Genomic DNA, 101,298 nt, shown 5'->3' with positions numbered 1-101,298 from the left:
TGTTCCCTTTATTTTTTTGAGCAGTGTATATACATACAGTTGAAGTCGGAAGTTTACATACACCTTAGACAAATACATTTAAACTCAGTGTTTCACAATTCCTGACATTTAATCCTAGTAAAACCTTCCTGTCTTAGGTCAGTTAGGATCACCACTTTATTTTAAGAATGTGAAATGTCAGAATAATAATAGAGAGAATGATTTCAGCTTTTATTTCTTTCATCACATTCCCAGTGGGTTAGAAGTTTACATACACTCAATTAGTATTTAGTAGCATTGCCTTTAAATTGTTTAACTTGGGTCAAACGTTTCGGGTAGCCTTCCACAAGCTTCCCACAATAAGTTGGGTGAATGTAGGCCCATTCCTCCTGACAGAGCTGGTGTAACTGAGTCAGGTTTGTAGGCCTCCTTGCTCGCACACGCTTTTTCAGTTCTGCCCACTAATTTTCTATAGGATTGAGATCAGGGCTTTGTGATGGCCACTCCAATACCTTGACTTTGTTGTCCTTAAGCCATTTTGCCACAACTTTGGAAGTATGCTTGGGGTCATTGTCCATTTGGAAGACCCATTTGCGACCAGGCTTTAACTTCCTGACTGATGTCTTGAGATGTTCCTTCAATATATCTACATAATTTTCCTTCCTCATGATGCCATCTATTTTGTGAAGTGCACCAGTCCCTCCTGTAGCAAAGCACCCCCACAGCATGATTCTGCCACCCCCGTGCTTCACGGTTGGGATGGTGTTTTTCGGCTTGCAAGCAACCCCCTTTTTCCTCCAAACATAACGATGGTCATTATGGCCAAACAGTTCTATTTTTATTTCATCAGACTAGAGGACATTTCTCCAAAAAGTACCATCTTTGTCCCCATGTGCAGTTGCAAACCGTAGTCTGGATTTTTTATGGCGGTTTTGGAGCAGTGGCTTCTTCCTTACTGAGCGGCCTTTCAGGGTATGTCAATATAGGACTTGTTTTACTGTGGATATAGATAATTTTGTACCTGTTTCCGCCAGCATCTTCAGAAAGTCCTTTGCTGTTGTTCTTTGATAGAATGGCACTTTTCGCACCAAAGTACGTTCATCTCTAGGAGACAGAATGCGTCTCCTTCCTGAGCGGTATGACGGCTGTGTGGTCCCATGGTGTTTATACTTGTGTACTATTGTTTGTACAGATGAACGTGGTACCTTCAGGCGTTTGGAAATTGCTCCCAAGGATGAACCAGACTTGTGGAGGTCTACAAATGTCTGTAAACAATTGTTGGAAAAATTACTTGTGTCATGCACAAAGTAGATGTCCTAACCACCTTGCCAAAACTATAGTTTGTTTACAAGAAATTTGTGGAGTGGTTGAAAAACAAGTTTTAATGACTCCAACCTAAGTTTATGTAAACTTCCGACTTCAACTGTATATATATACAGTGAGGGAAAAAAGTATTTGATCCCCTGCTGATTTTGTACGTTTGCCCACTGACAAAGAAATGATAATTCTATAATTTTAATGGTAGGTTTATTTGAACAGTGAGAGACAGAATAACAACAACAAAATCCAGAAAAACGCATGTCAGAAATGTTATAAATTGATTTGCATTTTAATTAGGGAAATAAGTATTTGACCCCTCTGCAAAACATGACTTAGTACTTGGTGGCAAAACCCTTGTTGGCAATCACAGAGGTCAGACGTTTCTTGTAGTTGGCCACCAGGTTTGCACACATCTCAGGAGGGATTTTGTCCCACTCCTCTTTGCAGATCTTCTCCAAGTCATTAAGGTTTCGAGATTGACGTTTGGCAACTCGAACCTTCAGCTCCCTCCACAGATTTTCTATGGGATTAAGGTCTGGAGACTGGCTAGGCCACTCCAGGACCTTAATGTACTTCTTCTTGAGCCACTCCTTTGTTGCCTTGGCCTTGTGTTTTGGGTCATTGTCATGCTGGAATACCCATCCACGACCCATTTTCAATGCCCTGGCTGAGGGAAGGAGGTTCTCATCCAAGATTTGACGGTACATGGCCCCGTCCAGCGTCCCTTTGATGCGGTGAAGTTGTCCTGTACCCTTAGCAGAAAAACACCCCCAAAGCATAATGTTTCCACCTCCATGTTTGATGGTGGGGATGGTGTTCTTGGGGTCATAGGCAGCATTCCTCCTCCTCCAAACACGGCGAGTTGAGTTGATGCCAAAGAGCTTGATTTTGGTCTCATCTGACCACAACACTTTCACCCAGTTCTCCTCTGAATCATTCAGATGTTCTTTGGCAAACTTCAGACGGGCCTGTATATGTGATTTTTTGAGCAGGGGGACCTTGCGGGCGCTGCAGGATTTCAGTCCTTCACGGCGTAGTGTGTTACCAATTGTTTTCTTGTTGACTATGGTCCCAGCTGTCTTGAGATCATTGACAAGATCCTCCCGTGTAGTTCTGGGCTGATTCCTCACCGTTCTCATGATCATTGCAACCCCACATGGTGAGACCTTGCATGGAGCCCCAGGCCGAGGGAGATTGACAGTTATTTTGTGTTTCTTCCATTTGCGAATAATCGCACCAACTGTTGTCATCTTCTCACCAAGCTGCTTGGCGATGGTCTTGTAGCCCATTCCAGCCTTGTGTAGGTCTACAATCTTGTCCCTGACATCCTTGGAGAGCTCTTTGGTCTTGGCCATGGTGGAGAGTTTGGAATCTGATTGATTGATTGCTTCTGTGGACAGGTGTCTTTTATACAGGTAACAAGCTGAGATTGGGAGCACTCCCTTTAAGAGTGTGCTCCTAATCTCAGCTCATTACCTGTATAAAAGACACCTGGGAGCCGGAACTCTTTCTGATTGAGAGGGGGTCAAATACTTATTTCCCTCATTAAAATGCAAATCAATTTATAACATTTTTGACATGCGTTTTTCTTGATTTTTTTGTTGTTATTCTGTCTCTCACTGTTCAAATAAACCTACCATTAAAATTATAGACTGATCATTTCTTTGTCAGTGGGCAAACGTACAAAATCAGCAGGGGATCAAATACTTTTTTCCCTCACTGTATGTATGTATATACAGTATATATACAGTGGGGAGAACAAGTATTTGATACACTGCCGATTTTGCAGGTTTTCCTACTTACAAAGCATGTAGAGGTCTGTAATTTTTATCATGGGTACACTTCAACTGTGAGAGACGGAATCTAAACAAAAAATCCAGAAAATAAAATAGTATGATTTTTAAGTAATGAATTTGCATTTTATTGCATGACATAAGTATTTGATACAACAGAAAAGCAGAACTTAATATTTGGTACAGAAACCTTTGTTTGCAATTACAGAGATCATACGTTTTCTGTAGGTCTTGACCAGGTTTGCACACACTGCAGCAGGGATTTTGGCCCACTCCTCCATACAGACCTTCTCCAGATCCTCCAGGTTTCGGGGCTGTCGCTGGGCAATACGGACTTTCAGCTCCCTCCAAATATTTTCTATTGGGTTCAGGTCTGGAGACTGGCTAGGCCACTCCAGGACCTTGAGATGCTTCTTACGGAGCCACTCCTTTGTTGCCCTGGCTGTGTGTTTTGGGTCGTTGTCATGCTGGAAGACCCAGCCACGACCCATCTTCAATGCTCTTACTGAGGGAAGGAGGTTGTTGGCCAAGATCTCGCGATACATGGCCCCATCCATCCTCCCCTCAATACGGTGCAGTCGTCCTGTCCCCTTTGCAGAAAAGCATCCCCAAAGAATGATGTTTCCACCTCCATGATTCACGGTTGGGATGGTGTTCTTGGGGTTGTACTCATCCTTCTTCTTCCTCCAAACACGGCGAGTGGAGTTTAGACCAAAAGCTCTATTTTTGTCTCATCAGACCACATGACCTTCTCCCATTCCTCCTCTGGATCATCCAGATGGTCATTGGCAAACTTCAGACGGGCCTGGACATGCGCTGGCTTGAGCAGGGGGACCTTGCGTGCGCTGCAGGATTTTAATCCATGACGGCGTAGTGTGTTACTAATGGTTTTCTTTGAGACTGTGGACCCAGCTCTCTTCAGGTCATTGACCAGGTCCTGCCGTGTAGTTCTGGGCTGATCCCTCACCTTCCTCATGATCATTGATGCCCCACGAGGTGAGATCTTGCATGGAGCCCCAGACCGAGGGTGATTGACCGTCATCTTGAACTTCTTCCATTTTCTAATAATTGCGCCAACAGTTGTTGCCTTCTCACCAAGCTGCTTGCCAATTGTCCTGTAGCCCATCCCAGCCTTGTGCAGGTCTACAATGTCCTTACACAGCTCTCTGGTCTTGGCCATTGTGGAGAGGTTGGAGTCTGTTTGATTGTGTGTGTGGACAGGTGTCTTTTATACAGGTAACGAGTTCAAACAGGTGCAGTTAATACAGGTAATGAGTGGAAAACAGGAGGGCTTCTTAAAGAAAAACTAACAGGTCTGTGAGAGCCGTAATTCTTACTGGTTGGTAGGTGATCAAATACTTATGTCATGCAATAAAATGCAAATTAATTACTTAAAAATCATACAATGTGATTTTCTGGATTTTTGTTTTAGATTCCGTCTCTCACAGTTGAAGTGTACCTATGATAAAAATGACGGACCTCTACATGCTTTGTAGGTAGGAAAACCTGCAAAATCGGCAGTGTATCAAATACTTGTTCTCCCCACTGTATATATATGCATACATACATATATACATATACACATACATACACACACATATATATACATACATACATATATACATACATCCATACACACACACATATCCTTTTTTAAATTATATTTCCCTTCATTACTTTCCAACCCCATCACCCCTTCCTCAATTGGAGTAAACTAGTGGACAACAACGCATATGCCTCTACTTCCAGCCCATACATACTATATACATTTTATGGACACGGTCAAATTCTACAATAATTATATTTTGTTTGTTTTTACTCCTGAACTTCCTCCAATCATTTTCATGATGTCCATCTGGTTTGCTTCTAAATGCCATATTTTTCTAACTGTGAGCTTTCACAAAAGCTCTCAACCTATAACCTATATACTTATTATGGACACAGTATGCTTTAAATTAGTTATCTTGATTTTATTAGTTGTTGTTATTAGTCCCATCCTTCAGCTCCATTCAAAAGTTCTGAACCTATCTATTCTCATTGGTTTTACAGATCGTAAATTGAAAATAAACATTTTTGCTAAAAGTATTATTATATTATTGATCGATTGACTATGACCTTTCAGATCACCCAGTAGTGCTATCTGCAGGGTTAGCTCCAGGTAAATATTGCAATCCTTTAGCCATTCCTGGACCTGTGTCCAAAAACAAGCTACAAATGGACAGTACCAAAACAAATGATCTAATGATTCTGTCTCTTTGCAGCAAAATCTGCAGAGCTGGGAAGATTGTATCCCCCATATAAATAACATTCTATTGGTAGCAAGAATTTTATATAATAATTTCAATTGAAAATTTCAAAGTTTTGAATCCGGCATCGTTTTGCGTATCAATTCATTTTTATTTATTTTTTATTTCACCTTTATTTAACCAGGTAAGCCAGTTGAGAACAAGTTCTCATTTACAACTGCGACCTGGCCAAGATAAAGCAAAGCAGTGCGATAAAAACAACAACAACACAGTGTTACATATGGAATAAACAAAAACGTACATCCAATAACACAATAGGAAATATAAAATCTATATACAGTGTGTGCAAATGTAGTAAGTTATGGAGGTAAGGCAATAAATAGGCCATAGTGCAAAATAATTACAATTTAGTATTAACACTGGAGTGATAGATGTGCAGAAGATGATGTGCAAATAGAGATACTGGTGTGCAAATGAGCAAAATAAATAACAATGTAAATAACAATAGTAGTGATTCTAGTCGGGCGGGCGGGTGCAAGCAGTGTTCGATTGAAGAGCATGCATTTAGTTATACTAGCGTTTAAGAGCAGTTGGAGGCCACGGAAGGAGTGTTGTATGGCATTGAAGCTCGTTTGGAGGTTTGTTAACACAGTGTCCAATGAAGGGCCAAATGTATACAAAATGGTGTCGTCTGCGTAGAGGTGGCTCTGAGAGTCACCAGCAGCAAGAGCGACATCATTGATATACACAGAGAATAGAGTCGGCCCGAGAATTGAACCCTGTGGCACCCCCATAGAGACTGCCAGAGGTTCAGACAACAGGCCCTCCGATTTGACACATTGAACTCTATCTGAAAAGTAGTTGGTGAACCAGGCGAGGCAGTCAGTTGAGAAACCAAGGCTATTTAGTCTGCCAATAAGAATGCGGTGGTTGACAGAGTCGAAAGCCTTGGCCAGGTCGATGAAGACGGCTGCACAGTACTGTCTTTTATCAATCGCGGTTATTATATCGTTTAGGACCTTGAGCGTAGCTGAGGTGCACCCATGACCAGCTCGGAAACCAGATTGTATAGTGGAGAAGGTACGGTGGGATTCGAAGTGGTCAGTGATCTGTTTGTTAACTTGGCTTTCAAATACTTTCGAAAGGCAGGGTAGGATGGATATAGGTCTGTAACAGTTTGGATCTAGAGTGTCACCCCCTTTGAAGAGGGGGATGACCGCGGCAGCTTTCCAATCTCTGGGGATCTCAGACGATACGAAAGAGAGGTTGAACAGGCTAGTAATAGGGGTTGCGACAATTTCGGCGGCTAATTTTAGAAAGAAAGAGTCCAGACTGTCTAGCCCAGCTGATTTGTAGGGGTCCAGATTTTGCAGCTCTTTCAGGACATCAGCTATCTGAATTTGGGTGAAGGAGAAGCGGGGGGGGCATGGGCAAGTTGCAGCGGAGGGTGCAGAGCTGGTGGCCGGGGTAGGGGTAGCCAGGTGGAAAGCATGGCCAGCCGTAGCAAAATGCTTATTGAAATTCTTGATTATCGTAGTTTTATCGGTGGTGACAGTGTTTCCTAGCCTCAGTGCAGTGGGCAGCTGGGAGGAGGTGCTTTTATTCTCCATGGACTTTACAGTGTCCCAAAACTTTTTGGAGTTAGGGCTACAGGATGCAAATTTCTGTTTGAAAAAGCTAGCCTTTGCTTTCCTAACTAATTGTGTATTGGTTCCTGACTTCCCTGAAAAGTTGCATATCGCGGGGGCTGTTCGATGCTAATGCAGTATGCATAACTCCACCAGTCCTACCGATAATATCATTTACGAAGATTATACCTTTTTAAAACATTTTGTAAAAAAAAAAAAGTTATTTTATCAATTAGTATATTTGAGTTTAACCACTCTTGATCTGCCATCTATGAGATCATTTGACAGGTTCATTCGTGGTGCCAATAATTGCATTGAGACAGCATTTCAAAGATTAGCACATAATGTGTAAAAAACAGAGTTAATGCAAAACATAGTTTTGGTTTTAACTCAGTGGGCTAACTCAGTGTTGTGGCGCATAGATGATACTGGTTCAATGTCAGTCACACACACACACACACACACACACACACACAAGGCTACTGCTGCATCTCCTCTTCTCATCCCCTCATCTTTTGACACTAAACTAAACTAAAATCTCTCCTCTACCTGTCAGTCCTCACCTCTCAGATCTTAAAGGATTCCTCACCTCCTGCAGCTGTGCTGTCAGACACACAGGAGGACTAGAGGTTATGTTCAGATGTAGGCCAGCCAGAGAAGTTACAAAATCAGCCCTCAGGATGTCTGCTCCAGGGCTGGGCGCAGCAGAGCATCTGTCTGGCAGAGAGATGGCTGGAACGGCAGCCATGTTGGAGAGGTCACAGGGGGCTGGAAGCCATGTTGGAGAGGTCACAGGGGGCTGGCAGCCATTTTGGTGAGGTCGGTGTGTTTGACATCAGGATGTTGATCTGATGAGAACAAGATAGGGAGTTAGAGAGAGATGACAGAACAGCTGCAGCAACCAATGGCTCATTCAGGTGGGCACAACAAAATCCATAGGTCATTGTCATTCATATGATAATGTGGTGGGATGTAAGAGAGGCAGACCTGAGTGAAAGACCTCCATCCCTCAGTATTTCCTGGTACAAACGGCAACATCACAATAAGGCCATTACTCATAGCAATGGCTCCTAGGCAAGGATAATTCCAGACACATGCAGTGAGGCCTCATTAAAGAGGCATGACATTAGAAGCTTTGAAACAGGTGGAATGTGAAACGCTTCATCGCTGTAAACAAAGACACACAAAGGCCCATGGCTAATTAATGCTGTCAACAGACGCATTTAGAACATGTTGCCTGGCTAATGCTGCTGCTGTCTGCACTCCCTCGGCTGCTAACACTACTGATATTTATAGATGGAGCCCTCATTTATACACACACACCGACATAAGCAGGCAGACACAGGAGCGCATGCACGCGCACACTCACCCACCTAAGCAGACAGACAGACACACAGACACACAGACACACAGACACACAGACAGACAGACAGACAGACAGACAGACAGACAGACAGACAGACAGACAGACAGACAGACACACCTCTGAGCTGAGAGAAGCAGCGACAGATTTCTTGACCCAGAGGCATACATGTTGGCAGCCTAACTGACAGTCTGCAACTCTCTCTCTCTCTCTGAAATGTTTATTTGCATTGTAGAAATGACTGTAAATAAACGGCATGTCATTGAAGGTCACAATGACACAGTACTGCAGCTGTTGTCTATTATCATACGTAAATCAATTATCTTTGTTTACTTGTTACTGTCGTATGGGCACAATCATAACTGGAGATACAATACAAGTGCATAAATCAAATGTTTGATCTGTTGTGTAAATCTTACATTATGTAAATGTAAGATTTCCTCAATGTCCCCAGACACTTCCCAAACTATTTCAAATGATATTGTTTCCTCTTGTCTTCTCCTTTGTTTCATGTCGACTGATACAGATGATCGAATGTATGGGTTTCCACCATATTGCCTCCACTCCACCTATCCTGGGTTTTCAGATCCTAGCATATGAAGGAAAGGAGACGAGAAGAGAAGCTAATTTGACACGATGAAAGGAGATGAGTATAGTAAGCTACTCCAGACTATTGAGACTCTCCTGGATCTCATTACTGTCCCAGACAATATACATGTTCACAGCTCCCAGCAGACAACTAAACTATACGACCTCTGTATCTGCTAGCAGCTAGCTGGTGATGTCACACACACATAGAACAAAACAGACAGAATTGGCAGAGAGAGAGAGAGAATTGGAGAAGGAGAGAAAGGAAGAGAGAGAGTACAACAGAAAGTGAGAAAGAGAGAGAGAGGGACAGAATGAGAGAGAGAGAGACAGGGGGAAGGCAAGAAGAGAAGGATGGGGATTCTAAATTAGGCTTTACATCGATGGGGCTGTCGTGGAACAGGTTGAGAGCTTCAAGTTCCTTGGTGTCCACATCACCAACAAACTATCATGGTCCAAACACACCAAGACAGTCGTGAAGAGGGCACGACAAAGCATATTCCCCCTCAGGAGACTGAAAAGATTTGGCATGGGTCCTCAGATCCTCAAAAAGTTCTACAGCTGCACCATCGAGAGCATCCTGACTGGTTGCATCACTGCCTGGTATGGCAACTGCTCGGCCTCCGACCGCAAGGCACTACAGAGGGTGGTGCATACGGCCCAGTACATCATTGGGGCCAAGCTTCCTGCCATCCAGGACCTCTATACCAGACGGTGTCAGAGGAAGGCCCTAAAATTTGTCAAAGACTCCAGCCACCCTAGTCATAGACTGTTCTCTCTGCTACCGCATGGCAAGCGGTACCAGAGCGCCAAGTCTAGGTCCAAAAGGCTTCTTAACAGCTTCTACCCCCAAGCCATAAGACTCCTGAACAGCTAATCATGGCTACCCAGACTATTTGCATTGTCACCCCACCCCATACCCACCCCCCTCTTTTACGCTGCTGCTACTCTCTGTTTATTATCTATGCATAGTCACTTTAACTCTACCCACATGTACATATTACCTCAATTACCTCGACTAACCTGTGCCCCCGCACATTGACTCTGTACCGGTACCCCCTGTATATAGCCTAGCTACTGTTATTTTATTTTACTGCTGCTCTTTAATTATTTTAGTTGTTGTATTTTTTACTTATCTATTTTTTACTTATTTTCCTTAAAACTGCATTGCTGGTTAAGGGCTTGTAAGTAAGCATTTCACTGTAAGGTCTACACCTGTTCTATTCAGCGCATGTGGCAAACAAAATTTTGATTTGATTTGATTTTCTAGAATAGGAAGCCATCACAGGCCCGATGTCAGCTTGTGTAAACATTGGGTTGTGTTTGCCCCATTCCATTGGTTATTCGTCCTTCTGCAACCATCAGCATCTCCCAGGCATGGCCCTACACTCCCGGATGGAGGAAGGGAGAGTAAGCACATGCATGATGGACCACTACTGCATGCTATCTGTGTACAAACACAGGGGCGACATAAACAAACTGTCTTGGCCTCCCATAAGCAAATTACACATTAATATGAATACTGTGAATACTGTACTGTGTAATGAACTGTGTGTGCCGTTTCAGCAGAGTTCGCTGTGGTTTGCTGCCTTACAGCATCGGCTTGAGCTCTGTGATTATTCCTGTTCACGATTTAGGAGCGTAAAAATAGCAAATCACTGTGTGTATCCCTCATGGAAGTGATTATTTTTCTGTTCCAGCCGGGCCCAGAGGATAGGGAACTGTCATGTGTATGTATCTTCCTTAGCCAAACCCTCAGCCTAAAACAAGACTGTGGTACAGGGCGGTTGTCAGAACTCTATTGTTGCTTATCTAGATGTGGCTAATTTAGTCACATTTCTGAAAACTGTAACTACCATTCATGCTTAAATGACAACAATAATGTTAGTCACATAGATTTACTGTTAAATTAATCAATTAATGTAAACAATTACTTTTGAGATTGAACGCATTTATAGTCAACGTCTGAAATCGAAAACTGGAAAAGAGAATCTTATTATGATAATTTTAAGAATTAATATTCCAAAGACATCAAGGGCATGTCTAGACAATCAAGCATTCCTGATAAGAGTAATTATGTCATTGTTGAATGATAATGTGTAGATTAATTAAAAATCGAATTAATTAAATGTATATAGAATAGTGGAAAAGGCAGAATCTGCAAATATGACATCAATCAAGACATCATTCAGTGTAGATCTGTATTTACAGATTAATTGTAGGGTTAGTAGTGTTTCCTGGTCGAATTGCATGGTAAGGAAACATTTGATATTTCATAATATTTCACCATGGACAAAAAATAAAATCAGTAAACAGAGTAAAGATGAGGAATGATGTGATTCCTTAATTGATGTGTTTCTCCAGCTGGACATCCTGAATGTGTGTGCTTAAATCCTGAGGCAGATGAGAGAGTTTGTCTAAAGTGGAATCATATGGAGAGCAGAGCTGTGGGATGGAGGGATGGAGGGAAAACTCAGCAAAGCCTTGGCTCCACGGCAAGGCATCAATCAGGGATTAAATATACATCTCTGAAATGGACTACACTCCAATCCAATCACATCTTGCCAGCTGATCTCTTTGTGGATAGGAGGATTAATAGAATGAAAAGAACAGTGGAACCAGAGCCGTATATGCATTACATGGGTCTGAGTGGTACAGTTGGCTGCAGTGGTCTGGTCTCTCCATCCACTATGGCTGCTTATGACAGGTCTTTGACAGGCATATGACAGGCCTATGACCCTTCATACTGCTCTCCATGGTGACAGCAATCCTCTGTCCATGAGAGAGCAGAAAGGGGTTAGTGCAGAGCAGACAGGGCCAGATCCTCCCATAGACTCCCCTGCTTACCTTGCTGTTGCATCAGACAAAGCAATACGGGGTGTACATGTATTGTTGTGTGTGTGTGTGTGTGTGTGTGTGTGTGTGTGTGTGTGTGTGTGTGTGGTGCTTTTGATGTATGTACTTTAGAATGTTTTAATTATAGCCTATGCCCGAGCTTTTCTTAGTTTTATTTTACAATTTGTATCATGTTAAATATTAGCCACCATCGGGAGCCACCGTTAGTAATATCCACATACATTTATAACTGTCATTTTAGTGTTAGTTTTCTTCAATTTTAGCTTCCATTTTGCATCATTCCATTCCGTTTACCTTTCTTTCCTCTGTCACGTCCATGTAAGTTGTTCCTGAGGGTTGCTAGCATTAGTGGATCATATTAGGCACTAAGTCGGGACATGTAGCCTATTTGAATCATTATGGAATACCAGCTACTGAGAAGTGCATAGGAAAGGCGTGCGTAAGAAAGGCGTAATTTCGGAATCGGGCCCATAGAGCGTACCAGCACATGATCAGAAGCAAGAGGAGCGGAGAAAGTACCGGGAGAGAAGGAGAGAAGGAGTACATATTAAACCCACAGATACTGTTCTGTTCGTTCTCTCTCTCTCTCTCTCTCTCCTCATCCAGTATTAATACATTCTTAAATCCTCCCTCATCAGGGAGATGCAGCACATCATCCAACATGGAATATCAGCTCACTATCTGGATCACATTCATTAAACCAAAACATACAGGATTTCAGATCTATGCACAAGCTTGGATCTTTTGCCATTAACAGCCCTGTCTTGCCATTACCAGTCTGTGAATTTAGTTGCTTGTCATGCCGATAAAGCTTCTTGAATCGAAAATGTTTTATATTGATCAGAAGATGTTTGGATAAAAACCTTTTATTACATTAGAAAACATCATAATTTAAATGAGTAGATACCAGTTAAACAGTGGCAGAATGCACAGCACACACTGGACACAGAAGGCCAGAGCAGAGAGAGACATCCAGAGATGGAGATGGAGGCCTACAGTACAGTCCCAACCCAACAGTATCAGCACCAGTCATCAGTAGGCTACTAAAGTCAGTTCTGGGCCACAGACAGACGGAGAGCGAGCGAGCGAGAGAGAGAGAGAGAGAGCGAGCGAGAGAGAGAGAGAGGCTGGCTAACACTGCAATCCTGTTGGAGTGTGAAACTGGGTTACAAGGGTTACAGTTATAAATCTGTCCTGTACTCCCCCACGCCCATTCCCCAATTCTCAAATGTTCCCCATTCCCATCCATATTTCGATTGCTGCAGTCCGATATTCCTGGATCCCTCCCAGCCTAGTGGGATAGAGAGAGAGAACAGAGAAAGAGAGGGAACAGAGAAATAGGCATCTCAAACAACTCCAGTCCATGAGAGAGAGACGTTGTAACTAAGAACCATCTGTTCAGGTTCTGTTGGCTGGGGTCTGGTCACTACGTTACCATAGAGAATGTCTGCTCTGTGACCCCCTTGGCTGACATCCGTGGATCTTGTTATACAGCGTAGAGTGGAGATCCATGTGGATCCCTCTACCTCATTGTCAGCAGATCCCTTGCAAAGATATATCTCGGAAAGATCCATCAATGTCTGTTTTGTGTTTGAGTATCATCACTATGTACTGTGGATGTCTGTGGATACACAACAAACACACACACCATTCAAACACAGTCTGTGGGTTTGACACGCCTTCTATTCATGTGTCCACCAGGCTTTGCGGCTCGTCAGGAAGTGTGTATATTCCTGTCCCACATGTGGTCTGTCAGGCCGTGTGTGTGTCTTGGGTCATATGATGTGTGTGTGTCCCTGTGTCACATGGAGGCGAGGCTCTGGAAGCCACAGAACTTCCAGCGTTTCTCCAGCGTGGCTCCCACTCCACTCAGCTCCTGTCTGAAGACACTGGGCAGACGACCCATCAGAGACTCCAACTCCCCCGCTGACACCTGGACGGGAGAGGGATGGGGACAGGTGACATCACCTAACGGGTCTTTCCTATTTGTGTCACAATTAGATGAGATTTCAGAAGCCCATTTCAGTTTCCCCCCCAGCTTTTTTCCCTTTCTCTATTTTAGTGACTATTTCATGTAAATAAACTGACCGTAGTGTCCAGTCTCTGGATGTAGGACCACAGATAGTCGATGTTGGCTCCGAACGGATGGACATGGAGGAAGGTAGATATGATGCCTGCAGAGACACAGGGAGAGATTGAGAGAGATGAGAGATAGAGAAGAGAGAGAGAGAAACATTGAGATAGAAAGAGATATAGAAAGATATATATATATAGATAGAGAGAGAGAGAGAGAGAGAGAGAGAGAGAGAGAGAGAGAGAGAGAGAGAGAGAGAGAGAGAGAGAGAGAGAGAGAACACAGAGAGAGGGAAGAGAAAGAACAGGCTGTTCAACTCCAGCTCTCCAGCAGAGCTGCAATCTGCATCTTGCCAACGTGCCGTGCAATAAATGCATCCCACGCCGCCATAAAGAACGCTGGTCCGAGCAGAAACAACACTTGAGTTGATTACTTGTGAGAGGTCCTGCAGATGTAGCACTTCAACTCAGGGGGAGAGAATATAGTGCGGTCCCCTGGGAACCCTGAGCCAATATTTATTCCCCTGATTTATATGATGGAACATTGCCCATTACAGACAGGACTAATTTACTCTCCTCAGCTACCACCACTCACACGGAACCACCACACTGCAGAAAGGGGGAAGGGAGGGTGTGATTGTGTGGGGGGTCTTAGTGTGTGCATGTGTGTGCTTGAGTGTCTGTGTTCACGTGTGTGTGCGTTCACTTCTATACGTGTTGTGGACGTGTTGTTGTGTGTGTCCATGAATGTGGATGCGTGTCTGTATGTGTTTGCGTGTGTGTAAAGGTGTGTGTCCCCTACAGAAAAATTAAAAGCCCAGAAGCTGTGGTGGCTGCGGTCAGAGGAGGCTGGTGGGAGGAGCTATAGGAGGATGGGCTCATTGTAATGGCTGGAATAGAATAAATGGAACAGTATCAGGGCGGCGCACAATTGGCCCAGCGTCGTCCAGGGTAGGGGAGGGAATGGCCGGCAGGGATGTAGCTCAGTTGGTAGAGCATGGCGTTTGCAACGGCAGGGTTGTGGGTTCGATTCCCACGGGGGGCCAGTATGAAAAATTATGTATGCACTCTGGATAAGAGCGTCTGCTAAATGACTAAAATGTAATGTAAATGTATCAAACACATCAAACGTATGGTAGCCACATGTTTGACTCCGTTCCATTAATTCTATTCCAGCCATTACAATGAGCCCGTCCTCCTATAGCTCCTCCCCACTAGCCCCCACTGGCTGCGGCAGGCTGGGAAGCAGGCAGGGTGGCTGGCTGGCAAGGAGATAGAGAGCTCTGCCTCTCCTCTCCTTCATGTTGGCTTTCTGTGGGCTGTGTTAAAATAAATAAATGTGCATCTGCCTACTCCTCTCTCCTCTCCTCTCCTCTCTTCTCTTCTCCTCTGCTCTCTCTCTGCTCTCCTCTGCTCCAACCGGCTTCTGGCTTTGTTTCACACCAAGCAGGCTGCTTTCACCTCCCTGCAGCACCAAAAGGAGCTCCGCTTTCCAGCTGCTAATCTGAGAATTGGCACAGAACTATTTTGTGCTTGTGCCTACAGGAGATTCAGTCAGCGAACGGAAACAAAAGGAAAGCAGGCTGATAAAATGACTCCAGTCAGAATCAGAATAGAAGCTGCTTTCTTTTTGTGATGAAACTATATTTCTGGGAGCTGAAATGGAGGAGAGGTAGAGGGGGAGGAGAGAGGGAGAGGGGGAGGAGAGAGGGAGAGGGAGAGGGGGAGGAGAGAGGGAGAGGTAGAGGGGGAGGAGAGAGGGAGGAGAGAGGGAGAGGTAGAGGGGGAGGATAGAGGGAGAGGGGGATGAGAGAGGGAGAGGGGGAGGAGAGAGGGAGAGGTAGAGGGGGAGGATAGAGGGAGAGGGGGAGAACAGCCACGGGAGAATTAGGCAATTTGTGTTCTACAGTCAGTAACTTTCTCTCCTCTCGCCTGGAACCGGTTTGTATTTTCTTCTGTTCTGGCTGACGGCGTCCTCGTCTATCTCAGTGTCCCCGGCGCCCTGCGATGAAGTGTGTTTCTGTGTGTGAACACAACCCCAGCACTGCCGTGTGCAGCTGGGAGAGATAATGTGTGTGTGGGTGTGTGTGCGTGCATGCATGCGTGTGTTTGCATGTGCCTATGTTCGGTGGGGATAAGTCGATGTGTGTGTGGCCAGGGCCAGTGAGTACTGCTTGGCAACCAGACACACATTACCTCTCCCCTGAGCCCCCCTCCACCCAGTCCTTTGGTTCATGACAGACCTAACTGGTCTCAGAGCAAAAAATACTACATTTTACAAAATCCGTGCCACTCCATTTAGTATGATACACTACATGACCAAAAGTATGCTCGTCGAATATCTCATTCCAAAATCATGGGCATTAATATGGAGTTGGTCCCCCCTTTGCAGCTATAACATCCTCCACTCTTCTGGGAAGGCTTTCCACTAGATGTTGGAACATTGCTGCAGGGACTTGCTTCCATTCAGCCACAAGAGCATTAGTGAGGTCGGCCACTGATGTTGGGCAATTAGGCCTGGCTCGCAGTCGGCATTCCAATTCATCCCAAAGGTGTTCAATGGGGTTGAGGTGAGGGCTCTGTCCAGGCCAGTCCAGTTCTTCCACACCGATCTCGACAAACCATTTCTGTATATACCTCGCTTTGTGCACGGGGGCATTGTCATGCTGAAACAGGAAAGGGCCTTCCCCAAACTGTTGCCACAAAGTTTGGAAGCACAGAATCATCTAGAATGTCATTGTATGCTATAGCGTTAAGATTTCCCTTCACTGGAACTAAGGGGCCTAGCCCGAACCATGAAAAACAGCCCCAGACCATTATTCCTCGTCCACCAAACTTTACAGTTGGCACTATACATTGGGGCAGGTAGCGTTCTCCTTGCATCCGCCAAACCCAGATTAATCCGTCAGACTGCTAGATTGTGAAGCGTGATTCATCACGCGCTTTAGCACTCGGTGGTCCCGTTCTGTGAGATTGTGTGGCCTACCACTTCGCGGCTGAGCCGTTGTTGCTCCTAGATTTTTCCACTTCACAATAACAGCACTTACAGTTGACCGGGGCAGCTCTAGCAGGGCAGAAATTTGACAAACTTTGTTGGAAAGGTGGCATCCTATGACGGTGCCACGTTGAAAGTCACTGAGCTCTTCAGCAAGGCCATTCTACTGCCAATGTTTGTCTATGGAGATTGCATGGCTGTGTGCTCAAATCCACTCATTTGAAGGGTTGCCCACATACTTTTGTTAGGTTAGGAGTTAAGGTTAGGGTTAAGGTTAGGGTTAGGAGTTAGGTTAAAGGGTTAAGGTTAGGGTTAGGGTTAGGGGAAGGGGAAGCGAACATGCTAAGTAGTTGCAAAGTAGCTAAAAAGTAGTAAGCAGTTGCAAAGTTTCTAATTAGCTAAAATGCTAAAGTTGTCCGTAATGAGATTTGAACACGCAACCTTTGGGTTACTAGATGTTCACATTATACGCCCGACCAACCACCCTCCTTTTATTTTTGCCTTAATTAACCTCCTGTCATACCAAATTTAACATATCATACCTATTTGAGTGTCCCAGATTTAAGTAGGCCAATGTAATGTAACCTAACGTAAAGTAACATATACTAAATGGAATGGCATGGATTTTAATAAAATATATAATATGTTTTGCTCTGAGACCAGGCTGGACAGACAGGCTTGGGCTGTTTCAAGACTGTTTCACCCCATTAACAACTGGCCCCCCTCCAACATTTTTTATTTATTTTTATTTAACCTTTATTTAACCTGGTAAGCCAGTTGAGAACAAGTTCTCATTTACAACTGCGACCTGGCCAAGATAAAGCAAAGCAGTGCTGAAAAAACAACAACAACACAGAGTTACATATGGAATAAACAAAACGTACAGTCAATAACACAATAGAAAATCTATATACAGTGTGTGGAAATGTAATAATTTATGGAGATAAGGCAATAAATAGGCCATTAGTTACAATTATAACATGTCTAACCCCAACCATTAAAACACTCCCAGTTACAGGCGATAATTTGACAATCCAGATAATATTATGCTTTGTAGTATACATAAGCTGTATATGTACTGTATGTTATAGATAGTAGATGATGTTACCCAGTAGCAGAGCCTCCCTCTCTGATGTGAGGGGTCCTCTCATTGCTGCTTCACTCCTCCTGTCTCTGCTGCGGTACAGAGTGGTCGCACAGCCGTTCACTACCTACAGACACACACACACAACACAGTGTTAGTCCTTATAGACACACAAACGCAATGGGAGCTGATATGTGTGTGCACTCATTGGGGTAGTGTTATTTTTATGAGAGAGAGGAGAGTGGCTGGTGCTACTGGTGTTACTCCATTGGGATTCCCCCCTCTCCTTCTCCTTCTCCTCTCCTCTCTTCACCAGTCCATCTCTGCCTTTCACAGGGCACAAGGGACATACACAGTAACCCACTACAAACCATAACCCCTCAACAAACACCAATTTACTTACCCCCCATATACCCCCCCACCCTTAATGCATAGGCCTACCCCCTGCTCTGAAGACGTCATCAGACGCTGACGTCTCCTCACACTGGCTGGCTGGGTCAATAAAATCACTCAAGAAGAGGGTACAGAGATGTTGATTGCATGTGAGTGAGTATGTGTGTGTGTGTGTGTGTACACAGGAGGCTGGAGAGGGGAGGACAGCTCATAATAATGGCTGGATTGGAATGGATGGAATGGTATCATACATATGGAAACCATGTGTTTGATATGTTTGATACCGTACCATTTATTCCGTTCCAGCCATTACTATGAGCTGTCCTCCCCAATTAAGGTGCCACCAGCTGCCTGTGGTGTTCAGTATTGTGTGCGTACTGTATAGTGGTGTATGTTGGGGAGGACTGACCTTCTCAGGTGTTTCTCCGTTGGTCCCCTCCACTACCACTACATCCCCGTTAGTCAGCATCTGAAAACAAGACACACAGAGAACAAGACAGAGACTAACATCAAGTACTGACCATTCAACACTGGTAACAAGCAGAGGCATAGAGCATGGTCTTAGTAACAGAAGCAGGATCCAAGTAGATGTTGTTAAATGTAGAATCTTTAGACTGTATGGAAACAATGTATCCTCCCTGGAGGTTCCATCTCTCCTTTTATTTGTTCATCTATCTATTCATTTGATCCATCTATCCACTGGCAGCTGAATACACTCTTTCTCCACAGGAGCTCTATTCTAATTCATGTTCCCATTACCTCACTCCAATAACAATCATAAAACAGTTACAGTTAGCATAATCAGATAGAATCAGAAAGGCACTCATCCATCCACTGGTGGTATTATTCTCAGCAGTGGAGTGTATTCATGGATGCCAAGGAAAGCAAGGTTTCCACATTAATTTGACCAATGATACAGGCAAATTATTATAACGTAGATTCCAGTGGTGTAAAGTACTTAGGTAAAAATACTTTAAAGTACTACTTAAGTAGTTTTTTGGGGTATCTGTACTTAACTATTTATATGTTTTACAACTTTTACTTCACTAAAGAAAATGATGTACTTTTTACTCCATACATTTTCCCTGACAATCAAAAGTACTTGTTACATTTTGAATGCTTACCAGGACAGGAAAATTGTCAAATTCACACACTTATCAAGAGAACATCCCTGGTCATCCCTACTGCCTCTGATCTGGTGGACTCACTAAACACAAATGCTTCGTTTATAAATTATGTCTGATTGTTGGAGTGTGCCGGCTATCAGTAAATACAAAATAAAATAAGAATCGTGCCATCTGGTTTGCTTAATATAAGGAATTTGAAATTATTTGTACTTTTACTTTTGATACTTAAGTATATTTTAGCAATTACATTTACTTTAGATACTTAAGTATATTTAAAACCAAATACTTTTTGACTTTTACTCAGGTAGTATTTTACTGGGTGACTTTCACTTAAGTCATTTTCTATTAAGGTATCTTTACTTTTACTGAAGTATGAAAATTGGGTACTTTTTCCACCACTGGTAGATTCTGATCTAACCATAAACTCAAACATTGTGCCACTGGCTTGAGACGATTGAAGTTCAATATGTGGCCTAGATGTAATAGGTTCATGTTAACTAGCTAGCTAGCTAGCTAACTTAGCTGGTTCATTGTTGCCCATGCGAGGAAGTTAGGCTAGCAAGCATTTTAGCCAGGTAGCCTAGTCTAGGACAACAACAACTAAAAGTGTGTACTACTGTATGACAGTCATAGACCGTTTTGCCAACATGACAGAGAGGATGGCATTGGGGTTCATCTAGTCTACAAGTAGGGCGAGTCAACATGTTTTTTCTACTTGCACACACACACACACACACACACACACACACACACACACACACACACACACACACACACACACACACACACACACACACACACACAGACACACACAAATCAGTACCATGGACAGCCACATGATATTTAGCAACATTGATTGGACTAAATTGTTTCTGGTGTGTTTAAGTTTGTTTTCAGTGTATTAAACTAAGCATTTAAAGCCTAGTTGATTTGATGATGAATAGCGGAGGCAGTGCTCCTGTTTTCTTTGTGCTGACTTGTGGTGGTTCTAAATCAGTAGATGTATAGTAAACTATCCAAATCATGAATTGACTTGACCATGCTGTAGGCCAGCTGAATTCAAAGTAGGGGTTAACATTTTTAGGAACAAAAAATTAAGAGAACCAATTATTGTATGGGACAATATACAGTGGGGGAAAAAAGTATTTAGTCAGCCACCAATTGTGCAAGTTCTCCCACTTAAAAAGATGAGAGAGGCCTGTAATTTTCATCATAGGTACACGTCAACTATGACAGACAAAATGAGAAAAAAAATTCCAGAAAATCACATTGTAGGATTTTTAATGAATTTATTTGCAAATGATGGTGGAAAATAAGTATTTGGTCACCTACAAACAAGCAAGATTTCTGGCTCTCACAGACCTGTAACTTCTTCTTTAAGAGGCTCCTCTGTCCTCCACTCGTTACCTGTATTAATGGCACCTGTTTGAACTTGTTATCAGTATAAAAGACACCTGTCCACAACCTCAAACAGTCACACTCCAAACTCCACTATGGCCAAGACCAAAGAGCTGCCAAAGGACACCAGAAACAAAATTGTAGACCTGCACCAGGCTGGGAAGACTGAATCTGCAATAGGTAAGCAGCTTGGTTTGAAGAAATCAACTGTGGGAGCAATTATTAGGAAATGGAAGACATACAAGACCACTGATAATCTCCCTCGATCTGGGGCTCCACGCAAGATCTCACCCCCGTGGGGTCAAAATGATCACAAGAACGGTGAGCAAAAATCCCAGAACCACACGGGGGGACCTAGTGAATGACCTGCAGAGAGCTGGGACCAAAGTAACAAAGCCTACCATCAGTAACACACTACGCCGCCAGGGACTCAAATCCTGCAGTGCCAGACGTGCCCCCCTGCTTAAGCCAGTACATGTCCAGGCCCGTCTGAAGTTTACTAGAGTGCATTTGGATGATCCAGAAGAGGATTGGGAGAATGTCATATGGTCAGATGAAACCAAAATATAACTTTTTGGTAAAAACTCAACTCGTCGTGTTTGGAGGACAAAGAATGCTGAGTTGCATCCAATGAACACCATACCTACTGTGAAGCATGGGGGTGGAAGCATCATGCTTTGGGGCTGTTTTTCTGCAAAGGGACCAGGACGACTGATCCGTGTAAAGGAAAGAATGAATGGGGCCATGTATCGTGAGATTTTGAGTGAAAACCTCCTTCCATCAGCAAGGGCATTGAAGATGAAACGTGGCTGGGTCTTTCAGCATGACAATGATCCCAAACACACCGCCCGGGCAATGAAGGAGTGGCTTCATAAGAAGCATTTCAAGGTCCTGGAGTGGCCTAGCCATTCTCCAGATCTCAACCCCATAGAAAATCTTTGGAGGGAGTTGAAAGTCTGTGTTGCCCAGCGACAGCCCCAAAACATCACTGCGCTAGAGGAGATCTGCATGGAGGAATGGGCCAAAATACCAGCAACAGTGTGTGAAAACCTTGTGAAGACTTACAGAAAACGTTTGACCTGTGTCATTGCCAACAAAGGGTATATAACAAAGTATTGAGAAACTTTTGTTATTGACCAAATACTTATTTTCCACCATAATTTGCAAATAAATTCATTAAAAATCCTACAATGTGATTTTCTGGATTTTTTTCTCATTTTGTCTGTCATAGTTGACGTGTACCTATGATGAAAATTACAGGCCTCTCTCATCTTTTTAAGTGGGAGAACTTGCACAATTGGTGGCTGACTAAATACTTTTTTCCCCCACTGTATATACTAAACACATACACTACCGGTGAAAAGTTTTAGAACACCTACTCATTCAAGGGTTTTTCTTTATTTTTACTATTTTCTACTTTGTATAATAATAGTGAAGACATCAAAACTATGATTAACACACATGGAATCATGTAGTAACCAAAAAAGTGTTAAACAAATCAAAATATATTTTATATTTGAGATTCTTCAAAAAGCCACCCTTTGCCTTGATGACATTTGTTACTTTTCATTTTGATAAGAGATGAAAATGCAATGAATGGAAGGTTTTTAATTCTTGGGGAAAAAATGGAGGACCAGGGGGGACCAGGGTGGAGCAGGGCTAGCCTCAGAAGAAAGGACAAACGCACATGCACACGCACACACACACACGCTGCTGCCTGCTGCCTGCTGCCTGCTGTCTGCTGCCTGCTGTCTGCTGCCTGGGCTCTCAGACCATCTTGAGAGGAAGTTTGAGCCATTTGAGCCATTTCAGAGTCTGGCATGCTCGGAGAGGAGTGAGTGGGTTGGAGAGTGAGAGGAGAGGGGGATGAGAGGACATGGGGGAGGGGGATGAGAGGACATGGGGAGGGGGGATGAGAGGACATGGGGGGAGGGGGATGAGAGGAAATGGAGGGAGGGGGATGAGAGGACATGGAGGGAGGGGATGAGAGGACATGGAGGGAGGGGATGAGAGGACATGGAGGGAGGGGATGAGAGGACATGGAGGGAGGGGGATGAGAGGACATGGAGGGAGGGGGATGAGAGGACATGGAGGGAGGGGGATGAGAGGAAATGGAGGGAGGGGGATGAGAGGACATGGAGGTTAGGGGATGAGAGGACATGGAGGGAGGGGATGAGAGGACATGGAGGGAGGGGGATGAGAGGACATGGAGGGAGGGGGGATGAGAGGACATGGAGGGAGGGGGATGAGAGGACATGGAGGTTAGGGGAATGAGAGGACATGGAGGGAGGGGGATGAGAGGACATGGAGGTTAGGGGGAATGAGAGGACATGGAGGGAGGGGATGAGAGGACATGGAGGGAGGGGGATGAGAGGACATGGAGGGAGGGGGATGAGAGGACATGGAGGGAGGGGTATGAGAGGACATGGAGGTTAGGGGAATGAGAGAACATGGAGGTTAGGAGAATGAGAGGACATGGAGGTTAGGGGAATGAGAGGACATGGAGGCAGGGGGTTGAGAGGACATGGAGGGAGGGGAATGAGAGGGATGACAGGGAGAGAAAGGGGGATGCTGCTACTGTGGCCATGTTGCGATGTTTTTCTCCCGCAGAGAGATGAGTGGTGCAACCTCAGGCTGGTGTGTGTGTGTGTGTGTGTGTCTACTGAGGGAGAGCCACTTGTGTAGAAACTACAATAGAAAGAGACAGAGATAGATAAAGAGGAGGGAGATAAAGAGGAGGGCGATAAAGAGGAAGGAGATAAAGAGGAGGGAGATAAAGAGGAGGGGGATAAAGAGGAGATATATAAAGAGGAGGGAGATAAAGAGGAGGGAGATCAAGAGGAGGGAGATAAAAAGGAAGGAGATAAAGAGGAGGGAGATAAAGGGGAGGATAAAGTGGAGGGAGATAAAGAGGAAGGGAAATAAAGAGGAGGGAGATAAAGAGGAGGGAGATAAAGAGAAAGGAGATAAAGAGGAGGGGGATAAAGAGGAAGGGGGATAAAGAGGAAGGGGATAAAGAGGAGGGAGATAATGAGGAGGGAGATAATGAGGAGGGAGATAAAGAGAATATTTGAACAGACAGCTATAGTAGCCTACAAAAAGAAATACTAGACTGCCACTACATCAAAACCATGTCTCTAACTCCCTCCTGCAGTCTGTATGTTTCACCATATATACATTTATATCCTTGTCGGTTACTCAGTATGTTAAAGGCCCAACAGTCAACCCTACAGAGCTCAGGGGCCTCCTTTGCAATGTACTCATATACGATACAGTACAGTGTGTTATCTGAAGGATCAGCAATAGGCACACCCTGGTACTGTTATGTATAAGGAGGTTCTCTTTGCCGTTTGTTTCTCTATATCTTTATATCTTCATAACCATCATGACTCAGAACCCTACACTCCCATCTGGATCAGTGCGTGTGAGTTTACACGCTTGTGTGGGTCTATGTGTGTGTGTTTACGCATTTGTGTGCATGCATGTTCTCTCACCTTGTCTCTCAGGGCTAGGACCTCTCCCTCCAGGTATCTGTGTTCGTCTCTAGCCTGCTCCAGCTCCACCTCCTTACTCCTCAGCTGATCCTGCAGACTCAGCAGTTGCTGGGAGGAGAGAGAGACACACAGAGAAACAGAGTTACACAATAGACCTCAACACAGTTAGATAGAGAGACACACAGAGAGACAGTTACACAATAGACCTCAACACAGTTAGATAGAGAGACACACAGAGAGACAGAGTTACACAATAGACCTCAACACAGTTAGATAGAGAGACACACAGAGAGACAGAGTTACACAATAGACCTCAACACAGTTAGATAGAGAGACACACAGAGAGACAGAGTTACACAATAGACCTCAACACAGTTAGATAGAGAGACAAAGTTACACAATAGACCTCAACACAGTTAGATAGAGAGACACACAGAGAGACAGAGTTACACAATAGACCTCAACACAGTTAGATAGAGAGACACACAGAGAGACAGAGTTACACAATAGACCTCAACACAGTTAGATAGAGAGACACACAGAGAGACAAAGTTACACAATAGACCTCAACACAGTTAGATAGAGAGACACACAGAGAGACAAAGTTACACAATAGACCTCAACACAGTTAGATAGAGAGACACACAGAGAGACAAAGTTACACAATAGACCTCAACACAGTTAGATAGAGAGACACACAGAGAGACAGTTACACAATAGACCTCAACACAGTTAGATAGAGAGACACACAGAGAGACAGTTACACAATAGACCTCAACACAGTTAGATAGAGAGACACACAGAGAGACAGTTACACAATAGACCTCAACACAGTTAGATAGAGAGACACACAGAGAGACAAAGTTACACAATAGACCTCAACACAGTTAGATAGAGAGACACACAGAGAGACAAAGTTACACAATAGACCTCAACACAGTTAGATAGAGAGACACACAGAGAGACAGTTACACAATAGACCTCAACACAGTTAGATAGAGAGACACACAGAGAGACAAAGTTACACAATAGACCTCAACACAATTAGATAGAGAGACACACAGAGAGACAGTTACACAATAGACCTCAACACAGTTAGATAGAGAGACACACAGAGAGACAGTTACACAATAGACCTCAACACAGTTAGATAGAGAGACACACAGAGAGACAGTTACACAATAGACCTCAACACAGTTAGATAGAGAGACACACAGAGAGACAGTTACACAATAGACCTCAACACAGTTAGATAGAGAGACACACAGAGAGACAGTTACACAATAGACCTCAACACAGTTAGATAGAGAGAAAGTGCTGGGAGGACAAAAACAACAGAGAAGGTGACGAACACAGAGGAGACACCAGTAAGCAGGAACAACAGCAGGCAGAGGTCTGACTGTGTTGTGGTCTGGGTCCGGTTGTAAAGGGAGGGAGTGTGAACGTGGTAGACAGGTCAGTCAGAATACATCAAAGTGATGTGTAGCTGCACTGTCCCTAATACTCTTTGTTCCTAGGTACCGCTGCTATGGCCTTCAATTACCTTTTGCTAGTGAAAGCACAGGTACACATACCTGCAGCATGTGATGGTAGTGTTGGCACTGTATTGTATTGAAGGTACTGTATCTCAATTACTGTTGGTATAAGCACATTCCCAATAGTGGAATCACAGGTGGAATATGATACAGGCGTAGATGGTGTAATATTGTACCTGATGCATGTTGTGCATGCTCTGCTGTAGTAGGTGTGTGTGTCTGTCAGGGGGGTGTTCGGGGTCGTCGGGGTGGCAGGACTTGACCTGCTCCTTCCTCAGCAGCTCCACCTCGTTCCTGTAGGCGTCCAGCTGCCAGCGCAGAGAGTCATTCTCCTCCCTCAGAGAGGCCCCAGACTGGCCACACACTCCTGGAGAGGAGGACGGGAGAGAGGGTTAGACACAAGACACACACACAAACACACATACGCATGCATGCACGCACCCGCACGCACACACACAAACTGCAGTGAGTCAACTCTCTACCCAACCTGTGAGGTTCTGAGTCACTGGAAGTGGAGGTATCTGTTGTTCTCTCTCCTCCTCCCTACATGTCATGTATTCAGGACACATGAAAGGGAGCTGTTCAGAGCTGCTCAGTAAAGCACTGCTGTCCTTTCAACAGGCTCTTTCAGCAGGCATTAGAATAGGCTGCAGCATTGGAGCAGAGCAGTAATAGATTGTGAAGTGTTCTGAATCTGAGCAGCTTGGTCACTGTACCACCACAGCCCATCTATAACATCCCATCACATCCCAGCTGCTAGATCATTCTTCCTGCCATCTGACTGGCAGTGTCTAGGGTTCTGGGGCTGTGTGACAGGTCATGAACAATCCTCCACGGCATAAAGTTACCTATCTACCACCAATATATACTGTAGCAGTCTGGTGATTCATGAGCTACAGTGGCCTGCCATCATTAAAAGGTACAAGTGCCTAGGGGCTAGCAGCTAGGAGATAAGCACTAGGGCCTAGAACCTAAGAGTAAGTTTGGGATTGGGCCTGTGTCTGTCCTACCGTTGTCCTCCCTGCGTATCTTCTTACAGGGGCTCTCATCCGAGTCGTCGTCAGACATCTCCATCTCCTCCTCCCGTCGAATCCCCATGATCTCCTCACAATGGGCGTTCCGCAGCTCCTGTCACATCACAACACAAGGACACAAACAGGGCAAGGACCCCTCAGTGTCTCAGTACTATACACCCAACCAGATGCCTGATGCCAGATGGTTTCAACCAGACTGCCCTTTTAAGGATGGTTACTAACTTTATATATTGTACCTGTGGACAGAGTCTGTGGTGGAAGAGGATTCAATTACCCCTAGACAGAACTATGGTCAACTGAGTCATTCCACCTCAAAAAGCACAAGAAAGAGGATTTCGACACCCACCATCTCCCCCAAAGTTCCCGAGCATGGCTTGCTGAAATGACATGGAATCACCCAATTTGTTTTCCTTCCACAATGGTTAAGGTTAGGATTTAGGGGGTAAGGTAAACTGATCCTAGATCTGTGCCTATGGGCAGTTTGAATGCTTCCTTTTTTTCACATGCTAAAGACAGAGGAGCATATAAATCATCTCATTCTCCCAGCTGCTCTGATAACTAGTACTGTCTCAGCTGTGAGGCTGTCTAATACCACCACTGTGAAATCTCTCCTCAGATAAAGTAAATGTGCTTAGCAATGACTCAACTAGGGGAGAGAGCGATAGAGTTATGAGAGGGAAATGGAGAGAGAGAGAGAAAGGGAGAGAGGGTTGGAGGGAGAGTTTTGTTATGTGTGACTGTGAGCACAGAAAGCCTCAGCTGCAGCACTGAACCAGCCAGAGCCTTTTTCTTAGAAGCTACAGTAGGGCATGAAGTCTCAGAAATCCAATGGTGTTCAGAGCCTTATCTGATCTCATGATTTCTGCCATCTCCATTATCAGTTCATAATAAAACTGTAATTTCATACTACTGTCATGGAGGATGTTGATACTGACATCAGTAGCTAATTAATTCACAGCCATTTGTCATAGTTAATCTATGACGGTTCAGGCTGCAGACTTTCCTTACTTTAACTACTTGAACATTTACCAAGCATACTACTGACCCTTAACAAAGGATTTCACAATGGTGGCATGCTAGCAAGACTCACTCCATAGTTTTACTGTTAGTGTCTCTTCTTCCAAATCAATGCCTTACCTCTGATTGCTTTGAGAATAGACATAGCATGATTCCTTTCTTACTGACTTGACTTAGAGACAGGTATGAACATAGAGGGCTTACAGTATGAATGATCATATAAGGTTATAGAGATTCTCCAGTGCTTTTGTATACTTTTTAGCCAGTAGTTCTGAAGGTAGCGCTCACGAGCCAAAAGTGGTCCCCGAAAATACGTCACATATGTGCAGAGATGTGCACCACATCATTGCTCTCTCTCTCTCGCTCTGCTGTGTGTGCATCTTGCTAGCTGTCACTTAAATGGCAAGGGGCTAAAGCTCATTGGCTAGAACTCTAATTGCTAGGGGGCTGGCGCAGCACAGCATCCAGAAAAACAGTCGCTTTCAAACTAAGGATTTCGTGCCTAATTGAGATAATTCTGCAGATAGATAATGCATGTATGACCTACACATTGACACATCCAGCCCAAAGCGGGAGGTTTAAAAAATACTTAGTAGTTGCCAAAGTTCTGGAGCATGTCTTTAACATCTGCCTGGATAATGCTGGCCCCCACAGATAGACACTCTCAAATACCTGGTCATTACTTTTAATTCACTTCAATAAATCGTCATGGTCTCCACATGGCCAAATCAAGACCAAGGGGGTGTAAAATAATCAATGATTCAGATCTAGGTTTGTGCAATGTTTCTACAACCAAATATATCCCCATTCTATGAGATCAATAGGATGTTTTTGTTTAGTTCTAATGAAAGTGATAACTAACATGTGTTTCCCTCCTGTAGAGAATATTCCAGCATGCTGACTTGTTATAATTCCATTGAATTATTGATCTGTCTTAACCCTGGAAGCCTCTGTTGCCATAGCACCCACTCACACTTTCTAGGAGGCGTCAGATCTTTAGTTACTGTCATCTGCGCGCGCGTGTGTGTTTCATCAATGTGAGAAAAAGTCTACGAATAGTACTGTAGGAGAGTAACACACAGCATCCGTAGATCAGAACAACATGGCTGTCTGTGTATCTGTGAGGGCACAGCAGTCTGCAACAACGGCAACATGAAACACAGTAGCACTCAATCCTTCTAGAGTGTCTGTCTGTCAATCTCTCCTGTCCTGAGGGGTCCAAACATGACAAGGAATAAGGGGGGTAAGGAGAGAGTACCAACCTCACACTGCTTTCTCCAAATGTCTATGTTCTTGCGCTGCGCTTTAGTGAAATGGTCCCATGCCTTCTGCCTGGAGGCAGCGGTGAACACAGCCGTGATCTGCTCAACTTGGGGTGAACAGGAGAGTCAAGACAAGACAAGACTTTATGTAGAGCTTAGATCCTACTGTACCACCCAGGCACAACACCACAGAGAAGACACTAGGAGCTTCATCCTGCCAGCCTGGGTTAGTGGATCCCATTGCATTTACCTGTACCACCCACCAACATATTGAGAATCATTGTGTGGGCTGTGATTTTTACACATTATCTTTGTTGGTTTGTAGGGCCTCATAGGTTAAATGCTGGTCGTAGTGTAACCTGGTGTCTCCTTCACAGTGCTGTACAGTACTTACATCTCATACCTGCTGATTCAGTTCCTTCAGGACTGACAAAGACAACATTCTACAATGGATGGCTCGCTTTGTGATACTAGACATACTATTGAATTTACATTAAAAGGAGTATTTTGTCATTAATCATTCATAACTCTTTTGGAAATGTTGTATTTACTGTAGTCATCACTATTCTCCCCACCAGTAGAATAATGTTACCTTTAAAGCTTGGCTCTGTTCTGATTGCATACTGTCATATTTATCTTCAATAAACAACAGGAACTTTAAATAGTGTCATTATTACTACTGGACAAGAGCACTGTGACCAGGTCAACATTAAAGCTACACCCCCTCATCATCCTCTACGTCTACTCTGGTGATTTAATTCATATCTCTGGACTTTGCTTCATGGATTTTCATATTAAAGCAACAGCAGAGGACTATTTAGCTCAGTTTTTCTTCTCAGTGTTGAGCATAAAAAAATTACAATAAAATTATGACTATTTAAACAGTAATTAGCCATTGATCAATCTTGTTGTTGTCTCATTGTCTTTCCAGATGGTAATTCATATCATTTCAATATCAGTCCATAGTGTACATTGACATTGTTTGAGAGTGCCTGCTGGAGGGATACTGTTCTATGATGCCTACCTGGGAGGTACAGTAGGTAGATCAGCTGGTCCTCTCCTGTAGAAAGCTCCAGACAGACACACAGAGGTTTCCTCAGGACACTGTACTGTCCTTACCTCTGTCTGGTCTCTGACTACTGTCACCCTCCTAACTATAGGCTCATCACCGCACAGCTGTATAGAACAACTGGTCTTTAGTGCTATGTGAGAGGTACCTGTAGTGCACTGTGTCTAGGAAGGGTTTATGAGAATAAAGTGTTACAGGTAGAGGGTGCGTGTATTAAAAGGTAGTGCAGAGTGTGTCTAGTTAGATGCTTACACTGAGTCAGTATGGCCAGCAGGGAGTTTTTAAACGTCTCCTTGGCTAGCTCCATCTCTTCCTCGTGCTGGGCCTTCTCACTCATCAGCCTCCGGACGTGGCTATTGGCTGACTGGATCAAAGAGTAGAAGTGATTGGCCGACCGCCGGTTGACCTCACCACGGTCGATCCATGTGAATAGGACCGCAGTCGCTTCACTGAACTTATGGTCATCTGGAGGGGGATGATGGGGGAGAAGGAGGGGAGAGGTTTAAGGCTGGGGGTTTTAAAACAGTGAAGCTGAAAGCCTATGAAAATGCACTTGGGTAGTCCATGAAATAAATGATATGGCCATGTACTTTGAAGAAATTCTACTTCTATCTTCCCCTCCATGCTTCAGTCCACAGAAACTGAACAGCATGGCGAGATTAACTATCAGACTGTTTCATATCCTCTGAGTGCCTGTGGATGAGACCACAGTCTGCTCTGAACACAAAATGCATTTCTGGGTTTGAATCAGCAGAAACTGGTTGTTGAGCGAGTGTATCCTCTTTAACTGTCTGTGTCTCGGTGGGCCTTTGTCAAGTGCATTCTTCACATTTGAATAATAATTGAAACGTGCCAAAGAGCCGTGTCCGATCGCACAGCGCAGAGTGAATTAGAAATCGTTTAACGAGTTCAATACCCACTGCAACACGACCTGAGAGCACACAGATGCTTGGATGAAAAAACTTTCCACCTCACAGCTCTAGTCCTATTCAGGAGAGGCAGCAGCGTACAATCATACAGTCATATTATAATGCAGTCACATGAAGGTATTGTGGGCCAGCACAACACAGGGAATAATGGAAGTATATTTCCCCAGCCTTTTGAATGAATAATCAAATCAAAATATCTCACAGTGTTTGGCTATGTGTAATATTAAATGGAAAGTGTGGAGCACTAAAACTCTCTATAGTAATAGCTAGTGGTGTAGTGTAGGGTAAACCTTTTTTATTCTGTGCGAGCGTTTACCTACCTATCACAGAAAATGTGTGACACACAAACAAACAAATGCACACACATACACTCTCTTTCTCGCCATCTACCCTCCCCTCCTCTTTCTTTCATCTGTGACCACCAGTTAGACTGTCTCTACTGCTGCAGCCTCAGTGTGAAGGCTCATAACATCCCTTCATAGCAGCAGCAGCTGTATTTGTGTTGAGAGAGAGACAGAGTAATGCTCTGTAATGTGGTAATGAACATGATTAAGCTATTTACCCGCCTGAGAATGTAAAAGCATTAACCAGAGGCTGTTTGAATGAATATGATTATGGAGAAACAGAACACTTTCAAACACCACTCTGAACAGTGAGCAGAGACAGTGGAACAGCGGGACAAGAAGGATAGCTCAGAGAGGGAGAATGAGAAAGAGAGAGGGGGAATATTAGCAGGAAAGCACAGAATGGGAAAAGAAAGCACCAGAGATGGAAAAGGAGGCAGGACAACCCACATTTCCCACCAGCAGAAGACGAGGAAATCTAGGAATTCTGAGCTCCAGGGAACGTGATGAAGGGAGGGAGGGGTGGGAAATAAGGGTAGGGGGTGTGATGGGGTGGTTACTGGTCAGAACACAGCATGACATCTCCCAGCCGTGACCCATCACATTATCATACGCTTCATAGAGAGATGATAGATGAAAAGACTCTCTCTGCCTCATATCTATTGTATCAATGTGCCTCCTCCTAGAGTCCATCTCTGAATGTCTGTTTTGACTGAGATAGGAGAAGGAAATGGAGAGAGGGAGGGGGGGGATGTCGATAAGGCATGGTGATGCAATTGGTTTCATTTCAGCACTCTCTCTCTCTCTCTCTCTCTTTCTGCCTCTCTCTCTCCATATTGAGCTGTATTGGAGATGTCTGATGCCCTTTGGGCTTTCTCAGCAGAGAGAGAGAGAGAGAGAGAGAGAGAGAGAGAGAGAGAGAGAGAGAGAGAGAGAGAGAGAGAGAGAGAGAGAGAGAGAGAGAGAGAGAGAGAGAGAGAGAGAGAGAGAGAGAGAGAGAGAGAGAGAGAGAGAGAGAGAGAGAGGCAGTCGGGATGCACCATGTGGGGAGAAAGAGAGGGGGGAGTGGAGCTGACTAGTGCTGTGATGGCTGATGAGGTAGAGGGACCAACAGAGTCAAACTCCCCTGTCAGATAGATGCAGAGAGAGAATGGGTAGTGTGTCTGAGAGAGGTCTAGCCGACAGAGTGAGATCAATAACTCATTTAGATGATATAAGAAATTAGAAACGAAAACTGTATTTTTGTAACACAACATTATCATGTCCGATTATTTTTCTTCAATATCAAATCACCATAACATCAGGGGAATGTTTAATTGCTCTGTCTGTACTACACTAAGATAACAATCATGAGAATGTATGTTCAATTGTTTCCATAGTGTGTGTAATACTGTGTGCAGCTTGGACCAGTGTACATAACATTACACACATTACATGCCACCATGACCCATATGCAGCACACACACTGAGCATCAGCTGTGGGATGGGTGGGACAGCTGGACATGACACAGAACATCCAGACAACATCAGTACTTTATCATAAAAACCAAACAACCAACCAAACAGAATCTGGGCTCTGAACGATCATCCTCATTGGTCCTCTCACCTTTCAATCTCTCCGCCAGCAGTCCTGCCTCGTGGTCTGAGAAGTGCATGATGGGAGGTGGCGAGGGTGGTCGGAAGAAGTCTTCGTGGATCATCTGTCGGTGTCGTTCCTCCCTGGCCAGCAGCCTCTGTTGACATTCCCACTCATACAAGTCGTCTCTGGCCTGAGCAAAGTCCACATGCATCCTCCCTGAGTCCTTCTTATCTGTACTGGAGCCAATACGCATCCGGTAGCCTGGGGACACAGGGCATTTAGAGGTCAGATACACTAAACGCAACAACACAAAGACATTCAAAACACGTACACGTACACAGACACAAACATACATACTGTGGACAACTGATACAGTGCCTTGTAAACGTATTCATCCCCCTTGGCGTTTTTCCTATTTTGTTGCATTACAACCTTTAATTTAAATGGATTTTTATTTGGATTTCATGTAATGGACATACACAAAATAGTCCAAATTGGTGAAGTGAAATGAAAAAAATAACTTGTTTCAAGAAATTCAAAAAAATAAATAACGGAAAAGTGGTGCGTGCATATGTATTCACCCCCTTTGCTATGAAGTCCCTAAATATGATCTGGTGCAACCAATTACCTTCAGAAGTCACATAATTAGTTAAATAAAGTCCACCTGTGTGCAATCTAAGTGTCACATGATCTGTCACATGATCTCAGTATACATACACCTGTTCTGAAAGACCCCAGTCTGCAACACCACTAAGCAAGGGGCACCACCAAGCAAGCGGCACCATGAAGACCAAGGAGCTCATCAAACAGATCAGGGTTGGGTTATAAAAAAATATCCGAAACTTTGAACATCCCACGGAGCACCATTAAATCTATTATTTAAAAATGGAAAGAATATGGCACCAAAACCTGCCAAGAGAGAGCCGCCCACCAAAACTCACAAACCAGGCAAGGAGGGCATTAATCAGAGAGGCAACAAAGAGACCAAAGATAACCCTGAAGGAGCTGCAAAGCTCCACAGCGGAGATTGGAGTATCTGTCTGTAGGACCACCGTACACTCCACAGAGCTGGGCTTTACTGAAGAGTGACAAAAAAAAGCCATTGCGTAAAGAAACAAATAAGAAAACACGTTTGGTGTTCACCAAAAGGCATGTGGGAGACTCCCCAAATATATGGAAGAAGGTACTCTGGTCAGATGACACTAGAATTGAGCTTTTTGGCCATCAAGGAAAACGCTATGTCTGGCGCAAACCCAACACCTCTCATCACCCCGAGAACACCATCCCCAAAGTGAAGGATGGTGGTGGCAGCATCATGCTGTGGGTATGTTTTTCATCGGCAGGGACTGGGAAACTGGTCAGAATTGAAGGAATGATGGATGGCGCTAAATACAGGGAACTTCTTGAGGGAAACCTGTTTCAGTCTTCCAGAGATTTGAAACTGGGACGGAGGTTCACCTTCCAGAAGGACAATGACCCTAAGCATACTGCTAAAGCAACACTCGAGTGGTTTAAGGGGAAACATTTCAATGTCTTGGAATGGCCTGGTCAAAGCCCAGACCTCAATCCAATTGAGAATCTGTGGTATGACTTAAAGATTGCTGTACACCAGCGGAACCCATCCAACTTGAAGGAGCTGGAGCAGATTTGCCTTGAAGAATGGGCAAAAATCCCAGTGACTAGATGTGCCAAGCTTATAGAGACATACCCCAAGAGACTTGCAGCTGTAATTGCTGCAAAAGGTGGCTCTACAAAGTATTGACTTTGGGGGGGTGAATAGTAATGTATGCTCAAGTTTTCAGTTTTTTTGTCTTATTTCTTGTTTGTTTCACAAGAAAAAATATTTTGCATCTTCAAAGTGATAGGCATGTTGTGTAAATCAAATTATACAAACCCCCAAAAAATCAATTTTAATTCCAGGTTGTAAGGCAACAAAATAGGAAAAATGCCAAGAGGGGTGAATACTTTCGCAAGCCACTGTATATACAGTCATGTAAACTCATACTCCCACAGTCAGATACACTCAAAGTATACAGTATTACAAATGCCTACATTCTATACCCCACGTACCACCACAAAGATCATTAGCAAACCAAAAGGACAAACTTTACATTTTCAACTATTCATAATGCTAAAATATTCATCTATTCCTCCTCATCAATAGGCACACCTCCAGCCTGCATAGCTACAGTCTATTTCTGCTCCTGTCTTGGCGTAACGGCTTTAAGTGACACAAGGTCACTGTTTTTACTCCTCTACAGTGTTCATATCATTAATACATATTCTATTAAAAAGGAATACCGTATTTTCCGCACTATAAGGTGCACCGGAGTATAAGCCGCAGCAGCTAAATTGAATGATATTGAATGATGTGTACATATATAAACCGCACTGGACTATAAGCCGCAGGTGTTTTAATGTTTAATTACCATATGTAAGGGTTCGTGCACAGAGGGGATTGTCGGGAAAGAGATGGCTGCTTGAGGAAGCTCCCATTTATTAACATTTCAACAAACAAGTTGCATATTTGCATAACGTATTCAAGTGTTACCATTTAGTGCAATAGTAGCTACAGAACATATACTGTGCTGTGTAAACTGTACTGTATCACACAGCGTTTCAGACACACAAACTTTTCAACTTTCAAACTTAAACGGTGCGCTCCCAACGCACATACCGGCAGTGATCTACAGCAGTGGTTTTCAACCAGTGGTCCTTGAGGGAGTGCTAGGGGTTCCCCAGCAAAATTAGTTAATAGCGTCACAATCATTTAACCACTTAACTTTGGTTATTTTTGAAAAACCTTGAAAAAGTGTGCACATCTTTGAATATTTATCTACATTATAGCCTACAGTAGTACCATAACAAAAAACAAAGCTTACAGCGCTTGACGAGGCAATATCAATGGCTAAATTAAATGTGTTTTTTTGAAAGTGCAAAATAAAGTGCCTGTAACACGACAGTAAGCGCGTAAGCCTAAAGTTGCAGCAACACGGCTGCTTAAAATATACGGTAATCAGCCTACCAGAAAAGTCATTAATCCTCGTCTTCATCTTTTAGGCTAAGGTACAGTACACAGCTGTAACCAGAAAAGTCAAGTCATTAATCCTCATTTCCGTCTTCTTCCTGCGTACTAAAACCACCAAAGTCCTCATCTTCAGTGTTGGAAACGAACAGGCTCAGGGTGGCTTCGTCAGCCACTATCCTCTCTCCTTCGTTGTCGCTCTCAAAACCAACGAACTCCTCTTCGTCACTGTCGGAATCGAACAGCCTCTGAAGGGCCTCAGCTGTGGCGGCGTTCTCCTCTTCATCACGCAGCAGTCCAGCCTTTCGGAACCCGTTAATGATCGTGGATGTTTTGACAGCCATATTGACTGCCTTTAACCTAAAAGCTGCATCATATGCATTTCTACGTTTGTTTTCCATAATGAGGGTTTGTGCATGAAAACTTCCTTTGCACAAACTGTCTCGCTCTCGTAATGTCTGTCTGTCTTGCTCTCGTTCTGTCTCTCGTACCACTCTCGGTTCCACTTTTACTTTTGCGCGCTACCTGTCTCACTCTTTTCCGGCCTCCAGCTTTTCCTGCATCTTGTGTGTATAGTATAGCATTTGCGTAGTATAATATTTGTATAGTAAAGTAAAGTAAAGTATAGTATAGTATAGTATAGTATAGTATAGTATAGTATAGTATAGTATAGTATAGTATAGTACTGACCGGAGAGGTATAGGGACTTGTCCACCATGAACTCCTCACTGAAGCGGATGTGACAGAAGTTCTTCTTGCTCTTCCTGATGGCGATGATCTCACCACACTGATCAAACACCTCCCTGATGATCTCCTCGCTGGCGTTCTCCGGCAGACCCCCGACAAACACTGTCTTACACCCTGGGGGCCGCTCCCGCGTTGACGGAGGAGGCAGGTCTGGAACAACATGCATGCTCAGGTCACATCTGGTGACAATTCTTGTGACCACAGTCCATATATGAACGTATTTATATTAATTTAGATGGAAAGGATAGAAAAGCATGCAAGTGTGTGTGTGTGTGTGTGTGTGTGTGTGTGTGTGTGTGTGTGTGCGCGCGCATGGGTGGACGTGTTTAACTATACAAGAATAGCAGACAAACAAACATTTGACCAACTAGGGACATTTTCTTAGTCCCCACAAGGTCAAATGCTATTTCTAGGGAGTTTAGGGTTAAGGTTAGGGTTAGAGTAAGGGTAAGGGTAAGGGTACAGGTTAGGTTTCGGGTTAGGGGTTAGGATTTGTGTGTCCCCACAACGTTAGTTGTACAAGACAGTGTGTGTGTTTGTGTGTGTGAGTCTTACTGGGGTTCTGGGGGAACAGGGTGCAGCTCTGGCAATGGATGATCTCCTTGATGACGGGGGGACCAGGCGGAGGAGGGACCAGGCTGATACCTGCCATCATGGGGTTGATGGGAGCTAGGAGACCCAGCCCTGGATCAAAACCCTGGATACAGATAGAATCTGGAGGAGAGAGATAGGAGAAGAAGAGTTAGTCTGGAGGAGAGGAGAGGACGAGAGGGGAGGAGGAGGGGAGGGGGGAGAGAGAGTTGAGATGAGAGGACAGGAGCAATGAGACCCAGCCCTGGTTTAAAGGCTTGGATACAGGTAAAGTATGAAGGGGAGAGAGAGGAGAGAGAGAGAGAGAGAGCGAGAGAGATGTACTTATTAATATCTTCAGAACTGAACATGATGAGACTGGGAGAATGGACAAGACAGAAATCTCCCTGGCTGCTTGTCTCAGGCCCTATACAATCACACAGGGTCTGAGAGAGAGAACAGACACTGATCTACCTTAGAGTAGAATCCAATCTGACTGCAGCTGTCACACAAGCCTGTTACTACTGTGAGGATACAGATATAAATATTAGAATGTAGAATCGCAACTTCATATTTATTAAATCATCAATCAAGTCCTCACTGCAGATATGAGTTTGTCAGCAAAGGTGAGTGTGAAGAGCGCATGTGTAGGAGGGAGACTGATTCTATGTGATGCTGTCAGAAAGATTCCAGTGCTCAGTATGTCTCTACTATCCTAAGAGGCTGCAAAGCAAAGAATCACTTCTACTGGCTGTGTCTGGCGAAGCCTCGAAGAGAAAGCGTCTAGTGTTGCGAAGCCAAGTGTGTTTTATTACAGAGAAGGAGTTTTTAAGAGGAGCTGCAAATCATTGAGGCTGGAGAGAGAAGAGAGAGAGAGAAAATATATCTGGAAGATTATCTCACATAAATATCCTGAGTCACAATCATGAATAATCTGAGATTGTGTGGATCTGTGGAAAACTCATTAAAATGTTCACTGTGATGATCTGAACAGGTAAATGACGTCTCCTCTCCCCACATTCATCATCCACTAATGCTGTTTCTCTTTTCCTCGCTTTCTTCTGCACTTTTCTTTTACCCTCCTGGTGAAAATAATTCAAGGCCGTTAGTTTTCCTCATTGGCCCTGGCCACGCTCTGTTACGTCTGCCAGTGGGAGAGAGTTCATCTCCCTGGCCCCTCTGTTACGTCTGCCAGGGGGAGAGAGTTCACCTCCCTGCCAGGGGAGAGAGTTCACCTCCCCGGCCCCTCTGTTACGTCTGCCGGGGGAGAGAGTTCACCTCCCTGCCGGGGGAGAGAGTTCCCCTCCCTGCCGGGGGAGAGAGTTCAACTCCCCAGCCCCTCTGTTATGTCTGCCAGGGGGAGAGAGTTCATCTCCCCGGCCCCTCTGTTACGTCTGCCAGGGGGAGAGAGTTCATCTCCCCGGCCCCTCTGTTACGTTTGCCAGGGGGAGAGAGTTCACTTCCCCGGCCCCTCTGTTATGTCTGCCAGTGGGAGAGAGTTCACTTCCCCGGCTCCTCTGTTACGTCTGCCAGGGGGAGAGAGTTCACACTTTGTTTATTTGTCATTGTTTAATTTCTCTCTTTCTTTTCCTCTCCTCCCTCCCTCTCTCCCTCTCTCCCTCCCTCCCTCCCTCCCTCCCTCTGTTCTCACCCTCTACTCTGCAGGTTTGTGTGTACGGCTGGACGCTGGTTCGCTGGGCTCTGGATCTCCCCTCAGGAAACAGCTGCTCGTAATTACAGTGAAGGTGAGACATCATCCATCACATACTCTATAACCCCCATTATCTTTCTCCTCCTCTTCTCCCTCACTCTCTTCTCTTTCCCTTCCCTCTCTCTCCCCCAGTCTCTCTTTCCCTCTCTCTTTTCTCGCTCTTATTTCAGTTCTCTCTCTCTCTCTCTCTCTCTCTCTTGGAGCTGAGGTCTGTGCTCCAGGAGGATATCAGTATTAATCTGTCTTTTCCTTGGCTCTGAGGAGGGCGGATCCAGTCCAGCTGTCCAGCCGTCCCTGCTGTCTCTCAGCTCATTAAGGAGGAGAAGGACTGTACAGTACTGACCCAATGGAACTACAGTGACGATGGGCCGCTCTGCTTCTTTCCTTCCCTCCATTCCTGAAGTAATCCCAGATCTGAGAGGGTTGGATAGCTGAAACCAATCAAATCAACCAGTCAAACTCTGCCTTGACTTGCGGGACGGTTGACCTAATGTGCGCAAATGTGATTAGCATGACTGTTGTAAGTAACTGCAAACGTTCCAGGACATAGACATGTCCTATATGGGCAGAAAGCTTACATTCTTGTTAATCTACCTGCACTGTCCAATTTACAGTAGCTATTACAGTGAAAACATACCATGCTATTGTTTGAGGAGAGTGCTCAACAACAAAAAACGTATCATGGCAACTGGTTTGATACATTCACCTCTGAAGGTAAAGAATGTACTTACATTCAGTAATCTTGCCCTGATTTGTCATCCTAAGGGTCCCAGAGATAAAATGTAGCATAGTTTTGTTTGATAAAATCAATTTTTATATTCAAATGTAGGAACTGTGTTCTACAGTTTGAACCCCTGCTGTCTCTGGCTCCACACCCACCCCGCCCGGCCATCTAGATGTGTGAAAGTTAGTGTATAAGCTAATGATCCATCATGTCTGACATTCCTGGGAGTGTGTAAACTTACATTTTGTATTACCATATCATTTTTGTATGTTCTCTATAGTTGTGTACTTGAAAATGTATCAATTGATCAATTTGGCACATTTGGGCAGACTTGATACAAAATAGTCCAGTATTGCAATGCTTCACTGGATCAATCTGAAACTTTGGACACACACTGCTGCCATCTAGGGGCCAAAATCTAGATTGCGCCTAAACTGCAATATTATATTGTGGCCTTTCCCTTGCATTTCAAAGATGATGGAAGAAAAAAAATGGCATGTTTTTTGGTTTGTATTATCTTTTACTAAATCTAATGTGTTATATTCTCCTATATTAATTTCACATTTCCACAAACTTCAAAGTGTTTCCTTTCAAATGGTATCAAGGATATGCATATCCTTGCTTCAGGTCCTGAGCTACAGGCAGTTAGATTTGGGTATGTCATTTTAGTTGAAAATTGAAAAAAGGGTCCGATCCTTAAGAGGTTAATGCAGTGATCTTTCCCCCCCCAGTGAAATAATAGTCCTATATACACGGCTTCATATTACAATAGATTTTCTCCATACAACTCTCAGCTTTCCTGAGTTAAATCCATGTATTCAGTTATTCAGGGATTACACAAACTCAGCCTCCAAATCTCCTTCTGTGCTCATTTAATGAACCTCACAATGCAGCTCTCACAATGACATCTAAGAGCGCAACGATGCTGCTACATATAGGTACTGAACACAGTGGAACTATCCAAATCCTTATAGAAAATGATTTTGCTAATGGATTTCATGAAACAAATAAAATGGTAAAGCACCTGTACATTTGAAGGAACTTTGCGTTTTTAATATAAATCCATAACTGAAAACATAATAGCAGTGAGATCAGTGTGGTTACATTTCAACCACAGACTCACTAGGGATCATGACAGAGGCCCAGACTATACGTTCCCAACATTTATAGTATGACATATATTCCATATAACAGTCCATAGAGTGGTTTATTTTGTTATAGACTTGAATAACATTAGAGAGGACTGAGAGCAAAACGTACATATTTATTAGAACCAGATGTTGGTGACATTTTCAAGCTGAGTGTTTTTCCAGCCCTGTCCTCCTTAGCTGTTGTAACAGTCTTAATGGTCTGAAAGAACCTCACTCGGCTAGTTCTCACAGTGTGTCTGTGTGTGTGTATTTGCGTGCGTGCGAATCACTGTCTTCCAGTCCTGTCCACTTTATACATAATAATAATGTTACTGGTCTGGAAGAATCTGTTAGTTCTCAAAGGCCTTAGTGTGACTGGGTCCTCTTTGAAGTGCCCAAACCCTGTGTGCATGTGTGGGGTTGTACATGTGTGAGGTTGTACATATGTGTAGGCCAAAACATCATCCAGTGAAAAGAACCTGAGGATTTTTTTCCCAGCAAGAATCTATTAAGCTCAGCTAATCATCCTGAAGCTCAGTCAGGACTGATTTCCCAGACCTCTCAACACCAAATATACAATTCAAATGACCTTCCATGCCTACTTATGACAATTACATAAATATGCATGATCTGAAACCTGCTCATGAATTTTTAAATCAGCCAGATTTCTCTCTATCCTCGCTGGCTACGCTGTCAAAATGATAAAAACAATTGGATGCACACACACACCCTATTAGCATCAGCGGAGAGACAGACATGTAGTCAGGCCATTAGAAAAGAGACCAGGGAGATTTTCTTTGTATTGTTCCTATCCTCAGTCAGTCTCTCTGCGGGGACGGAACAACGTCTACTTAATAATGTCGTATCTAGCTGCTGATGGGGACACAACAATTAGAACCATGACATTGGGCTATTGACTGAGGAATTGTCAACTGAATCTGAATTGTTGTGATTATTGGTGCTGATTGTCAAAAGACAAATGGTAGAGGCTGTGGGAGTTGACTTGTAATATGCACACAATCTTAAGGTCCTATCTTAAGTCCTTAGGTCTAACCTGTATAAAGGTGAATATTGTATTATAAGAAAACAAAGGGGATTGTATGCATCAGAATTCTGTCTCAGCACACTAACCTCCTCAAACTATACTAGAACACAGTTTTACATAGAATAACACTTCTGCTGCCCAGTAAAGGGATTGGCAGCGCTGGTTTTGGCAGAGCATGCTGCATTCTGGATTCCCTGCCACAGGGGTATAGGCTAAAGTATCTATCTAGTTTTAGGGTAATCATTGACTGGCCTGCCCTGAGTAGGTGGAGTTGTGGAGGTGATAGAGTAGTAGGATGCCACCATAGGGGCTCTTGATGGAAGTGCCCAGTTCACCTGATGCCTTTACGATCTTCTCAAACGTTTCAAAACATAGTCCATGGGGACTCTTTCCATTCTTATGGCCTCGACAATATTGAGAAATTAGAATGAAGAGTTTGTTAGCAGAGGAAAGGGGGATAAGGGAGGAGGGTGAGGATGATGAGAAGGGGTGAGAAGGTGGCCTAATGCCCTACCTGAGACCAGCTGCTGCCCGCTGAGGCCCATGGGTACGATGCCCAGGTTGTTCATGGCGGTGGCCCAGGCTCCGTGGTCGTTCACCACGTGGTCATGGACACTGAGGTGCTGCTCCGCCCCCAGGCTCCTCAGGCTCCCTACACCATCTGCTGCTGCAGGGGACAGGAGAAACAGGAGGGTTAGGAGGAGGAAGGAGAAGAGACCAGAGATGTAGTTTACATATTAGTGAAGGTGTAGTAGTCAGTGTTACAGTACGTACCGCTGGCCATAGCAGGCCCTGTGTGCTCCTCTCTCTGGCTCTACCTCTGAGAGTTCTCATCAGAACCACAGCTCCCTCAGGCTGCACACCAGACCAGACCAGACCAGGACAGGACGGAGGGATGAGGAGAAGGATAGTTGGATGGCTGGACGGAGGACTCTCCCAGTTAGAGACAGGATCCCATCTACCCTCTGCTAAACCCTGGGGAAGAAAAAGAGAGCAGTTCAGTAAAGCAGCTTAAATCAATGTTTTTCAATCAAACCATTGCAGCTTAAGATAGCATTAGAACAACACAATCAGAAATACATTGTTACTGATGTCCTATTTCCGCCCACACAGAGACAACCACGCACACATGTACATAGCAGTACATTAAGCGTTTCAGTCTTTATAGCTCCCCCCTTCCCCCTCTCTCTCTCTCCCCCTCCCCCTCTCTCTCTCTCCCCCCCTCTCTCTCTCTCTACAGAGGGTTGTGTGGACAGCCCAGTACATCACTGAGGCCAAGTTCCCTGCCATTGTTGTGGAAAAAAATCACTATACTTTATCAAAAATCAAAGTTCTTCCAGAGTTTTTGTAGAATCAAGAATGACTTTATTACAATTTCAACAAAGCCAGGCTAATCTTCAGATTAGGCCCCCTCTCGCTCTCTCTTCCCTAGCTATATAGTCTCCTTCACACACTAAAATCCCTCCCTCTTCAGTTTCCCACTCTTTATCGCTCCGCCCACTTCCTTTGTCTATGATGGCGGCTAAATTAGACTTTTATTCAGTTCAGAATCAATAGTAATACAATCAATCAATCCCTTATCTTGCAAAAACACTCATGTTTAGTTTAAACTCTGTTCAACCCCGGCTCTCCCGGGCTTGACCTGAAGACTGATTGTTGAACATGACAGGTCCATACTTAAATCTTTCAAACATACACAAACCCCACCCCATCTTGCTGTAATCAATCAAGAAAATAGCCCAGGAGAGACAAAGGTTTAGTCTGAACTCTGTCCAACCCTGGCCGCTATTTCCACTTTGTTTGAGGAGAGAGGCAAAAGGCCACAGTCTGGTTTCAGTCTCTGATAAAGTAGGACAGCCATGGATTTAAGTAAGAGCGAGCCTTTCGACCCTAGGTCAGATTCCCACTTCACCCACACACACACAGTGAAATGACCCAATTAAGTTATTTGCCTAGCAACAAAGAATTCTAACTCTATGTTCGTGATTAACCCAGTTTTATCTCATAGTCCACTAAAAAATCTCCATCACCATCCAGGACCTCTATATCAGGCGGTGTGAAAAGAAGGCCCGGAAAAATCGTCAAAGTCTCCAACCACCCAAGACACTATTTTCTCTGCTGCCGCATGGCAAGAGGTACCGCTGCATCAAGTCTGACACCAACAGGCTCTTGAACAGCTTCTATCCCCAAGCAATACGACTGATAAATAGCTAACAAAATATCTACACGGACTATCTGAGTTAACCTTGTATCTTTATTAACCTTTTATATCAATCTTTGCGCTGTCGCTATGCACACTCACAGTGCCCTACACACTCACACACACACACACTGTCACTCCAACACACACACAAACACTCACTCCATCATTTTCTCACTCACACATAATATGCACATACATTTATACTGACTCTACACACCCACACACCCACTCACATACAAGCTGCTGCTACTCTGTTCATAAAATCAAATGTATTTATAAATCAAATTAAATGTATTTATAAAGCCCTTTTTACATCAGCAGATGTCACAAAGTGCTATACAGACCCAGCCTAAAACCCCAAACAGAAAGCAATGCAGATGTAGAAGCACGGTGGCTAGGAAAAACTCCCTTATCTTATATCCTGTTGCCTAGTCCCCTTACCCCTATACATATCTACCTCCATCACTCCAGTTTCCCTGTACATGTAAATATGGTATTGAAACTGACTTTAAATATTTCCTGTATATAGTATGCTTACTTACTTACTTTATTGTGTATTTTATATTTCCTATTCTTATTTCATGTGTGTTTTTTTCTAGTAATACATTGTTATTGTTATTGATTATTGCGTTGTTGGGTTTTGAGTTTTGCAAGAAAAGCATTTCATTGTACTTGTGCATGTGACATTAAAACTGTCACGGATTCTGCCGAGGCTGCTCCTCCTCCTTGCTTGGGCAGGCTTCGGCGTTCGTCGTCCCCGGAGTACTAGCTACTGCCGATCGATGTTTTCGGTGTTTGTCTTGTGTTGTCTAGTTAGTACACCTGTTGCATATGAGTGTTGATTGTGTAGCATATAAGTTCCCTTGTTTTACGTTTGGGCTTTGTGTGTTATTGTTCATTGTCTTGTTGATGTTCGGCCTAGCTACTACTTCGGATTACGCATATGGTGTTTTTCCCTCCAGTGTTGAAGACGTTTGTTTTGTGCGTAACCCTCAGTAAAGTAGTCAACCTGATTCTCTGTGTCCTGCGTCTGACCTCACTCGCCGCGTACACATCACCTCCTGACAAAAACTTGAAACTCTCTCACACTCTCATTCACACACACCTCCAAAACGAGACCCAGCTGACCAGCCACTCAGTTGCCATGACATCACATGTTATCCTGCTTTCTGTCAAATGTCTTATGGGGTGTGTCAGTGATGACCTTTAACCCCTAACCCTCCCACCTAATTACACACTCCCAACAGCCCCAGCCACAGGCATACTGTCATCTTTAAAATCAATGGTTTTGATTAGGAAAGTCCCATTTGCCTGTGAAATCTGCCAGAATTCTGATTGATCCCTGACTAACACAATGAGGTCATTTAGGAATGTGACCCTCTACAGTAAGTCAATGAACACAGGACTCTAAAGAGGATTCTATTCCATCAACATAATGAACCACCAGTTCTTCAAGGAAAGGCTTAATAGCATTCTGTCCATGGTGTGAAAAAGCAGTTGAGATCCTATTCCATATTTCCTGTTACAAAGCTTGTTGTTCTCTGTGTGGTTTCCTAAGGGGCTGTAGTTAGCTGCAGTGTGATCTGTATTCCTGTCACGCCTCCTCCGTCATCTCAGACCACTCCCGCAGTAATTATCATTATTCAACTCTGACAGCAGGAAATTAAGTCAGCCACGCTACACCATCCAGACGTAATTAAGACACAATCATATGAATAGTTTTTCATTAACAACAGTTCCCTTCCTTCAAATAGCTTTGGGATGCGAGGCCCGTTTCTGAAACTTTTCTCCTCACTAGGGTAACAAACAGTTATTTTTGGAGTTACCTGCTGTATGTCAACACATTACTGTGTTTTCAGGCTGATAGGACCTGCCACTGTTCTCATCACAAGCACATTAAACACTGAGCAGTGCTAGGAATATTAATGGCACACAGACACACAGCGGAAGTAGAATTATAATCAGGCCCATAAGGGACGTAGATGAATTTCGGGATTGTGAAAACAAGTCATTGTGAGGACAGTTCCACAGTTGTCTTATAATATCTGATAACATCTTATTACAGCTTATAACTCCAGTCATGGTCAGGTATGAGGCCTATGTCATTGTTGTGACTCTGGGCTTTTAGCAGCATCAGCCCAGTCCAGAGCCTAACTACACTGAACAGCTCTATACACAGTAACCACTATCCTGTATACTGTTCCTATCCATAGACAATCATGTATCCAATGGGCCACAGCAAACATCTACACTACTATCACACGGGGGGCAAACACTAGGCTAGATTTTCTCCTCCACTGTCTGTCTTTCGGCGCTTCTTCAAATCAAATCAAATCAAATTTTATTGGTCACATGCGCCGAATACAACAGGTGCAGACATTACAGTGAAATGCTTACTTACAGCCCTTAACCAACAGTGCATTTATTTTAAACAAAAAAGTAAGAATAAAACAACAACAAAAAAGTGTTGAGAAAAAAAGAGCAGAAGTAAAATAAAGTGACAGTAGGGAGGCTATATATACAGTAAAATAAAGTGACAGTAGGGAGGCTGTATATACAGGGGGGTACCGTTGCATAGTCAATGTGCGGGGGCACCGGCTAGTTGAGGTAATATGTACATGTGGGTAGAGTTAAAGTGACTATGCATAAATACTTAACAGAGTAGCAGCAGCGTAAAAAGGATGGGGTGGGGGCAGTGCAAATAGTCCGGGTAGCCATGATTAGCTGTTCAGGAGTCTTATGGCTTGGGGGTAGAAGCTGTTGAGGAGTCTTTTGGACCTAGACTTGGCACTCCGGTACCGCTTGCCGTGCGGTAGCAGAGAGAACAGTCTATGACTAGGGTGGCTGGAGTCTTTGACAATTTTGAGGGCCTTCCTCTGACACCGCCTGGTATAGAGGTCCTGGATGGCAGGGAGCTTTGCCCCAGTGATGTACTGGGCCGTACGCACTACCCTCTGTAGTGCCTTGCGGTCAGAGGCCAAGCAGTTGCCATACCAGGCGGTGATGCAACCAGTCAGGATGCTCTCGATGGTGCAGCTGTAGAATTTTTTGAGGATCTGAGGACCCATGCCAAATCTTTTCTTCTCTCCCTCCCTCCGTCCCTCTCGTTCTTTCTCTTTCTCTCTATCTCTCCAGGGGGTGCCAGCGTGATGCTGAGTAGTGAGGTAATGTAGCATCACAAACATAAAGATATGCACTCCCCTCTCTCCCTCTTCCCACTGCTCCTGTTCTCTCTCTCCTCTCCCCCGTCTTCACTGCAGCCTGATGGAACAGTTTAGCCTCCTGACAAGTGACAAGGCTGTTTCTCTTCACCCCTCTCCATCATCCCCCTCTCTCTCTGTCAAACCACCTCTCCGCTCCCTCGATCCCTCCCACCTCTCTCTGTCAAACCTCTCTTCTCGCTCCATCCCTCCCTCTCTCTGCCAAACCTCCTCTCCTCTCCCTCTAACCCCCCTACTCTGTACACTCCTCCACCTCCTCTCTCCATCGCACATCCCTCTTCTTCTGTACACTCCCTCATTCCCTAACCCCTTCTCTCCCTCCGATCTTTCATCTTCCTCCTCTCTCTTCTTCCTTTCCTTCTCTCTCATGGTTGTCCGTAGATATCCAACCCCGCCCAGTATTTCTTCTCACTTTCACACAGCATGAAATATTCACAGCAGAATGCGTGTCCTGTTCATTATTCAGGAGCTCACTTGACATCTCTGAATCTTTCACACACAGGCGCCGCATCACTCAGACCTGGAACCGCTGGGCACAAACACACACACACACACACACAGAGAGACACACAACAATACATACACACACTCAGGAAACACAACAATATACCCACATTGAACACAAGCATGAAGGACAGCAGGCAAACGTTATAGGGAAAAGGTAAACATTTCCAGGACAGAGGACGGCTCTGTTCCAAGCTGAATGTAGCATACTACATAGAATGAATCCATGTACTGGGCATGCATCCTAAGTGGTATGCTAGTATGAATAGGATGGACATACCCTAGGTAAATGTTAGTAACAGGACAGTGTGGTAGCGGGAGAGAGATCTAAATGTGCTCCACATACTGTATGTGGCTGGTGCTTATCAGGCCCAAATGTTAAACAGGATGTCCATATCTAAGAATAAAAAAACATTTATGAATCAACATTAGAGTTATAAGCTTCTCACTTGTTTCAAACAGATTTGATTCCACAGAAGTGAGAAACTCCAATATGTGTCCAGCTGAATTCTCTTTGCTGTCTTGGGCAGTTCATCAAAAATATCAGAGGAAAAAGATCTCCGTCTCTCACTTCATCTATCACCATAATATTTTAGGTAACTTTTACTACTGACTTTAACATTTCAATCTTTTCCTTTTACATTGACACATTTCTTTGAGAAGACATTGAAAAAACCCTAACCCATGAGCATGAATGGTTCACTTCAGCCCAACACCCCACTGCAACACACAGCTAATTTCACACGCCATATATATGCTCATATGCCCTGTCACACACCAATTTCAGCAGTTAAATATTTTACTGACACCAGTGCATATCATGCTATCCCTCTAACACTGTCTGTGAGGGGTTCATAATGCCTCATAAATATATTGATAACACATAATAACACACAGGATGCACAGGAAGTGTCAGAGAAAACACTCCTGTGCTAACACACACTTCTATCACACACTCGTAACTCAACTTCTGCCAATTTTCTTTTTTTTGTACATTTATTGAAAGCAGTAACTCCCCTCAATGTACTCTGAACATTTCATTACTCTATGACCAAGAAAATCGTGACTCTATTCAAAATAGCTTCTGAAGTTTCATAATTGTATGAAACGTTAAAGGGAAATACGGTCATTTTTTCAATTTCCTGACAAGTTTCGGTTTTGGAGATAAGAGGTTTTCACCCGACAGCGATGTTATATTAGCTCACATTAACCCTCAGCACAGGAGGGTATATAATATACGGTACAGTAAAGTAACTATCTGTTAGGTCACGTAACAAACCATGCTAGGAAAGCCAGTGCTCCATAAAAAACAGCCCTTTCTACACAAAGAAATTGGTATTCAAACAAAACGTCCTACTATATGTAAAGCAGTCATGCCAAAAGCCACATTATCTTACACTTGTCCTCTATGGGAGACTATGTTAAGACTGACAGTCCTCTTGTACCCTTCAGCACAGAGACAGGGTCATGGTTGGGACAACAGTCCATTAAACATAACGAGAGAGAGAAAGAGGGAGAGAGAGAGGGACAGAGAGAGGAGAGAGAGAGGAGGACAGAGAGAGCAGAGAGAGCAGAGAGAGAGCGAGAGAGAGACAGAGAGAGAGAGAGAGAGAGAGAGCGAGAGAGAGAGAGAGAGAGAGAGGGACAGAGAGAGGGACAGAGAGAGGGACAGAGAGAGGGACAGAGAGAGCGAGAGAGGGAGAGCGAGAGAGGGAGAGCGAGAGACGGAGAGAGAGAAAGATAACAAAGAGAGAGGCAGTGAGAGAGAGATCACAGCGAAAGCACTCTGTGGAGGATGGTCACAGAATCAAAGCCAAGATTCATTTAATCCCATTGAAACCATCAGTGGAGCTTTGTGAGGAAAGCTTCTATAAACAATAGGCATATTTAATATCAACACTATAGGACTCAATACATATCTTAGGAAATATCTACCGGGTTTAATAATACATAAACATGATAGCAATTCAAAGAAAATGTGATTAAATGGTAGAAAGAACATAGGCTAGACGCAATACATCTATAGCAGATATCTAGACCTCCCTCCTCCTGTGATGTGTTTGTATTGGCTGTAGGCTGTGTGTCGCCTAAGCACCATTATCAGTTGATCAGGTTACAGTAGCGTGGCAGGACTCATAATTAGCCCTGTCTATTATTAGCTCTAAAACAGAGCAGATTTAGCCTCTCATAGAAACAGTCTACACAACACAACAACAAGCAATTAATACCTGCTACTGAGTCTCTCTCTCTCTCTCTCTCTCTCGTGATGTCTGTGTGTTGTATTCTATGCATGCTCACAGACACACACACACACAGTAGAGAGGATATAAGAAAGACAGTGAATTAATAATAATGCTAAAACACACACTGAGACACAACTGCCCTCACACACACACACACACACACACACACACACACACACACACACACACACACACACACACACACACACAATGCAGTGAAGTGGAACCAACAGAGAGACAATGAATGCATAAGAAAACCTGTGGCCACATCACAACTCAGATTACAGTTTTTCTCAATTGCTAAAGCACTAAAACCCATTGGCTGAACAAAGTTCTCAGTTGCCTGGACTCATTTAGCTAATTATGCAGTCTGTTGTCAATACCTTAAACCATTTCACATGGTAAAACACAATTTGCAGATCTCACTTAGACTTTTCAGCAAAACTCTAAACACATTCTCATTCTCAAAACACATTCTGCACTCTAATGCACATGTCATCCATACTGGTAAACACAAGTGGCAACAATCAAATACAAATAGAGAACACATGTCACTGATTGAACACAACCACTCAAAATTGATTTAACCGGTTTCAAATGATGCGACACAACCAATGTAAGCCAGTTCAGAGAGCAAACAGGTTGTTGAAGGTGGGAAGGTGAAACAATGTGAGAGGATGAGGACGAGTGCGTATGCGAGGTGGGCGACGAGGAGGAAGAGGAGGAAGAGGGCAAGAAAGAGGAAGAGGAGGACGAAGAGGAAGACAAAGAGTGGAAATATCTGCTGAATTTCGAGCAACAGTCATAGACCATGTTCTTGTCCATGGACTGACAATGAGGGAAGCAGGACTTAGAGTGCAACCCAATTTGAGACGATTTTCTGTGTCCACCATAGTAAGGACATTCAGAGAAGAGAACACGTACAGTATACTACTGTATTTTTGTAATTGCAAATTGACTGTACTACACTATATGCAGCTGTTTCAATAGACATTTGTAAAGTTAATCACTGTATGTATTGTACTGCATGAATATGTTTTGTAACTGCACAACTACACTGCTCAAAAAAATAAAGGGAACACTAAAATAACACATCCTAGATCTGATCACGTTAGGTGGTTGGTAGCTGCTGTACTTAATTTCGGCTACTGATTGCAGTCTGCCAGTTTGGCTTTATACATAGCTTGGGCTTTGTCGAGTAAGGCTTAAACTATGTATTTAGATTGTAGTTAGGTACTATAGGTAGGCATCGTGGGCTGTATATTATTAAGTAGTATAGGTAGGCATCGTGGGCTGTTGTGGATAGCTGTTGTGTAGTTATTGTAGGTTACTTTTGTATTCGGCGGTGCCGGGTGTAGCACGAAGCTAGCTAGCTAACTCACCTCCTGGATTAGCTGGCGAGTTGCTATTAGCAACGGTTGCAACTAAAAACAATATCCTTTTAAACAGCTACATTCGTTCGCAGCGACGCCGTTTTTCAAACAAAGTCAACACAGTAGCCATTGCTAGCCAGCCAACACTACCAGCTGGCTGTACTGTGGTAGCTAAATACAATATCTTTGTGCTAGCTACCCAACGTTTAATCATTGCTGCGTTATGAAAGGTAAGCTTGGCTTCTTATATGGTGTTGAGTTAAGCTTAAACCATGTATTTAGATTGTAGGTAGGTATTGTAGTTTGGTATTATAGGTAGCTTACTCAGGTAGTTATTGAAGGTTATTGTAGGTAATTATTGTAGGTAAGGACTGTATTCGGTGGACCCCGGCGAAGCACGAGGCTAGCTTACCCACTACTTGGACCAACAAAGCTAGCTAGCTAGCGGGTAGCTACTGGTAACTTTTTGCAACTGTGGTTAATTGTTTCCAATGTTATTTCATGCTTAAGAGTACCTGTGATTGAGCCAGCTAGCTGCTACCATTCAGCTGTTTTTCTAACCTCATCCGAGGCATTAACGTTAGGTGGTTGGTAGCTGCTGTACTTAATTACAGCTACTGATAACAGTCTGCTGTAGTTTACAACAATTCTAATTTCTAAAGTGGAAGTTGGGAGAGTTTTACTCGGGTGGTTCAGTGAAACAATTATAGTTTCTGAGGTGGAAGTTGGGAGAGTTATATATATATTTTTTTTTTTGGTGAGGGAGGCCTGCTCTCTCCTTTCCCTGATGTTTAGTTCATTTCATTCCGATCTCCTCTGCATTATTGTAGCCATCTGCTGCAGCCTGTCAACTATGCCTCTGCCTATCCCTGTTCTCTCCTCTCCGCACAGGCTACACAAACGCCTCACACCGCGTGGCTGCTGCCTCTCTAACCTGGTGGTCCCTGCACGCACCACACACCTGGAGTTCCAGGTCTCAGGCAGCCTCTGGAACTGCCGTTCTGCCGCCAACAAGGCTGACTTCATCCCAGCCTATGCTACCCTCCAGTCCCTCGACTTCCTAGCGCTGACGGAAACATGGATTACCACTGAAAACACTGCTACTCCTACTGCTCTCTCCTCGTCTGACCATGTGTTCTCGCATACCCCGAGAGCATCTGGTCAGAGGGGTGGTGGCACAGGAATCCTCATCTCTCCCAAGTGGTCATTCTCAATTTTTCCCCTAACCCATCTGTCTATCTCCTCATTTATTCCTGATTATTATTTGACCATGCTTGTCACTTATGAACATTTTTGAACATCTTGGCATGGTTCTGTTATAATCTCCACCCGGCACAGCCAGAAGAGGACTGGCCACCCCTCATAGCCTGGTTCCTCTCTAGGTTTCTTCCTAGGTTTTGGCCTTTCTAGGGAGTTTTTCCTAGCCACCGTGCTTCTACACCTGCATTACTAGCTGTTTGGGGTTTTAGGCTGGGTGTCTGTACAGCACTTCGAGATATTAGCTAATGTATGAAGGGCTATATAAAATAAAATTGATTGATTGATTGATTTGAATTCCACGCTGTCACAGTCACTAGCCCATTTAAGCTTAATATCCTTGTCATCTATCGCCCTCCAGGTTCCCTTGGAGAGTTCATCAATGAGCTTGACGCCTTGATAAGTTCCTTTCCTGAGGATGGCTCACCCTTCACAGTTTTGGGGGATTTCAACCTCCCCACGTCTACATTTGACTCATTTCTCTCTGCCTCCTTCTTTCCACTCCTCTCCTCTTTTGACCTCACCCTCTCACCATCCCCCCCCACTCACAAGGCAGGCAATACGCTTGACTTCATCTTTACTAGATGTTGCTCTTCTACTAATCTCACTGCAACTCCCCTCCATGTCTCCGACCACTACTTTGTATCCTTTTTCTCTCTCGCTCTCCTCCAACACTACTCACTCTGCCCCTACACAGATGGTAACGCGCCGCCGCAACCTTCGCTCTCTCTCTCCCACTACTCTCTCCTCTTCCATCCTATCATCTCTTCCCTCTGCTCAATCCTTCTCCCTCCAATCTCCTGATTCAGCCTCCTCAACCCTCCTCTCCTCCCTTTCTGCATCCTTTGACTCCCTGTGTCCCCTATCCTCCCGGCCGGCTCGGTCCTCCCCTCCAGCTCTGTGGCTTGATGACTCATTGCGAGCTCACAGAACAGAGCTCCGGGCAGCTGAGCGGAAATGGAAGAAAACTAAACTCCCTGCCGACCTGGCATCTTTTCACTCCCTCCTCTCTACATTTTCTTCATCTGTTTCTGCTGCTAAGGCCACTTTCTACCACTCTAAATTCCAAGCATCTGCCTCTAACCCTAGGGAAGCTCTTTGCCACATTCTCCTCACTGCTGAATCCTCCCCCCCTCCTCCCTCTCTGTGGATGACTTTGTCAACCACTTTGAAAAGAAGGTTGACGACAACCGATCCTCGTTTGTTAAGTCTAATGACACTGCTGGTCCTGCTCACACTGCCCTACCCTATGCTTTGACTTCTTTCTCCCCTCTCTCTCCAGATAAAATCTTGCGACTAGTGACTGCAGGCCGCCCAACAACCTGCCCGCTTGACCCCATCCCCTCCTCTCTTCTCCAGACCATCTCCGGTGACCTTCTCCCCTACCTCACCTCGCTGATCAACTCATCCTTGACCGCTGGCCATGTCCCTTCCGTCTTCAAGAGAGCGAGAGTTGCACCCCTTCTCAAAAAAACAACACTCGATCCCACTGATGTCAACAACTACAGACCAGTATCCCTTCTTTCTTTTCTTTCCAAAACTATTGAGCGTGCCGTCTTTAGCCAACTCTCTTGCTATCTCTCTCAGAATGACCTTCTTGATCCAAACCAGTCAGGTTTCAGGACTGGTCATTCAACTGAGACTGCTCTTCTCTGTGTCACGGAGGCTCTCCGCACTGCTAAAGCTAACTCTCTCTCCTCTGCTCTTGTCCTTCTAGACCTGTCTGCTGCCTTTGATACAGTGAACCATCAGATCCTCCTCTCCACCCTCTCCGAGCTGGGCATCTCCGGCGCGGCTCACTCCTGGATTGCGTCCTACCTGACCGTTCGCTCCTACCAAGTGGCGTGGCGAGAAGCTGTCTCCGCACCACGTGCTCTCACCACTGGTGTCCCCCAGGGCTCAGTTCTAGGCCCTCTCCTTTTCTCTCTATACACCAAGTCACTTGGCTCTGTCATATCCTCACATGGCCTCTCCTATCATTGCTACGCTGACGATACACAACTAATCTTCTCCTTTCCCCCTTCTGATAACCAGGTGGCGAATCGCATCTCTGCATGTCTGGCCGACATATCAGTATGGATGACGGATCACCACCTCAAGCTGAACCCTGGCAAGACGGAGCTGCTCTTCCTCCCGGGGAAGGACTGCCCGTTCCATGATCTCGCCATCACGGTTGACAACTCCGTTGTGTCCTCCTCCCAGAGTGCGAAGAGCCTTGGCGTGACCCTGGACAACACCCTGTCGTTTCTCCGCTAACATCAAGGCGGTGACCCGATCCTGCAGGTTCATGCTCTACAACATTCGGAGAGTACGACCCTGCCTTACACAGGAAGCGGCACAGGTCCTAATCCAGGCACTTGTCATCTCCCCGTCTGGATTACTGCAACTCGCTGTTGGCTGGGCTCCCTGCCTGTGCCATTAAACCCCTACAACTCATCCAGAATGCCGCAGCCCGTCTGGTGTTCAACCTTCCCAAGTTCTCTCACGTCACCCCCCTCCTCCGCACACTCCACTGGCTTCCAGTTGAAGCTCGCATCCGTTACAAGACCATGGTGCTTGCCTATGGAGCAGTGAGGGGAACGGCACCTCCGTACCTTCAGGCTCTGATCAGTCCCTACACCCAGGCGAGGGCATTGCGTTCATCCACCTCTGGCCTGCTGGCTCCCCTTCCTCTGCGGAAGCATAGTTCCCGCTCAGCCCAGTCAAAGCTGTTCGCTGCTCTGGCACCCCAATGGTGGAACAAGCTCCCTCACGACGCCAGGACAGCGGAGTCACTCACCACCTTCCGGAGATATTTGAAACCTCACCTCTTTAAGGAACACCTGGGATAGGATAAAGTAATCCTTCTACCCCCAAAAAAAAAAAAAAAAAAGTATAATTGTAAAGTGGTTATCCCACTGGCTATAGGGTGAATGCACCAATTTGTAGTCGCTCTGGATAAGAGCGTCTGCTAAATGACGTAAATGTGCCCTTGAGCAAGGCACTTAACCCTAATTGCTCCTGTAAGTCGCTCTGGATAAGAGCGTCTGCTAAATGACTAAAATGTAAATGTAAATGAATGAATGAAATAATCTTATTAAATACTTTTTTCTTTACATAGTTGAATGTGCTGACAACAAAATCACACAAAAATTATCAATGGAAATCAAATGTATCAACCCATGGAGGTCTGGATTTGGAGTCACCCTCAAAATTAAAGTGGAAAACCACACTACAGGCTGATCCAACTTTGATGTAATGTCCTTAAAACAAGTCAAAATGAGGCTCAGTAGTGTGTGTGGCCTCCACGTGCCTGTATGACCTCCCTACAACGCCTGGGCATGCTCCTGATGAGGTTGCGGATGGTCTCCTGAGGGATCTCCTCCCAGACCTGGACTAAAGCATCCGCCAACTCCTGGACAGTCTGTGGTGCAACGTGGCGTTGGTGGATGGAGCGAGACACGATGTCCCAGATGTGCTCAATTGGATTCAGGTCTGGGGAACGGGCGGGCCAGTCCATAGCATCAATGCCTTCCTCTTGCAGGAACTGCTGACACACTCCAGCCACATGAGGTCTAGCATTGTCTTGCATTAGGAGGAACCAAGGGCCAACCGTACCAGCATATGGTCTCACAAGGGGTCTGAGGATCTCATCTCGGGACCTAATGGCAGTCAGGCTACCTCTGGCGAGCACATGGAGGGCTGTGCGGCCCCCCAAAGAAATGCCACCCCACACCATGACTGACCCACCGCCAAACCTGTCATGCTGGAGGATGTTGCAGGCAGCAGAACGTTCTCCACGACGTTACGTCTGTCACATGTGCTCAGTGTGAACCTGCTTTCATCTGTGAAGAGCACAGGGCCCCGTGGCGAATTTGCCAATCTTGGTGTTCTCTGGCAAATGCCAAACGTCCTGCACGGTGTTGGGCTGTAAGCACAACCCCCACCTGTGTACGTCGGGCCCTCATACCACCCTCATGGAGTCTGTTTCTGACCGTTTGAGCAGACACATGCACATTTGTGGCCTGCTGGAGGTCATTTTGCAGGGCTCTGGCAGTGCTCCTCCTGCTCCTCCTTGCACAAAGGCGGAGGTAGCGGTCCTGCTGCTGGGTTGTTGCCCTCCTACGGCCTCCTCCACATCTCCTGATGTACTGGCCTGTCTCCTGGTAGCGCCTCCATGCTCTGGACACTACGCTGACAGACACAGCAAACCTTCTTGCCACAGCTCGCATTGATGTGCCATCCTGGATGAGCTGCACTACCTGAGCCACTTGTGTAGGTTGTAGACTCCGTCTCATGCTACCACTAGAGTGAAAGCACCGCCAGCATTCAAAAGTGACCAAAACATCAGCCAGGAAGCATAGGAACTGAGAAGTGGTCTGTGGTCACCACCTGCAAAACCAGTCCTTTATTGGGGGTGTCTTGCTAATTGCCTATAATTTCCACCTGTTGTCTATTCCATTTGCACAACAGCATGTGAAATTTATTGTCAATCAGTGTTGCTTCCTAAGTGGACAGTTTGATTTCACAGAAGTGTGATTGATTTTTTTGAGCAGTGTACTTTTTGTAGAATTGCAAGGCTGCCACATGCAGGTGGAAGGACAGCTATATTCACTCAGGAGCAAGAGGCCGTTATAGTTGGCATGGTCCTTCAAGATAATGCAATACGACTCAGAGAAATCCAGGAACGAGTGATACAAGACAACACATACTTCCAGGGAATCGACAGTGTGAGCATTTCCACAATTGCCAGTTTCCTCCATCGTAACAGGATGCGAATTAAACAAGTATACAGAGTACCTTTTGAGCGCAACTCACCAAGGGTGAAAGAACTGCGAGCTCAGTATGTGCAAGTAAGTGTACATTCAGAAACATTTACTGTAATCCAGATTGTCTACAGTACTAACACATACTATGTGAATGACATTACTCTTCAGTACATACAATGTATGTGAATCAGAAGTGCATACAGTAGGCCTAATTGTACTCTACAGTATAGCACTGTCTCTGTACAACTTACAAAATCCTACATACAGTATATTGTATTTCTACACAGACAATATTTGACTTGGAATCCTTGGACAGACCCCATGAGTTCATCTTTGTCGATGAAGCAGGCTTCAATCTAACAAAGAGGAGAAGGAGAGGCCGAAACGTGATTGGACAGCGGGCCATTGTTGAAGTCCCTGGTCAACGAGGTGGCAATGTCACAATCTGTGCTGCTATCAGCAACCATGGTGTTCTACATCACCATGTTACACTCGGGCCATATAACACCCAGCACCTTCTAAGATTTATTGCCAATCTAAGAGATATTTTATTTGAGCAGCAGGTTCAAGAGCAGCAGGGTCAAGAGCTAAATGAGAATCCCATTCCCACCTATGTGATAGTGTGGGACAATGTCAGTTTCCACCGAGCTGCTCAGGTAAGGGAATGGTTTAACATCAATGGGCAGTTTATGAACTTGTACCTCCCTCCATACTCGCCTTTCCTGAATCCGATTGAGGAGTTTTTCTCCTCTTGGAGATGGAAAGTGTATGATAGACAACCCTACACCAGAGTAAATCTGCTGCAAGCCATGGATTTAGCCTGTGGTGATATAGGTGAGGAATCATGTCAGGGTTGGATACGGCTTTTTCCCCCGTTGCCTCAGGAGGGACAATATTGCTTGTGATGTCGACGAAGTGCTCTGGCCTGACCCAGTCCAAAGACAAGAAGAAGCACATTGATCACATGTTTACTCCTTTGATTTTTGTCCCTTTTAGTATTGTATACTGTAGTACAGTGCATTGTAGACTGTATACTGTACAATGGACTAATTGTATGGCCCTGAACATTGTGCTTTCCATTTGTTAACAGTACTGACTGCTCAATATATTTTGACTGATTGCAGGTTCATATCAACAAAGAACAAGAATTACAGTATCACAGAGACAAAGGACAAGTTTGTGAGATGCAGGGTACAGTACTGTAAATATAAGGGTACAAGGAGGAGGAAGAACAAAAAACAAAATTGCAATGAGCAAAGCAGAGTAGTAATTTCTGATCCATTTTGAGCTACTATGATAGAACATGTTTTCGTTTATCAAAAGACAATGACGGAAAAATATGAAATTTGTTTTGAGATTAAAAATGTACTTCTCCCTGAGAACTGTATGTTTTGAACAATGTGTTTTCTATTTTTCGGTGTATTGTTTACTGACTGCTTGAGAGTGTATATCATTTTGATCACTTTGTTTATGATTTGAGAGCAGTGTTTGATTTTGAACACAGGTAAAACTGTTTTGAGGCGAAACTTTCATTTTGCGAGAGGAGTCAGTGGTTTTGTAAATAGTGCTTGAAGATGAGGTTTTGTGTTTAATGTTTTCAGGAAATGGAGCAAGGTTTCAGAAATTGTGTTTTAGCAATTGATAAAAACTGTAACGCATGTATGCAAAATCCACCAAGCTCTCACAGTCTCACTGCAGAATTAGACGTTTATCCACGTTTCTCCAAACTTCAAATTTCGAGGTTGTTCAAAAACCTTCTGATCCAGAGTCATGGGATTTTCTCCACATGTCAAATTTAGAAGGTTAAGGGTGAAGGTTTTGGATAGGATTAAAACATTATGTTTAAGCATTCCGAATGATTAAGATAAGGTTTAAGGTTTGGGATAGGTTTAAAACAAAAACATTTAAAACGAGAGTCTACCACTGGTATCGAACCTTCTGATCCAGATCGAACCTTCAGATCCAGTCAAACACGCAACCTTCTGATCCAGAGTCATGGGATTACGCCCATCCACCACCCCTGTCCACAACACCCAAGCAAAACCCTAGCCTACTTGATGGTAATAGTGGTCAGTGTTGCTCCTAGTGGCCAGTTTTGAAGGCATTTCCCGAAGTCCTCAGGACATGGATAGATGTCCAATTTCGAAGTCATTCTTGAGCGATATGCCTGGCTAAATATGGGTGTGCATGCAGGCATGCAACTGTGTTGTGTGTTGTGTGTATGTGTGTGATAAACTGAACTAATCTGAAACCCTTATTGTGAATTCTGTTAAAATACAGTACAGTTTGTCCAGACAACTCCCAGACACCTACTATTCCCATTAGAGTGATTGTAGACACTGCTTGTCTCAGTTACAATACTAGCCTCTTTACCATGTGAATCAATCCAGCATGGCACGCTTAAAATTCAAGAAATGCTATTAGCAGTGCTCCAGCTCGCGTTTCACATCCATTTAATCCACTTAGGCCTGAGACAGAGGAGAGGAGAGGAGAGGAGAGGAGAGGAGAGGAGAGGAGAGGAGAGGAGAGGAGAGGAGAGGAGAGGAGAGGAGAGGAGAGGGAGAGGAGAGGAGAGGAGAGGAGAGGAGAGAGAGGAGAGGAGAGGAGAGGAGAGGAGAGGAGAGGAGAGGAGAGGAGAGGAGGGTCGGGCAATATGTTGCCAGGTTGTGAGTAGTGTTCTTGGGGATACATGAGAACCCTCATAGGGCTGGCTAATGAGAACTCTGTGCCAGAAGCTCACTACCCCATAAGACTGGCCTGTTTTTGCACACACATCAGGGAAACCCAAAGGGAAGTGTCTGTCAGAGAAGAGTGTTAGATTTGATCGTCATGTTGAGTGACAGTCAGACTCGCAGAAGGCAGAGGGGCAGGTTGGCTCCTTGCCAACTGTCTCTACCCATACATAGACATACTATATACACACACATTACTCTTAACCCTGAATCCAATCCTCCCTGTAAGATTGTCTCACCATCCCTGGCTCCTGGACCCCCTCATGTATCTGTTTGACCCCCAGCTGCTAAGCCGATCTGTCCACACCACTGGGCCTGAGGAGTGTCTCTACAGAGAGAAACAGGGACAGGGACAGGGAGTAGGGGCTTTCTAATGCAATACAGTATATACACAGACAAAGCACACAAACATCATGATGTACAGTATTTAAACTGTATAAACACTATGATCTACAGCATATCAGTTGTTTAGCTTTACAGCAAAGTGGGCTGGAGAATGTTCACACTGTGAGAGCAGGGGGCGGTGGGAGTTGCAGCCTGCAGCATGTGAGGGGGTGATGGCTCTTAGTCACACAGAAAGTGACCAGATGGACAGAGAGAGAAAGCGAGCGAGAGAGACAGATAAAGATAGAGAGAGACAGATAAAGAGAGAGAGAGAGAGAGACCAGAGTGTGTGTGTATGTGTGTGTATGAGAGCTGTAGCATTCCTCCAGCCGTGACTGCTCTCTGCATTTTAAACACCTTCCCTTCTGTTGCTCACAGCTCCAACCCTGCAGGACGGCCCAATTAGCATCGCTCGACATTTCACAAACACACCCACACACCACACACACACACACACACGCACACACAGTGTCAATCTGGGCTATGAATATTTACACAGTCGAGAGAGGGAGAGAACAACAACCGAGTTGTGGCTTTTGTTCCCACAGCAGTATACTGTGTCTAGTACATATACAACACATAGGACATGGAGATCACACACACACACAGACAACCTCATGTAAACCAACGTAAACCTAAAACCCTATTTACACACACCCATAGACAAACACACACACATAAAGGCATCCCACAGCCTCAGACACTACCCATTTGCTTTGTGCATCCCGGCAGAGCAGGGTAGAAAAATTGTGATTGTTTTATTGGGTGTCAGGAAGAAGAGGAGAGGGCTGTCAGGGAATATGTTCTGTCAGTTCCCTGCAAGGACATCTATTGCAAGGCCAAAAAGCACCATTAATAGACACATCCAGAGAGCGAGTGAGCGAGCGAGAGAGAGAGAGAGAGAGAGAGAGAGAGAGAGAGAGAGAGAGAGAGAGAGAGAGAGAGAGAGAGAGAGAGGACAAAGACAGACCAGATAAGAAAAGCTCAGCTAGGCAACACAAATCTCCATCACTTTGATTCACGTTATCAAGTCAGTGGGCTAAGTGTGTGTGTTTGTGTGTGTGTTTATGTGTGTGTGTGTGTGTACAGTTTATTGTATAGCAGCTCTCTAGTCGGGCTGATTGACAGACTCAGTGAGCTAAGGCAGCTCCGTATGTTTCCTTCCCATCTAATTATAATCAAGTTTAAACTCAGTGCCCACACACAAACACACACACACACACACACACACACACACAAACACAGGGAACCACATCTAAGAGGAGACAGTGTAGAGAGCAGGGAGTTGTGTATCAACCCTGGTTGAACACGTGTAACCAATCACTCAGACAAATAATATCCAGGTAGACACCCCATGTTGATGAACAAATACAACACAGACAGCAGGTTCACCCTGACTGCAATCAGAGGGAGCTAGGATACTCACACACATGTTCACGCCTATACACACACACATACTTATACACACAACCCTAAGCATAGTCTCCCTGACCCTATTGCAATCACATTAAGGTATCTCCCTCCATACACACACACACACACACACACACCCTCAAGTTTTGGACGGGCCGAGCAGTTTGAGTTCCAGAGCTCTGATGAGAGACACAGATGTTTTCGCTGCACGTATTTATTCAGAGAGAGAGAGAGAGAGAGAAAGAGGGGGGAGAGAGAGATAGACACACAGAGAGAGAGAGAGAGAGAGACACAGACAGAGAGAGAGAGAGAGAGAGAGAGAGAGAGAGAGAGAGAGAGAGAGAGAGAGAGAGAGAGAGAGAGAGAGAGAGAGAGGGAGGGAGTTTCTCATGGAACTCCAGGCCACTTGGCGTGACGCGTGGTAAGGTACGGGACCAAGAATGTTCCACAATTTCTCATCTCCTTCTCTCTCTTACACACGCTGATGTGACCAACGCCCTAACCGTTATTTTGTCCGTCGTCAGACTAGGATTAGCCTCTGAGCTGATGCTCGCTAGTGCAAAAGAGATTTTAAATTAATGAGTTCAGAATAACCTGCATAAATAAAGGTTAAATCGTCCGGTCTGACAGAATGTGACCAAGCTAGACCCCTAGAAATGTGATTTACAATCTAAACAATGTCTTCATGACCTATTCCTCTCTCTGTGAGTAATGTTTCTTTAGGCGGCAGGTAGCCTAGCGGTTAAGAGTGTTAGCCCAGACACCGAAGGGTTGCTGGTTCGAATCCCAAAGCTGACTATGTGAAAAATCTGTCTGTGCCCTTGAGCAAGGCACTTAACCCTAGTCACTCTGGATAAGAACATCTGCTAAATGACTAAAATGTTAGCTATGTGGCTGAGTTTGCTATAGGACTGTGTGGGAGTACAGAACACTGAGATGTGAAAAAACTGGTTTCTGCTAGAATGTTTATTTTATTGCTAATGAATAACCACAGAAAAAGAAGCACTGAGGACAAGCTACGGTTCTTTATCGCTGAAACGCACAGTCGACACGAACCTCTCACTAAACGCTCCACAATAATCCTGCTGCCTTATTGTCCTGGGAGCTAGAGCAGCGAACAATAAAGTTTATTCAATTCCGAATCTGAGATGCTCGGTATGTAACAAAGAGCTGAATCTATTCTGGGTGCTGCAGCAAGCTACCTCCCGTGAATCACACACACACACGCAAGCAAAAACACACACGCACACACACAGAGGGATACAGAAATATGCACACAATATACACACGCATGTACACGCAAAGATACAGAAATGTGCATGTACACATACACACACATGCATGCACACACAGTCCTTTCCTGTAGAGATGGGTCTCTGGTGATTGTAATGGAACCACAGTTGCATGGAGGAGCTTATTCACAGAGCGAGCAGCAGCTCCTCATCTGATACATAGCAATTAAAGAACAGAAAGCCTGCAGGCGAGAGAAAGAGAAGAGAGAGATTGAGAGAGAGGGAGAGAGAGAGGGGGGGAGAGAGATGGATAGAGAGAGGGAAGGAGCGAGAGATAAGGGAGGAGGTTCTCTGTGCTTTAAAACCCCTCTCCCTTCCCCACCATACAGCGTCAATTTGTCAGACATTAGTACATTTCTTCAGTAGCGAGGAGGGACATGTCGTCTATTGACACCTTGACAATGACTGTGCTGCTGTACTGCTCTGCTGTGCTGTGCTGTGCTGTGGTTGGAGAGATAGATGTGGTGAGGGCTGTCAACACTAGCAGGCCTTGTGCTTGTTGTTATCACACTGTGATCAAAGGCAGAGAGATGTAATGAACTACCGAATAGTAATTTACAGTTTCCACTCTCACTCTGCTATTCTGGGCCTGAATCATATAAATAATATAATATTAATGAATAATAATCAAATTAGGCTTGGGCGGTATACCATATATACTGTATACTGGGGTATTTGGAAATAGCTACGGAATGGTTTTTCAATACTGTCAATACCGTTTAAACTATTTATTTGAAGTTTTTCAATAGATTTTAATAATAGCACAACAGGAGAAAGCAGGAGCAGGTTCAGCTGTGTATTGACAGGTCGCGTTTTATATTGAAAGTCAACAGTGTTTTTTGCTTCATTAGAGTGATCAGGGACGTGCAACTATAGTTTTCCTTCACAGAAAATACATTAATGCAACACAATCGGCAGAAAATAGCTTAATTTTCATCATATGACAACAGAAGTGCAACACTATTTGGCTGGCAGCCACACAATAAATGAGCTAACAATGAAAATGCAAGGTATTTTTTGCAAATGATTTCCTAATGATTTGCTTAAAGTGAATCTTGCATTTTACTGGAGAAAAGTTGGCTGCTACACCGAGAAAAGTACTGGGAAAAAGTAGCTCCACATCAGTCAGAGCATCTTCTACTGATAGAATGCCCCTTCGTGAATTCGCATCCGAGTGGAGAAGTGCAACTGAAGCACAAAATTAGTCTGATGTCGAGCAGAAATTACAATAAGATGCATTTTACATCTGCATTTCCAAAACGCAGCAAGATATTTCTTATGCGTTTTATATTTTTTTCCTGAATGAAAAACTCAGAATTATACATTAACCCGACCCCTAAATTTAACTTGCTAGTTAATCTAACTAAGTGGCTGAATTAATAAAGTGAGGGTGCATCATATTGTTAGCTTTCTGCCATGTTTGAGAAGTCAAAGCCCTTTGGATTAGTTATTTATACAGCTGCTACTATCTTGATTTCCTTTCTGTTTTTTTCTACTCTCCGTTCTCACCAGTCTTCTCCTTCCCCCTCTTCTCTGAGTAGAGCAGGCAGGCCTGTTGCCCTAGAGACTCCAGGCTCCACACAGACACATGCTGCCCTAGAGACTCCAGGCTCCACACAGACACCTGTTGCCCTAGAGACTCCAGGCTCCACACAGACACATGCGCCCTAGAGACTCCAGGCTCCACACAGACACCTGTTGCCCTAGAGACTCCAGGCTCCACACAGACACATGCTGCCCTAGAGACTCCAGGCTCCACACAGACACCTGTTGCCCTAGAGACTCCAGGCTCCACACAGACACCTGTTGCCCTAGAGACTCCAGGCTCCACACAGACACATGCTGCCCTAGAGACTCCAGGCTCCACACAGACACCTGTTGCCCTAGAGACTCCAGGCTCCACACAGACACATGCTGCCCTAGAGACTCCAGGCTCCACACAGACACCTGTTGCCCTAGAGACTCCAGGCTCCACACAGACACCTGTTGCCCTAGAGACTCCAGGCTCCACACAGACACATGTTGCCCTAGAGACTCCAGGCTCCACATAGACACATGCTGCTCTAGAGCCAGTACTGTTCTTCCTTCAGACAAGCATTCAGTTGCACAATGTCACTCTTTTACATTCGCTTGTAAATGATCAAACTCACCAAAAATGACAATCGGTAGTTCTTACCTATATATGTATAACTTTATATGCTGGATTGCCTGTCTTTGCAATTCATTTATTTTCGTTTGCACTCATTAACATATTTAGCTAGCAGCCTCCATGGAAATTCGCTATTACTTGTGCTAATTTTGTTAGCATTCTGGTAATAGATGCCCAGTGTGCTTTTTTATGTTTTTTGGCACCCCCTTGTGTACTAAGATGGTAATACCGTATATCCCGGTATGAGAGAAGGACGGTATGGCGATATGAAAATCTGGATACCGCCCAACCCTAAACAAAATACACAGTATGGTTGATCTGGAGAATCTGAAAGGACGCATGTCTTTTTGAAGGTGCATTTGACTTTTCAAATGTAATTACCAATAGTCATTATAAATATCTTTATATCCAGAATATGCAGTATCTAGTTACATTTCACACATTTAGGCCTAACTCTTCTTATTTCATAGTGTTTCAGTTCAGATTGCCTTTTCATCTGTGATGTTGACTGAGGCATCAGAATAAAGCCTGAAGTGTGACTGCTAGTCTGTGAACTTTAAAATGTGAAGGAAAAACTGTAAAACAAACTCCAGTCTTAACCGCCCCGGATCTTCAAAACATATTTCCAAGGGCAAACATGATTCAAAGAGCCTTTGGCAGCCAACACCATTTAACACAAGTAGAAACAAGCCGTGGTTTTATGCATGAGAGCACACGTGGATGTGACATGCCCTTGTCTTCTCCACTGTTGCTATAAAGTATTAACACCTAGAGCGAGAGGAGGACAGGACGGGTTTAGACTGTCCAGTACAGTAGCGACACGGCGAGAAGCCCTCAGAGAAAGCGCGGGGGGAGATAAAGAGACTAGAAAAGGGGGCAGGTTATGGTCAGTATTGATGACAGTGAATTATTAAAGAGAACAGAGCAGGCTTCAGAAACACCCAGCATGCTCTCTCTCAGAGCCACAGCACAGTGTTTCCCAGCACACGTTCTCTCTAGGCAGCAGGATGTGACCTACCGGTGTGTCGACACCAGGTCTTCTACACAACTCAAGACTGTGTTAGCCCAAAGAGCTAAAACTCTGGGAAACACTGTGCTGTGGCTACTGTTATTTTTACTGTTATTTTACTGTTTTTATTTTTTACTTATCTATTGTTTACTTAACACTTATTTTTCTTAAAACTGCATTGTTGGTTAAGGGCTTGTAAGTAAGCATTTCACTGTAAGGTCTACACCTGTTGTATTTGGCGCATGTGACAAATACAATTTGATTTGATTTGAACTCAGGTATTTGCTCTGGGAGCTATCATGGTTACTCATCACACAAGTGTATTGTAGTTCACTGAATAACAGAGATAGCTACTCAAACTGCACAGCCTTCAAGAATTGCTCATGAAAGCCGTATCTCAAAAATCCAGTGACAGAGCTGAACCAGCGAGGAAGACTGAGGCGATCCAAGATGTCCGCCCACTGCGCCAGAGCCAAACCTAAATGAGCCGTCAATCTGTTCTCATCACTGGAGCTCCCTGAAGACACATTACCATCTCCACTGATTACAACACACTGGTGCTCACCCTCAGAATAAACCCTCTCTGACATGTCCTGACATCTCTGAGATATTAGTTAGAGCTGACTTTCAACAGAGTCTCATTGTCTCATTCAGTGTGACGTGTTTTCTGTGCAATCGGGCTCTGGTAATGTTTAGGAGATGCCATTAATGTTTTGCAGAGAAAGACAACGTCTCATGGCTCATGGAGATAATTCCCTAATAACACTTGATTTAACAACCAAAATCACAGTGCAGCACTAAAGCTGTGTGACCACAACAAACAATTTCCCCTAAAGATACTACGAGACTCTGAGAAATCCTGTTTAGTTACTAACATGTAGATATTGCAAACACATCTTTTGTCAGCTCTACAGGTTAGTCTGTGTTAGTATGCAGTCTTTGGTTGATGTCTTACTGATTGAGATGAGAGAGACTTAAGTCCTGTTGCCATAGTAATGTTATCTGCAAGTAATTCTCAGCTCATTGGTTCTCACACAAAGAGAAAAGGGGGAGGGGGGAGAGAGAGAGAGAGAAAGAAAGAAAGAAAGAGATATGTGGGAAGAGAAGAGTGAGAAGAAAGTGTCCTCTCTCCTCCTCCTTCTCTCCTCTCTGATCTCTCATAATTTCCCCATCCTTCTATTTCTCATACCGCAGTTCCCTCGTTCCCAGTTTAATCTCACATCAGTGAAACCCCTTAAAGTCCCGAGCACCTTTTAAATGAAAAAGGGAGAGAGGGAGATACGGAGAGAGGGAGAGATGGAGAGGAAGAGATGTAATATTTTCCCTTGACTCAGCTGTGGGTCTGATGGCAAAGTGGAGAGAAAGAGAGAAAGGGAGAAAGGGAGAACCACTGTGAGAAGGCAGGAGACAGCTGGTCTAGACATGAGATCACAAACCCCATAACCCAATGCCTTCAGGCCTAGGTCCTTTTGGGGCAGGACACATGAGAAGTGAACCACAGCTATGGTGATATGGAGCAGAAACCCTAGGAATGTGCAGGGTCTATGGAAACTCTGAGGGGAGGAGAAGGAGGTGGAGGAGGAGGAGGAGGAGGAGGAGGAGGAGGTGGAGGAGGAGGAGGAGGAGGAGGACAGTCCAGTCTAGAATGTCTAGCATGTTTAGCATCGGATCATAGAGGCAACGTAAGGACAACACATTGAAACTGACTGTTTTACAGATGAATCCATTGACAAAATACTTTCCTCATCTACACTGACTGACTGGTGATGACTGATACATAAAAACAATGGAGGCAGTGTTGTGATTTGAATAGTCTCTATAAGCTGCTGCTTTAGTGTTGGACTCCGAAGTAGCACACACACACACACATTCAAACACACACACACCATCTCTCAGACTTTGCATTGCCCTGCTCCTTAAGGCCTTTGGGACAACTGCATCATGGAAATCATATTCACGCCCCGGCATCAATGCATCACACACACACACACGCACACACACGCACACACACACACACACACACACACACACACAGCTTCAGAATCATATATTCACGCCCAGGCCTCTGTCCCAAAAATATGCAGCAGGCTGGCAGAGATGAACAAGTGTATGCCGCCAGTCGGGCCTTCCGTTCCTCCCTCCCTCTCTCCCTCCATCCCTCCCTCCCTCTTTCCATTCCTTAGCTCTCTCCATCCATCCCCTGCCCTGTCACCTAGGATACCCTCGTCCTCTATAGGCAGAGGACAGAAGCTACAGCCACAGCAAAACAAGTCATCATTCTCTCTATAGCTCTCCCTTCTCTGTCCCACTCCGCAGCCAGCCCTCCACCAGACGCCTGTTTTACCTCCACCTTGCATTTCTCCCTATGTGTTTTTCCCTGCTATCGCTCTCTCTCTCTCTCGCTCTCGCTCTCTCCTCCATACATCACAGTGATAGAGTGGACTGAGAGTGACCATCTCTGGCTGTAATAGCCACTGTAAATCACACTCACACACATACACACACATACTGAGACACACACACACACACACACACAGGCAATGCTGTGCTGGGTGGTGCTGCAGCACACGGTTAGGACCATCCATCACCCCAACTCCAGATACAGCTATAGCAGCCTGATATATCAAGATGTAAATTCCATTACTACTTCTACTCTTCTCCTGTCACATGGAGTTGGCTATACAGCTGGAGAGAGGGTGAAGAGGGAGAGGGAGAGAGAGAGGGAGAGGGAGAGGGAGAAGGAGAGGGAGAGGGAGAAGGAGAGGGAGGGTGTCACGCCCTGACTCTAGGGACTTGTATTTGTTGAGTCAGGGTGTGTATTTTCTGTGTTGGGTTTGTCTATGTTCGTTTCTAGATCGTTTAGATCTATGTTGGCCAGGGTGGTTCCCAATCAGAGGCAGCTGTAGCTCGTTGTCTCTGATTGGGGACCATACTTAGGTAGCCTGTTGGCACTAGTGGGGTGTGGGATCTTGTTCCGTAAAGGTATGTTGTGTGTATGCTACCTCGTCCGTAAACGATCGTGACAGAGGGAGAGGGAGAGGGAGAGGGAGAGGGAGAGGGAGAGGGAGAGGGAGAGGGAGAGGGAGAGGATAGCAAACAGAATGCTGCGACAGTGAGGCTGTTAATCCGTTGTTAATCCAGTGTTATTGCTTTCTCTCAGACTACCATGATCTGGCTCTGGTGGTGTCATACACCTGATGCCCTTCCTTTTAAAACACACACACACACACACATAAACACACATAGACTTACAGTGAGTGCATTTAACATTGGCTCTTCTTGCAAACTCAATAGGCTGTTCATTCCCTCTTTTGACTCAAACTCAGTGAACAATGGAGCAATGCACAAGGAGGAAGTGAATCCATTAGCAACAGCTCAGATGATGATAATGACCATGGAGAGAAACTCTTTAGATCCTGACGATCAATATCCTCTAGAGCCAGCTGAGAGCCATCCATCTGCTGCAGGGGAGTGTCTCTGAGTACAGACAGGAGAGGAGAGGAGAGGAGAGGAGAGGAGAGGAGAGGAGAGGAGAGGAGAGGAGAGGAGAGGAGAGGAGAGGAGAGGAGAGGAGAGGAGAGGAGAGGAGAGGAGAGGAGAGGAGAGGAGAGGAGAGGAGAGGAGAAAGAAGAACTCGAGAGCAGGGACAGGTGTAAAGCAGCTAGGCAACTGTCAACTCAAGACCAATGCTGCACCTCAACAAGTGGTTCCCTCTTCTCTGTCTCCTGTCCTCTCTGTTTTCAGACCAGTGCAGAATAGATGGAGTAAAGGAGAGGAGAAGAGAAAGGCTCTGTAGATTATTGAGGTGCAGGCAGTCCAGATGTTAGGTCTGGTGTATGGATCAGCAATAGCATGCATGCAGCACACACCCTGTCCCCAGAGCCAGGGAGGACTAGAGAGAGACCCAGAGACAGAGAGCAGGCCTTACTAGCCTTACTGTTGTAGCTGTAAAACCTGGCTATATGATGAAGAGGAATCAGACAACGACATAATACTGTCCCACCCCCCTTTTGTCTCATTCAAGGGTTGACCCATTGGGCGCCAGGAGGGACTCAGCTGAGCTGTAGACTGATTTACAACATGACTGGGACAATTACATTAGGGAAGAAGACACTGGCAAGCCCCTCCTGCTGGCCCAGAGATGACCCTTAAGACAGCAGATGGGAGGAGAAAGGGTCAGTTAGAGATGAACACTAACTGACAGACTGACAGACAGACAGACAGACAGACCAATAAAATGACTGTTCACAATGAGCCACCCAGAGAGGACACAAAAGACCTGATTAGATCATCTGTGAAGAAGTCCGTTCATCATGGTAGGGTTAAATGTCTTGTTCCAGGTTTAGTGTTTAGTATTTATTAGGATTTCCATGACTCTTCCTGGGGTCTAAACAGGCTTTCAGTTCAGTCAGAGTCCATGTGTTGATGGTCTCAGTGCCAGTAGTGTCCGTATGGCAGAGGTCCCTCCAGGCCAGTTTATACAGGCACCACAGTGAAACCCTCTGTAGCGTGGCCTAACATAAGGACATAAACAGCAGGTGCCCCATCTCTCCATTCTCACCATCGCTCTATCTTTGTTTTAACAATATTTAACTATAACTATATATTTATAATTTTCAACAACACAAGATGTGTAATTCTCTACAGAGAAGGAGACATATTCAATGTAACAAACATTGGTTAGTGTGTGAGTGTGTGTCACAGACCTGCTCTAACCTGGCTGTGTCCATATGGACGTCAACAGCAGGCATCCCCTGCCCAAAGCAAAGCTCATAGGGAATTTCATGTAGTATAATATCTAAATACTGAGGGAGACAGAGAATACAGTGGATTTATTTAAGTACTAAAATACACATTTACATCCAGACACACACACACACTTTTTTTTAAATGACAGCCCCACCACACCACATCAAGGAGAAAATACCAGTGTGAATGGGAGCATGAATATGACTCTACCTATCTGTGCTTCTTTAATACGGATCAGCCAGCCAGCCAGGCACATTTGTGCTAGGCAATTATGTTTAGTGTGAGCAGACATGTTGGTAGATGGCTGTGCTGCAGTCTAGTGGCATTCTGAAGGCAGGGAGGAAATGTTGTTGTGAGATAACCGGCCAGTCACAGAACAGCTCTGGGTCTCCCTTGACAACCCTCTATTCATTACACTGTCTGGGTAGAATGGATACTATACACTGGAAACACAATGGCTATTGTTGATACCCTGGCTGCTAAAACAAAGGTCTGCTAATCGTGTGTGGGTGTGATTGTGTATGTGTGCATGTGTGCGTGTTTGTGTTTGTTTGTTGTGCAGTGAGGCCCATAGGTTGTGTTGTGATTAATCAACCCAACGGCGAGAGGGAGGGAGGGGTGAGGAGAGAAGGGGTGAGGAGGAGAGAGGGGGTGAGGAGAGGGGTGAGGCTGGTGCTCTGATGTGGTTAACACGGTGTAGTGGCGTGGCACCTACTGGCACCATCAGTGTCTCACCAGGCAAACCTATAAATCACTGCTAATGACATGGAGGTGGAAACAACAGCAAGCTACAGCCAGCTCAGCTAGGACACACAAGGTAGCTAGGAGCTAGGAGGCATAAAGTAGCTAGGAGCTAGGAGGCACAAGGTAGCTAGGAGCTAGGAGGCATAAAGTAGCTAGGCGCTAGGAGGCATAAGGTAGCTAGGAGCTAGGAGGCACATGGTAGCTAGGAGGCATAAGGTAGCTAGGAGCTAGGAGGCATAAAGTAGCTAGGCGCTAGGAGGCATAAGGTAGCTAGGCACTAGGAGGCACATGGTAGCTAGGAGGCATAAGGTAGCTAGGAGCTAGGAGGCATAAGGTAGCTAGGAGCTAGGAGGCATAAGGTAGCTAGGAGCTAGGAGGCACAAGGTAGCTAGGAGCTAGGAGGCATAAGGTAGCTAGGAGATAGGAGGCATAAGGTAGCTAGGAGATAGGAGGCATAAGGTAGCTAGGAGCTAGGAGGCACAAGGTAACTAGGAGCTAGGAGGCATAAGGTAGCTAGGAGCTAGGAGGCATAAGGTAGCTAGGAGCTAGGAGGCACAAGGTAGCTAGGAGCTAGGAGGCATAAGGTAACTAGGTGCTAGGAGACACAAGGTAGCTAGGAGCTAGGAGGCATAAGAAATATACCCCAGTAGATTTTAGAAGAGCATCTAATAGTTTACAGAGAGACAAAGGTCTGACAGCATCCTACTGTAACTGACCCAGCTATTCTTCAGAGGGTTAAACAAGGTGAATCTCTGCTCTCTCGTTGGAGGGAGGTCATAATCATTCTTTAACCATGTCATCATACCTTGCTGTAACCCAAGCCAAGGCTCCCTGCATACTGTAGGAGTTACCTCGTCTAGAGACCCCCCCCTCTCATTCTCTCTCTCTCTCTCTCTCTCTCTCTCTCTCTCTCTCTCTCTCTCTCTCTCTCTCTCTCTCTCTCTCTCTCTCTCTCTCTCTCTCTCTCTCTCTCTCTCTCTCTCTCTCTCTCTCTCTCTCTCTCTCTCTCTCTCTCTCTCTCTCTCTCTCTCTCTCTCTCTCTCTCTCTCTCTCTCTCTCTCTCTCTCTCTCTCTCTCTCTCTCTCTCTCTCTCTCTCTCTCTCTCTCTCTCTCTCTCTCTCTCTCTCTCTCTCTCTCTCTCTCTCTCTCTCTCTCTCTCTCTCTCTCTCTCTCTCTCTCTCCTCTCCCTCTCTCCCTCTCTCTCCCCCCCTCTCTCTCTCTCTCTCCACCCCTCTCTCTCTCTCTCTCTCTCTCTCTATTGCTCTCTCCCTCCCATCAGTAAAACCGTCAACAGCTTGAGAAAGAATCAGAGCTAAGAGCTTTTGGAGAATGCTCCAGTTGACGGAGAGAGAACGCAGGACTTTTAATGAGTGTTGGTGGAAACTAGCCTGGAAAAAAGCTTTTCATCTATAAAACAGCACTGTTCTGTTCTGTGCTGCTGTGTACGAGCCTGAGAGAGAGAAGAGCATCAAGGAGAACCACTCTCCTTTCTCTCCTGTGGTGGAATACACTATGACCCTATCTGAGCGTCTTTTTCCCTGTTCACTCTCCAGGCGTAGGCTACTTGCTTGAATAACGTGTTTCCTCAAAAAACAGAAAGACAACTTTTGTGTTGTAAAGGAGCCTGAACGCATCGCTGCTCTAGTCTGTCAACAAGCGATCTCAACTCCCATCATTACCTCAGTAATACTGAGTGGCTGGGAGGGAGGTAGAGGTGGGGAGAGGTGGGGAAGGAGGAAAAGATAGGGAGGGAGAGGTGGGGAGAGGGAAGGAGAGGTGGGAGGGAGGGAGGGGTGGGGAGGGAGAAGGGGAGAGGTGGGAGGAGGGGAAGTTTGGAGGGGAAGGAGATGTGGGGATGGAGGTGGGGGAGGTGTGGGGAGAGGTGGGGAGGGAAGGGAAGGTGGAGAGGGAAGGAGAGGTGGGGAGGGGTGGGGAGAGGGAGTGGAGAGGGAGTGGAAGAAGGGGAGGGAAGGAGAGGTGGGAGGGAGTGGAATAAGGGGAGGGAAGGAGAGGTGGGGAGGGAGGGGAAGGTGGGGAGGGAAGGAGAGGTGGGGAGGGAGGTGGGGAGGGGTGGGGAGAGGGTGTGAGGGAGGGAGGGCAAGGTGGGGAGGAGAGGTGGAGAGAGGTGGGGAGAAGTGGGGAGGGAGAAGTGGGGAGGGAGAGGTGGGGAGGGAGAGAGAGGCAAGGAAAAACAGGGTGAGACAGGGGATGGAGGGAGAGGCTGGTTCTTAGTCAACGTTTCCACACACGTACAAACAGCCAAACAGCCAAGCAGCCCAGCAGCCAGAAACAAGGTAAAGGCAGGCACATTTAGCCTAGCGCAAGGCAAATACATTTTTCTCTTTCCACCCATCATTAACTCAGAAACAAAAACAGATGGGTTTATCCCCCCGCCTGCTGAGAGACACACCATAATACTTTAATGACACACACACTCACACACACTCACGGGTGTAGAAGCATCTATGACTGATTGCATTAGATATCATCAGCAGTGAATATCTGATGGTTTGAAATTCCAGAAGGTTAACAGTACTAATTGTGCATGACTGTTCATACAGATGTAGGATCTTAAATTGTTCACTCTTTTGTTGCTGAGAATTTTCCTGACTCGTAGTGTATTCGAGGTTTTAAAAGGCTTCTAAAGTTTGTAATTTCCACTTTAAAATGTCATACTTGATTTGCCCTAACGAAAAATGTCCTGTTGCTGCAGGATTATTTTCCTGCTGTAGCAAACTGGCTCAAATTAAGATCCTACATCCGTATGTACAGTATACGTTTAGACTCAATGGAGTGAGATAAAGGAGAAATAGACTGAGATTTAATAGCATGTATACAGTAACATCCTATTTCCTCATTGAATAGTATAAGCTCTGTTTCCTCAATGTGTATAGCCTCCTTCCATTTCCTCATTGAATAGCATGTATATAAATCAAATAAAATTGTATTTGTCACATGGGCCAAATACAACAGGTGTAGACCTTACCGTAAAATGCTTACATAGGAGCCCTTAACCAACAATGAAGAGTTTTAAAAAAGTAAGTAAAAAAACATTTGCTCAATAAACTAAAGGAAAAATAGTAACACAATAATATAACAATAACGAGACTATATACAAGGGGTACCGTTACCGAGTCAATGTGCAGGGGTACGGGTTAGTTGAGGTAATTGAGGTAATATGTACATGTAGGTAGGGGTAAAGTGACTATGCATAGATAATAAACAGAGAGTAGCAGCAGCGTCAATATGCATGTGTGTGTGTGTGTGTTTTGTGTGTGTGTCCGTGTGTGTGTTGTGTGTGTGTGTGTGTGTGTGCGCGCGTTGGAGTGTCAGTGTAGTATGCGTGAGTGTGTAGTTAGAGTCCAGTGAGAGCCTGTGCAAGAGAGTCAGTGCATAAAAAAAAAAAATAATAATAAAATAAGGGGGTCAATGTAAATAGTCCGGGTAGCCATTTGTTTAACTGTTCAGCAATCTTATGGCATCGGGGTAGAGACTTGGCTCTCCGGTACAGCTTGACGTGCAGTAGCAGAGAGAGCACTCTATGACTTGGCCTTCCTCTGACACCGCCTGGTATAGATGTCCTGGATGGCAGGAAGCTCGGCTCCGGTGATGTACTGGGCCGTACACATTACCCTCTGTAGGGCCTTGTGATCGGATGCTGAGCAGTTGACATACCAAATGGTGATGCAACCAGTCAGGATGCTCTCGATGGTGCAGTTGTAGAACTTTTTGAGGAACTGAGGTCCCAGGCCAAATCTTATCAGCCTCTTGAGGTCGTGCCCTCTCCACGACTGTCTTGGTGTGTTTAGACCATGATAGGTCCTTAGTTATGTGGACACCAAGGAACTTGAAGCTCTCGACCTGCTCCACTACAGCCCCTTCGATGTGAATGGGGGCGTGCTCGGCCCTCCTTTTCCTGTAGTCCACAATCAGCTCCTTTGTCTTGCTAACATTAAGAGAGAGGTTGTTAATGATGGTGTTGGAGTCGTGTGTGGCCACGCAGTCGTGGGTAAACAGGGAGTACAGGAGGGGACTAAGCACGCACCCCTGGGAGGCCCCGTGTTGAGGGTCAGAGTGGCGGATGTGTTGTTGCCTACCCTCACGACCTGGAGGCGGCTCGTCAGGAAGTCCAGGATCCAGTTGCAGAGCGAGGTCTTCAGTCCAAGGGTCCTTAGCTTAGTGATGATTTTGAGGAACTGGTTGGAATCTGTGGATCTGTTGGGGGTGGTATGCAAATTGGAGTAGGTCCAGGGTTTCTGGGATGATGGTGTTGATGTGAGCCATGACAAGCCTTTCAAAGCATTTCATGGCTATAGATGTGAGTGGTACAGGGCGGTAGTCATTTAGGCAGGTTACCTTTCTTGGGCACAGGGACTATGGTGGTCTGCTTGAAACATGTAGGTATTACATACTGGGTTAGGGAGAGGTTGAAAATGTCAGAAGACACTTGCCAGCTGGTCAGCGCATGCTCTGAGTACGCGTCCTGGTAATCCGTCTGGCCCTCCTTCCATTTCCTTATAGAATAGCATGTGTATAGCATCCTTCCATTTCCTCATTGAACAGTATAACTTCTGTTTTTCATAACATGTGGTGGGAACCCGGTTACTGAGATTTAACGGGATTTACTGCCCAAATTCACTCCCTTTTCCCAGGATAAATAACTGCGGGAAACACGTAAATTATAATACATTATTTATATGAACAGCATAGCGTGAAATTGAACTGTGAAATGATGTGTGATGTCTAAATCTGGCTTCTCCACGGCCTCTGCATGATGAATCAACGCTCAGGATGGGGACAGACAGCCCATCTCAGGATGGAGCGCACTTCACAATGCATGTAGACCTATCATCTCATCATGGTAACTTTTCTTCTTGTGACAGGTAGGCCTACATTTGCTACAGCATAGCCTATGCTATAGTAATATAAAGACAGAATCTAATTGACCCATCTCCATCTGGCTTTCAGGGGTCACTTTATTTTGTAATTGTAAAGAATTTTTTTTTTCTATTGCAGCTGCAGAGTTTTAAAACAGCCTATCACTCGAATATCGTTGCTTTAAATCAGTGCACCCGTGCACGCTCTCAGTCTTTCTTTCCATGAACTCCATTCAAATTGCAAAATAGATAACCCTGTTCTAGATTGATATACTGTATAGCCCTATATATAGATCTCCTAGACTACCTCCTTCAGGTAATAAATTCAAGCCTTATATTTAGCTAATTACTGATGGGTTATGGATAATAAGATTCTAACTTATAGCCTCTGTCTCTTGTGCAATACGCACGCACCTGTGCTCCGCTGGCCTCTCTTTAAAAAACGCTCCTTAGCTCTTGGAGTCCCATGCAGGAAAAGCTAGACTAGAATAGCTTGCTGGACATAATCTTTTTAGCATTTCTTATACCAATAGACTATTCAAAGCAATTTTTTGCTGAATGTTAAATATAACTCACGGGTAGTTTGAAAGAAGAGCGAACACGCGATGGCGGTAGGCTATAGCAGTTATTTATTCAGACACATACAGTAACCATTCAATCTTCATGAAGAGAAGTGAAAGCCTTCTGCATCTAATTCTAGTGCTATATTATTCAAAGATGCCATTAGAATGATAAGGACAATGAAACATATTTCATTTAACTGTTGAAAACGAGGAAGGAATGAAGCAACAATAGAGAGAGAAAGAGGAGGTACCCTAATAACATTAGGGGAAATATTATGAACGGTATATATGTGTCAGTCTACTAATTATACAAATAGGCCCTATTATATTTCAAAATTAAAATCAAATTTGCTAGCCTATACTTGTAACTTTATAGGCCGCATGTGCTGCACCAAAATTGCATGTTGTCTCCTGCTTTATCATGGATTGAACAATGTGTGTAAATCCAGTCCATTTACAGTGGGGGAAAAAAGTATTTAGTCAGCCACCAATTGTGCAAGTTCTCCCACTTAAAAAGATGAGAGAGGCCTGTAATTTTCATCATAGGTACACGTCAACTATGACAGACAAATTGAGAAAAAAATTCCAGAAAATCACATTGTAGGATTTGTAATGAATTTATTTGCAAATTATGGTGGAAAATAAGTATTTGGTCACCCACAAACAAGCAAGATTTCTGGCTCTCACAGACCTGTAACTTCTTCTTTAAGAGGCTCCTCTGTCCTCCACTCGTTACCTGTATTAATGGCACCTGTTTGAACTTGTTATCAGTATAAAAGACACCTGTCCACAACCTCAAACAGTCACACTCCAAACTCCACTATGGCCAAGACCAAAGAGCTGTCAAAGGACACCAGAAACAAAATTGTAGACTTGCACCAGGCTGGGAAGACTGAATCTGCAATAGGTAAGCAGCTTGGTTTGAAGAAATCAACTGTGGGAGCAATTATTAGGAAATGGAAGACATACAAGACCACTGATAATCTCCCTCAATCTGGGGCTCCACGCAAGATCTCACCCCGTGGGGTCAAAATGATCACAAGAACGGTGAGCAAAAATCCCAGAACCACACGGGGGGACCTAGTGAATGACCTGCAGAGTGCTGGGACCAAAGTAACAAAGCCTACCATCAGTAACACACTACGCCGCCAGGGACTCAAATCCTGCAGTGCCAAACGTGTCCCCCTGCTTAAGCCAGTACATGTCCAGGACCGTCTGAAGTTTGCTAGAGTCCATTTGGATGATCCAGAAGAGGATTGGGAGAATGTCATATGGTCAGATGAAACCAAAATAGAACTTTTTGGTAAAAACTCAACTCGTCGTGTTTGGAGGACAAAGAATGCTGAGTTGCATACAAAGAACACCATACTTACTGTGAAGCATGGGGGTGGAAACATCATGCTTTGGGGCTGTTTTTCTGCAAAGGGACCAGGACGACTGATCCGTGTAAAGGAAAGAATGAATGGGGCCATGTATCGTGAGATTTTGAGCGAAAACCTCCTTCCATCAGCAAGGGCATTGAAGATTAAACGTGGCTGGGTCTTTCAGCATGACAATGATCCCAAACACACCGCCCGGGCAACGAAGGAGTGGCTTCGTAAGAAGCATTTCAAGGTCCTGGAGTGGCCTAGCCAGTCTCCAGATCTCAACCCCATAGAAAATCTTTGGAGGGAGTTGAAAGTCCGTGTTGCCCAGCGACAGCCCCAAAACATCACTGCTCTAGAGGAGATCTGCATGGAGGAATGGGCCAAAATACCAGCAATAGTGTGTGAAAACCTTGTGAAGACTTACAGAAAACGTTTGACCTGTGTCATTGCCAACAAAGGGTATATAACAAAGTATTGAGAAACTTTTGTTATTGACCAAATACTTATTTTCCACCATAATTTGCAAATAAATTCATTAAAAATCCTACAATGTGATTTTCTGGATTTTTTTCCCTCATTTTGTCTGTCATAGTTGAAGTGTACCTATGATGAAAATAACAGGCCTCTCTCATCATTTTAAGTGGGAGAACTTGCAAATTGGTGGCTGACTAAATACTTTTTTCCCCCACTGTAATACAGTATACAGTTGAAGTCGGACGTTTACATACACTTAGGTTGGAGTCATTAAAACTCGTTTTTCAACCACTCCACAAATGTCTTGTTAACAAACTATAGTTTTGGCAAGTCGGTTAGGACATCTACTTTGTTTATGACACAAGTAATTTTTCCAACAATTGTTTACAGACAGATTATTTCACTTATAATTTACTGTATCACAATTCCAGTGGGTCAGAAGTTTACATACACTAAGTTGACTGTGCCTTTAAACAGCTTGGAAAATTCCAGAAAATGATGTCATGGCTTTAGAAGCTTCTGACAGGCTAATTGACATCATTTGAATAAATTGGAGGTGTACCTGTGGATGTATTTCAAGGCCTACCTTCAACTCTGTGCCTCTTTGCTTGACTTCATGGGAAAATCAAAAGAAATCAACCAAGACCTCAGAAAGAAAATTGTGGACCTCCACAAGTCTGGTTAATCATTGGGAGCAATTTCCAAATGCCTGAAGGTACCACGTTCACCATGGGACCACGCAGCCATCATACCGCTCAGGAAGGAGACGCATTCTGTCTCCTAGAGATTAACGTACTTGGGTGCGAAAAGTGCAAATCAATCCCAGAACAACAGCAAAGGACCTTGTGAAGATGCTGGAGGAAACAGGCACAAATGTATCTATATCCACAGGAAAACGAGTCCTATATCGACATAACCTGAAAGGCCGCTCAGCAAGGAAGAAGCCACTGCTCCAAAACCGCCATAAAAAAGCCAGACTACGGTTTGCAACTGCACATGGAGACAAAGATCGTACTTTTTGGAGAAATGTCCTCTGGTCTGATGAAACACAAATAGAACTGTTTGGCCATAATGACCATCGTTATGTTTGGAGGAAAAAGGGGGTACTTCCAAGCCGAAGAACACCATCCCAACCATGAAGCACAGGGGTGGCAGCATCATGCTGTGGGGGTGCTTTGCTGCAGGAGGGACTGGTGCACTTCCCAAAATAGATGGCATCATGAGGAAGGAAAATTATGTGGATATATTGAAGCAACATCTCAAGACATCAGTCAGGATGTTAAAGCTTGGTTGCAAATGGGTCTTCCAAATGGACAATGATCCCAAGCATACTTCCAAAGTTGTGGCAAAATGGCTTAAGGACAACAAAGTCAAGGTATTGGAGTGGCCATCACAAAGCCCTGACCTCAATACTATAGAAAATGTGTGGTCAGAACTGAAAAAGCGTGTGCGAGCAAGGAGGCCTACAAACCTGACTCAGTTACACCAGCTCTGTCAGGAGGAATGGGACAAAATTCACCCAACTTATTGTGGGAAGCTTGTGGAAGGCTACCAGAAACGTTTGACCCAAGTTAAACACTTTAAAGGCAATGCTACCAAATATTAATTGAGTGTATGTAAACTTCTGACCCGCTGGGAATGTGATGTAAGAAATAAAAGCTGAAATAAATCATTCTCTCTACTATTATTCTGAAATTTCACATTCTTAAAATAAAGTGATGATCCAAACTGACCGAAGACAGGGAATTTTTACTAGGATTAAATGTCAGGAATTGTAAAAAACTGAGTTTAAATGTATTTGGCTAAGGTGTATGTAAACTTCCGACTTCAACTGTAATACAACACAGTACAGTAATACAGTTCACACTCAAAAGATTAGTCTACTGGAGATAGTATCATGTATTTACCCAAAAGAGCATATAGCTAGCTACATCTATGGACTTTTATGTGTTTCTGTCGTGTGTAATGTGCAGTAGCCTATATCATATATGTATTGAATAATGGCAGAATCATTTGGGCTTTTTTGGGCTTGGGCTCATTAAATGTCTTTAATGTAGGGCCCATAAAATATATTTAATGTATGGCTCATCAGGCTTGAATTTTGGATCAAAGCTCTAATCAAATCCAGACATAGGCCTATTTATATGCTTTATAATGCTTTTGAATAACACTTCCGGTTTTGGCAGGAAATACCGGGTTACCCGGAAGAAAAGTGATTTATTCTCGGGATGGAACATTTGTAAAATACCGGGAAAATATTCAACCCCAATGTGTATAGCATCCTTCCATTTCCCCATTGAATAGCATGCATACACTACAGCATGTATTCAGTGAGCCCTTGTTTCCTGATTGGACTCCAGTAGTGTCTCCTGACTGGCTGAGTATTAATAGAACAGAGACTTCACATTCTACTGCACATAAACTGCCTCAGAGATACTCTCTTCTCCCCATCAAGTCCTCTTTCATCTTCTGATACACCAATGTTTCTATGTGAGATGTTATTATGCACGATGCATTGCAGCCCACTAGAACTGCCTACAGGACAGAGACAGGTGAAGCAGAGCCTATTGTATTTTAAATATGTATAACTACAGCGTAGATCTGATATCAGCCATTTCACAGGACAGAGGAAGGGTCTTCTGAGTCAAATGTTGCAGTCTCCATTGCCTCCAGGTTAGCCAATCCAAACCTCTGTTAAACAAACCATTATTATTGTATGGAATGTAAAAAGGTAAAGAAACACATATAGGCAACTTTAGATTTATTTTTTATATAACTGAATCAAATCACACCTTGAACATGTTTCATAAAAAAAACTTTTTTATATATATAATTTAATTTAGAAGAGATGTGATCATCCTCTCAGACAATGCGAGTTTTATAACATACGGTATATGTGATTATCCTAGTTGAGTTTTAATGGGAATACTTTAACTAGGGAACAAAGGGATTTCATGGAAGCCCTCCCTCTCCTGCCCCCTCCTCTCTCCCTCCTCCCGCCCACTACAGAGTCTTATGGGGGAGAATTCCCATAGGAAGATCACTGTGAGTCCCTCCAATTAAGGGAATTAGAGATTTTGCCCTGCGCGCCCAACTGTTTCCAATGAAATCACAGCCTTCTGCAAAAGTCATTAAATTTTTAACTTTTCCTTTTTCTGCTGGGTATCACTGTACCGCTCTGCATGCATTAGACTGGATGGAAAACATCTACCCTCGCCACAGACTGGTGTGTTTTTTTGTGTGTGTGTGTGGACCTGTTTAACTATTCTTGTGGGGACCAGAAGTCCCCACAAGAATAGTAAACTAACAAAAATTTGACCAACTGGGGACATTTTGTTAGTCCCCACGAGGTCAAATGCTATTTCTAGGGGGTTTAGGGTTAAGGCTAGAATTAGTGTTAGGGTTAGAATTACATTAAGGGTTAGGGTTAGGAGCTAGGGTTAGTTTTAGGGTTAGGGTTAGGAGCTAGGGTTAGGTTTTTGGGTTAAGGTTACGGTTAAGGTTAGGGTAAGAGTACGGGTTAGGGTTAGGGAAAATAGGATTTTTAATGGGATTGAATTGTGTGTCCCCACAATGTTAGCTGTACAAGACTGTGTGAATGTGAGTGTGAGTGTGAGAATGTATCCCCCCATTACAGCCCTAGAGGCTCTCTAAAGCTCAGTACAGATTTAACACACACACACACACACACACACACACACACACACACACACACACACACACACCCTCCCTGTCCTGTGGTGCTGATGGGGAGGGAAAGAGGATAATGTTACACATACAGTTCAACCCTGAGCACTTCACAAGAGACTGATGCAACATTAATGAGGAGACAACACACTCACTGGAGAGGACACATACACACACACCAGTCACTGGAGAGGACACATACATACACACACACACACACACACACACACACACACACACACACACACACACACACACACACACACACACACACCACTCACTGGAGAGGACACACACACATATACACCACATTCACTGGAGAGAAAGAGAGCCAGGTCACCCGTGATACAAGTCAGTATTCGACGTCTAGCCATGTCTGAGGACGTCGGGCGATGACGTGGAAACCGGCCACTAGGAGCAACAGTGAGCGCTGTTACCTTCAAGTAGGTTAAAGTTTTGTTAGGGCATTGTGGACGGGGATGGCGGATGACTGTAAGCATCTGCCTCTGATTCCAAAGGTTGCATGTTCAAATCCAGCGATAGGAAGATATTTTAGTTTTAAGCCTATCCAAAACCTTAACCCTCAACTTAAATGGAGATGTCAAAAATGTTCAACTTCATATTCATCATCTCCAGCATCAACAAATGAAAATGGCACTTTTCTATGTTTTGTTGTAAAAATGAGGAAGAGTTTACAATGACATCATCAACCAATTAGTAGACATTTAGAAGGCAATTAGTAGGCAATGCTTACTCTTAATTGGTTAAAAATCACACAATGCACACCGATGATGTCATTGGAAACACTTACACTATATATACAAAAGTATGTGGACACCCCTTCAAATGAGTGGATTCGGCTATTTAAGTCACACACGTTGCTGACAGGTGTATAAAATTGAGAACACAGCCATGCAATCTCCATAGACAACATTGGCAGTTGAATGGCCTTACTGAAGAGCTCAGTGACTTTCAACGTGGCACCGTCATAGGATACCACCTTTCCAACAAGTCAGTTTGTCAAATGTCTGCCCTGCTAGAGCTGCCCCGGTCAACTGTAAGTGCTGTTATTGTGAAGTGGAAACGTCTAGGAGCAACAACGGCTCAGCCGCTAAGTGGTAGGCCACACAAGCTCACAGAACGGGACCGCTGAGTGCTGAAGTGCGTAAAAATTGTCTGTATTCAGTTGCAACACTCACTACTGCATTCCAAACTGCCTCTGGAAGCATAGTCAGCATAAGAACTGTTTGTCGGGAGCTTCATGAAATGGGTTTCCATGGCCGAGCAGCCGCACACAAGCCTAAGATCACCATGCGCAATGCCAAGCGTCGGCTGGGGTGGTGTAAAGCTCGCCGCCATTGGACTCTGGAGCAGTGGAAACACGTTCTCTGGATAATCTGGGTTTGGCGGATGCCAGGAGAACGCTACCTGCCCCAATGCATATTGCAACAGTAACTGTAAAGTTTGGTGGACGAGGAATAATGGTCTGGGGCTGTTTTTCATGGTTCGGGCTAGGCCCCTTAGTTCCAGTGAAGGGAAATCTTAATGCTACATCATACAATGACATTCTAGATGATTCTGTGCTTCCAACTTTGTGGCAACAGTTTGGAGAAGGCCCTTTCCTGTTTCAGCATGACAATGCCCCTGTGCACAAAGCGAGGTCCATACAGAAGTGTTTTGTTGAGATCGGTGTGGAAGAACTTGATTGGCCTGCACAGAGCCCTGACCTCAACCCCATCGAACACCTTTGGGATGAATTGGAATGCCGACTGCGAGCCAGGGCTAATCGCCCAACATCAGTGCCCGACCTCACTAATGCTCTTGTGACGGAATGGAAGCAAGTCCCCGCAGCAATATTCCAACATCCAGTGGAAAGCCTTCCCAGAAGAGTGGAGGCTGTTATAGCAGAAAAGGGGGGACCAACTCCATATTAATGCCCATGATTTTGGAATGAGATGTTCGACGAGCAGGTGTCCGCATACTTTTAGTCATGTAGTGTATCTTCCTCTATTTATTTTACTACAAAACATAGAAACTTGCAATTTTCACATATGTTGACGTTGGAGTGGTGCTGGAGATGATGAATCTGAAGTTGATAATTTTTGTGTCCCTTTAACCATTTGGAGTTAATGCCTAAACTTAACCTTGGAACGATACAGAGAAGTAACCAAAACACTTCGAAATTTGACGTTTGAGAAACATGGATGAATTGTGAGAGCTTATTGGAGAAAGAATCACACACACACACACACACACACACAAACTGAGAATAATGTGGCACACTAACAAACATTAAGACACCATTCAAACAAATAATTACAAAACAACATGCTCATCTCTGTCCTATCAACTCAAATCATAATAAACTCCAGGTGATTACAAAACTGTATAAACACTCAATTTAAATCTCTTTGGCTAAGAAAGGAGCTTTTTTCTCAAAAGGCTGCATTATATTGTTTTTATAGTTCATGTTAAAAGCCCTGAGTAATTGTGGCAACCCCATGAAAAACAGCTCTAACTAGACCAGTAAATGTTTCAGACAGCGACTAATTCTTCTAAATGTTAGAGAAATTAGCCAGAGAGTTAGGTTAGTAGCCACCTGGAGCTTCCCTTAAGGGCTGAGAGAGAGATGGGGAGGAGGAGAGAAACAGCAAGGGGGGGGCGGGGAGAGAGAGAGAGAGAGAAAGAGAGAGAGAAAGAGAGAGAGAGAGCAAGGGGGTGGAGAAAGAGAGAGAGCAGAGAGAGAGAGAGAGAGAGAGAGAGAGAGAGAGAGAGAGATTAAATAACACTAAACACTCAGTAGTCAAGTGACGCGCTGACTGTCTTCACGACTCAGGGAGGACTGAGAGAGAGTGAGCACAGTGTGTGTGTGTGTGTGTGTGTGTGTGTGTGTGTGTGTGTGTGTGTGTGTGTGTGTGTGTGTCCTGGGGGAGGACTGTGAGTGAGCACATCATTTAACGATAATAGATAGAAGAGGGAGATGAGCGGTCCCCTATCTCCTAACGTCTGTCTGTCTCCAAAAGTCCTCCTCTCTCCTCTCACAGCGACACAGCAACACGGATAACTGACTGACAGACTGGGTTTCCTAGAAACACTCTGTACCAGGAGATCAGCCCAATCCCATGTCCACCTCTAGCCTCTACTCCTACTCTAGTGTCTTAAAATGATAGGCTGGTGAAGGTAAACATCAATCGAATGACAAATGTAACACATGCCCGTCTCCTCCTGTTGCTAAGCAACATTCATTCAGAGGTTCCAAGAAAGGTGTGTGAGTTGTGACAAGTACACGTGTAACGTCATCTCCCTCTGCCTGCTGATCACCCCACTTATTATCGAGAGGCTCTGTGTGAACATACTTTATTGCAGGCAACAATACTTATAGTTGAGTAAAATTTACAATATTAAATATATTTTTATGATCATAAAATTATGTTTTCATAATTTATTATCAACTCAAAATAAATGTTCAGTTCACTAGCTAAATAACATGTATGTTACTAGTTTACGATGCTATAATATAGTTTTTTATAGTTTTAAAATGATGTTGTCATATTATTATGATAAACAAGTTGCTGTAGTTAACCTTCTCCAGATAGTTGATCATTATAGATGTGAATGTTTTCTCACCCCCGTACTGGTTGAATAAACTCCAAATATTGACTCACCTGATGCTATCATTCCACTGGACCACTGAAACAACCTGCCCAAGCACAGCCTGTGTGTGTTTGCATGTGTGTGTTTGCGTGTTTGTTTGTTTGTTTGTTTGTTTGTGTGTGTGTGTGTGTTGGGTCTTCTATCCTTGTGGGGACTTATAGTAAAAACAAAGAAAATTCTCCCTCGTGGGGACATTTCCCACATCCGTAAAAGGACACAGGTTATTTTAAGTTTAGGGGTTAGGTTTAGGGTTACAATTAGGGTTAGGGTTAATCTTTATTAATGATGAAATTATAAAATATATGAATAACATTCCACCCATGAGGCCAAAGAGAGCGCTTTTGGTCATTGACTGCAGAAAAGGGCTACAGTTAATAGGATGTGAGCTCAGTGCAGAAGACTAACAAAGAGAAATTCAAGTATGTAGCTTAAACAGAGAGAGCTATAGAAAGATGACCTATTTTAGTCCATTAACAGTTTTGGGTCATATCTCTTCTATCCTTTCATGCCATCTGGCCATAACGTCCCTCCACTGAAATGCGGGTTAAGATGAGGAATGGTGGTAGCAGGGACTTTAAGGATAACAAAAACCTGTTCCCTGATGAAGGCGAAACACATTGTTAACAATAAACAAGTATTTTACATTTATGTCATTTAGCAGACGCTCTTATCCAGAGCGACTTACACATTTTGAAGGCTAGTCTACTGTCCCCTATTGTCACACACACACACACACAATCATATAAAAGACAGACAGCCACGCTGATTCCTTCCGTTCTCAGCGTCCATTACTGTCCAGAGACATCCCATCACCCCACAGCAGCATGCAGGGCTCTGCACACACACCAACTTTGGCACCTTTATTCTATATAGCATATGCCACTGGCCTTCTCTCCACCGACAGTATATATCTCAGTGCTTTCTTTCCTGTCCAAACAAGGACACAGAGGAGAGATGGATGGGGATAGAGAGAGGAAGGAGGAGAGAGGATGCGGAGAGAGGAGAGAGGGGGATGGGGAAGGAGAGGGGGATGGAGAAGAGAGAGGGGATGGGGGATGGGTTGCAGAGACAGCTCTCATCCTCTGTTTTAATAAAACCTACACCTCTCACCATACAGGCATGCTGCAGTACATCCATCTCTTTTGGTTCAACATTTATGCGGGATAGAAGGAGAAAGATTCTGAGGCTATTCCAGCAGTAAAGCCCAGTCAGTGTTGAGACAGCAGCAGTGTGTGTCTCTGTCAGGTTATCAGAGAGGCAGCTTGTCCCAGTGTTACAGACTGGCTGCAATGATCACTCTTTGTTCCCACTGGTAGACTGGCCTGTAATAAGGACACATCCCTCACTGTCTCTATACTGGCTTAATGTATTGATGTACACACACACACACACACACACACACACACACACACACACACACACACACATACACATACACAGTCTTCACACAGAGAGATACACAATGAAAACACGTAAGCAGTGACATGCATGCATGCACACACACACTGTAGCAGTGGAAGAAGGATTTCCATAAGTAGCTGTAGGAAAGTTGGACTGTATTTGTCTGAAATGTGTTTGCATTTTACTCACACACTATCCTCTCCATAACACAGCCCTGACCTATCAGAACATCATGAACATCACAGTGTTCTGGCCTCAGTCTAATGTTGATCTTTACTGATGATATACACTGAGTATACAAAACATTAAGAACACCTGCTTTTTCCATGACATAGACTGACCAGGTGAATCCAGGTGAAAGCTATGACCCCTTACTGATGTCACGTGTTAAATCCACTTCAATCAGTGTAGATGAAGGGGAGGAGACGGGTTAAAGAAGGATTTTTAAGCCTTGAGAAAATTGAGACATGGATTGTGTGTGTGCCATTCAGAGGGTAAATGGGCAAGACAAAATATTTAAGTGCCTTTGAACAGTGTATGGTAGTAGGTGCCAGGCGCACCGGTTTGTGTCAAGAACTGCAACGCTGCTGGAGTTTTCATGCTCAACAGTTTCCCGTGTGTATCAAGAATGGTCCATCACCCAAAGGACATACAGCCAACTTGACACAACTGTGGGAAGCAGTGGAGTCAACATGGGCCAGCATCCCTGTGGAACGCTTTCGACACCTTGTAGAGTCCATGCACTGACGAATTGAGGCTGTTCTGAGGGCAAAATGGGAGGGGGGGTGCAACTCAATATTAGGAAGGTGCTCCTAATGTTTGGTATACGCAGTGTATCTACATGATGTTACAGTATCTAAACCTTGTAGTGAACCCAAAACATACAACCACGCATTCCGCTATACACATAGACACACAACTAAGTGTATAACAGCGTCAGTGTGTAAAGTGATACTCAGATGCGCTGCAGTATCTATGGCAGACCATGTCTGGCCAGATGAGAGAGAAGCGATGCCAAACCTTCCCCCTGCTCTGATTGCAGACCAGAACACATACAGTATGAAGATGGCTTGGTTGGCCAGTGGCCACCACAGAGGGGACAATGAACTTCATTTATTTACCTGGAAATGTAGTCCACTGTATTCATGGTACTTATTCTGTCCAACAACTTGTGAAATATCGCCAAACATTTTCCTTACTAATAATAATACCACATGCCATTGAAACCATTGCATATAGGGCCCTCATCTCCCCCTTGTTCTAACAACAGAATGCATGCCTTGAAGATCAAGGAATCATCAAAACAACTGGAAGTGAATGTTCTTATAAGGATTTCCATGGAACAACCCAGAATATAATTTATATTTCTAGCAGAGCATCAAAAGGAGAGGAAAAACAGCACCAAGGCTAATCTGATTGGTGAAATAAATGAAAAACAGCACCAAGGCTAATACGACTGGGGAAATAAATGAAAAACAGCACCAAGGTTAATCTCACTGGTGAAATAAATGAAAAACAGCACCAAGGCTAATCTGACTGGTGAAATAAATGAAAAACAGCACCAAGGCTAATCTGACTGGTGAAATAAATGAAAAACAGCACCAAGGCTAATCTGACTGGTGAAATAAATGAAAAACAGCACCAAGGCTAATCTGACTGGGGAAATAAATGTGTATGCGCTACACCCATGATGAATGTTAGATAGATACGTATCAAATCAGACTCATGATGGCTTGTCCTGCAAACACATTTAACAGTATATAATGTGTGTGTGTATGTGTGTGTTTATGTGTGTATGTGTGTGTTTGTGTGTGTGTGTGTGTGTGTTGTGTGTGTAGGAGTGTGTGGTTGTGTGTGTTGTGTGTAGGAGTGTGTGGGAGCGCTGTCATTCTTCTTTGGTAATAGGAAGAGCGAGAGTCTGGTCCTTATCTACAACACCCCCGTTTAACCCCTTTAATACATCACAAACAAACACACACACACACACACACACACACACACACACACACAGGGAGTGCATTACTTACACACACCTCCCTCCAAAGACAAATTAAGGCACTGTCCAGGCCCTGATGCACATACTGAGAATTACAGCCCTGAAAGCAAGAGTCACACTCACACAAACACATAAGGTCAGCCAGCCAGACCCCAGCCTAGTTAAAGGACTTAAATATCACGGGGGAAAGTGGAAAATGACACCTCAAAAGAGCTAGCCTCATACTTTTACCACAGTATTATCTCTCTCTTTAAACAGAACTGGAAGTGCTAGACCACAGCCAATTAACTATAACTACTCTACACAGAAATAAAAACAACTTCAACCAGAGGAAAATGTGACTGTTCAGAACATACATACTGTGTGAAAAGCAGCTGTTTTACAGATTTAAAAAAGGATCATGTTTACAGATGAAAGATAAGATGATGTGCTGAATGCATGCCATTTCAGTTTCAACACCACACACACACACAGGATAAAAACACACTGATAGTCAGATAAAGCTTAGCTCTCTTTTTTTCTCCCTCTCTCTCTCCTTTTCTCTCACTCTCTCTCCTTTTCTCTCTTTCTCTCTCTCCTCTCTCTCTCCTGTTCTTTCTCCCTCAGACAGAGAGGCAGGCAGGCAGGCAAGCAGGCAGAGAGGCAGCTAATTGTATTTTCTGCCTGTTGTTCCATGGGCTTCAATCCCAATTAGATGTGCCTGGTCTGATCTGCTGCCAAGCCTCAGCCTGACTGACTTGAGTTCAACTTTCCTTGACTGACAGAAGCTTATAATGGGGCACACACACACATACAGGCAGGCAAACAGCCACACACACATGGACAGACACACACACTTCCTCACACAGGCCATCTCTGAGAGTGGTCACACATGAGAGGAGATTCTCCCAACACAGTGTGAGACGGCCAGGGAGGAAACAGCAGCGAGAGCCCTGGGGGAATAAAACACTGTGACTGAAGAGCTTTCTAATTCACACAATGAGCACTGAGGGTGTGTGTGAGCATGTGCATGTGTGTGGAGAAGAGAGGCATGCCATGGGTAATCCCATCACCATCTCCTCCTCAGGCTCCAGTGTCCATTTCCATCCGGCTCCATATCGACAGCAAGATACAGACATGCAGCTAACGCACTCTCACACACACAGCAGCTGTGTATTATGTCCCGTTAAATCTCCAAACACAGTTTATGTGTCTGCCTACAGGACCCAGCTGAGTGTGTTACTAAAAATCAAGACGAGAGAGAGAGAGAGAGAGAGAGAGAGAGAGAGAGAGAGAGAGAGAGAGAGAGAGAGAGAGAGAGAGAGAGAGAGAGAGAGAGAGAGAGAAAGGAGCAGGTCTAATTCCCTTGGCTGGGGATCGATGGCAAACACAGCTGGTGTTTCTTTTAAACACAAGGTCTGTAATTGTAGACTTGATTATGTATTGAATCTATTTAAAGGGGCAGAAGCAGGCTATAAAGTAACATCTCATCAGTAACTGCCACAGTAATCAGTGCCAGTGGTTGTGTGTGTGAGGAACGGTGTGGGGTCAATAGAGGCAGAGCTGTGTTTATGTGTACAACATGAATAGCAGTGTTATCCTGTTTGGTGTTATATTATGCCATACATAGAGCAATAATTCTCTCTCTCTCTCTCTCTCTCTCTCTCTCTCTCTCTCTCTCTCTCTCTGTGATTGTTTTAATGGTTGAGGCTGTTGTTTACTGACTTCAGTTCTCTTCTCTGAACTCATGCCATCTTTTCCAAAACAACTCCAATGCCCCCTGGGAAATTTGCCTGTCGTTGTTATGGTGTCAACTTTATACCAGTTTCTCCCCTCTCCTCCTTTCTCTCTCTTCCAATCTGTGAGTTAATATTTAGTTGTCTGAATCACGTTAATGTAACAGCACTCAGCAGCCTGCAGTGAAGGATGTTTGTTTGCTCTCTGAAATGATAAGACCTTCTCTGCTTTTCATAATTCACCTATCTATTTAGTATTAAGACATATCATAATAATATCTCAAATTAATCTGTAATCAAACATTGCATTTTTCCTTAATAAATACAATTAAAACTGTTCACAGCCATATTTGCAGCCTGCAACAATTCAATTAATAGAAGGAAAATGACATTTCCAATTTCAATTAAGACTAGCTCAACCACCTTCCCCTGCACCCTCTACTGTAATGCTCTATGGAAAATGTGTTTTTCTATTCAACAGCCCATCTAGATCTATGCCTATATGGAGAGTACATCTAATACAGACTTCAAGGACAAACCTTTCCAACATGATGGTCCTTTGTTACCAGCTGCCCTGGCTTCATGCTGTATAATTGTATTTTCATCAGAAGCCATACCTAATGTAATAGAAGGTACAGTCAGTTCTATAGATGACTCATGTTCTCTTGCATAGTCAGACAGACACACATACAGTGAGGCTAACTGAGATATGAAATAAGATTTGTCATCCAAAGGCTCTTAGCCGAGGTTCCATTGGCAAATTGTGTAATTCATGCTGAGTTATTTTCACTTCACTTAGTCTACATACAGCACTATGAGTGTTACCAATCTAACCACACTAACATTCCCCGAAGCATTGCACCCCCCTCCCCCCTCTCTCTCCGCTCTCCTTGGTGCTGAATCGGTTGCCCAGGTGACGTGTTATCAAGAGCATCCGCCAGGCAGCGAGCTGAAGTGTTTGACTCACCGTCACTGTAGCAAAGTAAAAGCATCGCTCTCTGGATCCACTTAACCAACATGCTCTCTTTCTAGCCATACCAAGAACGGTTCTCTGAAATACTAGCATGCTAGGCTGATTTGACCCTAAATAGATCCCAGATTTAGCCAACAGTTTTCTATTTAGATGTTTTTGAAAAAAAAAAAGCATTCAGAACAGTGGATTAAACTCACAAATGGGTCTACATTGAATAGTAGGCTAAACTGTTTAGCAATTACGAATTGTGGTTCAATCAACTTGCGTGGCTACCATGCCCTGTTGGAAGTCTGTATTTTAGGCTCCGGTAGGCTATATAACTCTGGCAGAATATAATATTTCAATAATCCAATTGTATGTCTCTAAAACATTGCAAAAGTCAATCAACAAATAGCCTGGAATAAATCGAAACATTCAACATGTTCGATATGGCATGGCAACATTATATTAGCGTGCTCGAGGCATTATCTTTCTCTCTGTCAGTTTATCTCAATACATAATCACACCACATCAAAACTCTGTCCAGCTGTAAATATCTCACTAGGTTAATGGTTGTAACCATGCAGTGGTTGGGATAAGAGGTGACACTGCTGCCTTGGAACAGGACATTACCAGCAGCGAAACCTCGATAGATGGCCTACCATAATCACACACTGTCAGAAACACACAGACATCGACGCGCATAAGACGCAAGTATTTCACAAGGAAGGCAGCCTGTTTCGTACCGTTTCAAACTGAAGTTTTCACAGATTCTGGACGAGAAGAATGCCAGCTGTAATCCTTTGACGTAAACCTCGAAAGACGGAGATGCGACGATGCTGTCAACGCTCTTCTTTCTCTTCCGCGGCTCTCTGGCGCATGCTTCCTCCTGCCTAGGTATAAAAAATACAGAGTGGGTCGCGATAGGCGCGCGCCAGCTACGGTACGCCGTGCACGACTCGACAGGCGGGTTGACTGATTCTGAAACGAGCAAGGGTGCGGAAAATCGGTTTAGATCCAGGGAACAGAAAAGGGAAAAGGAAGGCTGTGGTCGCTCCTGCCTGGGTAAAATAAAGGCCAGCCGGATATAGAGATACATTACATGACCAAAAGTATGTGGACACCTGCTCTTCGAACATCTCATTCCAAAATCATCGGTATTAATATGGAGTTGGTCCCCCCTTTCCTGCTGTAACAGCCTCCACTCTTCTGGGAAGGCTTTCCTCTAGATGTTGGAACAATGTTGCAGGGACTTGCTACCATTCAGCCACAAGAGCATTAGTGAGGTCGGGCACTGATGTTGGGCAATTAGGCAGTTTGGAACTCGGTAGTGAGTGTTGCAACCGAGGACAGACGATTTTTACGCGCTGTGTGGCCTACCAGCTGAGCGGTTGATGCTCCTAGACGTTTCCATTTCACAATAACAGCAGTTACGGTTGACCGGGTCAGCTATAGCAGGGCAGAAATTTGACCTCAAATTATTTAAGTCCATTTGTATTTCTTTCTAGAAAAAGGTCAGTTTACAGGTTGGTTTACATTGATGTTGTCACTCAAATGAAATTTGAATGGCAGAGGCAACAACAATCAAGCACTCAACAATAGCTGGCATATCACATCAGTTCTGCCATATAATAATAACCAACAACTCTTACATTCAAATCTAATGGGAAATACATGAAATAGGATCTAATACATATGAATTAGGAACACAGTAAATATATTCCTCCACACCTCCAGTAACCTTGAAAATACAGATGACTCTCCCCTCCCTCAGGCATGATCCCTGGAGGACATGTGCACAGGTAAACACACACACACACACACACACACACACACACACACACACACACACACACACACCACAGGATACTGTAGCTATAGAAACTGTGTCTGCAGGATATTCGTAGAATGGCACAGCAGGTAATGATTTCAATGAGGATGGAATCTTCATACAAACATTCCATTGATTGTCCACAGAGATCTGGATCACAAAAGAATGCTTCATATCATAAATAAATAAACGCTATGGAATAACAACAGCCAACTTCTAAATGTGAAAATATTATCTGGTAACTTGCCCCGCCTAGTGGTAGCTTTGAGGACAGCTTTCCAGTAAAATGGGTTCTTCGGTCAGATGGAAAACAGACTGAAAAATACAATTAATAAAACTATTCCTCTGTAATCTGTCATGTTTATTTCCAGCAGTGGTGTGAATATAATAAAAGTTTGTATGTGGATAGTAGGCTCTATGAACCCAACCATAACAGTGTTGTTGATATTGTTTCTATCTCTCGTCTCATATTGCTATTTGGTTGTGATTCTGTTCGTCGATGTGTTTGTCTGTTTGTCCGTTTGTGGCTAACGTTTTTGGCTTTGCTTTAATCATTGCACTGGGAATTGCGTCTTAAATCACTAGCCTTAAATCAACTGTAACATTAGACACATCCACCAAGGGAGGAGAGAGAGAGAGAGAGAGAGAGAGAGAGAGAGAGAGAGAGAGAGAGAGAGAGAGAGAGAGAGAGAGAGAGTGAGAGAGTGAGAGAGAGATATCCTACCAACCATGATGGTCCTCAATTTCATGCTAGAGCAGTCCTTCTCTGTCTGCTGCTCCTTCAAGAGGACTGTGGCTGGGGGGGGGGGGGCTGACTGTAGCCTGTGATAGACGGCTGTGGCTGGGGATGAGTCTGGGGAGAGAGAGATGGGCTGGAAGAGAGAGAAGAAAGAGAGACGTTGAGGCTGGCCATGTAATGCAGTGTGCCGAGCAATTCACCCAGCCACACAAGATCTGCTCCCCAGAAATTATGCTGTCAGCTAACTACATCCATCTCTCACACACGCACAGGCACACACACAAGCCTACACACAGGCACACACTAACACATTTCAGCTGGCCACTTCCATCTCTCACACATGCACAAACTGTACACACACACACACCTGACCCAGGGTACTTCATAATAACTGTGGCTCAAAGATATCCATCAGTCCAGTAGACACAGCCCATGTGATGGTCTGGACCTGTCGACCCACAATCTTATTCCACAGCCAAGTCTTCCTGGACCACAGGGATGGAGTCAGCCATTTCCACAGAACTAAATCTGCTGCCACAATTAGAAATTGGGGGAAAACTAAAATAAATAATTTTCTGTTATACAGATACACACATATATATATATATATATATATATACACACAGTGGGGGGAAAAAGTATTTAGTCAGCCACCAATTGTGCAAGTTCTCCCACTTAAAAAGATGAGAGAGGCCTGTAATTTTCATCATAGGTACATGTCAACTATGACAGACAAAATGAGGAAAAAAATTCCAGAAAATCACATTGTATGATTTTTTATGAATTTATTTGCAAATTATGGTGGAAAATAAGTATTTGGTCAATAACAAAAGTTTCTCAATACTTTGTTATATACCCTTTGTTGGCAATGACACTGGTCAAACGTTTTCTGTAAGTCTTCACAAGGTTTTCACACACTGTTGCTGGTATTTTGGCCCATTCCTCCATGCAGATCTCCTCTAGAGCATTGATGTTTTGGGGCTGTCGCTGGGCAACACGGACTTTCAACTCCCTCCAAAGATTTTCTATGGGGTTGAGATCTGGAGACTGGCTAGACCACTCCAGGACCTTGAAATGCTTCGTACGAAGCCACTCCTTCGTTGCCCGGGCGGTGTGTTTGGGATCATTGCCATGCTGAAAGACCCAGCCACGTTTCATCTTCAATGCCCTTGCTGATGGAAGGAGGTTTTCACTCAAAATCTCACGATACATGGCCCCATTCATTCTTTCCTTTACACGGATCAGTCGTCCTGGTCCCTTTGCAGAAAAACAGCCCCAAAGCATGATGTTTCCACCCCCATGCTTCACAGTAGGTATGGTGTTCTTTGGATGCAACTCAGCATTCTTTGTCCTCCAAACACGACGAGTTGAGTTTTTACCAAAAAGTTCTATTTTGGTTTCATCTGACCATATGACATTCCCCCAATCTTCTTCTGGATCATCCAAATGCACTCTAGCAAACTTCAGACGGGCCTGGACATGTACTGGCTTAAGCAGGGGAACACATTTGGCACTGCAGGATTTGAGTCCCTGGCGGCGTAGTGTGTTACTGATGGTAGGCTTTGTTACTTTGGTCCCAGCTCTCTGCAGGTCATTCACTAGGTCCCCCCGTGTGGTTCTGGGATTTTTGCTCACCGTTCTTGTGATCATTTTGACCCCACGGGGTGAGATCTTGCGTGGAGCCCCAGATCGAGGGAGATTATCAGTGGTCTTGTATGTCTTCCATTTCCTAATAATTGCTCCCATAGTTGATTTCTTCAAACCAAGCTGCTTACCTATTGCAGATTCAGTCTTCCCAGCCTGGTGCAGGTCTACAATTTTGTTTCTGGTGTCCTTTGACAGCTCTTTGGTCTTGGCCATAGTGGAGTTTGGAGTGTAACTGTTTGAGGTTGTGGACAGGTGTCTTTTATACTGATAACAAGTTCAAACAGGTGCCATTAATACAGGTAACGAGTGGAGGACAGAGGAGCCTCTTAAAGAAGAAGTTACAGGTCTGTGAGAGCCAGAAATCTTGCTTGTTTGTAGGTGACCAAATACTTATTTTCCACCATAATTTGCAAATAAATTCATTAAAAATCCTACAATGTGATTTTCATTTTGTCTGTCATAGTTGACGTGTACCTATGATGAAAATTACAGGCCTCTCTCATCTTTTTAAGTGGGAGAACTTGCACAATTGGTGGCTGACTAAATACTTTTTTCCCCCACTGTATATATATATATATATATACACATGATACATTTCAATTACCTATCAATCAATTTTGTCATCCTGTATCTGAGACCTGGAGAGGACAGATACGGTTATTCATGACTGTTAAGTATTTATGCATAGTCACTTTAACTCTACCCACATGTACATATTACCTCAACTACCTCAACTAGCCGGTGCCCCCGCACATTGACTCTGCAACGGTACCCCCCTGTATATATAGCCTCCCTACTGTCACTTTATTTTACTGTATATATAGCCTCCCTACTGTCACTTTATTTTACTTCTGCTCTTTTTTTCTCAACACTTTTTTTGTTGTTGTTTTATTCTTACTTTTTTTGTTTAAAATAAATGCACTGTTGGTTAAGGGCTGTAAGTAAGCATTTCACTGTAATGTCTGCACCTGTTGTATTCGGCGCATGTGACCAATAAAATTTGATTTGATTTGATGATCATCTGACACCCCATCTCACAACAAACATTCCCACAATTTAGAGAACGTTCCCTTAGGAGTCTAATTAGGTCATTACCTAACAGTTTCATAAGAATTTTCCAGTGAATTGCAAGAGACTATTCCCTTAATGTCAAACAAAACTTACCCTGAACGTGGTTACCATGTTCTCAGAATATTCAATAGTAGTGTTCTAGGCACATTTCATGGGAACGTTGAAAGAACATTAATGTGTTGTCACGACTTCCGCCGAGGCTGCCTCCCCTCCTTGTTCGGGCAGGCTTCGGCGTTCGTCGTCACCGGCTTACTAACCACTGCCGCCCCAATCATCATCACATTTGTCTTGTCAATCACACACACCTGCTTCTAATCCCCTCATTAGTCCATGTATAAGTGTTCCCTCTGCCCCCTTGTACTTGTGGGTGATTGTTTGTATGTGAGAGTAGTATAGCTCGGTGGAGCTACTCATACATTTTGTTGCCAGGGTAGATATTTCTCCTGTGGCTATGTATTGTACGGAGATACCGTTACAGTGTATTGCCAGGGTAGATAGTTTCCCCTGTGCCTGTTTCGTTTGTCGCTTTTCCAGCGTATTTTGTGTAACGAAGGAATAAACTCTGTATTCGGTGATTACCCTTCTGCGCCTGACTCCTCCCATCACACGCATCACATGTGTTCAGTTTTCTGAGGGTTAGGAGAATATTTAATCAACGTCACGCCAAATGCACAAAGAACATGGTTGCCATGTTCTCAGAATATAATATATTAATGTTCTAGACAAGTTTCATGGGACGTTGTGTCGTGTATTAGGATTATGCCTTTGTTAAATGTTTTTCATGAAGAAATGGAATGTGTTTATGTTAGGTCAAATGTGGCGTTTGTGGGGTGACGCCCCAGGGGAGACTGGTGATTGGCCAGAAGAGGGAGCACCCATCTTTTTGCATTGTTTATAAGTAGGGGCTAAACGAAGAAGAAGTCAGAACGGCCATTGCAATCTGGGACGCCGTTCTCCGGGTGTCATGACATCTGTCACTTATGCTGTAAAAGTGTGATATTAATAAAAGCCTCTAATCACAGTGCAGCCTAAGCGGACTCCTTGTTGACAGCAATAGCCACCAACAACAGACGCGACACGACAGAATGGGGGCTCGTCCGGGATTTCTGATTGCATCGTTCTTGGTGCCCTTCCTGAGTCGCGAGTTGACTACTGCCCAAGCCGGCTTTAAAGGTGAGATTACTCACAAAATTTGGGCATTAGTTATTCCGCTGATTCATGAGAGGGCATTGAAGGTGTACAGTTAAAAGTACTTGGGTCGTTGTTGATGTGGCGCGCTATTGTGGTCGACTAGGAGTCTGTAATAATATTCTAAAATGTTATTCCATTGGTAAACGGCAGATAATTGGAATTTTAGAGCATAAAACGGTAGGAATTAAGTATTGAAGGTGTACAATTAAGGCAGATATGCGCATACATTAGAGCACTGTACCGCTTAAGACCCCAGGGGGGCCATTTTAAAAATGGGCCGACAAATCCGCTTACACGATAGAATGTGCAAGTCGGTGTGTTTTTTTAAAGAAAAACTCGGGTTAATGAAATGTATCTGATTGTGATTATTGCTCGACTTTCGTCCGACGGGGGGTCTGTTGGGTCTGATTTCTCTGTGAATTGTCATTAAGTCCACGGTAGCACAAAACGGTAGGGAAATAGACAAAAAGGAATAAGGGCAGTGCAGGATGCTTATTTGTGTGTGGTAGGCCACAGTTAGCTAAAGGCTAAGGCTAATGTTAATGCTAATGCTAAATGTTGGTTCAGGCCACATTCTACATAAAGGCTAATGCTAAATGCTAATTGTGTTGCGTGCTACATGCTAACGTGTCCTTAGAGGTCCTATTGCGATAGGATAACCCTCTTAAATGTGTTTGTGTGTGTGTGTGAGCTCTGTTACGTGTAATTGTTCGATTATAAGGTATAAAATAGTGAAGCTGTAGCGTAATGCTATCGTTCTATTGTCTGGGAATCGTATCATTGAATGCATTTGCGCATGCGTTTAATTTTGCGACACTACACTACAGAAAGGGGGAGTTTATGGCACGAGATTAGGACACGTTTTGTTTTACGCCACTAAACTACAACACGAGGGTATAGTAAAACTACAACACGGGATTGTGGGTAACGTGTCATATTTCTGTGGGGCTTGCGTGTCGCAGGGGGAGACAGAGAAACACAGACGAGAGAACAAAGAGGAAAGATTTGAAAATGAATTAAATCTTCTAGGTGTTACATCGGCGGATGGTTAAAGATGAAACTTGTTTTGTGACCTATTGAATTTATAAATTAAATATATGTTGACGGAGTATAATGAATTAAATTAAATGACGGATTAAAATAAAATAAAAATGTTTTTGAGCAATCTATTTAGTCCTGAATTAAATCTTAAAGCGAATGTGAACGAAGGAATATTGAATATGGTTGAAGTAACTCAGTATTGCATTAACTACTAAAATCTTTTCCTGTGTCTCTGTTCTTTTGTCATATGAGAGCAAAGGAGAGAGAGAGGAGGGGCTAACGTGTGCGTGACGTGACAAGGCGTGACGCGACAGAGGATCGAGTCAAGGGTTTGAGACTGGTCTGGTCACAAAATCTTCCCCTACAGGATATCTGATGTTATGACAATTTCACATAGGCTTGGCAAATACTATTTCATTAAAAATTGCATTTTGGAGGCTATGTGCATCACTGGGGTTAATTGCAGTTGTGTTGGGAATCAAGGACTGACATTATTCTGTAAAATTAAGATGATTAGGTGCTGATAGAGCAAGGGGGTTATGGGAATTGTAGTAATGGTAGGGTTACAGGCTTTGTTTATGGGTATTGTAGTCTGAAGTTGACTACTTGCATTTGATGGGTTGTGGTAAGATAGCCACCACTAATTGATAAATTGGTGACATAGGATGTAGAAATAAAAAATAGGTTTTAATTATTCATAATTTTTAAATGATTTTTTAATTGATTTTTTATTTTAATTAGAAATGGTTTTTGGATAAAAAATGTAATTGAATTTTTTCATATTCATATTTTGGTTGATTGATTTATTAAAAAAAAAATAATAATTAAAGGGGGGAAGCCATAGGCTATATAGTCTAAAATAAAATAATTAACGATAAAGGAATATAAAAGGGTTGTTACAATGGGGAGAAAGGACAGCAAGGCTATAAAAGTCATTACACCGATTGATATAGTACAAAATAGTAACCCTTTAACTAAAGTATTGCTAGGTTATCCGGCAAATGAAACAAAAG

At 44.2% G+C, this 101,298-nt stretch overlaps 1 protein-coding gene across 2 annotated transcripts; it reads right to left on the bottom strand.

Moving 5' to 3' along the window:
- Positions 1-12,623: 12,623 nt before the first annotated feature.
- Positions 12,624-93,906, bottom strand: LOC121571727 (ecto-NOX disulfide-thiol exchanger 1). Of its 2 annotated transcripts, XM_041883371.2 has the most exons (15): positions 93,512-93,906; positions 42,833-43,033; positions 42,573-42,725; positions 37,434-37,592; positions 36,822-37,028; positions 33,134-33,367; positions 30,507-30,719; positions 29,186-29,292; positions 26,883-27,000; positions 26,049-26,239; positions 24,338-24,445; positions 18,728-18,787; positions 17,950-18,052; positions 13,862-13,947; positions 12,624-13,706 (listed from the first exon to the last, which is right to left on the bottom strand). In XM_041883371.2, the coding sequence occupies exons 2-15, from the start codon at positions 42,840-42,842 to the stop codon at positions 13,575-13,577; spliced, it is 1,881 nt and encodes a 626-aa protein (XP_041739305.2). In that variant the 5' UTR covers positions 42,843-43,033; positions 93,512-93,906; the 3' UTR covers positions 12,624-13,574. The 2 variants fall into 2 exon arrangements, with proteins under 2 accessions (XP_041739305.2, XP_041739306.2); XM_041883372.2 differs by lacking the exons at positions 42,573-42,725; positions 42,833-43,033; positions 93,512-93,906 and adding an exon at positions 39,503-39,565.
- Between the last annotated feature and the right edge of the window lie 7,392 nt (positions 93,907-101,298).

This window comes from Coregonus clupeaformis, chromosome 29 (genome assembly GCF_020615455.1).
Source record: "Coregonus clupeaformis isolate EN_2021a chromosome 29, ASM2061545v1, whole genome shotgun sequence".
In the NCBI taxonomy this organism is placed as follows: domain Eukaryota; kingdom Metazoa; phylum Chordata; class Actinopteri; order Salmoniformes; family Salmonidae; genus Coregonus; species Coregonus clupeaformis.
This window is presented reverse-complemented; position numbering and strand designations above follow the sequence as displayed.

Coding starts and splice junctions, on each gene's coding strand:
- LOC121571727 (XM_041883371.2), bottom strand. Junction 24,446..26,048: donor GCATGCACAACATGCATCAG/GTACAATATTAC, acceptor CTCTCCTCCCAG/CAACTGCTGAGTCTGCAGGA. Junction 13,707..13,861: donor TCCAGAGACTGGACACTACG/GTCAGTTTATTT, acceptor TCTCCCGTCCAG/GTGTCAGCGGGGGAGTTGGA.